Consider the following 124,922-nt stretch of genomic DNA (forward strand, 5'->3'; position numbering starts at 1 on the left):
CTTTTATTAGCCACTTAGAATTTTTAACGAAGCTAAATAAAGCTTAATAAACAACTATCAGACTTTTAGAAGACATCAGAGGCAGCCCTGTTTAGGGAAGCTTTTAATATTTGATGAATCATTGCATTTTAATATTCTGCTGGAAGCCGCCCAGAGTGGCTGGGGACCCCCATCCAGATGGGCGGGGAATAACTAATTTTATTATTATTATTATTATTATTATTATTATTATTATTATTATTAAAAGTGCTGCTTTCAGGTGAAGCAACATCTTCTCACCTGTCAGTGACAAAGCTGGGTGCTCCCTGGAGCTCAAATGTGCAACTAGGTAAAGGTAAAGGGACCCCTGACCATTAGGTCCAGTCGTGACAGACTCTGGGGTTGCAGTGCTCATCTTGCTTTATTGGCCGAGGGAGCCGGTGTACAGCTTCCGGGTCATGTGGCCAGCATGACTAAGCCGCTTCTGGAGAACCAGAGCAGCACACGGAAACGCCATTTACCTTCCCACTGGAGCGGTACCTATTTATCTACTTGCACTTTGAGGTGCTTTCGAACTGCTAGGTTGGCAGGAGCAGAGACCGAGCAACGGGAGCTCACTCCGTCACAGGGATTTGAACTGCTGACTTTCTGATCGGCAAGCCCTAGGCTCTGTGGTTTAACCCACAGCACCACCCGCGTCCCCTCCAAATGTGCAACTAGTTGAGCTCAAATGCTCAACTCCGACACAAGCAATCCATGCCAGAGTACTGGAGAAAAATCAACCGCAGCAGAAGCAACCCACCTTTGGGTAGCAGTTGATAGTGTTTGCCACCACAGCAATGGCATCAGGCCTGAGCGACAGCAGGTATGGCAAACCCAAGGGACACAACACAGCCAGGAGAAAGAGGAAAAAGCAGGTGTGTGGCATGCCATTTGTACCAGGGCCAGACCTCAAAACTTGTCAATCCTGTTGCTGGTATCTGGCTGTGCTCCCTTCACCATGATCAAATGCCATAATTGAAGAACCTGTTCTATTCACCCTTGCAAGCTGTCAACGTCTGTGCCTCCCCCCAACCTTGAAGACTGGTTGACGGTACTTTGTAAAACAACTTAATCCTAAAATCTCCTGCATCAACAGATTTTTTAAAAAGTGAAAAAAGATGTGGCGTCATTATTGTAACAATCACCCCACTTGACATATACCCAAAGGCAAGGAGGAACCATAGCTCATTGGTGAAAGCTTCACGTTGCCTCAGGTTAGGTGGCAGGACGAAATGCAGATGGGACACCAGGATTTATAAATATATACCTTTATTTTTATTTTGCATATTAAATAAGGTTCTTTAAATTACAAGCAGTCTTGAATCACACTATGCATGATCAATGTACAGTAGAAATATTACAGTTTTAAAATTTACACAATTTAAAGACAAATTCGACCTGAAATTTCATTGACTAGAATATTGCCATAAACCTCATACCTGTATTAAATTTCCAATAGGAAAACCTCTCCCCTATGATTTTGTAACATAAATTTCCTCATTTACAAATAGAGTAAAACATTGTATATACACACAGATACCATTTACCATTAGGTGACAGCTACCACTGTGCAAGATCAGACGATTTATTAAATGGAACCAAACATCTTAAACTCATTCAAGTTTCATTTGAAAATAAAAACAAAAACCGGGCTGGTGGTACTGAATGCTTTCTCCTCTTCTGTACTCTCATCTCAACAATTTGCCCTTAAAGACTTGATTATTATTTTTAAAGAAAGGTTATTTTATACAACTTAAAGCTGAATTTGTTTATTTTTATTTTTTACACTCCATTCTTATTTTTAAGGCTATTTCTTATAAGGCTAATAAGTTTCCAATTCCACCTTCCAATCTAAATAGCCATTTTACCCGCAATGCAATTTTAAACTGAGTGCATAATTGTGTCTATCCCCTTCCTAACTAAGCTGTCTCCCCCTCAAAAAAGACAAAAGAATCAGAACTGCATATAAATCAATCTAAAATACTGATTTTTAAAAAGTAGGCATGAATGGCTCTCGTTAGTGCTTCATTAAGTGTTTTTTTAAAAAAGAATCCATTCATTTCCAATAAAAGCGGTGGCTTTCCCCTTCTCACTTGTGCACAGAACTTTATTTATCAATTAAAACTCTCTTCATTTTGAACTGCTGCATTGCAAATGTTACTTTACAGGGGTGGGATGTAGGTGAGGGAAGGTATGACCTACTGAGTTGTATCCAAAGATAACCCAACTCAAGAGTATACATCCATTGGAATGAATGAATTTGACTGACTTTCAGTGGGTCTACTCTGAGTACAAGTGGCTTTGGATACCACCCTCCATCTTTCAGCCTGAGCCTCTTTGAACTGCTACACTACCTTGGCCATTATGAGAAGTCCAGCTCCAATTTACAAAACACATGCACGCCCCACAGCGGAAGAGCAACAGCACAGCTGCACCGGTGCAATTGTGGCGCTGCTGCTCCTGGTTCCAGGGCTTCTTAACAACCCCGCAAAATTTAGTGTTAAATAAGCTATTGTTAACGCCTTGCTCTGTTCCCCAAGTGTCTCTTCCTTCTCACAGCAAAGACAAGAGACCCCTTCAACAGCCAAAACTTTCTGGCTGAGCTCTGGTGCCTTCAGAAGAAACACAGGAGAACTTTACAACATAAAACTTCTTCCTAGCAATTCATCCTTAAAACTGGGGGGGGGGGGATTGGGGTGGAATTGCTTGCTAAAAGTTTTAACATGCAGCTGTTTAAAATTTACAGGTGATCTACTGGGGGGCAGAGGGGAAGGGGTGAGAAGCAGGAACCCTAAACACATGCAGCAGCAGCAGCGGCAGCAGCAGCAGCAGCAAAAGTCGGGATAAGATTCCCTCGTGTTAATTCTTGGATTTGCACGTCTGGTCCTAAAGTCACTATCCTCCTTTAAAAACACAGGCTTTTAAGTCTGAAGGAAACCTACAACTCCCCCACCCCACCCCTTGAAGAGAACTGTTACTCGCAACCATCACAACGAATGCTAACCTGCTCAAATCTTGCAAGACGCAGAACTGTCTGGGTAACTAAGGTGCAAAAAAGGACACAGAAGTCAGCTTGTGAACCATGCAGTAAAGGAACCCCTACATGGTTTAAAAGGTATAAATTTGGTCTTCAAGTGAGGTGTTAGGGCTACTAGCCTGGATTTGTGTGCATGTGTGTGTGAGCTTTAAAATACACTCATTTTAAGAGCTTTTGGTTAGTTACAGGTGCCTCACAATATCGTTTTGCCCACTATGAGAGAGTTTTGTGTTCATGGGATGTAGTCTGAAATTCTGTCTTGCTAATGACACAAATGCACTCTGGGTTCTCACCAGAGTGGAAGAGCAAGCGTCAGAGATAGCGAGTTTGCATTTCATATGGCCAAAGCAACAAGTGTGTGTTAGGTTCCATCACAGTCTGTGGAGATTTTTTTTTTAAGCCTCCCTCATGATTAGTGCCAGCCGTATGAATCTATTCCAGGAAGTGTTTTCTCATGCCCATCCCACTCCACCCCCGACAGCCCTGAAGCCACTCAATGCACTAGATGTTAGGCTTGTGGTTGGCTGCATCTCCAAACTGTGTGAATTCCCAGGGTGAATTCCCATCTGGGACTAAGCAAGCCAATTTCTATCTGCAGCATGAGACTCTGGAGTGCCGATTTTTGGCAAAAGGGGGCAGGAAGATGGTTCAGGCACCCAGAGAAGATGCAGTCATGAGGAATGCACGCAAGTGAGATTAGGGTATTCTTAATTTTCACAGTTAAAAAAATATTATTGGTTAAAAGCAAATAATACTACCAATGCACCCCTTTATTCCATAAACCAGCGGGTGGCAAAGCTGTTCCTCTCCTGAGGCTGTAGGGCTACAACTCCCATCATCCCTAACCATTGGCTATGCTGGCTGGGGCTGATGGGAGTTGGAGTCCAACAGCAGCTAGAGAGCCACAGCTTATCTCCTTGCCATAAACTAAGTCTGAAGTCATAAACTACAAAGTTAGGGGGCTTATATTTTCTGCTGCACAATTCCATATATTGTTGAAAACTCAGTAGGGCAGGTTCACTTTTGTGTCTCCTTGCTTTTAATTTTATTACATTAAGAAAAAGCAGAAAGAGGGGGGGGGGGGGAACAACCTAATCCGACTTTAAAAATCTCCCTACTTGACTCAGGCCTGTCCAAGAGAGGAACAACCATTCCAAATAGACCCAAGGTTGTAATGTGTATTTTGAAAATTAATTCAGTGCACATTAAAATTTGTTCTTCCAAGAACAAACATTGCGGGATACTCCAAACAGACAGTACAGCTTTGGAGAAAAGTTGGCACATGAGATCATGTTGCGGGCAAATGCTTGAAGCAATACATGTCTCAAGCTGTTCTATTAATTTTTCTTTAGACAAACGAGTTCCTTGTGTAATGGGGGAGTCCATAACTCACAATTTTAATGCACTTCAATTTCTGCCCTCCACAGGGCTCATGAGAACCAGCCTGGCTGAAGGAGAACGGCAAAGGAAAACCCTCCATACTTTCATACATTCTTTGATGAGAAGGTTTAAAAGCTACCAATTTTCATGCCATTTACAGATGTCCTCAGACCTGAAGCAGAAAGAAACCTGTGCAGGTCAGCTGGATAGCTTAATTTAAAAAACAACAACAAAAGAAAACATTTTTTTACACATGTCTTCCACTGCCAAAGCTGAGGCTGCAAAACATATTTTACAGCTCAAGTGCTCATTTTAAGAGTGAGACGGGGGGACGGGGGACGGGACCCTGCAGCTTATATTCTGAGTTCACCACACTTAGGAGAGCTATACACTAAACCCCTTCCTATTTTATGAATGCCAGAGTAGCTTTCCATTAGCAGAACAGGGCTCCGGCAAGGGTTTTAAAAGCTCTGGAAGATCTGGGTCTAACAACACACTGCCAATTAGCCCTTAAGTTTCTATTAGCCACCCTCAAGGTATTAGAACTACCAGTTTTGCATGGAAACCTGTAGTATGTGCCAACGACAGCTGGCACAGAAGACCCAAATCCCTCTTGGAGATTGGTTCTCAAATATCCACAGGTGACGCCTGCTCTGCTAAAGCTGCTTCTTTAGAGAATCCCAACTTCAAACACAAAGAGAAAGAGCAACTGCATGAGTCAACACATCCCCTTTTGCATTGCATCTGCAGAAATGTTGACACTTCCCTGAAGATGAGATGAGCGATTCAAGAAGTTACCCAGTAACCAAGACCATCATTTAAGGGGACACACACACACGGATATTGAGTCTTCCAGACATCTTGGGTGCAGAGGGAAGCAAACAGAAGAATGTTACACCACCACAATTTTTCTTTAAGCCAACTATAACTAAAAAGTCAATTCGCCGACCGCTGTACTGCAGATGGGAATATAAGAAAGTGAATTGCCCCTTTAGAAAAGTGGATAGCATACAAAGCTCCAGAAATTATAAAAAACAGGAAGACTCAAGCTCTGTACACCCCAACAAGTACGCTGTGCAAAAAAGGAGCACGGGAGCACAAAGCAAACCAGTTAGGCAGGTAAAGGACCCCAACAACTTCCATCAATCAAGAAGCAAGGAAGAATGGCTTTGTACAATGCAGAGGGACCTGGGAAGGGCAGTTACTAGTGCATCTGCAGCTAAGCAAGGTGTGAAGTCTTTGAAATATGGCTTTCTACACAACAGCTCTCAGGCCAGGCAGCTTCAAGTGACATAGCCACCTTCTGCTCAGCTATGTACAATTTTACATGTTCATACAGATAATACATTGAGAATACAAAAGGGTATGGTACAATCCTATATATAAACCAGAGCATAACTTGTACATATTTGTTACAAATTGTCTGCAGGATACTTCAAGTACTTTGGGGGTAGGAGAGGGGGGAGAAGGGGAAAGCTAGCACATGATATATATTTTTAAAGGAAATGCAAAATGCACCATTTAAAAAAAACAAACAGTACACTACAAAAAGTAACATCCACCTTCAAGTTCAGGTCTTGATCTAACATTGCCTTCAGGGTGTGCAAACATCTTGATTATTGGATTTCAGCAGGTCTGCTTTGTTTTCAGATGCAAGAGGGTAGTCGTTGTTGTTTTTGAAAATGAAAATATTGGCTGTTAGGCAAAAAGCAGAAGTGACCCCCCACACACAATGACCCCCCCCCCCACGATGACCGTTCACCGAGGGAAGAAGCTTCAGTCTTTTTCTCCATCTTCACTGCTCCCTGTTAAGAGACACAAGGCTATTATTAGAGGGTGAGGCTTTGGATATTCTGCCTCCAGAATGAGTTCCTTAAGACTGTGGATTCCTCTCAAGGCCTGTTTCCCAGGGACCTTTTCCTGGACAAGCTCTGCTGAAATTGCAGCAGGCGGGTGTGAAAGTATTTAAAAGAACACGGGTGCATTTTTGTGCAAATCAAATACAGACTGTACCGTAATAGCTCCCCAGCAGTTTGGGCCATTTCCCCCGCCTCCAAAAGTGAGATTCTGATGTTTAAAAAGCACCCGAATTATCCATCTCCTGTTATGAAATCAACCCCAGGGACACAGCTGGAAGTCTGTCAGGCACAACTGTCTAAATCGCACAGTTCAATGTCAGGACATAATAGAGCTAACTGCACTATTTAAACACTGGCCTTAATGATAAACAAGCAAATACTCCTATCTAATCAGTACTCTGCTGAACCTAATATAAGCTCATATACCAAACACCAAGGACCCACAAGCACCAGGGGCATTTAGGTGCTCAAAAATATCCTAGTTTTATGATTAAAAATAATAATAATCTAGCCAGTGGTGAACTTGCTTATTTGGTGTGCTTTATATTCCAAAGGACTTGGGAATTCTTTTGGGCAAAACAGAGTCCGTTCAGGGCTTGCACCACTCCTATTTGTTTCCAGTGAAGACTGGGCAAAAGAACTACCAGGCTGGGCTACATAGGCCAGACATATCTACCTGAGATTTTACACTCTGTTCTGCCACCTAAAATCCACCCACCTTGCCACACAGTGAAGCCACTTCTACAGGCAAGCTACAATATGAAGCCAAAGAAAAGGAAGTAGTAGCTATAAATCAGGAAAGTCAAATACACAGGGATTGCAAAGGAGAGCCATGAACAACAACAACAATAACAACAGGCAGCAGCTATTTAGGAAAAGGGTGGGCAGAAGGTAGAACAGGATCTACTTTCCTTACTCAAGATTTTATCATCTTTTAATAATCGCTTGAGCAAGCATTGCTCGAAAACCATACTGATGTAACAAACTAGTGCTTGAAGAAAAATACTTGCCTCCCTGTTCAATATCAGAATCCGTAAGGTGAGTGAGCGAGAAGCTTGCAATGTTTGCTGGAGAGATAGAGAACCTGGAGTAAGGTAAAGGATTCGACCAGTTTTGTTCAGAGCTTCGAGGCAGTGGTGGTGGGGAGAAGTACTTTGAGGTCTGAAGAGAAGGCTTGGAACTAATGAGGCTGTTTGCTGCCTTTGCTATGAAAGAGGGCTCTGGAGAAGAGAAGTCGTCATCCCATTCAAAACCTCCACCTGGAACAAATCACACACACATTAAAATAAAATAAAAATTTGGAGAAAATGCCGAAATCTCCAGGGAATGGAACTTGCAGTTAGCTCAGAGAATATTCTCTTCTCTCTGTGGATTAGGCTTATAGCCAGTACCAGAAATCTTTAAATGCATCAACTGAAGCAGATGAACTGTATGCAAAATTGGACATATGATAATGAAGCACACACATGCTATATTTTCCTACTTCTAAGAGCACAAAACCAGATTTTTGAATCCTTAGGTAGACACATGGGCAAAATAGGGAACTATAAAAAAATAAGGTGATGCATTACACTGATTTTTGCAAAGTGAAGCACAGAGTATGTCATCAGATTCCCTTATATATTATCTTTGTTAGGGATAGATGGTATACAAGGAACAAACTCTTCTGATTGGTTTTCTCCTTGCAGACCACCACACTTCCTTAAATTTTAACTTAAAACTGAATATTTACACTGAAAAGTGGAATTTCTGTTCAGCATGTGATCAACATTTAAAAGTTATTTCGGAGCTTTGTCTTTTATTTTCAGATAGTCAATAAAGTGGATGACCAAGCAAATTCTAAAGGCATCAACAGAAGCTTCACAAGTGAAAGGAAACCACAGTTAAAACAAAGTAAGTGCGGTTATCCTATCTATACAGAGGAAGCTGCCTCATAAGGAGACACCCCATTGGCATATCTGGCACAGAACTGTCTGGCATCAACTCTCTAGGCTTCCAGACAAGATTACTATCAAGATTAGGGGGAGGATTTGCTGAAACAAATTTGGGAATTGGAATGCAGAAAGGGGAGGTATGGGGAAGTCGGCGAAATAAGTTTTAAGAAAAAAGGATATGATATTATACATGTTTGTTTTTGTGTTTGTATGTTCGTATTGTGTATTGTTTGTGTTTATATAAATTGTGAAAAACCAATAAAAATTTTATATATAAAAAAAGATTACTATCCCTATCCAATCTAGAGATGTCGTTAGTTGAACCAGAAACCTTTTGCATGCAAAGCTCTGCTACTAAGCCATGGTCCTCCTTTTAAGATCACTGTTAACACCAACATCTTTATGAGGAAACTGCAATTGGATTAAACTGAAGCAAGCTTGGTTTTAGATTAATCATTGGTCGTAATACAAAATTCAAAGTTATCTACATCACCAATTAACACGGTCAGTTAGAACAAGCATTCAAGCAAAGAAATGAGTGGAAGAAAACGTACTTGTTTTGCCTGGGAACTCTGCATCTTAATTTTATAAAGGAATACACTTAAACTTGCAAGCCAAATATTAAGTACCTTCTTCATCTGTAGAACTTTCTGAATTTGTAAATTTATTCAAGTAACCAGGGCCTGAAGCAGGAACAGGAGTGTTATCAGAATCCGAGTGGTTTGATTCTGTAGCACGATTTCCGAGCTCTTTGGTTGGTGTTTCCTAAAAAATAATCCAAAGAAATACTATTACTTCCATTATCGTATGCATGTGATGCTTCACCAGTTGAAACCATATTGAAGATCTACAGTGTGGTATTTCAAAGCAGCCCAGATTTTCTTGGTTTGGGGGGATAGGGGTGGGGATGTTGATGTACTACCCACCAATTTCACAGAATCATAAGGGACCCTAAGGATCATCTAGTCCAACCTCCTGAAATGCAGGAATAGGCAGCTGTCTCATATGAGGATCGAACCTGCAACCTTGGCATTATCAGCACCACACTCTAACCAACTGAGCTATCTATGCTAGCAACTGCATCATCATGCATTTCATTTTACAATTGTTTACCGTTGTTACTGCATGGCATTTACCGTACTCTTCTTTCCAGGGGCTGCAAGCCTGACGTGGGCAGGGCTAACGCAAAAACAGGTGCAACCAGAGCTGAAAGTCTGTAGGGGGATCCCATACACTCACCTTCACCTCAAAATAAAGGCATCTTCAAACCTAATTGCCTGATGGGGAAACTTTTGGTATGGGGAGTCACCATACACGAGGAGGGTTACCAACAGCCAGTAACATCTTCTGTGACCAGACTTCCAGAAAGAACCACAGCTCCCACAATACAGCACCCCCAAGTACCAAAAAGATTCCTACCGTATAAAACCTTTTGTGTGGCTCAACAGACCAAAAGATCTTGGTAAAACATAACTCAATTATTTTGGACAACACTCAAAAGTTAAGAAACTCTGCACCATTCCGCAAACCTAATCATCGTTCATTTCTAGAGGTTTGGGGGGTTTTTTTGTTTTGTTGCTTTTTTATATAATTAAAGGCCTCAATTTGCTGTGCTAGTTTGCTTTCCCACAAGGTATAAAAGGCACCTTGTGGCCTATCTTATTACAGAAGTAGGAACTAGATACACAACCTTGGACTTCTGTAAAGTAGGTCAACTATTTTCAGAGAGAGGGAGAGGGATTGTACACACACAACTGTTCTAACTCAAAGAACTACAGGCAACCCCAGTGTTCTTCACAATCACAACTGTAGGTTACAGTGACCACCAATTGTTTCAAGCCCCGTGTGCTTCTTTGCTTAAATCATTGCCATTTAGTGCAATCAGGAGGAGAGTTTCATACAGTTAATGCAGCATGGCTCAGGATGCTATATTTCTTTAGAGAAGGCCACATCTTAGTGGGACACTGACTAGGAAAATTACAGGTAATCTGAATATTTTAGTTATATTTAATTGTATTCACCTACCTCTGTCACAAACGTGGCATGGACTAATCAGGATAGATCGAGGAGCTAATAAACTTGTTCTATGATGCTCTTATTTTAGAATGAACGATCCACTCCACTCGTCCATCTTAGTTCAAACCCTTAAAAATCATGTGGGACAACAGGAATCCAGGCTTTTCACTTTCTTTTATGATTTAACACAGCTTATGTGTTGTGACAATGATTTATTGTGAAAGCACCAAACTGTATGAAGAGGAAACAAATCACGATCTCTGGCCTTAGCATTACACCCAAACTAAGGTTTGTTTCACTCCAAAAGGAACCGTGGTTCATCAGAGCAGAACTGCAATCTGTAGTTTGGACATCGTGCTAAACCAGAGACAGCAGAGTGGGCACGATCAAATTGAGCACATCTTTTTATGGCTTACTGTGATCAGTGTGCATATCCATTACTTGCACAGCTTTTGAAAACACAAGAAGAGTCTGCAGGATCAGGCCAGGGGCCCATTTAGCCCTGCATCCTGTTCTCACAGTGGCCTACCAAAAGTCCATGGGAAACACACAAGTAGAGCCTGAGCTTAACAGCACTCTTCCCCAACCTGAGATTCTCTGATCTCTATCATGAACTCCCGCAAACACACAATATTTAGATTCTATGTTTTTTTTTCTGCAACAAAATATTTGCATAAGATTATGAAAACTCTGGCCTCCGAGATTATGTGGCTATTCTGTCTTCTCCTTCCCTACATCCTTGCACAAACTTCCATTTGCCACAGTGAGCCCAAGGTTTCCAAATTGATTGTGACCTTTTCACAACCAGCAGGCACTTACATTTTAGAGAACAAATAATGAGAAAAGCATCAGATACCTGATCGAAAAGATAGACTGTGACATCATCAAAGAACGTTACGGCTTTCCTCTCATTCTTCATAAAGTTTTCAGAAGGGTTGTTCTGCCCTGGTGGCTTCGGATGTTTTAACAAGCTCCTTAGATGTTTGCCATCATCCCTATCAGTAAGGATCACCGGTACTTGATGGACAATTTCCTCATCGCTGTCAGAGCTAAGTCCATGCAAGTGGAAAGTTCTCATATCATCCTCAGAATCATCACTGTTCTCATCTTCTTCATCAGCATCATCCCCATCCACTGACAGATCAAGCATCCCAGAAACATCAAGTTTACCAAGGTATTTTCCTTCGATGTCTGGCTCTTTCAGCTTATTATGACCTTCAAAGTGGCACACTAAGGATTTTTCCAACACTTCAGCAGGGCCATACAAGTTAGGGGTGAGCTCTAGATCTCTCTCAGGAAGGAAGTCTGCTGTGTTAGTGCCTGTGCAAGAGACACTTCTGGGGGAATCCTCATATATGATCTCAATGTCATCTTCATCAGTAGGCTCTAGTTCTATCACAGGTAGCAATGAAGATGTATTGTCACCTTTATGAAGATACTCTTGCTTTGTTTCAGTGGTCTCCAGCTTCTCCTCCAACTCTAGCTGCAAGCGTGAGTTCTTTGTGAACTGGTCGCTGGCTACTTGATCATCACTCGACCGATTTTCTGCATTTTTATGCTCTTCTATTTCAAAGTAGTCACTGCACATACCACCCTCTGTTCGTACTTGAGTGTCTGCCAATGTATTTGTAACCTCAGATTTCTTATCTAGTTCAGAATCGTTATCAGAAAAATAGGCGGAATCTCTGTACGAATTCTGGATGCCACCAAAAGAAGTCTTAGAGATGCCTTCAAATGTATCCATGGTATTTGCTGTGTCTAAGTCTGTATTGACATCTGACGACAGAATGATCATAGGCTTATCACGCAAAAGACCATCACCAGCAGCACTGGACAAAGCCATGTCTTCATTGGAGTCGCTGCCAACAAGGTGTGAAGTCCATTCAGGAGACTCCAGGTTTTCAGTTTCATAGCCACTGTCAGCAGGTTTATCAGGTGGCAAAGGTTTCTGTGGGCTCTGACCCACTAAAGACTCTAAGACCTCAATAACATCTAATGAATCCAATGAGTCCGGTGTATCAACAGACTGCCCCATACTCTGTGTGGGAGCTGATAAACTGTCCTCCAGTAGGCTGTCGTGACTTGTACGGTCTGAAGGAAGGACAGATGAAAGCGCAATGTCTTTGATCGGGGTCTCCTTGTTACATTTCTGAACCTTGGTTAAAGCTTCGTCAGTTGGCTCCAGAATATACTCATCGCCTTGCTCTAATCCAGATGGCTTATTCTTCAGATCCTCAATCAGCTCCCCCCAAGAACTACTATTGCATTTAGGTTCCTGCTTATTCTGCTGTCTTTCTTCCTCTTGAGCATGGAGTGCAATGCTATGACAGGGGCTACTCCCATTAGTTTGGTTTTTGGCATTCATGGATAACGTTTCATTAAAGCCAGCTTCAGAGACTTGATCCATGTCAAGGTAAGAGTAATCAATACTGCAGGCACAGTTATCATTAACTTCTATGTTAGGAGAGGGTTTTTCAGTTCCTGATAAGGGGGATACCTGCTCCTTATCCATCGCAGGTGACCTAGGAGACATTTGACCTTGCATAAGGGGCTGGGGAGGAATACTTTTGTTTTTATTTGTGCTCATTTGCACAAAATGTTCGTCTTCATGGACTGGAGAATTCCCATCCATTTTAAGTTCAACCCCCAGAGAGTTTGTATTTGGTGGATCTAGCATTTTTGTGTTGTCAGATGCTCTTTTTAAGTCACCACCACCAGTTCTGTTACTCAGTGCCCCCTTTAGTAAATTATTCTCTTGAAGGAAAAGAAAGTTATCCGACAGCTCTTCTGAAGTCAGTAAGCTAGGATCGGACTGCATTATGATATCCTCCTGCAAGCAAACAGCTTCACTTTCAGAAGCATGTCTGGGACTTCTCTTCTGGAGCTGATCAACTACAGACTCCTCAAGACCTGAATATGAAACTGCTTCAAGCTCGACATGAATATCATTTAGATCAGCCAACTCAAACCTATTTCTCATATCTGTAAATTTTTCCATTCTGTCGATATCACTAAATATATCTTGGAAAGGACTTTCAGGACAATGAACATGGAAATCCTGTTCCTTGGGATATGTATTGTAATGGAGAGAGTCCCTATCTGTAGTGGATTCAGCAGCAAAGTCCCCAAGGACTATGAAGTGAGAGTTTTTGTCCTTTACAACTGCATGACTGTCCATGTCAGTCATCAATATAGAATCCTGGTTATCAAAGTTTACACTATTGTCTCTGCTCTTCTCTTCTAACTGGATGTAATAATCATTTCCAACAGAAGGGTTTTGGGCATTAAACACGGGAAGTTCGCCAGGGACACGAAGCACATCCTGCCCACTTTCAACTTGATCCCCAGGTCCTTGCTCCGTAAGTGTGTTCTCAAAAACCTCCACTGGGAAGAAGATATTGGTGTAAGTCATTCCCTCATCAGGATTTGCCTGGCTGCATTCAAAGTGGTCTTGTTTGGTTGCTTCCCAGATGCATTCAAAGTTGAGCCCTCGACTTGTTTCAGTTACCGTGAGAACTTCTTCCATCTCACGGCCAAACCTGTTGCCTGTGAAATGATCCAGGATTGGAAAGGCAGAGTTACCAGAGGACTCTCTGTTTGAAGTATCAGGCTTGAGATCATTCCACTGTTCAGGATCAATCACCGAGTCCCTTTGACTTTGCATACGGAGATACGTTAGAAGCTTATGCACTTCGTCTGCTGTTGCTCTCTTGTCTGGCGACAGCCAACAGAACTGTAAAACTTCATACCTATGAAAAGAACGACATATTCCATTTTCAATAATGTAGGTAATAATGGCCATTAAGAAAAGTCAGTGCTGTATCAGGACAACAATTCCTTTCAATAGGCATTAAGTCTTCTTAAGTTTGAGAAACGTGCCAATTGTTTTACTTCTACTTATTAAGTGCTTGCAAACTTTTTACTACTGAGACTTATTTTTGGCAGTACAAAACAGACCTCCCAATATTCAATATCTGCTCATTCACAATACCACTAGATGGACACAGGGAGCCACAACATGCCCACCTCTGCCCTTTCCTATTAGTCTTAAATGGCTATTTTAAAGACTGATGAAATTAATGGAATATAACTGGATATAGACTTCAGATACTCAAGTTTTACCATCTATCAGAATATGGCTGCTCAAGACGAGGTTCTGAAAGCTTCGTCTGCTTCTCTTTTATGACCTGCACCAGGACTTCATCATCAGATAAATGTGAGTAAGGCTTCACAGCACCGCTGAAAAGCTCCCATAGCGTTACACCTAGTGACCTGCAAAGATAAAAGTCTTCAATAACAAGATGCCAGAACACAACACAATTATCCCATCATGGTACTCAGTCCATAAGCTATGTCGCAAGGGATACCAAACACTCTAGGTGTGAAACTCATTCACTCGCAAGGTCTAGATCCCTAACCCCAAAAGCTCAAATCACCCAGCTGTGGAATGATGTGCAAAAACCTATTTCAGTTCTACTACTCAATAGTAAATCCCAACCCTGTTACATTTTCAGTAAAATTAAAATGGGGCCTTTGGAGATATATATTATATATGCATGCTAGCAATCCACTCTGCAGATTTGTTTTCAAAGGAACTGCCGGACAGTTCTAACACACACGTGTCAGTCAGAGGAATGGCTGAAACAATCTCAACAATCTCTGCCTTGCCAATTTTCTCTCTACCTCCTCTGTGTGCAAGGACAGAAAACTTCCATTTTCCCTTTAGAAAGAGGCAGCAGTTTGCCATTACGTATGAATTCATAGGATTGTGGTTTGTTCTGGATACAATCAGTTACAAGAAACCAGAGTTTCAAACCATGGTTTGAAACTCTGGTTTATTTTTAACGTATGGTATTTTAAACAAACCAGAGTTCTTTGAGTTTGTATAAAGCAGCAAACTGCAGTTTGCTTTAAGTGAAAGCAGAAGCTCTCTTCCCTTTCCCCTCTCACACAGAGGAAAGGTAGTGCCAAAGCTGGACTCCAGCTCCTATCAGCCCCAACCAGCACAGCCAAAGAATGACAGGAGCTGTAGTCCAACATCTAGAGAGCCACAAATGTCCCAACCCTGGCCAAGATCTCCCTCTGAACCAGGCCAAACATTTTCAATTAAGCAAAGCCTTAGACTATTGTTTTCATACCAGATGTTACTGTTCTTTGTTTGCTCAGCTGTTAACAGTCTGTCCTGAAAGCTAGTCACCAGCTCTGGTGCAGTCCATCGAAGAGGCACAAGCTTCTTTTCATCTGTTTCAATATAATCTTCCTATTATATCAAGGAAAGAGACAAAAAAATCAAAGGGCAAACAAAAACCACACATTGTTAAATGCTGTTTGTTCTCTCATGCCTCAGATTCCTTGGAATTAGAGAACCCTTGAATTGCCTTTGCAAAAAAGAAGGGTCAGCACGAAGGAACAAAAGCCAAAAAAAAAAAACCGCAAAGAAGGTTCGAAATGAAGCTAAAGTTGGAGGAAATATTGGGGATTGCAATGTGCCCAACGTGTTTTGGAGTAGAATCTTTCAGAAGCAAATGTCATAAATAAATCACTACCAAAAAATGATCAGAAATCTCTTGGCCAAGAAGGTGGAAATACTTTGAAATGCATTGGGCAAAATCCAATATTTAATTCTATGGCTGAATTTCCTATTGATTTAGTTCAACTGAAAAATCAATAAGTAATGATTAACTTAGTCTGTATAACTGAGGCTTTGCTTCCTCTTTTTGGCTTCTGTAGCTTTTGGCCAGCCTTTCTGCATTGGAAACCTGCAATTCAGTGCTCACCTAGACATCTCTGGCAAGTAATAATTGCCTCTATACTTCAGCACTGCTGCCGTAGGTACTGAGCTAGTTGCACAGCCTCCCTACTACTGTCTCTTAGCAGAGAAGCACTGTGGAAACTATATGGTGGAAGGGGGAAAGTGAAAGCTACATGTTCAGCATGTACAACATTATCCTATAGCAACAGAGCAGTGCTATGGTGGTTGGGTGCATGGACCATCTTCAGCGCCATTTGTGGCCAGAGACATAACTTGGTGACAGCAGAATCAGTAGCATGGAGACAGGAAGAATAAGATTGGGGCAATCATTCAGAATGTCCAGGCAAGTGTCTCCTATGGGTTTATGCAGGTCCACATTAAAGTAGACTGCTCAAGAAACAGACTGGTAGCTGGACCACTAAATTAAAGCATTTAGGTGGAACCTAGTATTTTATTTTATTGATCCATGGCACTCAGGTTTTATAATGCAAAAACAAATTTAAATTGTTTACCAAAAATGAGAAATTTAGCTGTGTGACATGCAGAGATAATATTTATTCACTCTAATGCCAAATATTTCATCCAAACAAGTCTAAATAATCAGTGTCAACTATCATCGTATAAATATAAATTTAGGTACATTTGATGCTCATTAAATGCACTACATGGTGCAAGCAAAGGTGAAATGAAGCTCCAACAAGTTTTCTGTTTAAATGAGAAGCAGCCAATAGTGGTTTGCCATTTTTACTGGAGGAATGACAGGAGGGAGGATGCAGAAAAAAGATCCAGGGGAAAGATTAAGCATGCCCTCTCTATGCCTCAGAACAACACCAGAGGCTGCTTTTAACTTTTAAAAGAGTGTTCCTAATCCTACTGGATTCAGTTACCAGCACAAGATTGCACAGGCCTCAATATCAGCAGTATATAGTACCTCCTAAATGGCACAATCCCACTGACATATGCAAATTACTGCACTAGAACAAAGAGTAGATGGAGAAGATCAGCAAGTCCAACATGCACAGATGCATCAAAGAGCAGTATAAAAATAGAGATTACAATGTGCACCATTATCGAGCTACAGAACTGCTCACAGTTCAGCAAGCCCACATAAAACAGTAATTTGTAACTTTAGCCAGTGCCATTCTGTAAATGTGTCAACTTACCTTATACCTACTGAATCCTATTCCATAATCTCCCACTTTTACGTTTAGATCGGATGTAAGGAAGCAGTTGCGTAAGGCTAGGTCACTGGGAAAAAAATATCAAAAATACTGCAATGAGAACAAAAGTTCACAATAGCTCCTATGATTTAAAAAAAATCAATAATGTAGCCAAGCTCATCTGACACAGCACAATATTAGATTACAGCTTTAAATATAGCACCAGCCATTCAAAAATCATCATGGAACAGACACATGTGCTTATCTGAGCCCCGGAGAACCAGAATGGTGAAATGGATCAAATATTGGACTTTGGCTAGAAAGCATGAGTGAAGCTGCAACATTCACTTGGTGATCTTAGGCCAGTCTGCTGCAAATGACATCTTTGTGAACAAACAGCAGCTGGAGAGTGGGGGGGGGGAGAGGGATATATTTGGCAAGAAACAGGGGAAGGGGTCTAGATCAGGGTCCTGCAGCTGTTTTTTCTTCAAAATAGAAAATAGAAGTGGCCAGCTAAACACACTTCTTAACAAACAAAAATAATGTAGTATGTACTTTTGCTTTTCGAATACTGTTGTGCAAGTCATCCAGTGCAACCTCAGACAACCACTGCATAGACAGACTACAAGCAATTTCATTAGGGTTGAGTTTCAGTGGATAAATGGCAGTTCAGTTACCAGCCCTTCATGTCAACGTTTTAGTCATACATAAACTGTAAAATAAAAAGGGGTTGCGATTCAGTTGAAGAAATGTGTGCATTTATAAGACTATGCTGCAGCCACAACCTCCACTTTGTGATCTTCCAACTCATGGATGGAGGCAAAACAAAAAACAGAACCGCAAACGTCTTTATATTCTCTGGCGAGGGGTAGTGGGAAATGCAAATAAGAAGGAAGCTGTTATATTCAGCATGCCTTAGAACCTACTAAATCTAGTATTTCAGAACTAAGGGATTTGTCTTTGTCTTTTCTGTAATGTACATGCAAAAGCATTATTCATTTGGAAGCCATACCCGTGGACAAAATTATGTTTATGCATTATGCAGAGTCCAGCTGCAATCTCACACGCCATCCTCTGTAGCAGCATTATTTGGGAATCTCCTTTAATGTTCTCCTGTTCATTGCAAAGGTACGTTTTTAGGTCACCCTGTAAAACAAGAACAGTCATCAATGCCTTCTCAAGCTGGTTGCACTTAACAGTTATTTAATGAAGCAGCAGCTAAGCGCAGTTTAGGTCTTGCCAGTCAACAAGGTTATAAATATTAGTTATAAATAAGCTTGCACTCAGAGAGCACTGTCATCAAATTTCAAGTCTCTATAACGTTTCTTTAAAAAGGCAGCCGAGGTACACACCGTGACTGTTTTAAAGCTATTCAGGACTTATTTATGCACTTAATATAATAACTGGTCTGGAACAAAGTTATGGGAAAATGAAAAATGGAAGCTATACCCACAGGTCTTCTTTGGGACAGGAAAAGGAAGGGGCTAAGAGGATAAGAGGCAAGAATGACAATGCATGGAAAGATGGATAGCAGCACTGATCTCTGTGCAAAGTGACTGTGCTTCTGAACCTGTCTCTCTCATATACATTAGCCACTACACTGCACCAGCCCTGCACATAAGGGCTGGTTTAAAGCAGACTCACACCACACTCAAGTATTCTGAAAAACACATCTACTATACTAGGATCACACGAATTGATCTGAGAGAATGATACTACAGTACTACAAATCTTGAGTTTCAACCTTTATTCATTGCAGCAAGAGGGCATGACACTTATCAGTAGACTGTATAAGAAAACTGCAGACAGGTGAAGGGAACACAAGTTCCACGGTAAATTTCAAAGTGTACATCTCTCATTCATAAATGGATGCCCACCACTCAACTATTCTATGTTTGTTATGCCTGGGCGCAGCTGAAAAGCATTGGGTTGGAGGCAGCATCTCAATTCTATCTGGCTTCTAACCCGCAATGCCTCAGCCCATGAACACATTACAGAAGCATGTGCACAAAGCGGAGGCAAAACTGCTTCACCAACCCTAGATGGCAGCAAACTATTAGGCAAAGTCACAGCAGTGTAAGAGAAGTTTGTTTTACAGCAAGACACCATTTGCTGAATTACCTCCTACAATTTGCAAGTAAAAATGATTAATAATAATAATAATAATAATAATAAATTTTATTTATATCCCGCCCTCCCCAGCCAAAGCCGGGCTCAGGGCGGCTAACAACAATAAAATAATCAATCAAATAATCACACAATCTAAAAATATTTCATTATAAAAATTAATTAAATCAAATTGATGGCAACCAATTAAGCAGAATTATGTGCAGGTTGCCAGAGGAGGGAGTCAGGCTGCGCCCTGACCAAAGGCCTGGCGGAACAACTCTGTCTTGCAGGCCCTGCGGAAAGATGTCAGGTCCCGCAGGGCCCTAGTCTCTTTTGACAGAGCATTCCACCAGTTTGGAGCTGCAGCCGAGAAGGCCCTGGCTCTAGTTGAGGCCAGCCTAACCTCTCTGAGGCCTGGGACCTTGAGGATGTTATTATTTGCAGACCGTAGGTTTCTCTGTGGGGCATACCAGGAGAGGCGGTCCCGTAGGTACGAGGGTCCTAGGCCGTATAGGGCTTTAAAGGTTAAAACCAGCACCTTAAACCTGATCCTGTACTCCACCGGGAGCCAGTGCAGCTGGTATAATACCGGATGAATGTGCTCTCGCAGCGAAGACCCCATAAGGAGTCTCGCCGCGGCATTCTGCACCCGCTGGAGTTTCTGGGTCAGTCTCAAGGGCAGCCCCACGTAGAGCGAGTTACAATAATCCAGTCTGGAGGTGACCGTCGCATGGATCACAGTGGCTAGGTCAGGACGAGAGAGATAAGGGGCCAACTGCTTAGCTTGGCGGAGATGAAAAAATGCCGCCTTTGTTATAGCTGTAATCTGCGACTCCATAGAGAGGGAGGTATCGAAGATTACACCCAAACTCTTAACGGACGGTGCTGGCACTAATTGCACCCCCGCAAGAGATGGGAGTTGCCCCCTCGATCCCATATCGTCCCGCCCCAGCCAGAGGACCTCTGTCTTCGAAGGATTTAACTTCAACCGGCTCCCACGTAACCATCCAGCCACAGCTTCCAGACATCTGGTCAGTGTGTCTGGGGCCGAGTCAGGATGGCCATCCATCAACAGATAGAGTTGGGTGTCATCAGCATACTGATGGCAACCCAGCCCAAAACTCCGGACAAGCTGGGCGAGGGGGCGCATAAAGATGTTAAAAAGCATCGGGGAGAGAATTGCACCCTGAGGCACTCCACACACCAAGGAGTGGCGTGATGACAATTCCCCCCCAAGCGCCACCCTCTGTCCCCGACCAGAGAGAAACGAGCGCAGCCATTGAAGGACTGTGCCCTGGATCCCCACGTCGGCAAGGCGGTGGTCCAGGAGTTCGTGATCGACCATGTCAAAGGCTGCTGACAGATCTAGAAGAATCAGCAGCCCCGACCCGCCTCGATCCAGCTGTCTGCGGAGATCATCTGTTAGGGCGACCAGAGCCGTCTCGGTCCCATGACCAGCGCGGAAGCCGGACTGGAATGGGTCCAGAGCAGATGTTTCATCCAGAAACCTACCAAGCTGTTCAGCAACCGCTCTCTCAATCACCTTACCCAGGAATGGAAGATTCGAGACCGGGCGGTAATTGGATAGATCTGAGGGATCTAATGATGTTTTCTTTAAGAGCGGACGCACCACCGCCTCCTTCAGTTCCCCTGGGAATATCCCGGTGCCAAGGGACAAATTGATGATATCCCCCAGGGGGCCCCGCACCTCGTCTGGACACGCTCTAATCAGCCATGACGGGCACGGGTCCAGAGGACAGGTGGTGGGCTTTCCAGCTTGGAGGAATCTGTCCACATCGGCTGGAGATATCCGGTCAAAGTGGTCCAATACTGGGCCCGAGGACAGTCGAGGGGCCTCCAGTTCCTTTATTGTATCCAAATTGGCAGGGAGGTCATGGCGGAGCAACAGGACCTTCTCCGCAAAAAAGCTCGCAAATGCCTCACAGCTGTGTGTCAGATTGTTATTTAAATTTGGCTGTCCTTCAAGGGACGTTAAAGACCGAATTATACTAAATAATTGCGCCGGGCGAGAGCTAGCGGATGCAATGGAGGCCGAGAAGTAAGACTTCTTAGCAGCCTTCACTGCCATCTCATAGGTTTTCATAAAAACCCTATAAGATGTTCTTGAGGCTCCGTCACGGGCACCCCGCCATACTCGCTCTAGCCGTCTGAGGTCCCGCTTCATTTTCCGAAGCTCCTCGGTAAACCAGGGAGCCCGGTTTCTGCGGGGTCGCAGAGGGCGCTTAGGTGCGATCTCATCGATGGCTGCCAGGAGCTGGGTATTCCAGCCCTCAACAAGCTCAGTCAATGAGTCGCCAGGGGGAGCATGGTCCCGCAAGGCTTGACGGAATCTATCCGGGTCCATCAGCCTCCGCGGGCGAGCCCAAATCGGCTCGCCACCTAAGCAGGGTGGGGGTGGAAAGTCAATCCTGGCTTTCAGAGCGTAGTGATCAGACCATGGCACCTTCATCGAAGGAGACATGATCACATCTATACCGGCGCCAAAGATCAAATCCAGCGTGTGGCCTGCTTGATGTGTGGGGCCCGAAACAAACTGGGAGAGCCCTAGTGTCGCCATGGAAGACACCAGGTCCAGAGCCTGTGAGGAGGGAGTGGCATCAGCGTGGAAGTTGAAGTCTCCCAATACCAATAGGTTAGGGAACTCCAAGGCCCAGCCGGCCACCGCCTCCAGCAGGCCTGACAGGGTGGCTGCTGGTGCGCTAGGTGGCCGGTACACCAGCCAGACAGCCAAGCTCTCCTCGGAGCCCCACACTAGGCCAACACATTCAATGCCGGGGATCGATGGCGATGGTAGAGCCCTGAAAGAACAATCATCCCGGATTAATACTGCCACCCCTCCCCCCCGGCCCACAGTCCGTGACTGGTGGAGGACGGAGAAACCCGGGGGCGCCATCTCTCGTAAGGTAACAGTTACCCCTTCGCGCACCCAGGTCTCCGTCACACAAGCCAGGTCAACTCCCTGCGAGATAAAGAAATCTCGCAGGGTAGCAGTTTTGTTGTCTATAGACCTGGCATTGCACAACACCAGTGAAGGAGGTGAGTAATCCTTGCTCACCCTACCCTCGTCTCTCGGGATGGGGCGCAGATTGGAAGGGGTACGAGCATATCCATATCTCGATCCCCTTTGCCTATAACATCTGCCCCCACCGCCATACCTCCCTCGCCCCTCCACGGTCGCAATCCCAAGCCTCATACTAACCTCCATTTACAAATAGAAAACAAAACAACCAAAACAATTATACCCAAACAAAACCAATCCCCGCCCCTCTCAGTGTCCAACCCACCCAAAAAAAACAACAAAATGGAACAAACAAAAATACATAAATAAAAACCACCATTCACGGTGGTACAACAAAGTAAACAATAAAAGCACCTTTAAAACATCTTAAAATATATAAAAACATCTTTAACATTTGCAGCAGATAATGAAATAATATAATATTATAAAAAACAACAACCCCCATTTAAGGTGCTGCAAATTAAAAGCAATTAAAACATTTAAAACTATTTTGTCCATTGCTGCCGGTAGCTGCTCTGTCCTCTAAACCGTGATGGTAGTGCAGGCCCTGCCCCCTAGGCCGGATGGAGTTGGCAGGAGAGGGAGCGGTCTTCCCAGCACTCACAGAGCAGCAACAGCAGTCGTGTCCCGGAGGCCTCTCTCAGGCCTCTTATGCTGTGGCGATGAATGCAGGCCCCGCCCCTTAGGCCAGATGGAGTTGGCAGAAAGGGAGCGGTCCTCCCAACACTCACGCGAGCAGCAGCACCAGCAGTCTTGTCCCAGAGGCCTCTCCCAGGCCTCTTATGCTGTGGCGATGAGTGCAGGCCCCGCCCCCTAGGCCAGATGGAGTTGGCAGAAAGGGAGCGGTCCTCCCAACACTCACGCAAGCAGCAGCACCAGCAGTCTTGTCCCGGAGGCCTCTCCCAGGCCTCTTATGCTGTGGCGATGAGTGCAGGCCCCGCCCCCTAGGCCAGATGGAGTTGGCAGAAAGGGAGCGGTCCTCCCAACACTCACGCGAGCAGCAGCACCAGCAGTCTTGTCCCGGAGGCCTCTCCCAGGCCTCTTATGCTGTGGCGATGAGTGCAGGCCCCGCCCCCTAGGCCAGATGGAGTTGGCAGAAAGGGAGCGGTCCTCCCAACACTCACGCGAGCAGCAGCACCAGCAGTCTTGTCCCGGAGGCCTCTCCCAGGCCTCTTATGCTGTGGCGATGAGTGCAGGCCCCGCCCCCTAGGCCAGATGGAGTTGGCAGAAAGGGAGCGGTCCTCCCAACACTCACGCAAGCAGCAGCACCAGCAGTCTTGTCCCGGAGGCCTCTCCCAGGCCTCTTATGCTGTGGCGATGAGTGCAGGCCCCGCCCCCTAGGCCAGATGGAGTTGGCAGAAAGGGAGCGGTCCTCCCAACACTCACGCAAGCAGCAGCACCAGCAGTCTTGTCCCGGAGGCCTCTCCCAGGCCTCTTATGCTGTGGCGATGAGTGCAGGCCCCGCCCCCTAGGCCAGATGGAGTTGGCAGAAAGGGAGCGGTCCTCCCAACACTCACGCAAGCAGCAGCACCAGCAGTTGTTAAATGAGTCTACTGCCCTATGTTTTGCGGGGCGGGGGGGAAGTTATTTTGTTTTTTAAGGAAGCCATTTCTCCTGGACGGGCTTCTACTCAAAATTCATTTGCACTAAAATAGCTCACACAGAAATGTACTTTAACCCACACCTTCCAGAACGCAAGTGTAAAAAGCAGAGATGAAGAAGGGCATGAACAAAGCTTGACTGGGAAACTGCTTAAACACTTCCTCTGCACAACAGCAGGCTGCCAAGTGGCCAAAATAGTTCTGAGCATAATGGGTTAGCACAGTCTGGAGATGCATCTGTTAATTTGCAACGCACAACATATTTAGTGTGCAACATACATTTGCAACTCTTTTGTTTTAAGAACCTGCACTTGAATAACACAGTGTAAGTTTCCTTTTATAGCTTCTGAAGACTTACGGCTAACAAGATTAGTAATCAACTATGGGCTGTCATGTTCAAAGCAAAATCCCAAACCCAGGCTTGCCTCTGAAAGTACAACAAGAAACTATGGCCAACCACAACTCCCTGACAAGCATATGGTTGCAAATGTGAATTATGTTGCATTCATACTTTTAAAATATAAGCTAACTTCTTTATATCCTGATCTTAACTCGGGGCTCCCAGCATTCTCTCATCTAGCTGACTCATTAGGCCTCCACCAGTTAACTTCAAGTGCTCCCAAACCATTCAATCAGCCCTCCATTCACCTTTACACACATTTTTTACATTTACAGTTAAGACTATATTATGCGTGAAGTGGTCCTAATCCCTTTTGAACTCCAGAAAGAAAATGTTAAAGATGTAACAGGAATTAGTATACAGTACTTTAAGCTTCTTTACGCAATAATTTAGTACAGGCATGTCCAAAGTCCGGCCCGGGGGCCTAATCCGGCCCTCTGGTTGTTTTAATCCGGCCCCTGTGGCAGTTTATATACTGGGCAAAAAAACTCAACAACTTCAACTTCAATCCTAAAAAAAAGCCCAACAGAATTGGGGGAAAATCCTAAAAAAGCTCAACAACTTTGGTCGTCCCTCACACATGTTCACTTCATCAAATCAGGCCCTCTTTGAAAAAAGTTTGGACACCCCTGATTTAGTAGAAATTCATGGGCTTCTGCATACAATTCCAAATTGCTACTGTGTGTCTCTTCAGCGGAAGAGGAGAGAGGAAGGCAGAGGAAGGAAAGGATATACAGTTTCTACCACTGGCATCCCAGAAAATTTAAGGCTTCCTTCAGGAATGGTGCCAAGTTAGAACTATTCATTGCTCATATTCATTACACAGTAATGACATTTTTCAAATGTGCTACAGTATTTTTTCTGGAATTAATACATTAGGTTTCTCCAATACCTGGTTTGGAAACTGAATCTGAAAAAGGCACTAGTGTAGCACAACTGACTTGCTCTTACCTTGGTTCCTGTCGTATGAACTGTTAAAAGCCAACTCCCTCTAATGATCCATAGTTTACTGTTCTAGTTTAACTATTTAATCAAACTGTTTGACTGAAATACACGTTGACAAGCAAGACACTCCCAATTAAATTTTAGCAGATTAGGCTTTGGAAAATATATTTAATACTAGTAAGTTATGCAAACTGCAGTTGGAAAGAGCTATTTCAGAAGAGTCATTCTTCCTGAATTCAAGGGAAGAGGAAATGTCTTTTCCAAGAGGATACTTCCTATAACACATGCATCATCTTAACACACAGTGATTCTTAAGAACTATTTTTCCACATGCAAATGTTATGCAGGAGCAAAAGGACGAAATTTGAAAACAATGGAGACTTACCCCCCCCCCCGCTTCATCAAGCAACTGAATTTTAAAACCAAATTGGAAAACCAGAGCAAAAAAGAGCTGCTATCTGGAAACCATTTAAATCCTCCTTTGTGGCTGCCTTCTCTGCATACACAGTTGTTTGCATGTAATGGCTTGCCACAAGCAACCTTCACCACATCATCGCAAACTTCCGGAGGGTTTACCTGCCCATATGGACCACTACCTGCCAGTAACTTGCAACAAAGAGAAAACCACTAGAGGGAGATATTTAAAGCACCTGCTCAAGCTATAGCAATGCCTATGCTTTGGAACTCCCTGCCTATTGATGTTAAGCAGCAAGCATAACTGTAATCTTAGTACACCATCATTGTATGCTTTTGCTTTGTACTGTACTCTATTAGATGCCTGCTGAAAATGTTTCTGTTTCAGAGGATCTATTCAGACACATGCTTTGTTTATCTGTTTGTAAATTTGCTTCACATGTTTTGTTCAGATTTTTAAAAAGTTTTAAAATGTTTGTTAAATCATTTATTTTGAAGGTAGCATGCTCCTTGTTCCAACTCCAGCAGTTTTTTTTAATTTCCTCTTATGGTTCTCCATTTCTCTCACAACTCTAAGGTAGCTGGGATCACTGGTGATGGTTTTTCTGGAACATTTTCCTTTGCACATTAGGGTTAATTTGCATTAGAAAATGTTCTGATGCCTTGAGAGTGATCTAATGTAGTATGCTTATTTTACTTGTATTTAGCAAACAAATCTTTAAAACAGCCAAGCTGTGCTAATATTGTATGTGGAATTGGTATCTATTCACCGCTGCTCATGAACTTAGGAAAGAAAAAAATTCCATGGAAAAATAAAGTAGTGGAACATTTTCGGTTTTGGAATTACTGGCTGGAATTAAGCTACTACTGATGGGCATGATGAGAGTGATGCCTTGAGCATCAGCAGCTAATTTATCTATTTGGGGGTAATTTTTTTGAGGGTGGGGAGCAGAATAGGTGTCTTATTCTTTCAAAGCTTTGCAGAGTTTATCTGTAAACTTCCTTGGGCAGTCCTTAAAGGAGATATGAGTGACTTAGTGACAGAGGGAGTCAACTGGAAAACTAAGCTGTATGAAAGGTTCCAAGATTAGCAGCTTCTTTAAGCATCAGTTTTCACAGCTGTAAGGAAAATCCTGAGAACACACCAAATCCCCATGTATAGCAACAGAGAATAACAGCCAGGAAGTATATCCCTGTTCTAAGGCTACATTTGGAAAGTGTGAGGAGGGGAAGCAGGGTGTTTGGGGGGAGTAGAGAACGTGTATGACTATGGCATGGGAAGTGCCAACATCAAGCAACTTTAAGGAAAGGAGCAAATGTTGTTGTTGTTTAGTCGTTTAGTCGTGTCTGACTCTTTGTGACCCCATGGACCAGAGCACACCAGGCACTCCTGTCTTCTACTGCCTCCTGCAGCTTGGTCAAACTCATGTTAGTAGCTTCGAGAACACTGTCCAACCACCCCATCCTCTGTCATCCCCTTTTCTTTGTGTCCTCCATCTTTCCCAACATCAGGGTCTTTTCCAGGGAGTTTTCTCTTCTTATGAGGTGGCCAAGGTATTGGAGCCTCAGCTTCAGGATCTGTCCTTCCAGTGAGCACTCAGGGCTGATTTCCTTCAGAATGGATAGGTTTGATCTTCTTGCAGTCCATGGGACTCTCAAGAGTCTCCTCCAGCACTATAATTCAAAAGCATCAATTCTTCGGCGATCAGCCTTCTTTATGGTCCAGCTCTCACTTCCATACATCACTACTGGGAAAACCATAGCTTTAACTATACAGACCTTTGTCGGTAAGGTGATGTCTCTGCTTTTAAAGATGTTGTCTAGGTTTGTCAAAATTGGGAATGGAGTACGACAAGGCTGTATATTGTCTCCCTGCTTATTCAACTTATATGCAGAATTCATCATGTGAAAAGCTGGGATGGATGAATCCCAAGCCAGAATTAAGATTGCTGGAAGAAATATCAACAACCTCAGATATGCTGTCTAGGTTTGTCATTGCTTTTCTCCCAAAAAGCAGGCGTCTTTTAATTTCGTGACTGCTGTCACCATCTGCAGTGATCATGGAAACCCAAGAAAGTAAAATCTCTCACTGCCTCCATTTCTTCCCCTTCTATTTGCCAGGAGGTGATGGGACCAGTGGCCACGATCTTAGTTTTTTTGATGCTGAGCTTCATACTATATTTTGCGCTCTCCTCTTTCACCCTCATTAAAAGGTTCTTTAATTCTTCCTCATTTCTGCCATCAAGGTTGTGTATATCGCATATATTGCAAAGGAGCAAATGAATGGGGACTAATCCAGAAAAGGAGAGCAGAAGGAAGAGCTCATAAGGGACAGAATCTAGAAACCAGCAAAATACCAGAGGTTGAAGGAGTGGCTGAGGGGCACTTGCATATGGAAAGTTGGGTAGATAAATAATCTAGGAGTAGTACACTGTATGGAGGGGGAGGACTACAATTCCCATCATTCCTGACCATTGGTCATGCTTCCTGGGGCTGAAGCCAAACAACATCAGGAAAGCACCATGTTGGCTACCCCTAGAATAGACCTCTAGGGTCTTTCTTTTAGCTTTGGAGAAAATAATCTAGGTTAAAAACAGTAATTGATGTGAGCCAGCATGACTGTCAGTTTTTAAGGCCCCCCCATCACTTTTGTTTTTTTAACACAAGACAAGCTTTCCCATCTATGTACTTCTCTTTTCTAGAAATTTAGAATCAAGCAGCCACAGTTCTAGGAAGGATTAAAAGTAAACTGTATGCTCCGAAGAGTGAGTGCACACTTGCTGCCCGGAACTGCCAACTACTTCTTCTCATTCTGCAGCAAAAAGCTCCTGGCGAGCTACTTTCTATGGAATCATACCCAGGTAACAGGCCGGCTGGCCTTGCCATAATGATGTTACATCCACTTCATAATACGATTCATTGCTCCTCATTCGTCATGCTATCAACAAATAATTCTGTGCGCTGACGGAAGATTGGCCACATACAGCTGGGTAATATATTACAGTTAATAAGATGGTTACTACCCTATTTTTAACCTGGTACAACCTCAGGACGATCGGAAATGATACACCATTAGTTAATTATAGATTAAGAGGACTGCCACAAACATGCCATCTAGTTCCTACACAATCATTTGAGACAAGAGGAAACTAAGGAGCCATTGCTTGTTTTAAGAAAACAGCGGCAGCTAGACCTTATGAAGGGCTAGGAGAGATCATGAGCATTTCACACAGTATTCTGTCAGATGTCATCACAGTTCTACTTAGGCACAGTGGATTAATTCTATTTTGTTTTATATTTCAGGCAATAATGGTGGGCAATATGCTTTAGTTGAGATTCCTGCATTGCAGGGCTTGGACTAGATGAGCACTTCCAACTCTACAATCTTATGGTTCTAAGACAATCAGGTTTTTAGGTATAGACCTGCATCTTCCCAATGCAATTGTCCTTGTTTGGATTCAAGCATGTAGGTAATAGTGAAGGTACAGAGAATTACGATGAAAGCAAGTGAAAATCAGTCTCAATGAAGAACTTATATGCATTGGTTGTCAAGGTAGATTATTTTTTACCACTGAGGAAAAAGCCACCACCATGCTGCAGAGGTTTATAACCACCACCAGACACAATTTTCACTGCCTGTTAAGAGCCAACTGTGCAGCAAAACACACACACACACACACACACACACACACACACACAAAAAGTGTTGTGGAAAACATCCATCTATGTTGGTCAGAGAAAGCACTTACTGTCTGATACTTATTAAAGTTGCACAAAGTAAGTGCGGCTATAACTGCCTATGTTAACAGGGCTATGTAGCACAGCATGCAATTAACACCAGCTTCACATCCCACTCTCCTCACTTACAAAAGTTACGCACATCTCACATACTTGCAAGTAGCAATGTGTTTTTGCAGCCGCTAAGCCGTACATTATTCCACTTCTAAGACAAGGTTTGGTTTAATCGAAGCAGGCTGTAGCAACAGGATTTTAATTTGTATGCCCATCATTTAGCAGTGAAGTTTATGAAGGCCAGTTCCTTCCCCGAAAAGCTTACTGCACAGCTACAACAGAAATGTATTCTATGCTGGCAAGCGAAATCCTCGCCTGGATTATACATGCCACAGAATCACGACAATTTCTGACATGATGTGCTAAGCCTTCAAGCAACTGGAGTATTAACAAGTTATATTCTATAAACTATGACAACTTGAATATGCAGGAGCTTCCTGGAGACCGATTAAATACATCAGAAGAAGAGAAGAAGCATGACACAATGTAGGTACAAGTAAGTTATTGAATAGCTGCCAAGTAATTTAAGATTTTCACAGTAAAAAGGTCATGTCCTACACCCACCCCACCTCCAAAGAACAAGAAATGAAATGAAAAACTAATTAGCACCGAACACCTCTAGGGACACAAGAAACTTATTGCAAAAAAAAATTTAACTAGGCCAGACCCACGATCCACCTAATTCTTTAAGATTCTGAAAGGTCACTTGTTCCAGGAGCATTAGACAACCACAGACACTTAAACTTAGAGTAAACTCATGTGAAATAAACACACCTGTCTGTGAAGCCTGCATTTTAAACGAAATTAAAACCAACCTAGAATACAAGAAATGGCCATGCCAGGAAATGCAAACAGCTGTTTACTGCCAAATGCTGATTGTAAAAGCTGTTGTGTGTAAATGTGTAAAAACAACACAGTGAATTACGAAATCTGTGTTAGAATGATTTCTTCCTTCCTCCTCCCCCTCCCCCTGAACAGTGCCTGATTTAGTGTGAGCTAGGATGGTTGGTCAGATATCAGATTTTTTTTCTACAGGGCCTATTTTTACAAATTCCAAGAAGACTGCGCTGGTTCAAATTAACCCCCTGACAAGTCTCCAGGTCAGCCTTCCCCAACCTGGTTCCCCCACCCTCCTCTTCCCCAATCCCTTTCCCTTTTGCATAGTCTTAGCATGCAAGCCTGAGGGCAAGAACTTATTACTGAGATTTGTAAATCATTCTGGGAGCCTTTTTTTTGCCCAGCGGGGGGATAAAAATGCTTTAGATAAATGCAGATGAAAAGGTATGAAAGTTGGAAGTAAAGTATCTTTTAAAAATATAGCTACAAGGAAAAGCTTTCTGAAGCTCTAGAGCAGGTATGAGTAACCTTTGCCCCTCCAGATGTCACTAAACTACAACTCCTATCATCCATGTCAGGCATAGGCAAACTCGGCACTACAGATGTTTTGGGACTACAACTCCCACGATCAAGTAATCAAATAATCAAGTAAACATCAAGCTCTGTGCTATTACAATGAAATGGCATTTACTCACCAAGTCACAAAACTCAAATACCAAAAGATAGGGAATGGCTTCCACACACTGCCCTGTACACTGGAGGACGTTTGGATGCTGAAGAATTCTGCAGGGAAAGAGAAACAAAGAGAGGCTCTTCAGGTCAGGCATACTCCATTTCTTTCCAGCTTTATGAGTCAAGGGGATCTCGGAAATGCCCACCCCAGCAGCATACTTCATCTTCAGTGAGCAGATGATTTCTGAAAGTGACACCCCCGCTCCCTGCTATTGGTAAATGAAAGGGACAGAACCACAAGCCTTCCATGCAGCAGCTAGGCATACATGAAGGAGGTAAGAGGCAGAGTGACAGTATTCAGAATGCTGCACCTGGACTGAAAAGATCAGAGTTCAGACTTTTGCTTCAGCTATAAAAGCTCACTGGGTAGCCTAACTTTATTCCTTCAAAATAAAAAAATTCCTTCCAGTAGCACCTTAAAGACCAACTAAGTTAGTTCTTGGTATGAGCTTTCGTGTGCATGCACACTTCTGAAGAAGTGTATCTGAAGAAGTGTGCATGCACACGAAAGCTCATACCAAGAACTAACTTAGTTGGTCTTTAAGGTGCTACTGGAAGGAATTTTTTTATTTTGACTATGGCAGACCAACACGGCTACCTATCTACCACTTTATTCCTTCAAGCTCACTTTTTCATGTGCTCCACAATGAGCACATTATGTGCACCACAGAGGACAAGGCTATCGGTGGCCATAGTGAGAAATATGTAACGATGCATTTTCACGAAAAGCTAAGCATGCCCTCCTACTTTGCACTTCTATTGAGATGCTACTTACAAGTACGGCTCTCCATGCCTCAAAAATCGTTCTTGCTCCTTGGAACTGGCACTTGCTTTCAGCTCCTTCACAACAACTCTGGCCACACTGGAGCCTGTGTAAACCTCCCCAAGCAAAACCTGAAAAACAAGCAGCAGGTATTTGAAAACACGGAGGAAGCCATTGTGTGCACAAGTAAAATAAAAGTCACTACAAGGCATGTGAAGAAGACGGAGGAGGCCAGGAACTTGCTTATACCATTGTTGTTGTTATTATTTTCCCACCCTTCACTGTAAGGTCTCAAGTCAAACCACTGCCTCCATCAAGCCTGGGGTGACCTACTCTGACTTGCAGCAGCTCTCTCCAGGGTCTCTAAGGCCTCGACTCTTTTCTCAATAGCTCCTTTAACAGGAGACCACAAGAGCTGAACCTGGGGTTTCATGCATGCAGAGCATGGTCACCAGAGTGGACACTTATGGAAAGATTTCCTTAGATGTCCCAGATCACTATCATTTCACTGACTAAGCAGAGTGGAGACAGCTGCACACAGACTTCCAGTTCTCTGTACCCGTCTGGTACATGGGTTGCTCATACACAACACTGGGGCAGGGGGAGAAGAAAAGGGGTTCTTATGCCTCATAAGGGTCCCACCATGAATGGGTGTTGTGCACCTTTAATTGTTCTCCAACAACTTTAATTTGTTATCTAATCTGTCCTGCTACAGAAGTTGGCAAACTTTACACTCTTTGAGCTGGCAGCAAAATGTCAAGTTTCCAGAATGAAACACTGGACTTTGAGAAAAGAGAAGTCAGATTCAGGATAGTAGTGTATCTCAGGGCTACCCCATGAACTCTCCCAAAACCAGAAAAGGGGTGGGAAAAGGTAATCTCTCTCCCACTTCTTGTAAACTGTATTGCCTTTTGGTGGGATGCTTTCTCAGTATACAAGGACTGTAGACATCCTATAGTTCGAACTGTAAGTTTCTGCAGTTTAAGCACTCAAAACATTGTGAAGAGCTGAAGGGAAGCAGTAATAATATGCTAATTGCTGCTGCAAACACATTCTTTCGTGTTAAGAGTTTTGAGAAATAATGTTGCACCAGGTTCCATCAAAACCTGAATTTTGAAATTCAAATATCAACAGTGAAAGTTCTCCCCTAAAGCTGCTTACCGACACATTGGCAAGCTTGCACTCCACAATTTATTCAAGAGCTGTTCATCATAGAATCAGAAAATTAACTAGAGAAATACAACAATCAATACAGACTTCTTACCTTTCCAAACCAGCCATTTCCAATTTCTTGGATATAGTTGAGATTTTGACGGACGACTTGGGATTTCAACCCTTCTGTTACACAAAATAAGACAATACATCAACAAGTGGCCACAATCCTGTTTTTGATTGACTACTTTTGTGCTCCCCCCACCCAAAAAATAATGCATAATACAGTAGTTTGCTACAGTAATATGAAAACGTATTTAAAACCCCAGGTGTTTTCAAACTTCCTCTTTGCACTTTGCACGTGAAGAGAGCATACACTCGTTGTGGCCAAAGTTCTTGCAGCTCGCCTCCCTGCTCCCCATTCCCTTTCTATGGTTAGGGCCACATAGTGTAGATTTACAAAGACTACTTATGTTGATAGCTATGTACATGTACATATATTTGACACACCCCCCCCCCCGTGTATTACAGGATGTCCCACTCAAAAGGAGATGGAGAACCAAATTCCCAATGTAGGAGAAACCAATCTCAGGCCATGCCCACACTTTCTCAAAAAAAAAGCTGGTTTCACCTTAATTCAACACCATGGGGATTACAGTCCAGCTCCACGCCTGTTTACCTATTAAAAAATCTGATGGTGTTCAATAAGTTATTCTCAAATGTGCACAAGACCATAGCACAAGGTCCGAGGCAGTTTAAAAAAATTCCCCATAGCTCTGTCAAGTCATACATTTACATTAATGCTAATAATTGAGAACAGGGTGGCATGGCCTAAAAAGATTAAACCCTGGCCTGCGGTCCATCAACTGATGTCACCAGTGATGTCAGCTGATGGGCAGGTGGGCATGGTTTGCGGAGGCCAAATTAGATCCCCTGGAAAGCTGAGAGTGGTAAGCAGGCCAGAGGTTCCTCATTCCTGCTTTAAGCCAAGAAAAATAAAAATAAACTGCATACAAATACTACCCAAAGCCTCTGCAAAAAATCTTATTGCTTGTTTCTTACTCCCAGTGTTGAGTGAAAGTCACTCACATCACCATCCAAGTAAAATACACGTTTAGAAAGTTTAGATTTTTTATGTTCAGATTTCCCAAATGGTAGCAAAATGAAAGCTATTTTTATCAAGTCTTCACTGTTCCCATTTAATATATTTTTAGAAGTAAGATTACGAAAGATCATCCTACCAGAATAGCATTCTGTGGGTGACTGATAAAAGGGGAAAAGGCAGAGGGGAGGGGCATCTAAAGAAGGCATGGAAAACAGGAAAATACATAATAGGCAATACCATGCTATTAAAAAAAACCCCAGTTATGTCAGGAGAAACAGAATCCTTACACTCTATCATGTATAGAGCATTATAGTTAAGAGACTGAACTGTGAGCTGTGGAAGTCTTTCCATAGCCAGCAAGTCACACTCTCAGCCTCATGTGGCTAGCTCACAAGCTGTCAGAGGATAGAAGCACACACACACCCCCTTTGAAATATGTACATTTGCTTTGGCTCTGCTATCAATACTACAACAAAGCTTCAGTCACAAGACAGAGAATCAATACTGGCCATTGACCAAGGGTCAGAAACTAGTCCTGGGGTGGAAGGGATGGCATAGGGAAATGCCTTACCTGTAGGAAGCTGGAACTGTGATGGAGCTGGTAAAGAAACAGTGGGAACTGTAAGTGTGAACACTTCGGCTGGGGACTGGACAGATGGGGTGTCTTCCGCAGGTGGTGTAAAGTCTATTTCATCATCAAAATTATCTTCAAATTCCTACAGAAGTAATGAGGTCAGAAGAACAAGGAGAAATTGCCTGATTCAGAAACTTAAACCAGCACAGTATTTCTTCCATGTGCCTGATGTGACCCATAATATTGGTTGAAACAATACTTGAGTTATCACACTTAAGTTACCTGCCCCAACATTTTCAGCAGCAAAGTGACAGCCCTCATTGCTGTGAAAAGGATCATTAACACTAGGCTTGCCATACGTCGGGAAAATTCCTGACATGTCCTGGGTTTTGGGTGTATTGGCGTCGGGGTTTTTTTTGCCAAATTGTCAGGGAATACCCGGATGCATGGCAAAATGATGGGAAAAGCAGTGGAAACAGCTCCAAAAGCTTATAATCACATTTTAGGGGGAGGGTTCCCCCCCAAAACTCAACAATTTTGGGGTCTTCCTAAAAAAAAGCTCAACAAATTTACTTTTTGAAATATGGCAACCCCAATTAACACCCATGGATGTTTCACAGGTCATGGCTTTTACATATTTTAATTAAAAAGGTGAAGAAGCTGAGAAACATTAAAGCAGTTTTGGGGAAAAGAAATCAAGTTGTAATCAGGTCACAAAGATGTAAAGTACAGCTCAGCATAGCATAAAAATATATTTATACTGAAGTTTATCAAAACGGAGGGCATGTTTACACATTAAGCTGTACATGGGATAACAGCCAAAAATTCTTTGAATCATAAGTTAAGATCTGTTAGTTGCATGGACGTAACACTATAACTGCAGAAGAAGCTCACACAACCTATGACCTTGCTGTGAAATTGTAAGGGCAAAGCAAGAAATAACTAGAGCAACATTGTTTTCCTAATACTTTGCAATTGGTCTTGGTCTAGAAAGAGAAACTGCTGGTCTATACTCCAAGGAACCTATTTTTGACCATCTTTCAGCCATGTAAAGCAGCCCATGAGTGAATTATGAGATCTTGTTTTATTGAATTGCTGTTTATTGCTGCATTTTGTGCCAATATAATGCACACTATTTAAATAAATAAATAAATAAATAAATAAATAAATAAAAATTGTTAGCTGAAAAAGTAATACAACTTGGAAAATATACTTTAAAAGCTTTGGTGAACACTTTGAGCTGAGCCATAAGCAAGCTTCATTCCTCCATGGAAGCAGACACATGGAAAACTGGGAACAAATGACAAATCCATGTGCATTTATAAAACTAAGATCTGAAAACGGAACCAGGATCCAAAGATATACTTTTAAGCAGTATTCTTAACAGAAGCAACTCTGCTATTGTTTCTCAATCGCTCAATATCTTTTTGACATTCTTGCTTTTGACTTTCAGGTGTCTCTTGAAGGTCTTTTTATGCTGACAAGCATACACAGCTCTTTAAACTTCCGATCAGCCAGGCATTTTAACGATTTTGCACTGTTTTCTGTTTGTGTGTACATATACTGCTGTGTATTTTATAAGACGGCTATATACTGTAGGTAGACAGATAACAAAAACAGAAGTCCAGAATGAGTCACACTGGGATGTGTGTTTTTTACGTTTTGGATCCTGCTCAGGTCTTTCCTAGAAAATCCATGTGAATTTTCTGCTAAGCTTCCCACCTGTATCCCTCCTAAGAGAAAAAACTTACAGATCAGAGTACTGTATTTCTTTTGCATTTCTGTGAGTCTATTACAGATTCTCTAGTATAGATTTCCTCCTACACAGGAAGTGTCAGCTTTCACAGCGGTTTAGCTACTTTAGTGTAGCTAGAAGCGAAGGAGAATACCACAGGGATAGTTTAACATCCAAGGTAAAAAAAACCCAACCCACTAATAAAGAGATTCTTTCAAGCTCAGCATCCAAGCTCTGTTTAGCTAGGTAGCTCTGTAGAACAATATCCTGTTTGTCTCATTCTTTACATTCCAAAACCCCAAAACAATTCATACCTTCAAGTTCCCATCCTCCAGCTATGACTCTAACCTCACTAAATACTTATCTGAAATAGCCATTGCATGAAGATGTCACAAATAGTCTCACAGATATTATAGAGACTATTTTCTTAATTGAATCCCCATGACTCTTGCGCGTTGTTGCTTATTTAAAAAAAAAACACAATAACATAACTTCCTCGAAGAGGGGTATTTTTCATCTATTTCAAGGCCAAATTTCCCAGCTTATAAAGAAAGAACAAGTTACAGTAGTACCTCAAGTTACAAACGCCTCAGGTCACAAATTCCTCTAACCTGGAAGTTACCTGGAGTTGAGAACTTTGCCCCAGGATGAGAATGGAAATTGTGTGCCGGCGGCGCAGTGGCAGCAAGAGGCCCCATTAGCGAAGGAACGCCTCTAGCTAAGAACAGTTTCAGGTTAAGAACGGACCTCCGGAACGAATTAAGTTCATAACTAGAGGTCCCACTGTACTTAGACATTTGGAGAACTACACATTTATGTGTGGCTTCTGTGGCCGTTTGTTACTGTCAGTTTGGCTCAGCACGGGCTGGCAAGACCCTTGCCTTAAAAAAGTTTCCCCATTTACTTGATTGCTCCAAAGCAGGCAGAAAAGCCCATCCCCTGCATGTTCATACTTAAGTGCTCTGAAAATATGTTAAGTGCAAGAAGGCAAGTCATCAAACAGAATAAGTTACTCAGGACTGCACAGCAACAGTAGGTCATTAAGCAGACTTGAGAGCTACTTGTGACACCTCAAACTCCACTGATTTTGACTGACCACAGTAATGTTTGGCATTACACAGTACAATTATATATGTCTGTGTTATCAGATTCCAGTACTAAAGGGATACAAATAATTATCTCCTGTACTCACCTTGAAGTTTATCTCTTGATCTTTACAACAGGATACACAGTTCACAAGCAGAAGTACCAAGCCTAAAAGGCTGCAGGCAGAAATAATCACCAAGGAGAAGGGAACTTCAGTCACTGCTGCTTCCCCTAGAAAACCAAGGGTTGAAATAAGCATGGTGTCATATATTGGAACACAAACATGTTAACTATAGAAGAGAGAAATTTCAGAACAGTTATATACTTCTGCAGTAAGGCCGATAACATTTGTGATGCACGAGTTATATTTTTCTGGTTTTATGGATATTGATTTTATGGATATTTCTAGACTTAGGGGCTCCAAAAATAGGTATTCTCTCTCTCTTTGCCTTTAGCTTTTCGCAAAACTATCATGCATTCTCAGGATTTTAAACACTGTTGAAACATCTATCATTTAGAAAGCTTGAACTTAAAAAATAAAATAAAAGCCAAATACTTCCCCATGGCACTTTGATAGTCTCAAGTAAACTATGCTGATTTCATTGGAATGTGCTGGTTCTGCAATACTGGCAGTGTATTTTAACACGTTTCACCTTCAGCTATCATATAGGGTGTCAGGGAACTGCCATCAGAGCATCAGGTGGTGGAGGGACTCAGGCAGGATGAAAGAGACTCAACTGCTGAAGCAGGGACCAGCAGGGGGAGGAGTGGGTCTCTGAGGGAATGCGAGCAGGAGGGAGGGCTCAGGGAGGCTTCCAGCGAAAACAGTGGGGAGGTATCGGAGTCTCCCATAGGGAGACCCATACCTCGCAGGAAACTGTCACGCCGTGAGTCCAGGAGACGCGTTTCCGTTAAGGAACTTCTTTGTTGGAAACGCTTCCGCAGACAGCCACTGTCGGACTCTACTAGTGACTAGAGCAGACATGTCTGAGGAGCTCCGTCACACACGGAGGTTTGTGGGGGCGCACAAACTCTGAGGGAGCACGTTTTCACGCACAAGCAGCTAATCAAACCCTCACAGCAGTCCGACAGTCTTTGTACGCTGCCTGTGCAAGAGAAGGCATCATGAGCGAACCAACCGGAACCGGAGGAGCAGGGGCTGGAGCTGGTCCAAGCTTGGAAGATAGATACCGAGCGTTGGAGGTTCAACTGGCCCTGCAGACGGCGAGGCTGGAGGAGAGAAGGGCTCAGGATGCAGACAAGAAGGGGAGAGCCACTCAATTCCCCAGAAAGGTACCAGGATTGGTGCAGAAATTTGGGGGGGACCCCAAGGACTACCATGCTTTTAGGACAGAGATGCAATATGCCCTTAATGTGCAGTTCGATGAGTTCCCTGATGAGGAATCGCGAGTTGCTTTTGTAATTGGGCATCTTGAGAAAGGGGCTAGAGACTGGGTGCGACCCCTAATGGCAACGCACAATGACATACTAAAGGACACAATGAAGTTCTTTCGTGCAATGGATATCATGTTTTCCAGCGATATTGAGGAAGGGGTGGTGCGCAGACAGCTAATGGCTTGTAAGCAGGGGAGTCGATCTGTCCGTGAATATTGGACTGAGTTTACCATGCTGATTCACAGACTGAGTTGGGATTTATCGGCGGCACCCGTTCAAATGCTATTTGAAGAAGGTCTTTCTTCGGGGGTGAAAGACGAGCTGGCACGGAGCCCCAGGGCGGAGTCTATGGATCAGCTGACCAAATCTGCGCTGACCATAGGAGCGCGGCAGGAGGCAAGAGCCTTGGAGAGGCGGGAAGGGAGAGGGGAACGTTGGAAGGAGTTCCGCATTCCAGACATTCCTGAGCCAGCTTTCCCGCCGGCAGAGCCGATGGAAATCGGAACAGCGCGCGCGCGCGCATTTTCAAAAACCAGCGAGGGAGCTAAGAAGGAGGGAAAGGGCCCCCGGAAATGCTATCTCTGCCAACAGCCAGGCCACTTTGCCAGAGTCTGCCCCCAGAGGAAGGAATGGCAAGGGATGGTGGGAGCTGTTGAGGGGGGAGAAGAAGGGGGAGCGGAGCAGGTAAAAGCCAACGCCTGGTTGCCACAATTGGGGCACTGCAGCCAGGCCAAAGAGCAGTGAAAGTGCCCGTGCCAGAAGCTCCTCGACCTGCTCTAGTGATTGAAGTGTCGCTAGAGCTGCAGAATGGGCACCCCCTAAAAATAAAGGCGCTATTGGACTCAGGCAGCTCCTGCAATTTTATGAGCAAGGAGTTTGTTGCTGAACACCAGATACAGACCATCCCTTTAAGCAACCCCCTGCAGGTGACCACGATTGATGGCAGGGAGTTGTTGGGAGGAGGAGTCCGCTTGCAGACTGTCCCAATGATAATGAGGGTGGCAAGGCACACAGAACTGATAGCGTTTAATGTGGCCACCCTGGGAGGCGCTCCCATTATTTTGGGAATGAGCTGGCTAGCTCTACATGATCCGCTGGTTGGCTGGCATCAAAGAGTGGTGTCCTTTGGTTCAGCACATTGCCTAGAACACTGCAAAGGGGAGAAGGGTTCAGTAGGGGCCCAAGCCACCCTAGCAGGGACTGAAGTAATGGGAAAGGTGAAGGTACCACCACAGTATGCAGATCTCAGCGACGTGTTCAGCGAGAAGGAAGCTGACCAACTACCACCTCATAGACCCTTTGATTGTCAGATCAATTTACTCCCTGGAGCACAGCTTCCCGTGGGCAAGTTGTATGCCATGTCAGACAGGGAAATGCAGGAGTTGCGAGGGTTCATTGACAAGAACCTGAAGAGAGGCTTCATCAGAGAGTCCAAAGCAGCAGGGGGGAGCCCAGTGTTCTTTGTGGACAAAAAAAATGCGGACAAGCCGAGACTTGTATGTGATTTTAGGCGGCTGAATGCAGTGACTGAACCGGTGGCGTTCCCTATGCCCAGAATTGATGATATTTTGACCATGGTGAGGAAGGGAAAGATTTTCACAAAGCTGGATCTAAGGGGGGCGTACAACCTGATACGCATAAGGAAAGGGGATGAATGGAAAACCACCATGTTTACCCCTTTGGGGGCGTTTGAATACCTCGTTATGCCATTTGGATTACAAGCAGGCTCCGCGTGTTTTCAATCTTTTATGAACCACGTGCTGGGCCCTTTGCTCTACAAGAATTGCGTTGCCTTTCTAGATGATGTGTTGGTGTATTCTGAGAGTGAGGAGCAACATGTGAGAGACGTCAGAGAAGTGTTGAGCAGACTGCAAGCCAACAGGCTGTGGGTCAAACTGGAGAAGTGTCGGTTCCATACCAAGGAGGTGGAATTCCTGGGGTACCGCCTGTCAGACAAGGGATTGGCCATGGATCCCGGCAAGGTACAGGCAGTGCTGGAATGGAAAACACCCAAAACCAAGAAGGATGTGCAGAGGTTCCTAGGGTTTGGAAACTTTTATCGTAAGTTCATCCGCAACTTCGCCCATCTGACGGCGCCCATCACTGACTGTCTCAGCAGTAAGAAGAAGTTTGTATGGACGGCGGAGGCGGGGCGAGCGTTTGAGGAACTGAAAAGGGCCTTCGCCTCTGAAGAACAACTTCTGCATGTGGATTTACGAAAGAAGCTAAGGGTTGAAACAGACGCATCTGACAGAGCCATAGGGGCGGTGCTTCTTCTGCAGCCGGGGAAGGAGGAGTCGGAGTGGCGTCCGTGTGCCTTCTTCTCGCGGAAGCTGAACAAATCCGAGAGGAACTACACGGTGTACGACCGAGAACTGCTTGCTATTCATGAGGCGTTCCGGAGATGGAGGCATCTGCTAGTTGGTGCACAACATAAAGTGCAAGTGTGCACGGACCATAAAAATCTAGAGTACTGGAGAACGGTGCGAGTGCTCAACCAAAGGCAGTTGAGATGGGCCCAAGAGTTCTCCAAATTTAACTTTGAGATTTGTTATGTGCCAGGCCCAGAGAATGTTAGGGCGGACGCTCTCTCACGCAAGCCTGAATATTTGGAGGGGGAGGGAGCACCCGAAGAAACCCATATCATTCCAGAGGACCGCTGGGTGTGTGGGGCGACTTTGGTGGGGCAAAGGGAATTGGTAGAGGGTACGGTGCAGGATGCATACGCCCAGGGGAAACTCAGGGATCTCAGAGGGGAGGAAGACAAACCCGGTGGTTTTGAGGAGAGAAATGGGGCATTGTATTATAAGGGAGCGTTATATATACCTGAAGGGGAATTGAGGGAGAAAGTACTCAAGCAGCTGCACGATAGCCCCACAGCAGGGCACTTTGGGCAACACAAAACCATGTGGCTGGTTACCAGGGAATTTTGGTGGCCCAAGGTCAGGGAAGATGTGCGGGAGTATGTGAGAGGGTGTGAACAATGCCAAAGAGCCAAGGGGGAGAGGCAGGCGCCGGCTGGTTTATTAGAACCACTGCCCACACCTGAGAGACCGTGGGAAGCAGTGGCAATAGATTTCATGACTGATCTGCCAAGGTCTAGAGGGAAAACAGCCATCATGGTTGTAGTAGACCTGTTAACTAAAATGGCCCACTTCATAGCCTGCTCACATGCGGTTACAGCAGAAGAAACCGCCAAATTGTTTGTAGAGAATGTGTTTAGGTTGCATGGCGCCCCCTTGAGGGTGGTTTCAGACCGAGGGAAACAATTTACTTCCAGGTTCTGGAGGAAGCTCATGAGCTTACTGCATGTAGAGGTTAATTTCTCGACGGCCCGTCATCCTGAAACCAACGGGCAGGCGGAAAGAGCAAATGGGGTTCTCCAACAATATTTGAGGTGTTATGTTAATGACAGAGAGAATGATTGGGTGGAGAAGCTGGCGTTGGCAGAATTTGCCTACAACAATGCAGAGAACGTGTCCACGGGGATGAGCCCCTTTTTGGCTAATCACGGGTGCCATCCCAGAGCCTTCCCAGGGGGGGAGGGGGAGAACTGGAGCGTTCCAGCTGCAGAACAGTTCGTGGAAGAAATGGAAGCGATCCATCGCCAGCTCCAACTCAACTTAAACAGGGCTAAGGAGGAATATAAGAGGCAAGCAGACAAAAACAGAAGGGAAGGTGAAAGCATCAGGGTGGGGGACCAGGTGTGGCTGTCAACCCAAGGGTTGCCATTCAAAGGAGGTTGTAAGAAATTAAGACCCAAAAGGCTGGGTCCGTTTGAAGTCATACAGCAGGTCAATCCAGTGGCTTTCAGGCTCCGGTTACCGAACCACATGAAGCTGCACCCAGTTTTTCACAGGTCGTTGCTGTCACCGTATAGAGGAGACAGTGAGGGGAGGGTCACTAGGGGACCAGCAATGGAGGAGAAGGAACACAGCTACCATGTAGCGGAGATCCTCGATTCCAGGTGGAAGGGAGATCAAGTAGAGTATTTGGTAATGTGGGAAGGGGAACCGGAGTCGGAAAACACCTGGGTTAGGGCAGAGGATGTCAATGACGAGGTTTTAATAGAGACTTTTCATCAGAGGTTCCCACGTAAACCTCAGCCTGTAGCGAGGTTCCGAAGGGAATACTTTGCCACCACCGACGAGGAAGAGGAGTTGGAGGGGTTCCCAGATTCTGAAGAGGAGGAGGATTCAGCTGGCCAGGACGACGATCGATGGAGAGAATTGTTCGAGACGTCAGAAGATGAGGAAGATTCGTTTCGGGGTTTTAGCCCTTCACCTCCCAGGGGGGAGGAATTGGGAGGGGTGAGGGGGGCCCTGGAGGGGAGGTGGATGTCAGGGAACTGCCATCAGAGCATCAGGTGGTGGAGGGACTCAGGCAGGATGAAAGAGACTCAACTGCTGAAGCAGGGACCAGCAGGGGGAGGAGTGGGTCTCTGAGGGAATGCGAGCAGGAGGGAGGGCTCAGGGAGGCTTCCAGCGAAAACAGTGGGGAGGTATCGGAGTCTCCCATAGGGAGACCCATACCTCGCAGGAAACTGTCACGCCGTGAGTCCAGGAGACGCGTTTCCGTTAAGGAACTTCTTTGTTGGAAACGCTTCCGCAGACAGCCACTGTCGGACTCTACTAGTGACTAGAGCAGACATGTCTGAGGAGCTCCGTCACACACGGAGGTTTGTGGGGGCGCACAAACTCTGAGGGAGCACGTTTTCACGCACAAGCAGCTAATCAAACCCTCACATAGGGTTACCCAGTTGTCAACAAGTCAAAATTAAATAGAAAAGCATACAAGGCCCTGTATTGGCAAAACAAGTCTGCCATGCATTAAGATAGCATTACATAAGAGATAACATGCACATACAATCCCCAGCCATATGAGTTGTCATTGAATATAGACATCAAATATGCTGAATTCCTTATTTGCTGGGTATAAATACACGTTAAACACAATCACTCACATCTTTTCCTCTCGTGGAGGAAGCTAACCTGCTATTAAAGCTCTTATTGATTAATTGATGAAGGTAGTGCAATTAAAGCTTGAAGACCTCCTGTATCAAATAAAGTTCAGAATGTACATACGAAGGTAAAAGATTATCATTGCTCTTCAGCCAAGAAAGGGTCCCACAGTGGGTGACAAATCTCAGTAACAAGACGGTCCCTGCTCTCAGTTTCACAATCTAAAAGCCAAGGCACTAACACTTAATTAACCAATACTTAGTTAAGATACTTCAACCACCAAGGCAACCACCAAGTCTTCATTTCAAATTATAAAATGAGTCTGAACTTGTTTTATCACATTTGACATGGGAACCAATAGCAAGTATTGGTTCCCATGTAGGAATAACTTTCTTCATGGAATGGTATACATATATCAGAAATATTTTTTGATGAAAGACACTCTGGAATAAAGTATTTCTGCCTTTACTTGCATTTCTCCTAACACTTCAACCTATTCTTAGAAAGATCCCGCAACTCCTCTAAATTTCAAGTTGCAGCAAAGTCTGAGCAACTAGTTTTTTGAGGAAGTTGGCACATATTTCTGCAGCTTTTAGTGGAAGGGGGAGAGACAACTAGAACAGAACATTGTTTTAACACAAGATCAGTTCAGCTATGAGAAGAGTCACATTAACTTACAATCAGCATTTTTCAAAGACAAAGCCCCCGAGATTTTGTAAAATATGGGAAGTGAGATGACAGGGTTGCCATTCTAAAGCAACCAGCCAACCCTAAAAGATCAAAGAGTACATCTATCTTTAAACCTCATTTCACTTGAAGGCATCCTTGCCTGCAGAAACTACATGGAAACATGCTTACACAAGTATGTATCATATTTTACTAGAAAGCCACCCTGAAGAACAGACAGGCATTAAAGCAACATGTGCATGAACATGTCTAAACCTGCATATGTAAGATGCTAACAGAGAAGGTACTAAGAAAACAGAGGCAGGTGTCCACAAAGGCCAAGACAATTTTGACACCACACAGAAAAATGCCAATATTTATAGATGACTCTTAAAGAGATGTGCATAAAAAACCAAGCTCCTGAAAGTATTGTTGAAGAACTTGTGATACATTCCACAATGCAGGGATAAGGAACTTGTGAACCCCTAGAAGTTGTTAGACCCCAAATACCATCAGCTGTAGGCAGTGTGGTGAATAGCCAGGGATGATGGGAGTCCTTCATTCCTGTCTTAGTGTATTCAGCAACAGGATCTCATATTTTCAAATATTTCAAAGCACTCTTTCAACACACTTTGGTACCTCCTATAGCAAAAGTTGTTCAACTGTCATCTAGTGGACCCTGGAGTACCATTACTTTCAGGTAATGTACCATATTATTCGCTCTATAACACGCACCTGACCATAACACGCGCATAGTTTTTAGAGGAGGAAAATCCGTAGGCATGCGACCCGTAGGCATTCCCTCCATAACACGCACAGACATTTCCCCTTACTTTCTAGGAGGAAAAAAGTGAGTGTTATGGTGCAAAAAATACGGTAACTTTCGGGTTGCAAATGTGGCAAACCCGGAAGAGTATAGTTCCGGGTTTCGCAGCACATACATGTGCAGAAGCGCTCTGCGCACCACGCGCGTGCACAGAAATGGCGCCTCATGTTGTGGACTTTTCGGGGTACGTAAGGACCCCCGGAACGAATTAAGTTCATATCCAGAGGGTCCACTGTGTATTAAGCAATAAAACAAATCTACTCAGGACAAAAAGTAGAGGAGTTACCAAAATATTTGCATGCACACACAAACCCCCAGAGACTCTGAAGATGCACGCTATCTTTCCATACAGGAAAGGCTATTCAGTGCTGGAAGATGTGGAAGGATGTGGAAAGCTCTCGTGGAGTAAGAAAGATAACTGCAGGGATGAACAGACTAGATTCTCTCACCAGTCCATGAACAAAGTTGCAACCCTAGCAAGTATGTCCCAGTATCTTAAAAAATAACATCATCTACTGCAAATAGAGCTGAGTACATGCTAATTTGTTTTTACAGTCTGAATTCCAACTGCTTGATTCACCTAAAACACACAAGAAGTAGGTTTAACCTAACAAACAGGCTTGTCAACAAAGTCAGGTGGCTCAGCAGTATCAGTTACCTCTTTGACCATGGTCAAATATTCTCTCAAATATCGTTGCACATTACATCAGGGTTGCTCTGATGAGAAGCTAAACTGCAACACCTATCAGCTAAAAGGCACAACTTCTATAAGCAATACAGCTCTATAACTCAATTAGTAAAGTAATATCAAAATTACTTAATGAGTTTCACAGTTGACTAGTTTTGAGCTTCACAGTCCCAAGATGTCTGGGAACAGGATATTTCAAGAACTGTCAACTCTTGTGTAAACCTGCCCAGTTACTAAGATCAAAGGTCCCACTGAGTTACTGCCCCTTTTGAGAGGTGATGGGTGGCTACCTGGGATAGGACCTTCTCAGTGGTGGTCCCTCAGCTATTCACTACCAGTTCCCCTGATATTATTTAGGACAAAAGAACGTCTTGTTTTCCTGGGCTTTGAAGGGTTTTTAGAATGACTTTTTGTTGCTTTCAGTAAGGCTACTATACTAATGAACCAACACAGCTTCCTACAACTCTTGGGTGGCATCAGCCTCATGTGAATAAGCATCCACTTGCATGAGTCTTCCTCATTCTCTTCACATCCCTTCTCCAATCCCCCACAAAAGATTTTGGGTGTGCAAAGCAGGGCAGACACCACTGGATCTCTCCCTTTGATGTTTAATATCTAACTGCTCAAATGCCAATAAATATTTCTGGAAAACATGAGGCACCTAGGTAACACAGAGTACCATGGGCATCCCACCATTACCCCCTGGTCTCAGCGTCTTCTTCACTAGACATTAAATTTAGGTCTACGTATTTCTATTGAAAATCTGTGATGTATTTCTTCCCCATCATTGGCAATGATTGGAACACATTCAATAGTTATAATTAAAAATAGAAAAAGGGAAGATAATTAAAGGCAACAGTTCCAAAATAAGCAAGGCATTATAATTTTCTTAAGTCAGTAAGACAGACTTCAGGATAATTTTGAGTTAATGAGGGCAGACATGAATATGAAGTTTTAATTTAAGTTGTACCTGTATCCAGCTAACATTTACTCTCAGTAGAACCACTGAAATTACTACATCCAAATTAGTAATAATGCGCATTTATTTCAATTAGTGCCACTTAGAGTAGATGTTGGATAGAACCCAGGATCTGTATTTTAACACAAGAGGCTTGTCAACAGGCACTTGTCAACAGAAAAGGAAGTGAAGAGGCACCAGGATCTTTGCTAAACTGTGCATGTTTTCTCTCACACGCCATCATCATGTCACAGTAGTCAAATATTTCTATACATAGGCAAGCAGGAATAAAAACTGAATGTGGGCTACTGACATTTCTGGATTTACTTGCAAGTGTAGATTACAACCAAATCTACTAATTTGCTTACTAATATAAATTCATTAGAAAATGGTTCTATAATGAGGAGTTACATGCACTAATAGAGTATTATACCAGACAACATAGAAGAGTGTAGCACAGTCCAGGTACACAGAGGTTGCCAGCTCAATGTGACAGAGCAATCCTATGAATGTTTAGTCGGAAGTAAGCCACATGCTCACTGAGGTTTACGCCATCATAAATGCATTTATGATTGCAGCCTGAGTCAACCATTTTACTGGATTTAGTAAACCAATTACATCACACAGCTGGGTCTAAAGCAACCTTGTCAGAAACCTGCTGTGAAGCTAATGCAAAGCACAGACTAATTCAATATACTTTGGCAATTAGGCCAACTCTCTGGCTAAATGTAGCTATTGCACCAGGCCACTGCTTCTCTGTTACACATACTTTAGAACCCCAACCATGGGTTGAGTGTTCAAACACACAACAAGAAAATTATGGTTCCAATCTGTCATGTCCACTTTATCCTCCATCATCTGAGCAGGACTCAGGTTTCTAAATTCATTCCCACCTGAACGGTGCTGCAGCCTCCAAAAGCAGGCAGTAATTCTTATTTTGTCACATCAAGCAATGATTAACATACAACAGTGTAGTATCTGAACTTGAGCTCAAGAGCTTCTGCATCGGCACTAACTTCAGCTTCCAAATGACTATCCAGCTGGCAATGTCTATAAAGAAGCAAATTCAAAACTGCACATGCAGGAACTTTCACTTGAAATAGCGCCGTGCTTTGGAGACAACCAAGTCACTTCATTATTATATACACAGCTAATATAAACACTGTAATATCTTCAGGGGTAGTTAAGAATTTAGATAACAAAAGTACCATAATTTTCTGTCTATAGGACGCCCCCCCCCCCCGTGTATTAGACACTCCTTATTTGGGGGGACTCAAATTTAAGAAAATGGGGAGAAATGGCCTAGAGTATAAGATGCCCCCCAATTTTTGACATTATTTTTTAGGGGAAAACCCTAGTCTTATACACAAAAAAAGGTATTTTAAAATCTTTAACCACATCAGCCACAACAGCAGCTATGAAAGCCACAGAGAGTTGAAGCTCATTTTCACTTCTGTTTTCCCAGTTCCTGTGAAAAGAACATGAGGATCAGAAGAAGCAGGTCAATCCCACCCCCACTGAACCTTTAAAAATATTTCAGCAACAGAACAATCAAGGACAGAATGGGGCAGGGAGCAATACAGGTAAGAAGCAGAAATCTGACCTGCGACATAGCTAGAAAAATGCAGAGCTATAAAGCTAGAGAAATGCAGAGCTGTAACATAGCAGGCAAGCCTTCACTACTGTAACTTGCAAAAATGTAAGTTACCAGGCAAAAGGAATGGCCTGCACCTCCCACAGGTCCTACAAAACAACCCATATATCCCTCTCTCATCTTGACTTTCCCCCTTTAAATTCTATACAAATCCAGATACTAACTCATGCAACTTAAAAGATTTATGCAAAATGGTATATAACTTGCTCCTAGTTTTGTGGCACAGAGTATACCCAGCCTTGACTACAATGAACACTAGACCAACTTAAAAGCCCTTGAAAATGGTCACAAGGATTTGGGGAGCTGCTAGCCTCTGCCAGAACTGCTTGCCTTGCTGAACAGACCGCTTGGCAGAGAATAGAAAAGCAATTTGCCAAGCCAGACACCCCCATTAAGGTGTTAATTTGATTTGTAACATGCCCTATCACCCAGGCTTGCAGTTAATTTCTTTTTTAAGCATCCACAAAACTACATTTATTGAAACATGACTCTCATGCTACCCTATTCCCAATTTATAGAACATGCTCAGAGTTTGGTTTCCCTGCGTTATCAGGTTGATGCAGAGCTGGTAAACCAAAGAAGCATTCTGCATTAACAGCAAGGTAACAACGCACCTCTTACACCTACAGATAAAAATACCTTCACACTGTTCAGAAAGAACAAAATGAACTCTTTAAATACAGAAGTGGGAATATTACTGCCTAGAAAATTAAAGGTAACTTCAATTTCCACAATACGTTTTCAGCATGGCTGTTTGGTAAAGCAGAACATCTGGAGAGATGTGTACACGGAAACATACTGGGAAATTATAGCCAACCATGACTCCCTAGCACATTGCCACCCTTGTTTATAAATGCATATGGTTCTCTTAACATTGCAATAATCACCAAGCAATGCACAGCAGTTCTTGACAGAAGCAGAAATAAAGCATCTCCACTGCAGCAGTACATTTTACACACTTGACTTTGTGCAACGGAAAATAAATTTAATGTTGGTTTGGAGGCAGAAGAAGGGGCTTCAAATCCGTTTTCACCTATGCTGCTGAGCGAAATGTCAATCCTTTGTAAACTAAAAAGACCTGCATAGATGACAGAATGTGGGGAATTTTCAAAATTATACTTTGTATGTGAACATTTTCAGCAAAAGGAAAATTAGGTGATTATGTTAGTGCCAAAACCCACAGATTAGGGTTGGGAACCTTAAATGCTCACTGGCCTAACTGTTTGTAACTGATCTTATACGAACCTGTGAGAAAAGTTGGGGGGCACTTTCATACAAGTTCTTATAAGGAGAGAGGGGGAGTCAGACTGGAGCGTGACCAAAGGCCTGGAAGAACAGCTCCGTCTTGCAGATCCTGCAGAAAGATGTCAGATCCTGCAGGGGCCCTGGTCTCTTTTGGCATAGCATTCCACCAGGTCAGGGCCACGGCTGAAAAGGCCTTGGCTCTGATTGAGGCCAGTCTAATCTCCTTGAGGCTCGGGACCTCCAAGATGTTATTATTTGCAGGCCGTAAGGTCCTCTGTGGGGCATACCAGGAGAGGCGGTCCCTTAGGTATAATAAAATATTTTGGTTGTTTACTGAGTGGGGAGCAATTAATGCCCAAACCACAAGATAGCTCTAATAGTTACCCCAGCAGCTATATAGACTCAGTTCAGAAGCAGCAGAAACATGTCTTCTGCTCACATGCTCCCCCTTCCCTTATTTCATGTACTATGGAAGGAGACTCAAATCTCCTGCCTTTGAATTTACCACAATTCCCCAGGATGTCCAAATGCAGGAAACGGTAGATTGTGTACACTGTAAACTTTTCACCACAGTGTGAGACCAAGCCAGGATCTGAAACTAAGGATTGATTCTGACTTGTTTCACTAAGCATAGTTTAAGTCACTGTTACCCAGGGTTTTGACATCTCAGAAAATTGTGATTAGTTCAGAAGCAGCACACAAAAGACAAGGAGGTGCAAGTGTGTGGGTCCAAGGCTCACATAGGCTTGCCTAAGTTGAAGGAAATTGTGGTTTCTTAGAACTGGGATGCAATGTTACAAATATTACTTGCTCAATGACAGTCACAGAAAAACTTGAGCTGTGGATACACCTAATTTTAAAGCTGTACATGAACTATAGACAGACACCACTACCTTTAAGATGAACTAAGGGTGCTCTCCTAATTAATCAACACCTGTATGTCATGACTGAACATGTGGGACCCTCAGTAGCTATGTAACAAATGTGGATGTTCCTTTCTAATTCAAGTGTGAATATTTTCCAGCAACACTGCAAGACAGGGTTAGGGAATCCAGCAGCCCTCCAGATGCTGGGACCACAACTCCTAGCAGCACCATCCAGCATGGTCATTGGTTAGGTTTGATGACAGGTGTTGTCCAGCAGAACGTAAGAGGGCCAGAGGCTCCCGACCCCTGATATAAGACTTACCCTGCTTGGCCTGGCTTTTAACAGCCACAACCAAGTCATTTTAACGAGGTTTTAATATTTCATATTGTAAATAGAATACTTTAATGTCTTCATGCGTTTGGTTTTAAAGCTTATTGTTGGAATGGGGAAATATAATTCAAATTGGCAGAAGTCTTCAAAAAGAAAACATGAGAGACAATTCTGAGCCATTAAGTCTATGTTGTAGCATGAGGTACACAGGAGAAAAATACTACGCTTAAAGGATGCAGTCCAATAGAAGTGGCAGAGAAGATATGCAAAAGAACTGCAGCAGCAGAGGAACAAAAGATTATACTAACAGTAAGCAGGAAAGGACTCTGCAACGTACAATGTGTGCCAGGCCCAAAATTAAAGTCACAGTATGGAAAGAACACTGCATGCCTCTCAAACTCAGCAGGTTACAGCAGTTATGTATGACTAAAATCTGGGAAGAAGCCATCCAAATCATCAAGGCCTGTAACACAGAGATTAGGGATAACTTTTATTTTAGCATGACATAAATGTGATGTTTGAGAGACCATGAACACATGATCAGCACACATGATGCTGTTCCTTAGACAACAGTGCAACTCTGAGTGCATAAGTGAGTTCAGCTGAGAAAGAAATGATTATGATTACTGCTTCTGGACATATATTCCCTTTCTTACAAAACACAGCATCCTACCAGCTGAAGTTTACATTACTTTGTGTCCAGCCACACCACATTCCCATTTTGTAAGGCAGTATCTGTTTCCGTGTGCTGTGCTGGTGCTGGCTTGCCAGAGCAGCTTCGTCACGCTGGCCACATGACCCAGCAGTGTCTCTGGACAGCGCTGGCCTCCGGCCTCTTAAGTGAGATGGGCGCACAACCCTAGAGGCAGACACGACTGGCCCGTACGGGCAGGGGTACCTTTACCTTTATCTGCCACAGTAGTGTTCTCCAGGTATTGCTGACCATTCTGACCCTAGCATTTGGAATTGAGAATGTAGTTCACTTCAGTGACTGCAGGCACTATTTCTAGCGGACCAGATAAAAAGGAGAACAAGGCTTCTCTGCCTGTAATAGTGGCATACCAGAGGGAAGTTCAAGAGGTACAACTTCACATACAACAAGCTAAACCAGCTGAGGAAACTGCCAAACAGAAGTAAGAGAAACTATACCTGCTGAAAATCCCTCAATTAAATATCTATCAAAGGGTCTGGGGCATTGTTCTCCCTCGCATCTGATCACCATAGCACCGAACCAGGAGAGAGGCAATTCTTACAGCTTAAATTACTCAAGTGTGACAGTTAGCATTTGTAAACCAGCAGCTCAGTTCAATGCATGTATACTTGGAAGCAAGGCCCACTGTGTTAAATAAGGCTTACTCCCACTTCCCAATTATGTCTGCATAGAATTGTAGCTTTATTGTAGGCAGTGGTGGTTGGTGTCATTGGGGCCAGTAGGAGTGAAGGCAGGGAGCCTGAATAGTAGGTGGGACTAAAACCCGTGACAGGCAAAGCCAACTAATGCTACTTTTGTCCCCCACCTCTTTTCTGAGTTCTACAAGGGAACACTGAAACTAAGGAGGATGACGTTTTCAGTAAAGGCCCCTCTGTGTAAGTAAGAAGGCAGGCAGGTAGGGGCTGGCTGACAGTAAACTGGGGTTGGTTTGGCAGTGCCCAATTTCCCCTAAAAGACTAGTCTCCACAGAGTTAAGGGGAAATTTGTTAGAAGGAAATTATACTTTAAAACTGAAATACATTTCTCAGGCAACAAACAAGTAGCAGCTCAGCTTTGTCAGTTTCAAGGTAACTGCACTTCCTGTTTCCTTGTGGACACAAGAGGCTCCAAGTGAAAGCTACCGACCTGCCACCGTGCTTCATGCTTCCCTTCTCTCTTGCCTATACACAAACCCCTGAAACACATCTGGGTGCTGCTAATCTCAAACTGATAGATACCCCTCCTGTCTAGCAGAGTGAATAGCTGCTGTTGACCTGTGGTCACATTTTTTACACCAATAAAATGTTTCATGCCTGTGTTGCATTCTTTCTCCATAAACTTCATTCCAATAACCTCGATGTAAGCATGGAATGACTTTTGCTGGAAGCAACAACAAAAAAAATCCAATAGCTTGGGGAAAACTGTAGGGGAAATGCCATACATACTTGCAGAAATGTATATTTAATTTCAACTGTGTTTCAGACCAAGTATAATGTCCAAGATATACAGCTATAGACATGACAGAAGATTACTCTGTCAAAAGGGCAAAACAGATCCAACTGCCTTACTTATCTGTAAAGCAGTTCTTCCCCTTGGAGAGACTGACATTTGAAACACCTCTGGAAATTATTCCTTTACAATGTGTAATTTCACTGAAGAAGATATATCCATGAGATGTGGCAATGGCCAGTGGCTGCTCCGGAGGATAGTTTTAAAATGGCTTTTGAAAGATTAGATAAATCCATGAAGGATAGGTCTATCAGCAGGTTCAGAGGTAATATGGCACTAAATGACGGTTGCAGGGAACAAACAGTGAGGGAGGGATTGTGTCTTTATGCCCACCTTGTGGGCTTTATTTGAAGGATTAAAAGGACCCTTGGTCTGAGTCATTATAGCTCATCTTCAGCTACGCTAATAGACACATTATGTATACAGTCAGAACGAGCACAGGGAAATTTTGCCCAACAAAAGAGAAATCTTTATGTATATGAAAAAGGAATGATCCTGGTCATCTATGAATACTGACAGTCACATATATGGGAATTTCTTACATACATGATGGGCAAAAAGCCTTATTGCACCTGTAAAAGATTTATTGCAGCAGTTTTCATGAACTTTCACTCCAGAGGGATGGTTGTCTGTTATTTATATACCAAACACAAGGGTACAAGAGAAAATGTAAATGAGGCCATACAACCATTAAATGCAAGAGGCATATTAGGTCTGTGAAACTTCTACACAAGATCTAAGTTTGCATATGAAATAAGAACTGTGGTCATTCTTAACAGTAACAGCTGACAACATAGCCTTCCTTTTACCTCATTTTTTCTTTATGTCTGTGTGCAATTGCAATTGTGAGAGATACGGAAGTGTGTACAGAGACAGAGACATAGCATTTCCAACATTCTTCTCTCCCCCCGTTTCCCTATTGCGAAGCAGGGACTGCACATCATCTATGTACAAACAATGATACTGAGGTATAATAATAATGTTATACGGTACAATATCATGAGGTATAAACATTAATAAATAATGACATACACAGTGCCATTATAAGTGTTAGACTAGGCCTGAGAAGACACAAGTTTCCATTCAGTCACAACAGTCACTGCCAGTGCTACCAAGGCAAGATTGGGGGCAGAAGTGAGCAGGGCCCCCCCAACGCGAGAGGGGTAGGCTACCTTATCCTGAAATGACTGAAGTAATGCAATACCATCTAAAGAGGGACACCCCCCCTTCCCAATAGGGCCATCAGCTCCAGAGTTTAAAACTGCCTAACTGTGTCAGGTAACCTTGGACCAGCCTAGCCTATCTCAAAAGGTTCTTGTTAAGATAAAATTGAAGAGGAAAGAGAAGACCACCATGTCGGCTGCCCTGAGCTCCTTAATGGCAGGAGAAAGAGGATAAATATATAAAACACACACACAGCTACAAGGCCTCCAGGACACCAAAAAGGAAAGAAAAATCTGCTACTAACAATTAGCATTTAAAGTGCCACCAGGCACCCCACCCCCATCACATCCACAATCACCTGGGTTTCATCTTATGATGTATCAGTTTTAACACAGAGAGAACTGGAGCCAGATTCAGTTGGACTTAAAGGCTGGCTTAGCCCCATTGTTTTCAGTGGGGCAGCAGCCCTGTCTCCCCACCCCCTTACCTTTCCTATGTTCCTTCTTGCCTTTAGCAGCTCAAGCCCCACGGACAGCAATTGGCCTACTTTAAATATTGGGGGCGTCTGGGCCCAACCGTAAAGGTTGCCCCCGCTGAACTGAAGGCTTTAAGTAACGTCAGTTGGTCTTCCCCAAACATGGGCCCAACCCAGAGGGGTCGCCTGTCTCCCTTCCTCTGCTTCTCTCCTGGCCTGCCACTGAGTTCCATAGGTCTGCACCTTGAACAGGATCCGACCCCCTCGCCCGCTTCCCGGGTCTCTCTCTCACCTGCTTGCGGAAGAGGAGCCGCCTCGCCGCCTCCCAGCAACGCCGACAGGAAGCAGCAGAAGAAGAGGCCGAGCCAGGGGGGCAGAGGCCGGCCCAGCCGCCCGCTGGCCCCCCGGAACCGCCGCCGGCGCCTGCCCCGCATCGCGCCCTCAGCGCCGCCCGCCGCCAGGCCTGCCGGCGCCCTCCGCGTCTCCCCTCAGCCCGCGCGGCAAGGCCGGCCCCGGCATCGGTTCCCGCCGAAACAGCGATAAAGAAGCGGAAGCAGCAGCAGGAGGGGGGGGGGAATGTTCCCTCTCGCCTCACGCAGCCCAGCGGTCCGCACCGGCGACAGCAGCAGCGACAGCGCCTCTCGCCGCCGCCATCTTCCGGGCTACCTGAGAGGGCGGGGCGGGGCGCCGGAGGAGATTGGCACGCCTCTGCGCCAACCGCCGCCAGGTCCGCTCCAGAGGAGGAGGTGGCGATGACGGGGTCGACTCGAGCCGGCTCGATGGGCTCGGCCAATCGGATTCGCAGTAGTCAAAGGGCGGGCTTGTTCCGGAATTGGCAGGCGGAGCGACCAATGAAGCCTCTCCTTTACATTTATCTAAAAAAAAAAATATCGGCGAAGGTGTGCTGCACCGTGTGTTATATACCGAGGGCGTTAGTTCCGTGATTGGCAGCCAGTTCCGCCAATCGTGGCGACTGCAGGGACGGGGTGGGTCTTGAGAGAGGAGATGGAGCTGCCACAGCGGTGCGTGATTTGCTAAAAATAAATAAATAAAAGGGTGCTGCAGTTCGGGCGCCTTTAAGAAGCCGCATTCTTTGACCGGCAATATTTTTCTTTATTTTTAAAATATTTACACCCCCCCCCTTTCGACGCCTCACTGATGAGACCCACACCTGCTTATATTTGTGAGGGAGTCAGATTGCTCTTCCCAAATAAAGGGTTCAAATTTGGAGATAGTCTTGGCCCCAAGACTGTGTTCTCCCTTCAGAAATCTGCAGCCCTATAAGCTCATAGTAAAACCATCATTGTTAAATATCATCTGGATGGTCTGCGCTTCTTAGATCTCTTCCACCAAAGGCTTTCTGAATATTGAATTTACCGAAGGTGTGATTGATAATGACATAGTAAATCCTCTAACTCGTTCCACCCAATTCTGCACCTCAGTCTGGTGACAATAACAACATGCTGGTACAAGCAGAGCAGGTTACTCAACATGACCTCCTCGTTAGGAATGGCCACTGCTGAGTATCTTTGTGGTTAATATTACCTTGACATAGCAAGTGGTTTGTGGTGTACAACAGACTCGACTTTACAGGTGATGTCATGCAATAGTTCAGAGTGTGAGCTGTGAGTCAGCGAGTCCCTAGTTCAAACCACACCTGACACAGGTGGAATTGTTTTGTACAGTACTTCCTTATGGCTTATAAAGTTATCTGTGGCTGCTAGCCATGATGGTGATGTTCTGCCTCTATGGCTGGAGGCAGTAGTGCATTTGAATACCAGTTGCTGGAAACCACAGGAGTGGAGAGGGCTTGGGTCGTGCCTGAGCGTTTCCCGCAGGCATGTGGTTGGGCACTTTGAGAACAGGATGCTGGACTAGATGAGCCAATGGCCTGATCCAGCAGGCTCTTCTAATGTGCACTTACCTCAGGTCCTGCCATTACCAACAGGCCCAGTTCCCTCCTCTTCCAGATTTTCCGTGGTTCTTCCTCTTCGTGCTCACAACCTGTTCTCTCATTAGTTAGGTGGGAAACCCCACTACATCAGCTTCCCCCAACATTAGAACTAGATCAGTGATGGCCCAACTTGGCCCTCCAGCTGTTTTGGGAGTACAACTCCCATCATCCCTAGCTAACAGTGGTCAGGGATGATGGGAATGGTAGTCCCAAAACAGCTGGAAGGCCATGTCTGGCCATCACTGGACTAGATGCTTTGGATCACGACTCCCATCAACTCTAGCAAATTGACCAATGGCTAGGGATGATGGGAATCACAGTCCAACAATGTCTGGAGGCCACTAGGTCAGGAAAGGATGCATTACCTACACCTTTAACCCATATAAAACATCGCACTACCAAAGTACAAATTGAAAATGGCTAATCACTAGGATCTTATTTGACAGTTTCTATACTGTTTCATTAGCATTGTCTCCAAGCGGCGTACAAGTAACTCAAGACAACAAACCCCCATCCTGAGAAAACAGTTTAAACTATAAAAATCAGCATTCTGTTGATGCCTACGGAAGATGTGGGGAGGAGAAACCTTTTAGGCTGCTGCCAAAATCTCAAGGGAGAAATCACCCTGGGTTAGTTCCCGAGTCAGATAAATATTCTAAGTAAGCATAACTGCATATAACTCAATTTGCTCTAGACCGACCTTCCTCAACTTGGTTTTGGACTGCAACTCTCATTGGCCTCCGTTGGATCAGCCCAAAAGCCTACCTGCTCCAGCTTCCTGTTTTCCACAGCGGCCAATCAGATGCCTACGAGAAGCCCACAAGCAGGGTATTAAAGGACGAGAGCACTCTCCTGCTGTTGTTTCCCAGCAACTTGTATATGGAGCCAATCTTTGAGGAAGCATAGCCTCCCAGTAGCCACTGATGAACTTACGCGCCATGAATTTGTAGTAAATGTTATAGTGATTTGGAGAGCTGGTGTGGTGTAGTGGTTAGAGTGTTGGACTAGGACCTGGGATACCAGGGTTCAAATCCCTGCTCATCCATGAAATGTGTTGGGTGACCTTGGGCCAGTCACAGTCTCTCTCATGATCAGTGGCGTAGCGTGGGTTGTCAGCACCCGGGGCAAGGCAAGTAATTTGCGCCCCCTAACCCGTGGGTTTGCGCCCCCTAACCCGTGGATTTGCGCCCCCTAACCCTAACCCCCAGATGTTGCGCCTGGTGCGGCCGGCCCCCCTGCACCCCCCACGCTACGCCACTGTTCATGATATATTGTAGGCTTGCCGTGAGGATGAAATGAGGAGGAAGAGAACCATGTATGCCACCTTAAGCTCCTTGGAGAATCATAGAATCATAGAGTTGGAAGAGACCACAAGGGCCATCGAGTCCAACCCCCTGCCAAGCAGGAAACACCATCAGAGCACTCCTGACATATGGTTGTCAAGCCTCTGCTTAAAAACCTCCAAAGAAGGAGACTCCACCACACTCCTTGGCAGCAAATTTCACTATAAGTGGAATATAAGTGCAATGCATGAATAAAAATGCATGAATAAAATAAATAAACAAATAATGCTAAAGTAGGACCATTTTAGTGGTTCAGGAACTGCACAGATTAGGCCTCGTATGAATAAACCGTTACACAGAGCCATTGCTAGTTTTAATGTCTATTTTCCAGGGAACGAATTCTGCATCCCATAACCCACACCCACACCTATTTTTAGTGCAATAACCCCAGTAGGAAATGGTGTGGGGGCTGATGATGCGTAACCTGCAGATTACGCAAGAGTGCAGGTGATTCAGAATTCTTTTGAAACCAATATGCTACAATAAGTGGATTCGCTGCCTTTAAAAAGTCAAAATTTGTTTGGCCTTTAAAGCAACATCCTCCTTATAAAAAAGGGCACTGTTAAGAAGCACAATATGGCTAACAGAATTAGATGCTTAATTTCAGTGTAATCATGTAACAAAAATAGCTAATTACATCAACGTTAGATAACAACCTGGCAAACATAGGTTTTCCAGAGACCCTCAGAGCTGGCAGCATTGCATTGTAGGAACTTTTCATCCAAGAAAATGTATGCATTGTTATGTGAAAAGGAGAGCCCTTTAGTCAAATCCTGCAGCAGAAAAGGCATTATAGAATCCGTGAGATTTATTAAGTTTGACACTGTTGGCATGCTGATTTAAACTTTTGAAGCAATCATTCCCTAATATATGCCCTGTATAGCAGTTACCTACTCACCATCTGTGCTTCCAGCTTCACTGCTTGAGATGTAATTGCAGTATAAAATGGGAGGATAGTAACGCTGACAACAGTATTTAGAAACATGTCAGCTATCTTTGTATTGAAAGCATGTTTATCAGGCTCCAAATGTGTTAGCTTGGATATGTGATCGAGACAGAGGCCTCTGATTGTTGTTGTTTAGTCGTTTAGTCGTGTCTGACTCTTCGTGACCCCATGGACCAGAGCACGCCAGGCACTCCTGTCTTCCACTGCCTCCCGCAGCTTGGTCAAAATACCTCTGATATGGTGCTGTATGTAGCCAATTGAGAATGGAAGCATCTTCTAAAGGTTAACTAACCTGTAAATAAGGGCATCTTCAAAGCATCTGGGGATCTCAGGGATCAAGAGAACTGATAGGCTGCACTGGATAGAAGTTTGGATAGGAACTGGGGAGATGAGATTGCCGGTTATGCATTGCCAGAAAGGAAGTAATGCATCACCAAAAGAAAGATGACAAAAGAAGACATCAGTATGCATAAAATGTACATTTGGTAAGATCAGTGCTTACTGTGCTTACTGTAACAACTTTGTGGTGAGTATCGGCACCTATTTTTCTAGAAAAAAAGCACTGGCCAAGATAGATAGATGCACATTAAGAAATTGTGGGTTGTATTCAACTAAGTTATACGCCGGGCATAGGCAAACTCGGCCCTCCAGATGTTTTGGGAATACAATTCTCTTTTTTTATATATTAATATTTATTCATTTTGAACAAACAATTTTATACAGCCAATCACATTTTTTCACACATTCATCATTTTTTGACTTCCCTCAGTTTCTCTGCCAATCTTCCGTTTACATTTATGTTATTGACGCATTTCTAAACTTAATATTGCCTTTAAATATCACCTCTCCATCTTACTCTCTTTTTTACAACATTCCTTATTTTTTCACAGAGTCTCTTGAAAACCAACAAGTGTTATCTGTTCGTCACTTATACTTTTTGGGACTACAATTCCCATCATCCCTGACCACTGGTCCCGTTAGCTAGGGATCATGGGAGTTGTAGTCCCAAAAACATCTGGAGGGCCAAGTTTGCCTATGCCTGTTAGAGTAGACCCCACTGGAATTATATTATGTCTATTATTTTCAATGAGAGTACAGTGGAACCTCGGTTCCCGAGCGCCTCGGTTGTCGTACGTGTCAGTTCTCAAACACTGAAAATCCGGAATGCTTCCATTTTCAAACCTTTTTTCGGAACCCAAATGTGCGATGCGACTTCCGCTGAGTGCAAGAAGCTCTTGTAACCAATGGGAAGCCGCGCCTTGGTTTCCAAACATTTCGGAAGCTGAACGGGCTTCCGGAATGGATTTTGTTCGAAAACCGAGGTGCCACTGTACACAGAATGCAACCCAATTACTAGAATAGAAATATAATGCATCTCACCATTGTGGGGAAGGCTGTGGCCAGGTGATTGGTGAGCAAAATCAAGGCCCTTGGTTCTCCCTTCTTACTGTTCTTTTAACTTTAAACCACACTTGCGTTAGACGGCCCTTCAAATACAGGCTTGTCTTCTGTAAAGAAGAAGAAGAAGAGTTTGGATTTGATATCCCGCCTTTCACTCCCCTTCAGGAGTCTCAAAGCGGCTCACATTCTCCTTTCCCTTCCTCCCCCACAACAAACACTCTGTGAGGTGAGTGGGGCTGAGAGACTTCACAGAAGTGTGACTGGCCCAAGGTCACCCAGCAGCTGCATGTGGAGGAGCGGAGACGCGAACCTGGTTCCCCAGATTACGAGACTACAGCTCTTAACCACTACACCACACTACACCACACTGAGTAGGATACATGGCCTACTCTTCTACTCATGGAAGATCTGGTTTCAGATTCAAACTCACAACAGGTTAGCCTTTAATTCATTTTTAATTTTTGTCTCCATCCGATTAAATAGGAATGATGGGCTCCTCAGAGTAAGTCCACTAAAATTGATAGGCAGAGCTAACTTAGACACATTCATTTCAGCAGGTCTACGCTGAGTAGAAATGAGTTGGTGACAACCCTTTGTTTGGGTACTTTGCAAGGTGTATGAGGAACATCAGGGATTGCAACTGACAGGAGCTGAACCCAAGAAAAGGTTATAAACCCTTTCGTAGCAGAATGCATGGTAACTACTGTGACTGTTAGTAACCACTGCAGTTGTTTGGGTTTTTTGAGTACAGCTCTAGTGCAAACTGACATATCTGTTACATTTTATAAATGTTGTTAGCTGCTTTGAGGACTCTAGTTGAAAAACAATATATACGTAAACCATATATACAAATACATCACTGAACAATCTTTGAACACCAGGTAGCCTTGAGGTGCAAGAACAGTAGGCTAACAGGCCAGGATGCAAAAAATGAAAAATTAATAAAGCTTTAAGCCACCCTCCTATACACACCCACAAACTTACTAGGGAACAAATCTCATTGAACAGGATTGCACTGTTAATGTAAACTGAAACTTTTCAAGCAGGTATATTTACAGAAATGCAAGAAGAGCTGATTTTTTTGGTGCGTGTGTACAAGAAAAATGGGTTATCTTACTGAACAGCTGCATGTTTCTTAATTATGCACCGCTATCACAACCACGTTGCTTCTGCTGCTTTTGTGGGTGGGAGGTGTTTTAAGAGCCTTTTTATAGACAAGGTTAATTGGATCAGAGAAACAGCATGCTTTTACTTTTTCTTCAATAGTTTTTAACAATACCCTTTTGCAGAATTATGATCCAGGATGCGAAACACGAATATAGGTTCTTTGAAGTGTGCTACTATTATCCCTGTTCACCATTAATAGCTTTTCCAAGGGACAGTGTAGTGTAGTGGTTAGAGTGCTGGTCTAGGACCTGGAAGACCAGGGTTCAAATCCCCACTTGGCTATGAAGCTCACTATTGCATGCCATCAACCAAAAAGTCATTCTTTCCATTTTTGGGCGAGTAATATTCTTGCTGCTGTAGTAACATACATGAATAAGTTTCTATACAGTTTAGGTAGTTCTGTCCCTATAATTCCCAAAAGAAAAGCTTCCAGTTGTTTTTTTAACAAACATTATTTTAAACATCCTTTTCAGTTCATTATATATCATTTCCCAGTAAGCTTTAACCTTACTACAAGACTACCACATATGCTAAAAATAACTTTCTCTTTACATTTCCAACAGTTATTTGATTTAGATTTATACATTTTTGCCAATTTACTCAGTGTTAGATACCATCGATATATCATTTTCATATATTTTTCTCTTAAACCGTAACATGCTGTAAATTTCATATCCAAGTTCTTCCATATCTGGATGCTATATTTCTGTTGATGCAGCCTGGGACAGCATTAGCTCTTTTTTTTTGCTGCTGCATCACACTGTTGACTCATATCTGGCTCCACATAATTGTCTAGCCTTGATGAGCAACTACCTGTTGAACTGGGTAATACCAGGAAGGAGCAGGGAACCTCACACAGGGCTGCTGTTTCCAGCAGCACACCCTTCTTCCCTGTGGCTGGACGGTGACTGGCCTTTGGAGCCAAATTGGGGAGCTGTCCAGCAGCAGCTGCAGCCATCAACAGGCCTCACACTGAGCAGAAAAGGAGCTGTCCAGAAGACCGGCAGTCTTTGAGCATCAGAAACCAAGCAGCAGTTGAGGGTTCAACTCCTCAGCTTGTCTGCTCCACCAACCCTTCTAGAATGCTAATGGGGCCTTGATTCTAACAACACATAGTCTCACGATTCCTTCTCCTGGGTAGGGCTCTGACTTGGGATGCCTTATGCACTCAAGTGAGTTCTGCGCCAACAGAAGTGAGCTTCAGTTAGTGTCCAGTGGGACTTCTTTTCTTGAAGATCTGGCTGGTTGGGTTGGAGAACGGTTCTGGGGCTGCTTGCAATGTGTGTTTCTTTTTCTTTTCTTCTTTTCTTTTTTGAATTTGCATTTTATTTATTTGTTAACATTCTTATATTACATTGGTAAATGTTGTCATATTACATTACAGGACTTACTATAATATAATTTCCAACTTGTATACAAAAATTATGTACAAATTTTATATACCTAGAAAGAAATGAAACAGGAAAAGAGAAAAAACAAAAACAATTCCCCCCCAAAAAAAATCATATACATACCAACACACTAGACTTCCTGTCTATCCTGTTGTATATTCCATTTTTACAAATGAATGTACAGTGGTACCTCGGGTTACATACACTTCAGGTTACATACGCTTCAGGTTACAGACTCTGCTAACCCAGAAATAGTGCTTTAGGTTAAGAACTTTGCTTCAGGATGAGAACAGAAATCGTGCTCCGGCGGCGCGGCAGCAGCAGGAGGCCCCATTAGCTAAAGTGGTGCTTCAGGTTAAGAACAGTTTCAGGTTAAGTACGGACCTCCAGAAAGAATTAACCTGAGGTACCACTGTACTCTTATTATTGTATATTTCTTTACATTTTATCTAATGCATTCCTATATCAATATGTGCTCTTAGTCTTATTTCTCAACTCATTCTCACTCCAACGTCAATCAAATGCTAGCATAGATAGCGAACCTTTACTGTATTTTTGAACATATGTTTTATATCTATCCCTACAATGTTTGTTTCAAGTCTCTTTCTCCCCTGACACGACTTGTCATGCGAAAGGTGAACACGATTGCGCCCCCCTCATTTGCTCTGGTGGGGGCTGAACAAGGTATTGTTGTCAGTGTTCGCTTATGGCTCCTCTCGGTGTGTTTCCTAGCACTTCCGTTGGGTTGCTTGGCAAAAGAATCTCTCTCTCCTAGCTGCTGCCCCACGGTGGGTTTTGAACCCTGGTCCTAAAGACAAGTGTGACTTCTGTGCAGGTCTCTTACCAAGTGAGCCACTCTGGCGCTCTGTAGGGCGACTCCTCCATCCTTCCCATTATGTCTTGTAGAATCACAGAGTTGTAAAGTCAGAAGGGACTCCAAGTGTCATCTATGCAATGCAGGAATCTCAACTAGAACATCCAAGACAGACAGCACTCCAAAGTAGTCCTTATGAGCAGTGTGTGGCAGAAGACAGTGAGCCTGGAGGCAGGGCCCATGTGGTGAAGTGGTGACCTCTGACAGCAGATCTGGCCTCCCATGAGTGCTACAGCACCTAGCCCTGCACCCACCACTGCTTGCCTCTCTCTGGCCTTATTTTGCTCCCCTACCACTTACTTTCTTTTTTAAAAAATATATCTTTATTAATTTAAAATAAATACATTCATGGGAAAACAGACATACATACAAGTAAACAAACATACAATCAAACAAACAAACAGATAACAGAAAAATCAAACAAACCACCACACTATAAGATACAAGAAGATTAATATAATTATCATCATATATACTCCTGATACTGAACACAATTATAAAACCTATAGAGAAGAAATTTAAAACTGACTTCCAATTAATCTCACTGTACTTTCTCTATCCATTACTTTACACCACACAGTTACATATTTCTTGTATAATTTCTTCTTACCTCCCTACAAACTTATACAGTGGTACCTCGGGTTACATACGCTTCAGGTTACAGACTCTGCAAACCCAGAAATAGTGCTTCAGGTTAAGAATTTTGCTTCAGGATGAGAACAGAAATCGTGCTCTGGCGGCACGGCAGCAGCAGGAGGCCCCATTAGCTAAAGTGGTGCTTCAGGTTAAGAAAGGACCTCCGGAATGAATTAAGTACTTAACCCGAGGTACCACTGTACAGGGATCAGTCTAATTCTGCCAAGATGTTTCCTTTTATTCCATAGTTTTCTAAATATTCTTTAAAGATTCTCCAATCCTTATAGACTTTTTGTTTTGGTTGGCCTCTTCCTCTTCCTTCCCCTACCACTTTCAGCATGGAGGTGGGGAGCTGAAGAAGAGGAGCAGCAGGGGGTGGCATTCTCTGTTTTGCCTCAGGCGGCAAAATGTCCTGGGCTGGTCCTGCCTGGAGGGATGCTTGGGGACTCACAGCACTGGGGTCACTGCTGCCTGTGGGATGGAAGAGTTTTGGCATGGCTTGTGTTGGCTGTGGGACAGGAAGGTGTGTTCCTATGACTGCGAGTTCATTGGCTCCCTCCATGTGTTTGGTTGGGATGAGAACATCATCCCTGATTGGTGGGCGTGGCACTTCCATATACGGTGTGCGTGCACTTGGAGCCAGATCTTTGGCTGCAATCCTATACCCACTTACCTGGGAGCGTGCACCACTAATCTCAATGGACTTTGGACATGTATAGGACTGTGCTGTTCAATTCAGGGCTCTTTGTTGGCCGCCATTCTCTAGATTCTTTCCGTGTCAGCACAGAATGTGGCCATATATCTCTTAATCGCCCTCCATTCTAAACAGCACCTGGAAACAAGAATGGAAAACATTGTGGCTTTAAAAAAAAAAAATCTTGTCGTGTTAAAAACCTTTTGTCAGGCTAGGGCAGGAAAGTGAAAGCCAAGGAGCAAAGCCTAACACTCAGAAGAAAGAATTAACTCTCTGGAGGCAAATAGCTGACATGCAAAGCAGAAGCTTGATCCTGATAAGAGGGGAATCACTTTTGTTTGTTCATTTGAATTGGTTGCTTTCAACAACAAAAATGACCTTGACAGAAAGAAGAGAGGTCCTCTTCATTCTTTCTGCCTAGGTGGCTTCCAGTTTGGGGACTGGGGACGTTTTAGTTCCATTTTTTATATTATATATATTTTATTTTTATTTGTTTTATAAATATTTATTAAAGTTTTCACAATTTTACATGATGAAAAAGAAAAAAGAAAGAATACAAAATAAAAAACAGTTAAAAACAATTCCATCTTTTTGTCACTTATCTTTCATTTGCTTGTTTCCCGGACCTCCTCATACCTCCCTTTTTTGTATTCCAGTTCAATTTATTAGTTCAGCAATTCCTTTCCCTCCTTATTTTATCCTGATCTTTAATCTTAATATATTATAGCATTAAATTTTTACCTGTTAAAAATCCATTTTTTCATATTCTTTTATACTATTACAGCTAGAAACCACTTAACTTCAATCCAACATCATTCTAACATTCATTAATTTTGCAATATTTCTGTAAATAGTCTTTAAATTTCTTCCAATCTTCTTCCACCGACTATATTATATATATTTTATTAATTTTTAACATATCATTTTCAACAATCATTTAACATAATTTAATATCTTACACAATTGTTTTGACCTCCATCAATCACATATGAAAATTTTCCAATCTTTCTCACTTAATTTACATTTCTTAATTTCACTGTTACTTTTAATTATCTTAACTAGTAACTCTCTTCATAACCTTCCTTGAAATATTTCGTATGTTCCCCCTTACAAAACTTCTTGTAATCCTACTAGCGTAATCTGTTGATTACAATTGCCTTTCAAGTAGTTCACATATTTATTCCAGTCCTCTGAGACTCTCTGGTCCTGCAGGTTTCAAATCCTTCCTGTCATCTTATCTAATTCTGCATAGTCGATTAATTTCGTCTGCCATACAGACTCCACTAACGCAGAAATAGTACCTCGGGTTAAGAACTTTGCTTCAGGATGAGAACAGAAATCGTGAGGCAGTGGCATGACGGCGGCGGCGGGAGGCCCCATTAGCTAATGTGGTACCTCAGGTTAAGAACAGGTTAAGAATGGACCTCCAGAACGAATTAAGTTCTTAACCCGAGGTATCACTGTAGCACTGAGTGTACTACTTAATTGCAAGTAGAAACACATCCTCTATATTCAAGCTGCACATAGCATCTGTGTTACAACATCAAAGGGATGTGATGTTTGAAACTGTGTATGGCAAATTGATAATCATTCTAAACTGACAGCCATTTATCCTACCAGGAATGAATATGGTGACAGCAGCTTTGCTGAAATATTCATTTCCTGCCTGGCATGCCTCAGCAGAACCGAGTGATTCTGTGCATTGAAAAAGCCACAGTTTTGAGCATTTGACACTATCCTGTAAATGATGGTAGAAAGGGTTATGAGACAAGCAGCAGCAGCATTGCCTCTGTTTCCAAAATTCAGGCTGTGAAGCAGGCAAAGGGTTCCCATGAGTGGTGGCCATGCCCAGTGGGCACAAAATGCTGCCTAACTGTTGGTGGCAGTGTTAGAAACTCAGATATATAAGCTAGGCACCAAATGGCTCCTTAAATCAAGGTGCCAAAATGGGAATAAACAACTATCTGAAGGCAGCCCTCTATAGGGAAGTTATTAATGATTGGTGTTTTAATTTGCTGGAAGCCACCTGGGGGCAAACCACTCAGATGTGTGGCATAGAAACAAACAAAAATTTGTAGTAATAGTATAGTAGTAGTATTAATGTGTGGGCTTGGGGGAGCAGGAGTAGACCTTCTGTGCTTGCTTGGTGAATCCCAAAGGTATCAAGAAACAAATCTGACTCAGATTTTGAGGGATTTTGAGGGAGGGGGCAGTCCTACAAAGCAAGATTGGGTATTTCCCTAGGTATTCTCTGACTAGGTTGGAGAACTGAGAAATTAGCCCAGGGCAGAGGGGAGAAACAGTCCTCTCTTTGTTAAAGGCAAGCGGAAGTCCTTATACAGAGAAAACTATCTTTCCACTCCTCTTGCACAGGGACTCACTGAGCTCTCTGCTACAAAGCAACTGCTTCCAAATTTTCATGCTTTGAGGAAACAGTCATTCTGCGTCATGAACAAATATATTTCAGCTTCAGACCCTCTTTAGCATTCTGTCCACGTGAGCTTCCTCACACAACGTGCTTCTGAAAACACCAGGTCATCACACAAATGTATCAGCAGGAGGTTATTTGTGCTGAGGAAATTCACACTGGGGAGCATGTGCCACAACACCACCCTGCTTCATTCACACACCCCGTCTTGACCCATATTGTTAATTTCTCCCCCATTAACCGTGAGTGAGGTCCCTCTTCATGGTCTCGGACCATGTTCCTGCCTTGTACAGTGGTGCCTCGGGTTACATACGCTTCAGGTTACATACGCTTCAGGTTACAGACTCCGCTAACCCAGAAATAGTACCTCGGGTTAAGAACTTTACCTCAGGATGAGAACAGAAATCACATGGCAGCTGCAGGCCCCATTAGTTAAAGTGGTACCTCAGGTTAAGAACAGTTTCAGGTTAAGAACGGACCTCTGGAACAAATTAAGTTCTTAACCCGAGGTACCACTCTACAACCTTCATCAAGGGTGCATTCAAACGATACACCTGTGGGCTCCTTCCTCATCTCCATTCATAAGAGCCAACTCCTAGGGGTCAAGATCCCTTCTCTCCCCCTGCCCCATAAAATATTTGAGAGGGACGGGCTCCCCAAAGTTGATGGACACTGCTATTCAAATGGTACCGCATTTTGTGATCAATTATGCTGGGGTTACCTGCCCCCTCCCCAATATTTTATTCAAGTTGGCCCCTTCTGCCTCCTTTCTGCAGTCTTAGCCAATTTTCAGGTCCGAAATGCATGCTAAGAACATGCTCTTCCCCAAAGCAGGATGAGACCCTCCCTGTCTCGCCAGAGTGGTGCATACTCTGGTTATCTCCCGCTTGGACTACTGCAATGCGCTCTACGTGGGGCTACCTTTGAAGGTGACCCAGAAACAACAACTAATCCAGAATGCGGCAGCTGGAGCAGCCGCCAAGACCATTTAACACCAGTCCTGAAAGACCTACATTGGCTCCTGTAGAAATAACGGAGACGACACAGGAGTTGGGATACAAGTGAGCTGTGCAGGAACAAGCTAGCTTTGAGCTACGCAGAGCCTCTTTTTATTAGCAAGATATACAAAACCAGCAAGATACATTCAGGGCATTACCGTTTACACTTATCCAATCCCAAGCCCCCTGGGTGTTGCCTAGTTATCTACGCAACTTGCTCCACCACGTCATGTTTTCATTGCAGGGGGAAATACCTTTGCAAAGGAGGTAAAGGGCACAGAACGCTGCTGAGGAGACAAAAGGTCAAAGAGAGGGCATGGCAGCTAGACAAGCTGTGGCTTGTCTTATGCTGCGGGGAAGGGTGTGCCCTCACCCTGCAACGCCATCCCTACAGGCTCCCAGTACATTTCCGAGCACAATTCAAAGTGTTGGTGTTGACCTTTAAAGCCCTAAATGGCCTCAGGCCAGTATACCTGAAGGAGCGTCTCCACCACCATCATTCAGCCCGGACACTGAGATTCAGCTCCAAGAGTCTTCTGGTGGTTCCCTCACTTTGAAAAGAAAAGCTACAGGGAACCAGGCAGAGGGCCTTCTCGGTAGTGGCACCCGCCTTGTAGAATGCCCTCCCATCAGATGTCAAGGAAGGAAACAACTATCTGACTTTTAGAAGACATCTGAAGGGAGCCCTGTTTAGGGAAGCTTTTAATGTTTCATGTTTCATTGTGTTCTTAATATTCTGTTGGGAGTCGCCCAGAGTGGCTGGGGAATCCCCAGCCAGATGGGTGGGGTATAAATAATAAATATTATTATTATTATACAGTGGTACCTCGGGTTAAGTACTTAATTCGTTCCGGAGGTCTGTTCTTAACCTGAAACTGTTCTTAACCTGAAGCACGACTTTAGCTAATTGGGCCTCCTGCTGCCGCCGTGTTGCCAGAGCACGATTTCTGTTCTCATCCTGAAGCAAAGTTCTTAACCTGAAGCGCTATTTCTGGGTTAGCGGAGTCTTTAACCTGAAGTGTATGTAACCTGAAGCGTATGTAACCCGAGGTACCACTGTAACCATTTTTTATTTTGAAGGTTGCCATACACACAGTCTCTTTAACTCTTCATGTGTATCATGTGGTAAAACCACACTGGTCAAGAAGTGCCAGGCATTTCTTTTGTTAGGCAAATGTAATTACAGGTAAATAGCTAGAAAGAATCATTAACATGAGAGAGCTAGCAAGAGAGCTAGGGAATACAATTCTATACATTCTCAGCTGTGCTCAATGGGGCTTGCTCCCTAGTAAGTGCGCTCAGGATTCCAACTTTACAGTGCAATCCTAGGTGTGCCTCCTCAGAAGTAAGTCACACTGAGTTCAAGGAGACCTACCCCTGGGTAAGTGTGCTTAGGACTGCAACTGAAGCATTTTGTTTCAGCTGTTATTGCCCCAGCAATATTCTCTATCCTTTTTCACAGCTCTTGCTAGCTGTGCATCACACCCAATTTTCTCCGAGATGTTAACATAATGCAAGACAGGAGGAGAAAGCAAGGAGGATGTGTGGCGCTCAAAGCAATAATTTTCCACCTGAGTCATATTCAGACCCATCCCCTTAGTTCAGAAATAGCTTGAAGTCTCTTTTAAAGCAACTGTTTTTGCATTTGGGGTTTGGTTTTGGTGTTTGGTGGGGTTTTTTTTGCAATTTCACATGATGTTACATCTTTAGAAGCTCAGAGTCTCCTCCTCCTCCCCTCACTGGCTTTAGAGTTCGAATTTTGCTGCAAGCCCATCACAGTGCCCACCTGCAGGCCCACGGCCCACCCTGAGAGACTCCTTTAGAGACAGTCCTGTTGGTGCAGCAGGACAGCCCCATAGTGAGAATGGCATAGTCAGTAGAGCCCCACATGGGGCAAAAAAATTCCTGCATCGTAGGGGGTTGGACTAGATGACTCTCATGGTACCTGAGGTCCAGCACCGAGGGCCTTCTGGCGGTTCCCTCCCTGCGAGAAGCCAAGTTACAGGGAACCAGGCAGAGGGCCTTCTCGGTGGAGGCACCCGCCCTGTGGAACGCCCTCCCACCAGATGTCAAAGAGAAGAACAACTACCAGACTTTTAGAAGACATTTGAAGGCAGCCCTGTTTAGGGAAGCTTTTAACGGACCACTGTATTTTAATACTTTGTTGGAAGCCGCCCAGAGTGGCGGGGGAAACCCAGCTAGATGGGCGGGGTATAAATAATAAATTATTATTATTATTACCTTCAAACTCTATGATTCTATAGATTTTGACCTGCAGTGTAAAATCTGGTATGGTCCACATTTCTGCTTGTCCCATGCATAAAAATGCACAGATCCAAGCGGTTTTGCCTTTGCCCTTCCACTTTCCCCTGGAAAACCTACTCCTTAGCACTCAATCGGAACAAATGGCAATCCGTGAAAAAGCTGATTGCTGTTTGTTCCGACTCAGCACTAGATATTGGGTTTTCCCAGGGTGGGGGGAAATGGCAGGGCAAACAGAGGAGTAGATAAGCCCTCTGTTAGAATATGCAGACCCTGACAATTTTCTCTTGAGCCACATCCTCTGCTTATGTGGATTAAAAATAATTATTGCCAATGTTTTTCTACACTAGCTGGAGGCAGTATATCAGCTGATCTCTCAATTTCTTCATTATTGATTTTGCTGCTCTAGGCTAGGCCACAAGGAACTGACACAGAAATCTCCCCCAGGGCTCAGGCTGCTCACTGCTACACGCAGGAGGCAGGAGAACCCTGAACAATGGTGTGCAAGCCCTTATATAGACTTGAATGAAGTTCCCCACCAGAGACCACCCATGTACATCACAGAATGAGACAGTCTCCAACAAAACTCCTGTTTGTCAGGATACATCATAATGGTCACCGATTGCATTACCTGGGCAGCCTGGCCATTCTTTTGGGATGGCTAATACTTTAGTTCCTGAATCCAGGTCACAGGCTCACCCTATTCATACACAAATACACCCTTAAGACAGGATTTGAGCAAAGAGACAATGGGGAGGCTTTCCCATTTCCTTCCTAATTGCAGAGAAATATTTGAGGTCAATTTGGGAGAGTCAAAATGGCTTCAGGATTGCTCTCCTGTACTATTTCAGACACGTGGTTTATATACTTATGTACAATGGTGCCTCACAAGACGAAAAGAATTCATTCCGCGAATCTTTTCGTCTTGCGAAGCACGGTCCGTCGCAACTGCGCCTCTTCAAGCGGCTTTAAAAAAAAAGTGCAAGACGTTTTCGACTTGCGAAGCAAGCCCATAGGGAAATTCGTCTAGCGAAGCAACACAAAACCGAAAAACCCTTTTGTCTAGCGAGTTTTTCGTCTTGCGAGGCATTCGTCTTGCGGGGCACCACTGTATATGTTTGCCTTGTAGATTTATGAACATATATGAGGCCTTAGAGTTGCTATAACACCTAGTATTTACCTAGGAGCAAACCCTACTGAGTTCAGTGGGCCTTCTGAATAGTAATTTATTCAGGACTAATTTAGCCAGCTAGTGATCATCTAATGTTTACTGGATGGATTTTCCCCTAAATTGATTTTAGAACTTTGAATTTATTGTTATTCATGCTTTTATACTGTATTTGATGCTGTTTTTTGTTGTATCACATATAAATGTTTTAAATTTGTTGTTAGTTGCCCTGATCCTGGTTTTCTGAACCGGGAAGGGTGGGGTATAAATTATTATTATTGTTGTTGTTGTTGTTGTTGTTGTTGTTGTTGTTGTTGTTATTATTATTATTATTATTATTATTATTATTTGCTTACAATGATATTTTGCCTTTGTTCCACATGGAACAAAAAACCCCAGCAACCCTCAACTTGCTGCATGCAATGTACCAGCAATGTCCCAGATAAACTTTTAACGTACGGCAAACCAGGAGTATTCAAAAAACATGACTCTCCCGCAGTGTGTAAGCCAAAGTGAGCCGGTCCCAAATTCTACCACCTCATTCTAGGTAATGCAGAACGGCTCTTGTATCTCTCAGCACTTTCCACGGTGACAATTTAAGCCTTTCCTACAACATTATTACATGACAGCGGCGTCCCCAGGAAAGGGGCCTGCAGGCAAGTGTGTCTGCTAGATAGCCCTTATTAGGCTGCTTCTATAGCTTATATATAGGAACTGATTTCACACAAGATCGTTCCCCTCTTGGGCTGCTGACTCAGAAGGAAGCCCATTACCCCCAAGCAGCAGCAAAAGGTAGCCACTAGATGGTGGTGCACAGTTGCAGGCAGCCTCTGAGGATTCGCTGGAGGCAGCCGGGCGCTGCAGGAATGCCCAGGAGAACTTTTTGCTGAGTGATGTCGAAAGGAAGCGAGGAGGCTGGAATTGGAAGCTTTCGTCCAACCTACATTTCAACCCTCTGGATTTTGTGACTCTTCAGTGTCTACTCAAGGTTGCCCCAAGCTGGCACTATTTTGCACAGGGGATTCAAGCCATTTAGAAATTGAGATTTGTGCAGTTGAAGTGGATTAAAGGCCTCAGTTGCCCTAGCGCAAGAAACCACTTTTAGAAAAATTTGAAATTAAAAAAACACCAATGGATTCTTTTTTTGCAGTTACAAGAGTGATGGGGAAATGCGTTGAATGAATGACTATCAGGAAGACACTCCCACAGCAGATCAGAATGACTGTTCAGTAAAGACTATTATTATTATTAATTGAATTTATATACCGCCCTATGCCCGGAGGTCTCAGGGTGGTTCACATAAAAATATCACAGTATATAAAATAAAAATAAAAGCAACAACCCAATAATACCCACCAAAAAAGAGTCACATCTTAAAAGGGTATGGGATGTTGATCAGGTCAACCAATTGTTGTTGTTGTTTAGTCGTTTAGTCGTGTCCTCCCCATGGACCAGAGCACGCCAGGCACTCCTGTCTTCCACTGCCTCCCGCAGTTTGGTCAAACTCATGCTGGTAGCTTGTCCTCTGTCGTCCCCTTCTCCTTGTGCCCTCCATCTTTCCCAACATCAGGGTCTTTTCCAGGGAGTCTTCTCTTCTCATGAGGTGGCCAAAGTATTGGAGCCTTAGCTTCAGGATCTGTCCTTCCAGTGAGCACTCAGGGCTGATTTCCTTCAGAATGGAGAGGTTTGATCTTCTTGCAGTCCATGGAACTCTCAAGAGTCTCCTCCAGCACCATAATTCAAAAGCATCAATTCTTCGGCGATCAGCCTTCTTTATGGTCCAGCTCTCACTTCCATACATCACTACTGGGAAAACCTTAGCTTTTAATATACGGACCTTTGTTGGCAAGGTGATGTCTCTACTTTTTAAGATGCTGTCTAGGTTTGTCATTGCTTTCCCAGGCAAGGTAGGTTGATGAATAATTTGATGGTTTGGTGCTCTTTTGTGATTTTCCTCCCAAACTCTGTCACTTGAAGTAGCCTGCTTCATCTGATTAACAGAGGTCTCTTGATTTTAGAATCCTCAAGTTCTAGAAAGAACTCCTGGGCTGGTGGCCCTGGGAAAGGGCCCTCTGATGGACTCCATCCCCTACCCTATTATGGGGTGGTGAGACATAGTGAAGAGCAGAAGCAGCAGTGGTATGCGATGGGTGCATCTATGACACCCGCCATTTTGAATTTCTCACAATGCCCTGATTTAACTTCATTCCAGGGTGTGGTGGCAATGTCAACATGGCTCTTGAGTCTCCTCCAGCACCATAATCCCCTTCATGGATCCCCTTCATGGATCACTGCCTTGCCGTGGCGAAGGGGCTTGAATAACTCAGAGAAACTATTAACTATGCTGAGCAGGTCAACCAAAGGCCTGGTTAAATAGGAACGTTTCTGTCTGGCGCCTAAAGGTGTATAATGAGGGCGCCTGGGGACTAGGCTTAAACTGCACACACACATCATACATTTAAGGCATATTTAAAACACATTCCCACCCCTAAAGAATCCTGGGAACTGTAGTTTGTTAAGCATGGTGGGAATTGTAGCTCTAATTCCCAGAATTGGAAGTGTGCTTTAAATATTCTTAGCAGTATAGTGTATACACAGCCATAATCTAACCTCCACGTAAGCTCTGCACAAGCAAAGCAGGATGACTGCTCAATAAACAAACCATCTATTTTTGAAATACTAAATACCCTCTATCTACTAATTTACCTACGTGCTTACTCTGCTGACTATCACCTGTCTACTTATTTGCACAGCTTGATCAAGGGCTGAAGGACAGACATAAGACAAGCATTTTTTAAAAAAATATTTATGCTTTCCAGTTTTATACGTTTCACTAATTTTACAATCATTTTAACATTTCACAACTCGACTTCCTTCCCTCCCTTTCTGCGCTTCCTTAAATTTATTTTTAATATATTCTGCATATCCAAATTTACTTAATTTGCTCATTTATTCATCTACTTTAAATACATACTCTTATAAAACTACAGGTTATTACAATAATCCTGCCAATGTTTTTATCTGTGTTAGATACCACTGATATATCATTTTCATATAATTTTCTCTTAGACCCTAACACGCTGTAAATTTTATATACATGTTCCACAATGGTTCCCATGCTTCCATGTCTATAGACACAAGACAAGCATTGTGAAAGAGGTTAGTGGATTTGGGGCTGAGGACCAAGGAGCCAAATTTGCTGTTATAGTGTACCAAATTTGGTACAGTTGCTGTTATACAGTACCAAAAAAACCCCCCACCTTATGAAAACTTTAATGAACTACTTATCAAAAAATGAGATCAGCCAGATGAATGTATTTATGCCACTCACATCTTAATCCTGAGCAGGTCTGTAGCCTCACAGGGAACATTGTGTGGGGGATTGGCTCCTTCATGAATATGCAAAGCCCCTTCTCCGAATTTTCCAAGTCTATCAAAAAATGCTCAAGCCTGTTTAATTGTGCAGACATCTGGGGAAACATGCAGACTGTATTCTAACCAGTCACTCCATTGAATAGCAAGCTCATGGAGTGAGTGCCAAGAGAAAGCAGAACAAAAGCAGGGTCACTGAGAAATAGAGATGTTCTGAATCAGTGCCTGGCATTGCTAATGGACTGTGTGGGATGTGATACATAAGTAGCAGTCAAGTACAACATTCCTTGTTTTCCTAGAGTGGACATGCGGGGGAATGTTTGGTCCAGCTAATCGAAAACTTCCTGTTTCCTCCTGGCTGAGAAATACTTCCTTTGCATGTGACTAGAGGTGGGCATGACCTTATCTGTCCAGGTAAGAAAAGGGACAAGTCTCTTTTTGACTTCCTCCGTCATTGGAGCAGCTTTTAGCTAGATACACTCTGTTGGCTTCCAGCCAACAGAGGACACTGAGTTTATCCCCATATGGAATAGCTTCACATGTATATACCATATTTTTCCATGTATAAGACTAGGTTTCCCCCCTAAAAAATAATGTCCAAAGTTTGGGGGCATCTTATACACGGGGCCATTTTCCCCCCATTTCCTTAAATCGGAGTCCCACAAAATAGGGGGTGTCTTATATATGGGAGCATCTTATACACGGGAAAATACGGTACTTTGTAACTAAGTCTGCCTTCAGGGAACCATCTGTGAACTGATGTGAGTAAACTACTTTTATATACTTTACACAAGATTGTGGCGTGGTTATTCTTTTAAGAGGAATATAAGAGAACTGGGCTTAGAGAACTGAGCTTAGAGAACTGGGCCAAAACAAACAAGATGAACTTTAACAGGGAGAAATGTAAATTATTGCACTTGGGCAAAAAAAATGAGAGGCACAAATACAAGACGGGTGACACCTGGCTTGAGAGCAGTACATGTGAAAAGGATCTAGGAGTCTTGGTTGACCACAAACTTGACATGAGCCAACAGTGTGACGCTGCAGCTAAAAAAGCCAATGCAATTCTGGGCTGCATTAATAGGAGTATAGCATCTAGATCAAGGGAAGTAATAGTGCCACTGTATTCTGCTCTGGTCAGACCTCACCTGGAGTACTGTGTCCAGTTCTGGGCACCACAGTTCAAGAAGGACACTGACAAACTGGAACGTGTCCAAAGGAGGGCAACCAAAATGGTCAAAGGCCTGGAAACGATGCCTTATGAGGAACGGCTAAGGGAGCTGGGCATGTTTAGCCTGGAGAAGAGGAGGTTAAGGGGTGATATGATAGCCATGTTCAAATATATAAAAGGATGTCACATAGAGGAGGGAGAAAGGTTGTTTTCTGCTGCTCCAGAGAAGCGGACACGGAGCAATGGATCCAAACTACAAGAAAGAAGATTCCACCGAAACATTAGAAAGAACTTCCTGACAGTAAGAGCTGTTCGACAGTGGAATTTGCTGCCAAGGAGTGTGGTGGAGTCTCCTACTTTGGAGGTCTTTAAGCAGAGGCTTGACAACCATATGTCAGGAGTGCTCTGATGGTGTTTCCTGCTTGGCAGGGGGTTGGACTCGATGGCCCTTGTGGTCTATTCCAACTCTAGGATTCTATGATTCTATGATAAGGGAACTTACCAGGAACTTAATAGTGAGAGGCTTACACAAGCCTGTATCCAGCTACCCACTGTGTGGTTAAAAAGGGGAATATGAAACTCTGCTAAGTGAAGGAACTTGCTAGCACATGGACTAGATGGGAGCAAACAGACTGACGATGCAAACCAAAGAGAGCTGCTCCTCGTCAGTAGAAAGGCAGTTCGGGGAATTGTGGTTCAATCTGTTTTGGATGGAGTCTCACTCCCCTTGACAAATCAGCTTTGTAGGTCTGGGGTAGTCTTGGATCATATCCTAGATACTCAAATGTCAGGGGTGGCCAAGTGTGCTTTTTTTGCTCAGCTGGGGAGTTCATCTGCCCATTCTTAAATATGTCAGATCTGGTCATGATAACACATGAAATGGCACGAGATGCCTTTGTTGCATCTTGTTTGGGATTACTGCAATGCACTTTATGCAGGGCTCCCTGCGAAAACTTTTTGGAAACTTTGCTGGTCCAGAATCCTGCAGCCAGGCTGGTGCTTGGGGCCACTTATGATGAACATATGACACAATAGTTGCAGCAGCAGCTATGGCAGCTGCCGGTCCAATTCTAGGCACCTTTCAAAGTGCTAGTTGCCCAGGTGCCATCAGCTTCGGCTGGTGGTCCAGCTATGCTCCTATCTGGACAGGGATAGCCTAACTAATGTTGTCTATGCTCTGGTAACCTCAAGGTTAGATTACTGCAATGTGTTATATGTAAGGCTGCCTCTGAAGATGGTTCGGAAACTTCAGCTAGTTCAGAATTCAGTGGCCAGGTTGCTCACCAGAGCAAGACGGTTTGAGCATATTACACCGATCCTGGTCTGACTTCACTGGCTACCAATTAGTTTCCGGGTCCAATTCAAAGTGCTGGTTTTGATCTATAAAGCCTTAAACGGCTCAGGACCGCAGTACCTCAAGGACTGCCTCCTTCCATATGAACCTCCCTGGATCCTCAGATCATCTTCTGAGGCCCTCCTTCATGTGCCCCCTTTTTGAGAGGGTGGCAACACGAGAACGGGCCTTCTCTGCAGGGGCTCCCTGTCTGTGAAATGCTCTCTCCAGGGAAGTTCACCTGGTACCTTCATAACACACCTTTAGGCACCAGGCAAAAACGTTCCTTTTTAACCAGGCCTTTGGTTGATCGGATTTACATCCTATGCCCTTTTTTAAAAAAATTGGGGGAGGCTACAGGGTTGTTGTTTTTATTTTTATTATGTACTTTGTGTGGTGTAGTGGTTAAGAGCGATAGACTCGTAATCTGGGGAACCGGGTTCGCGTCTCCGCTCCTCCACATGCAGCTGCTGGGTGACCTTGGGCCAGTCACACTTCTTTGAAGTCTCTCAGCCCCACTCACCTCACAGAGTGTTGTGGGGGAGGAAGGGAAAGGAGAATGTTAGCCGCTTTGAGACTCCTTCGGGTAGTGATAAAGCGGGATATCAAATCCAAACTCTTCTTCTCTTCTTCTTCTTCTTCTTTTATATCTTGATTTTATTTTGTGAACTGCCCTAAGACCCCCGGGTATAGGGCGGTATTAATAATAATAATAATAATAATAATAATAATAAGCCCCAAATGACTTTGGGGCATGCCACCTAGATGGTTGTCTTCTCTCTTTTGATCCCACTCACTGCATACTGAAACAAACCTGCTTTTACCTCATGGTATTCTTGCCAATCAGTGCTTGCTGAAGCACACACGACTGACTCTTGAGGGAGACAGTATAGTAGGCTTAATGGACCACCTGGTCCAACCTCTGATGGATATGCTCATGAGATTGTTTTCACTCTCGATCCCTACAAATGCCATGGGCAGCTGCTGTCACTCAGCAAAGGCCCCTGAATCTTCAGATGCCACTGATATATCCTGCAGATCCGTTCCTGAATGCCAGTCACATGAGGAATTGCCAGTTAGCTTTGTCCATTCCCCATCTGCAAATTGAGATAATCCAAGCAATCAATCTTTGTGTGTTATGGGATGTTGCCACCCACTGCAGGTTAACAAACACTGGCATTCTGGCATACCACCGTAGCCCCTTATTTCAAATAACTTGCACCTCAGCCACTGCAAACTATGTGTTTCAGTGCCCTTTTCCCACTACGCAGCACAGCGAACCCGTTATATAGTTTTACAGGCACAGGCAGACTGAGATGAGGAATTTTTAAAAGGCGTTAGTGGAAGTGTGATGATTTAAAGTGACGTCGGCTTAAAATAAGACATGTGTTGTTTCCAGATTTGCTCGTTCAGTTGATGAGCTGCAAACTAGCCTAGAAATGACCGTGTTATATTCCCCCCCCCCATCAGTTCAGACATTGTCCCATTACTGCAACATTCGTCAGTCAGAAAGTTTTGGGTAGAACAGGACTCAAGACCTCCAGAAACCCATTCTGTAAGATTTAAAAGGCGAAGTGTTGGATGACTGGTATGTGAGAATCTGGAGGTTAGCTTGAGTGGAAAACTTCACATCAAAATTGAAAGTAATTAGGGGATAAGCAAAGAACGATTCCTTTGCAGGAGCATGGAATGATTTCATTGCCTTTGTTAATAATAAAATGAATGATTTATCTCCTGCTCCACATTATATAAGAGTTAGTACACCATAAAGTTGATTGATCTTTTGATAGAATTACATAACACATTTTGATATGTATGATGATTTCCATGTAAACTGTTATCTCTTTGCTACACTTACCTGCTTAGGAGAAATGGGACGTTCTTATTCTCATACAAAACTTGGAACCAAATGGTTTGGGAGGGGGAATACAGTTTCAGTTTGTATGTTTATTTATTACAGTTGTTCTGTGTATGTTCGTTTGCTGAGTGAAGATCTACATCAGGAAGAAGGGGAAAAACTGTTATGTACTGAGTTGAATAGGATCCAAAATGCAGAAGTCTGATTGGTCTGCAGGAGCCACCCAATCTAACTCCAGGTGGAAGTGAATCCGCAACCTGATTGGCCTACAGGAGAATCCCAGAATTAGCCAATCACATGGGGCCCATTGTGTAAATAATGTATATAAAGCAGACATTTCGGGGGAACTTCCATTCCTCACTACTCTGAGCTGAATAAAGAGCATGAAATCCACTCTCGACTCCGAGTATATTTCAGAAACAAAGATCGCAAGCAAGGCAGGAATAAAGATTTCCATTGGGAACTAGGGTGGGGGGAGCTCACCAGCAGCTCCTATTCACCAAGAGGCCAATGAAGAGTTGGCATTGCGGAGGATGCATTTCATGGGGGCTGGATCTGTTGTCCTTGTAGATCCTGCCTCCTGAGCCGGTTGCTTCACCTTGCCTCATGGGTGAGCTGGGCCTGCTTCACAAAGCTGCCATTGCCCCAAGGTCTCTGGCAGCTGCCTCTTTTGTGTGGGTGGTGCCATTTGGCGGCATAAGCAACAGCGCTCATAGTCTGAGCATCAGAAATAGAAGGCATTATATCGCCACATGTGTACTCTTTGCTGCACAAACTAGGACTATGTACACATTGAGAAGCGAAGTTACAGGGAACCAGGCAGAGGGCCTTCTTGATAGTGGCGCCCGCCCAGTAGAACTCCCTCCCATCAGATGTCAAAGAAATAAACAACTATCTGACATTTAGAAGACATCTGAAGGCAGTCCTGTTTAGGGAAGTTTTTAGTGACTGATGTTTTAATGTATTTTTAATGTTTTGTTGGAAGCTGCCCAGAGTGGCTGGGGAAACCCAGCCAGATGGGTGGGGTAGTAATAAATTATTATTATTATTATTATTATTATTATTATTATTATTATTATTATTTATTACGGTGATGGTGACTATAAAGCATATTCACAGCGCATTCTCTTTCCCTCAAAGAATTCTGAGCACGGTAGTTTCCCCCTCACAGAGTTACCACTCCCAGCAGTCCTTACCAAACTACAGTACCCAGAATTCTTTGAGGGGGGAAACATGCTTCGAGTGTGCTTGAAAGATGTAAGTGTTTATGCACAGTCACTGTGATGGAAGGATTGTGTTTCTTTCGTCCACCCAATGCTGGGAGGTTCTAGGATACATTTTCAAGACACAAATTAAAATGAAGCCCATCCGTCAACAGCTTGCACGTTCCAGGCGGAAATGTCCCATTAGAACAGGTCTTGGGACTGCTTCCCTGCTCCCAAGCTGGTGCCACGACAGACTCCTGAGGGCACAACTCAGAAATGGCTGCACAGCCTTGGAGCTTCCCCACACCAGCCAAGCCCCATCTAATGCCAATCATAGCTACAAAAATGCTTTGCAACAACTGCCAGAGTGGCTCCCAGTCCAGGGAACAAGGAATCACAGATGTTGGCGGTCCTGTTGTCTCTGCTCCTATCAGTCAGCAGCTGATGCTCAGTTCATTTATTTCAAGATTTATACGCTGGTGAGCTGAGAACAATCTCCCAGCTTAGGAAGCAGAGCTCTCTGCTCTCTGACCCGTGGCAAGTTCTGTTCCGAAATGCTGGGGACACATACCTCACAGAGGATGATATTGTTTCACGACAAGTTAATTTGTTCATGTGAATTAGCCAAAGGATCAAGCCAGCAGCGTTCTGAGTGAAATTGTTTTAAGAGTTTGCATGTGAAATAATATATTATCATCCAGCAAAGTTGTCCTACCGGCGCAGGGAGACAGGAGAGAGTTCCACAAGTATAGGGCCAGCCATATCACCAAGCTATGAAATTTCCCAACCCCAGGCATGCTTTGGGTTCATCAATAGAGGGTGTCAATATGGGGGGGGGGGTGACACCATAAGCAAAGCACCCAGTAATAGTCCACTGTCTGCACGGTGCAGCCGAGTGTTGAATGATTGGGTCCCTAGATGGCAACCTTGGGCCAGTTGCCTTGGATAGAAGAGAGTGAAGGAAATGAGTTAAAAGACTTTAAATTACACAAAAAATAATTATTATTGGGATGCAGGGGCTAAAATGGCAGTGATGTATTGTAGACGATATACCAGGACTCTGCTAATGATGGGGCATGGGCTCTGAATTGTTTTTTTCTAAATTCCCCAAGTGTTTCTAGATGGCTAATGAATTCAGGAGCAACTGAATTGGGGAATTGTTTGTTTGTTTCATAAATTTTATACACTTCTTGATTGTGGGTTTTTTTTGTTTTTTGAAGTTTCAAAGTGGTTTAGAAATGATGATCTGGGTTACTGGGTAGGACATTCATTTGAGACAACACACACACACACACACACACACACACACACACACACACACTACCTCCAATACAATTGCATATTTGACACCCCCCCCCGCCCTTCGTGGTTGCTTTTCTAATTTAAATTTTATAACACTACATTTTTTACTTTAATCCATTTTTTTTGCTATTCTTCCATTTATCTTAGTACAATTTTAACTGCTAGATTTAAATCAATCCTACTAATGAACTTACTTGTATGCAAGATGTGAGGGTTTGATTAGCTGCTTGTGCGTGAAAACGTGCTCCCTCAGAGTTTGTGCGCCCCCACAAACCTCCGTGTGTGACGGAGCTCCTCAGACATGTCTGCTCTAGTCACTAGTAGAGTCCGACAGTGGCTGTCTGCGGAAGCGTTTCCAGCAAAGAAGTTCCTTAACGGAAACGCGTCTCCTGGACTCACGGCGTGACAGTTTCCTGCGAGGTATGGGTCTCCCTATGGGAGACTCCGATACCTCCCCACTGTTCTCGCTGGAAGCCTCCCTGAGCCCTCCCTCCTGCTCGCATTCCCTCAGAGACCCACTCCTCCCCCTGCTGGTCCCTGCTTCAGCAGTTGAGTCTCTTTCATCCTGCCTGAGTCCCTCCACCACCTGATGCTCTGATGGCAGTTCCCTGACATCCACCTCCCCTCCAGGGCCCCCCTCACCCCCTCCCAATTCCTCCCCCCTGGGAGGTGAAGGGCTAAAACCCCGAAACGAATCTTCCTCATCTTCTGACGTCTCGAACAATTCTCTCCATCGATCGTCGTCCTGGCCAGCTGAATCCTCCTCCTCTTCAGAATCTGGGAACCCCTCCAACTCCTCTTCCTCGTCGGTGGTGGCAAAGTATTCCCTTCGGAACCTCGCTACAGGCTGAGGTTTACGTGGGAACCTCTGATGAAAAGTCTCTATTAAAACCTCGTCATTGACATCCTCTGCCCTAACCCAGGTGTTTTCCGACTCCGGTTCCCCTTCCCACATTACCAAATACTCTACTTGATCTCCCTTCCACCTGGAATCGAGGATCTCCGCTACATGGTAGCTGTGTTCCTTCTCCTCCATTGCTGGTCCCCTAGTGACCCTCCCCTCACTGTCTCCTCTATACGGTGACAGCAACGACCTGTGAAAAACTGGGTGCAGCTTCATGTGGTTCTGTAACCGGAGCCTGAAAGCCACTGGATTGACCTGCTGTATGACTTCAAACGGACCCAGCCTTTTGGGTCTTAATTTCTTACAACCTCCTTTGAATGGCAACCCTTGGGTTGACAGCCACACCTGGTCCCCCACCCTGATGCTTTCACCTTCCCTTCTGTTTTTGTCTGCTTGCCTCTTATATTCCTCCTTAGCCCTGTTTAAGTTGAGTTGGAGCTGGCGATGGATCGCTTCCATTTCTTCCACGAACTGTTCTGCAGCTGGAACGCTCCAGTTCTCCCCCTCCCCCCCTGGGAAGGCTCTGGGATGGCACCCGTGATTAGCCAAAAAGGGGCTCATCCCCGTGGACACGTTTTCTGCATTGTTGTAGGCAAATTCTGCCAACGCCAGCTTCTCCACCCAATCATTCTCTCTGTCATTAACATAACACCTCAAATATTGTTGGAGAACCCCATTTGCTCTTTCCGCCTGCCCGTTGGTTTCAGGATGACGGGCCGTCGAGAAATTAACCTCTACATGCAGTAAGCTCATGAGCTTCCTCCAGAACCTGGAAGTAAATTGTTTCCCTCGGTCTGAAACCACCCTCAAGGGGGCGCCATGCAACCTAAACACATTCTCTACAAACAATTTGGCGGTTTCTTCTGCTGTAACCGCATGTGAGCAGGCTATGAAGTGGGCCATTTTAGTTAACAGGTCTACTACAACCATGATGGCTGTTTTCCCTCTAGACCTTGGCAGATCAGTCATGAAATCTATTGCCACTGCTTCCCACGGTCTCTCAGGTGTGGGCAGTGGTTCTAATAAACCAGCCGGCGCCTGCCTCTCCCCCTTGGCTCTTTGGCATTGTTCACACCCTCTCACATACTCCCGCACATCTTCCCTGACCTTGGGCCACCAAAATTCCCTGGTAACCAGCCACATGGTTTTGTGTTGCCCAAAGTGCCCTGCTGTGGGGTTATCGTGCAGCTGCTTGAGTACTTTCTCCCTCAATTCCCCTTCAGGTATATATAACGCTCCCTTATAATACAATGCCCCATTTCTCTCCTCAAAACCACCGGGTTTGTCTTCCTCCCCTCTGAGATCCCTGAGTTTCCCCTGGGCGTATGCATCCTGCACCGTACCCTCTACCAATTCCCTTTGCCCCACCAAAGTCGCCCCACACACCCAGCGGTCCTCTGGAATGATATGGGTTTCTTCGGGTGCTCCCTCCCCCTCCAAATATTCAGGCTTGCGTGAGAGAGCGTCCGCCCTAACATTCTCTGGGCCTGGCACATAACAAATCTCAAAGTTAAATTTGGAGAACTCTTGGGCCCATCTCAACTGCCTTTGGTTGAGCACTCGCGCCGTTCTCCAGTACTCTAGATTTTTATGGTCCGTGCACACTTGCACTTTATGTTGTGCACCAACTAGCAGATACCTCCATCTCCGGAACGCCTCATGAATAGCAAGCAGTTCTCGGTCGTACACCGTGTAGTTCCTCTCGGATTTGTTCAGCTTCCGCGAGAAGAAGGCACACGGACGCCACTCCGACTCCTCCTTCCCCGGCTGCAGAAGAAGCACCGCCCCTATGGCTCTGTCAGATGCGTCTGTTTCAACCCTTAGCTTCTTTCGTAAATCCACATGCAGAAGTTGTTCTTCAGAGGCGAAGGCCCTTTTCAGTTCCTCAAACGCTCGCCCCGCCTCCGCCGTCCATACAAACTTCTTCTTACTGCTGAGACAGTCAGTGATGGGCGCCGTCAGATGGGCGAAGTTGCGGATGAACTTACGATAAAAGTTTCCAAACCCTAGGAACCTCTGCACATCCTTCTTGGTTTTGGGTGTTTTCCATTCCAGCACTGCCTGTACCTTGCCGGGATCCATGGCCAATCCCTTGTCTGACAGGCGGTACCCCAGGAATTCCACCTCCTTGGTATGGAACCGACACTTCTCCAGTTTGACCCACAGCCTGTTGGCTTGCAGTCTGCTCAACACTTCTCTGACGTCTCTCACATGTTGCTCCTCATTCTCAGAATACACCAACACATCATCTAGAAAGGCGACGCAATTCTTGTAGAGCAAAGGGCCCAGCACGTGGTTCATAAAAGATTGAAAACACGCGGAGCCTGCTTGTAATCCAAATGGCATAACGAGGTATTCAAACGCCCCCAAAGGGGTAAACATGGTGGTTTTCCATTCATCCCCTTTCCTTATGCGTATCAGGTTGTACGCCCCCCTTAGATCCAGCTTTGTGAAAATCTTTCCCTTCCTCACCATGGTCAAAATATCATCAATTCTGGGCATAGGGAACGCCACCGGTTCAGTCACTGCATTCAGCCGCCTAAAATCACATACAAGTCTCGGCTTGTCTGCATTTTTTTTGTCCACAAAGAACACTGGGCTCCCCCCTGCTGCTTTGGACTCTCTGATGAAGCCTCTCTTCAGGTTCTTGTCAATGAACCCTCGCAACTCCTGCATTTCCCTGTCTGACATGGCATACAACTTGCCCACGGGAAGCTGTGCTCCAGGGAGTAAATTGATCTGACAATCAAAGGGTCTATGAGGTGGTAGTTGGTCAGCTTCCTTCTCGCTGAACACGTCGCTGAGATCTGCATACTGTGGTGGTACCTTCACCTTCCCCATTACTTCAGTCCCTGCTAGGGTGGCTTGGGCCCCTACGGAACCCTTCTCCCCTTTGCAGTGTTCTAGGCAATGTGCTGAACCAAAGGACACCACTCTTTGATGCCAGCCAACCAGCGGATCATGTAGAGCTAGCCAGCTCATTCCCAAAATAATGGGAGCGCCTCCCAGGGTGGCCACATTAAACGCTATCAGTTCTGTGTGCCTTGCCACCCTCATTATCATTGGGACAGTCTGCAAGCGGACTCCTCCTCCCAACAACTCCCTGCCATCAATCGTGGTCACCTGCAGGGGGTTGCTTAAAGGGATGGTCTGTATCTGGTGTTCAGCAGCAAACTCCTTGCTCATAAAATTGCAGGAGCTGCCTGAGTCCAATAGCGCCTTTATTTTTAGGGGGTGCCCATTCTGCAGCTCTAGCGACACTTCAATCACTAGAGCAGGTCGAGGAGCTTCTGGCACGGGCACTTTCACTGCTCTTTGGCCTGGCTGCAGTGCCCCAATTGTGGCAACCAGGCGTTGGCTTTTACCTGCTCCGCTCCCCCTTCTTCTCCCCCCTCAACAGCTCCCACCATCCCTTGCCATTCCTTCCTCTGGGGGCAGACTCTGGCAAAGTGGCCTGGCTGTTGGCAGAGATAGCATTTCCGGGGGCCCTTTCCCTCCTTCTTAGCTCCCTCGCTGGTTTTTGAAAATGCGCGCGCGCGCGCTGTTCCGATTTCCATCGGCTCTGCCGGCGGGAAAGCTGGCTCAGGAATGTCTGGAATGCGGAACTCCTTCCAACGTTCCCCTCTCCCTTCCCGCCTCTCCAAGGCTCTTGCCTCCTGCCGCGCTCCTATGGTCAGCGCAGATTTGGTCAGCTGATCCATAGACTCCGCCCTGGGGCTCCGTGCCAGCTCGTCTTTCACCCCCGAAGAAAGACCTTCTTCAAATAGCATTTGAACGGGTGCCGCCGATAAATCCCAACTCAGTCTGTGAATCAGCATGGTAAACTCAGTCCAATATTCACGGACAGATCGACTCCCCTGCTTACAAGCCATTAGCTGTCTGCGCACCACCCCTTCCTCAATATCGCTGGAAAACATGATATCCATTGCACGAAAGAACTTCATTGTGTCCTTTAGTATGTCATTGTGCGTTGCCATTAGGGGTCGCACCCAGTCTCTAGCCCCTTTCTCAAGATGCCCAATTACAAAAGCAACTCGCGATTCCTCATCAGGGAACTCATCGAACTGCACATTAAGGGCATATTGCATCTCTGTCCTAAAAGCATGGTAGTCCTTGGGGTCCCCCCCAAATTTCTGCACCAATCCTGGTACCTTTCTGGGGAATTGAGTGGCTCTCCCCTTCTTGTCTGCATCCTGAGCCCTTCTCTCCTCCAGCCTCGCCGTCTGCAGGGCCAGTTGAACCTCCAACGCTCGGTATCTATCTTCCAAGCTTGGACCAGCTCCAGCCCCTGCTCCTCCGGTTCCGGTTGGTTCGCTCATGATGCCTTCTCTTGCACAGGCAGCGTACAAAGACTGTCGGACTGCTGTGAGGGTTTGATTAGCTGCTTGTGCGTGAAAACGTGCTCCCTCAGAGTTTGTGCGCCCCCACAAACCTCCGTGTGTGACGGAGCTCCTCAGACATGTCTGCTCTAGTCACTAGTAGAGTCCGACAGTGGCTGTCTGCGGAAGCGTTTCCAGCAAAGAAGTTCCTTAACGGAAACGCGTCTCCTGGACTCACGGCGTGACAGTTTCCTGCGAGGTATGGGTCTCCCTATGGGAGACTCCGATACCTCCCCACTGTTCTCGCTGGAAGCCTCCCTGAGCCCTCCCTCCTGCTCGCATTCCCTCAGAGACCCACTCCTCCCCCTGCTGGTCCCTGCTTCAGCAGTTGAGTCTCTTTCATCCTGCCTGAGTCCCTCCACCACCTGATGCTCTGATGGCAGTTCCCTGACACAAGACAACAGATTAATTTAATATGTCTTTAAGTAGAGATGATTTGAGGTTAATGAAGGAGGTAAGCAAAGGCGAGTGAAACTGATTTGGGGCAGGATCCATTGATAAATTATTTGGGGTGATCAGGGGTGTGGTGCCAATTAAAGACTGGACTTTCTGCAGCAAGGAAAATGATGGGGAAAGGTACTGCAAAGTACAGTATAACACTAAAGTTCACATGAAAATTCACCTGCATTTTAGTGCGACTTTTCCCCAATATGAACATTTTTTGCAAAGCCAGTTCCCCCAAAGAAATGCATTTTTTGATTTTATTTTTACTACTGTATTCGTTTTTTTGGCACACTTTGCCACAGTCTATGCATTTTTGCACACGCTAAATGGAGAAATTGCAAAATTCGCAAAAGTGCAAATTCCGAAGGAAAGCTGTGTTTCAGTTCATGCATTGTTTCGGAAAGAGGGACTCATGGAGGTTCACCTTTAAATGTGTACTGCAGGGGTCAGCAAGCTTTTTCAGCAGGGGGCTGGTCCACTGTCCCTCAGACCTTGTGGGGAGCCAGACTATATTTTTTGGGGAGTGGGGAATGAACGAATTCCTATGCCCCACAAATAACCCAGAGATGCATTTTAAATAAAAGGACACATTCTACTCATGTAAGAACACGCTGATTCCCGTACCGTCCGCAGGCTGGATTTAGAAGGCGATTGGGCCGGATCCAGCCCCCGGGCCTTAGTTTGCCTACCCATGGTGTACTGAATCAAATTTCTCATCTGTCCATAGGCACAACATCAACTAACCTCCCTGCAAACAAATCAGAATGAATTCCCATTAAATAGCCAATTTTGCCTAATCACCCCGTGAAGCTTCCTCTTTCTGTAACTATGATACTTGCTTCTTGGAGTAATGTGCTATATGCTTGCAGCCTCAGTGACCATTCGGTCACAATAGAGACGGAGACCATATAAGCACAGAATTCAAAGTCGTTGCAGATCCTGCTTTAAACCAGACCGATGTTTGCATGTGTCTAGCTTCTGTAAGCTGGAGATCCTATGTCTGCCTTAAAGAATGACTCATTTCAGAAGAATGTGGGTATCAAAATGCACAGATCTCTCCAGTTCCTCACCAGTAGTTGCTAGAATATCTGTTTCTTGCTGATACAAATTCACACCCGCTGGGGGGTGGCGAGAAGCGCCGGTTTCATGCCTCACTTTGCACTGGATCAGGTCCAGTTACTCCGCTTACCATTATGCAACTTAAACCGAAGGCAACCCAATACCACAGGACAGATTTAGAATTGCCCAAACGCATTTGCACAGTTTGTTACCTGTCCAGGATATTTATTTATTTTTCACTGCACAAGCCAGGATAGGCATGTTAAGATGCTGCTGATATACAACACTTTCCCAAAGTGTCCTTAAAAGGCCTTCAAATCCATTCAAGAAGCTCAAAATGTGCCTTGGCCTTTAGAGGAATCCATTGACTTGCCTCCTTTATGCTTTGTTTTCCCTGACAGTAAAGATCGTAAGAAGAGCCTGTTGGATCAGGACAGGGGTCCAGCATCCTGAGATTAAGGATCACAGTTCAGATTCTAGAATGTTTATTCACAGAATCGTGGAATTCTAGAGTTGGAAGGGACCTTGTGGAATCTCGTCCAACTCCCTGCGATGCAGGAATATGCAGCTGTTCCATACAGGGATCAAACCTGCAACCTTGGCATCACCACCACACTCAATAACCAACTGAGCTCTCCTACTTTCCTTCAAGGAGTCCAAAATGGGGGCACAGGTTTCTTCCTCTCTCTGCAGTATGCTCACAACAGTCCTTCGCACTGAGGACAAGTAAGTTCTGAGCTGTACACTGGGAGTACAACTGTCGAACGCATCAACTCCAACCATCATGGCCAGTGATCATTCATTCCTCTGTATACCAGTCGCTGTGAATCATAGGTGGGCTGTTGCGCCCTTGGCCTGCTTGTGGGCTCTCCACAGGCATGTGGCTGTGGCCATTGTGAAAACAGGATGCCCTGTTATGTTCTTCTCCAGCAGGGTTCTTCGTATGTTCCTAATGTTCAAGTAAAGATGGGAGCTGTAGTTCAATAACTTATGGAGGACTACAGGTTGACCATCTCTGGCTTAGGCAGAAGGAATGGCCGTTAAACCCAGTATGTCTGCCATGTAAGGATATGCTCTGAGGAAAATCCATAAGAAAAAAAGAAAAAAAAAAGAAAATTGAGGCAACAGGGAAGTATTAGTATTAGTAATAGTATTTGTATTTGTACCCTGCCCATCTGTCTGGGTTGCCCCAGCCATTCTGGGCAGCTTCCAACAAAATATAAAAGAACATTTAAAAAAAGAACTAAAAGATACTGGAACGTGTCCAGAGGAGGGCAACCAAAATGGTCAAAGGCCTGGAAACGATGCCTTATGAGGAACGGCTAAGGGAGCTGGGCATGTTTAGCCTGGAGAAGAGGAGGTTAAGGGGTGATATGATAGCCATGTTCAAATATATAAAAGGATGTCACATAGAGGAGGGAGAAAGGTTGTTTTCTGCTGCTCCAGAGAAGCGGACACGGAGCAATGGAGCCAAACTACAAGAAAGAAGATTCCACCTAAACATTAGGAAGAACTTCCTGACAGTAAGAGCTGTTCGACAGTGGAATTTGCTGCCAAGGAGTGTGGTGGAGTCTCCTACTTTGGAGGTCTTTAAGCAGAGGCTTGACAACCATATGTCAGGAGTGCTCTGATGGTGTTTCCTGCTTGGCAGGGGGTTGGACTCGATGGCCCTTGTGGTCTCTTCCAACTCTATGATTCTATGATTCTATGATTCTATGATTCTATGATTCTATGATTCTATGTGTACCATGTTGTAGTTTGGGCTAATGTCACTTGTGCCAGAAACTTGGTTGAAGGTTTAGCATTCATAATACTGTATTAAGCCATGTTCATTCATTGTTACCGTATTTTTCCGTGTATAACATGCCCTCGTGTATAAGACCCCTATTTTGGGGGACTCCAAATTAAGAAAATGGGGGGGGGATCGTCCCAGAGATTTTTTTTGGGGGGGTTGCCGAAAATCACTCACTCGCTGCCACTCACACACGTCGCAAAAGCCATCTTTTGTCTGTCCCCTTGCCAGCAGAAGCTGCCAATCGCCTGCACAATTGCCTCAGCAACAGCCAATCAACACCAGCCCTTGCCACAGCCACCAATAGCACGCACAATACCAATCCCACGTCCCCACAATGCACTATCCATGTATAAGATGACCCACAATTTTTCAAATTATTTTTAATAATAAAAAACCCTCGTCTTATACACGGAAAAGTCTGGTATTTTCTAGGCAATGACCAATAGCTGAGTTTAATGATTTCAGAGTGTGCATCTAGTAGTTGAATTTTGTTTTCTATTAGCTTACACAGTCATAAGGGTTAGCATCTGTCTGTTTCAGGATACGATGGAAGAGTGTGCCTTCAAGGGTGAACCATTGGAGAGTTACAGTGCCTGTGGTGGCTGTAGAGACCAAAACATGAGAGATATGTTTTGTTGCAGCTGGGGCAGATGAAGGAGTCCGGTTGTGCTGTTGCAGATGCACCATGGTGTTTCTTCTTTCTGCACCCCTACCAGCGATCATTCCTCCTCTGGTCACTGCTAGCCTGTCTCCAGGTGTTGTGGTCATCTGCAAGGGGTTTCCAGACGGCAAGGGGAATGGACCACATGGCAAATTGAGGCTGATCAGGTCTGAAACTTGTTTGTTTGTTTGTCCTTAATTTAATTTTTTTTAAAAAAACATACTGCTTTTCAGGGGGGAAAGGGGTACATTAAAAATTACACACACACACACACACACACACACACACACACACACACACAATCAATACTACCAAGAAATAAAGATAGAATTCACAAAAATGAAAACAAACTCAGCACTCCAATATAATAATTTAAAATTCCAACCTCCATCAAGTGAATGGGACACAAAATTACTCGAGGAAGGCCTATTGGTACAAATGAGTATTTAAGTCCTTCTGAAAAGGTTGAAGGATAGCTACGTGCTGCTGTTCTACTGAGAGGGAGTTCCAAATATATTCCCCTGCCATGGACCACTTGAAAACTTCAGAGCCTCCTGATGGATCACTTAATGATTATTCTTTTGAATTATTCTTTTGCATGTGCCTTAAAGATATAGTTGTGCATATAGCCTAATTTGCCCAATGCTATCACAAGTTCTCTGGGCATATTGCGCTGCTGTTCATTTGATCCTTAACCAGAGGAATTCATTTCAAAAACAGCAGTCTACAGTCTTGCCAGAATCAATGTGAGCGAGCGTCATCTTGCCTTTGATTTTAGTCAGCAAACGTCATCTATCTGTGCCTATAATTTATAAAGGTTTGCCTGCCCTCCCAGTAAACCCTGATGCTCTCACTACAACAGCCAGTATCTCCTGCAAGAAGTGATGGAATTTCCCTGGCTCAGGGCTGGGAACACTGCGAAGACTCTGTACCGTATTTGTCCCTAAGGGAAACCTCATCTCACGCTGCAGTCTCATGTGTGGGCTTGGGCCGAAGTGACATAGCAAGTGCTTCTGAGCAGAGTTGCCAGTCTCACGTCTATTTTGGGAACATCTCAGATGAAGGGAACTTACCTTGCCTTGGAACCTCAAAGCTCCATGAAACGTAAGGGGCTTCCACATAGAGAGCCGAAAATATTTCCTTGCCAGAGACAGAAAATCCAAAAAAGTCTTAGTTTTTTTGGAGCTCCTAGGCTCCCAGGCAAGGTGTTGTTGTTGTTTAGTCGTTTAGTCGTGTCCAACTCTTCGTGACCCCATGGACCAGAGCACGCCAGGCACTTCTGTCTTCCACTGCCTCCCCCAGTTTGGTCAAACTCATGCTGGTAGCTTCGAGAACACTATCCAACCATCTCGTCCTCTGTCGTCCCCCTTCTCTCTTTCCCAACATCAGGGTCTTTTCCAGGGAGTCTTCTCTTCTCATGAGGTGGCCAAAGTATTGGAGCCTCAGCTTCATGATCTGTCCTTCCAGTGAGCACTCAGGGCTGATTTCCTTCAGAATGGAGAGGTTTGATCTTCTTGCAGTCCATGGAACTCTCAAGAGTCTCCTCCAGCACCATAATTCAAAAGCATCAATTCTTCGGCGATCAGCCTTCTTTATGGTCCAGCTCTCACTTCCATACATCACTACTGGGAAAACCTTAGCTTTTAATATACGGACCTTTGTTGGCAAGGTGATGTCTCTACTTTTTAAGATGCTGTCTAGGTTTGTCATTGCTTTCCCAGGCAAGGTAGGTTGATGAATAATTTGATGGTTTGGTGCTCTTTTGTGATTTTCCTCCCAAACTCTGTCACTTGAAGTAGCCTGCTTCATCTGATTAACAGAGGTCTCTTGATTTTAGAATCCTCAAGTTCTAGAAAGAACTCCTGGGCTGGTGGCCCTGGGAAAGGGCCCTCTGATGGACTCCATCCCCTACCCTATTATGGGGTGGTGAGACATAGTGAAGAGCAGAAGCAGCAGTGGTATGCGATGGGTGCATCTATGACACCCGCCATTTTGAATTTCTCACAATGCCCTGATTTAACTTCATTCCAGGGTGTGGTGGCAATGTCAACATGGCTGCTTCCCAACAACCACCCATTGCTTCCGCTTTGTAAATCCAAGTTGAGGTAAAAGAGCTGGGCTAAATCCAGGGCATCATCGTTAGTGGGTCCTCCTGACAGCTGACAGAGGATACCAGGTGTAGCCACTGGTCCTGAAGGAACTTTATGTTTGGCATCCGAATATCTCATACAACAATTAACTTTGGGCCCTCCAGATGTTGCTGAACCACACTTTTCATCATTCTAAACTATTGTCCACGCTGGCTGGGCCTGATGGGAATTGGAGTCCAACAGCATTTACATTTTGGCTGAGTTTTTTAAAGAGCGAACTGAGGCTCCCATCTCTCTCTCACACAAACACATATTTGGGTGCAGACACCATGCCTAGAACTCCATGTTTTTGCTAAATATAGCACTAATCTTTCACTATGTGTGAAGGTATATCTCAGCTTGAACCGTATTGACAAGCATGTAACACTATGCTGCTTCTCCATCAGCAGTCTACAAGTTGCTGTCAGGTTTTTTAGACTGGGCTGAATTTTTGGCAAAATGAATAGCCATTGGTAGGGTTTTTTCTTTACTGTGTAATATAACTGCTGCAATTCAAACAGGTTTAATTCAAGGCTTTAGCTAATTTTAAACTGGGCAAATTGTTCCACCCCATTTCTAGTACAGCCCAGAGATACAGCCATTGAATTCCTGCTATAATCGTGAAAAAGAAGGATCATTTAGCCCAGAAAGGAGTCCTCCCTTATCAGCATTTTGAAGACACATTGCTTAAGCCACTGTTGGTACCCAAAAGCTGACGTTTGTCCTATTGCTGAAGAAGATCATAGTCATTGGGAAGAATTACTATCAACAACTCCAGAGATTATGCAAGGAAAATTCAAGAGGCCTAATCAATCTACTGCGGTTCCAGATAAAAATTTCCCTGCAGATTCAGCAGACTGGACAGTCCCAGAAGAAGAGGATTTGCAGAGTAATTTTATTAACCTACCAGATAAAGAGCAAAGTGACATTCTCACCAAGCTAGCTAAGTTACAATCCAAGTTGACTCAATCCAAGGTGCCACAGGGTTCTGTCTTGGGCCCGGTCTTATTCAACATCTTTATCAACGACTTGGATGATGGACTCAAGGGCATCCTGATCAAATTTGCAGATGACACCAAACTGGGAGGGGTGGCTAACACCCCAGAGGACAGGCTCACACTTCAAAACGACCTTGACAGATTAGAGAACTGGGCCAAAACAAACAAGATGAATTTTAACAGGGAGAAATGTAAAGTATTATACTTGGGCAAAAAAAATGAGAGGCACAAATACAAGATGGGTGACACCTGGCTTGAGAGCAGTACATGTGAAAAGGATCTAGGAGTCTTGGTTGACCACAAACTTGACATGAGCCAACAGTGTGACGCGGCAGCTAAAAAAGCCAATGCAATTCTGGGCTGCATCAATAGGAGTATAGCATCTAGATCAAGGGAAGTAATAGTGCCACTGTATTCTGCTCTGGTCAGACCACACCTGGAGTACTGTGTCCAGTTCTGGGCACCACAATTCAAGAACGACACTGACAAACTGGAACGTGTCCAGAGGAGGGCAACCAAAATGGTCAAAGGCCTGGAAACGATGCCTTATGAGGAACGGCTAAGGGAGCTGGGCATGTTTAGCCTGGAGAAGAGGAGGTTAAGGGGTGATATGATAACCATGTTCAAATATATAAAAGGATGTCACATAGAGGAGGGAGAAAGGTTGTTTTCTGCTGCTCCAGAGAAGCGGACACGGAGCAATGGATGCAAACTACAAGAAAGAAGATTCCACCTAAACATTAGGAAGAACTTCCTGACAGTAAGAGCTGTTCGACAGTGGAATTTGCTGCCAAGGAGTGTGGTGGAGTCTCCTACTTTGGAGGTCTTTAAGCAGAGGCTTGACAACCATATGTCAGGAGTGCTCTGATGGTGTTTCCTGCTTGGCAGGGGGTTGGACTCGATGGCCCTTGTGGTCTCTTCCAACTCTATGATTCTATGATTCTATGATTCTATGAAATACAACAGCATGGACAACGAAACATTGGTGAAACGATTGACAATCAAGCCTTTCACCCACAAGCTGTTTCTCCAAAACGTATAGTTAAAAGAGGGCTACCGGAGGAACTTTTGTGTGTATAGATGCAGAGCTGCAAACTCAACGCCCCTTGGAATATGAGATGGGGAGGGGCAAACCTGATGGTGTGGCTACAAATTCCTGGCTGAGCTATCAGAAGTTAGTTCCAAATGAAATGGGTAGTTAACAGTTAATTTTAAGGGTATTTAGGGACCAACTGAATACGTGTTCACTCTGAAGTAGGGATTGGTGGATCTATTATGTTTCAGTTCTCTCAGTTTCTTTTTCCAGCCTTAAATTCAGTTCACTGCATTTCTGCTGCCATTTGTGAAAATTTGTCAGCATTTTTAGTGCAGATTTCCCCTAAGAAATTTTGTATGCAGTTTTCTCTAAAATACCCATTTTTTATTTTTTATTTTTGCAAAGCAGTTTCCCATAATATAATATAAGTCTCTTAATACCATACACAATATAATCAAGGGGCTGGTGCAACTCCTCTACGATAGAAGGTTACAACTAGGTATGACCAAATTTGTCCATTTTGGTTTCAATCGCCATTTCTCATTTTTTCCACATTTCGGCATCAGTTTGATTTTTTTAATCATTATTAAAAAGTCCCCATAGATTCATAGAAGCATGGAATCATAGAACTGCATAGTTGGAAGGGCCAAAGGGTCAGTTGTCCAAAGTGTTGGGGCAACACCTTAGCCTCAGGGCTTTTTCCCCAGGGGTACTCAAGGGTACCCATTACCGTCACCTCTTTTTTGTTGTTGCTAAAAAGTGCAGCACTTACTGTAACAACTTCATGGTGAGTACCAGCACCTATTTTTCTAGGGGTGGGGGGTGGGAAGCACTGTCTAGCCATGTATCTTAGAGCTCTACTTATAGTGAGAGGGACGCGGGTAGCGATGTGGTCTAAACCACTGAGCCTCTTGGGCTTGCTGATCGGAAGGTCGGCAGTTCAAATTCCCACGACAGAGTGAGCTCCCATTGCTCTGTCCCAGTTCTGGCCAACCTAGCAGTTCGAAAGCACGCCAGTGCAAGCAGATAAATAGGTACCACTGCAGAGGGAAGGTAAACAGTGTTTTTGTGCGCTCTGGCTTCTGTCACGGTGTCCCGTTGCACCAGAAATCATGCTGGCCACATGACCCGGAAAGCTGTCTGTGGACAAACACTGGCTCCCTCAGGATGAAAGCGAGATTATTATTATTATTATTATTATTATTATTATTATTTATTTATTTATTTATTTAATTTCTATACCACACTATACTCAAAGTTCTCAGGGCGGTTCACCTAAAATATCAAATACATAAAATCAAAACAAAACCAAGAATCCAATAAAAAACTCCAAAATAGCCAGCATTTTTAAAAAGGGTATAGGATGTAGATCATGTCAGCCAAATGAGATGAGTGCTGCAACCCCATAGTCAACTTTGACTGGACTTAACCATCCAGAGGTCGTTTACCTTTACCTCAGACTTTTGACTTGTGTGTTATGCACTCTGAACTGATGCTGAGCCTGTGTGCTGATTTAGTGAATAAAGCTTTTGGGTTTCCTCAAAACGAGAGTCTTGAGTACTGTCTCAAAGGGTGGAAGCCAGGACAGTACATTTGGGAGTAGGTAGTGCAGAGTCAAACCCTGGCGCATTGTTGCCAATTGATATAGATTTCCTTGCAACATCATGATGGAATTGATGGTGAACATTTTTAGATGTCCAAACTGCTTGGGGCAGAGATGGGGGAAACCTGCGGCCCTCCAGATTATTACAGGACTATCATTTGATTTGCCCCAAGCTGGATGGACTTCAGCACCCCACAAGAACTCAAGGGCCACAGGTTCTCCATCTCTGCCTTGGAGGGAGAAGGGTCTCACATGCAAACTGCTTAATCCTTGCCCTGTGAAGCAGGAAAACAAGTCTATAAGGATCCAGGCCTGAGAAGTTCCTGAAGAATGGTGCTAAAGCAGGCGTGGGTGATTTGGGTCAGCTGAGATACAGGATATCTGATCTGTCGGATCTTGGATGGAATTGCCTTACTGGCTGAAACAGTAGAGCTCTGGCTAAATTCTAGATTCATCAGACAGCTTGAAATGGTCTTAAATTAAGAAGCAGGGTGAAACATAGTGAATTGGGGAGGGGGGAAGGGAGGGGGAGATCACACCAGTTAGGTCAAATCTGTTTCATTCCAGTCAGCAGTTCTTACATAAACAGAGGTCCTCCCCAAAATAGCCTCTGTACAAGATTGAGATGCATTAGTGCAAATCCTTTTGGTCACTTTAACAGTGAACATCTACAACAATTCCCCACCCCACCCCACACTCAGCTCAACAGGGATGTACACATATCTGCCCTTAAAAAACCCAGCGTTCAGGGAATTAGGGCCTTCTTTGTCTTTGGACAAAGAGAAAACGATATATAAATATACTGATGTTTTTAAAATGATCCAATATACTGGATTTGGGAAATATGAAACTATGGCCCAGGGTGTGATCAGGGAAGCTTGCCAGTGCCAAAATACTCTTGTGTTGAGTCAGTGTCCAGATGCAGGGCCACCAAAGGATCCTCATTTTCTCTCCTTTCTACCCTCTGGCAAAGGATTCCTAAAAAGAGCAACCTCTCCCCAGGGTCGGCCCATTCATGAGGCAGACGGAGGCAGCCACCTCAGTCAGCAGAAACCTAGGGGCAGAGACCATTGCCAGAGAAGTGGGTGTGGCAGCTTCCGGTGAAATCCCACAAGAGCCCTGTGAGATCACGTCGAGCCTCGTGCAACCTTCCTGAGAGCCTGGCAAGGGAGGCAGAATGCTTCCCTTACCAGGGCCTCTGGAAGGTCATGTGAGGCCCTGATCTTGCAGGGCTCTTGCAAGAGCTCACCAGAACCCAGAAGCCACAGCCGCACGACCCCAGTAAGCGAGGTTTCAGTTGGGGCAGTAAGGGGTGGCAGGTGGTTCATGGGGTGGGCTGCCCCTGCCTCCTTCCATTTCTTTACTTCCCCAAATTTGATGCCTTCCTGCTTCAATCCTGTACAGTGGTGCCTTGGTTCTCACACAACTTGGAATCCAATCACTGCAAACCCGGAAGTAAGTGTTCCGGTATGTGAACTTTTTTCGGAATTCGAATGTGCTCCATTTTGAGAGTTACGCTTCTGATTTCGACAGTGGAATTTGTTCGACAGTGGAATTTGCTGCCAAGGAGTGTGGTGGAGTCTCCTTCTTTGGAGGTCTTTAAGCAGAGGCTTGACAACCATATGTCAGGAGTGCTCTGATGGTGTTTCCTGCTTGGCAGGGGGTTGGACTCGATGGCCCTTGTGGTCTCTTCCAACTCTATGATTCTATGATTCTATGATTCTATGATTTGCGTGTCACACTTACGTTTTGAGTGTTACGCGGAGGCCTGTTTGTTTTTGCTTTTTATTTTGCGTTTTCGCGGCTCTTCTGTTTTTGTGACTGTGTGGAACCCCGTCCAGCTACTGATTGATTGATTCTGTGACTGCAGGACATTGTTTATTGCTTTCATTTTATGGATCAATGGTCTTGTTAGATAGTAAAATTCATGTGAAACTGCTGCTTTAGGGGTTGTTTTTAAAAGTCTGGAATGGGTTAATCCATTTTGCATTACTTTCTATGGGAAAGCACGCCTTGGTTTTGGAACGGTTTGGTTTTGGAACAGACATCTGGAACAGATTAACTTTGAGAACCAAGGTACCACTGTACAGGTTAAGGACTTAATTCGTTCCGGAGGTCCATACTTAACCTGAAACTGTTCTTAACCTGAAGCACCACTTGAGCTATTGGGGCCTCCTGCTACTGCTGCACCGGCGGAGCATGATTTCTGTTCTCATCCAGAAGCAAAGTTCTTAACCTGAAGCACTATTTCTGGGTTAGCGGAAGGGTATGTAACCTGAAGCGTATGTAACCCGAGGTATCACTGTATTGCACTTGAAGTACAGAACTTGCACGAGCTTCATTCAGGTGCTCCACAGCATGTCTGTGGATATGTGGTTGACGGCGAGAGATGGCCCTTTCATCTCTTTATCTATTCACATTGGATTTAAATTATAATTTTATCGCTTCTTTTTATTACTTATGCTGTTTTACTATTGGAATCCTATGGCATTCTTATTGGGAATACAATAAAACACAGTGTATAAGAAATTTTTAAAATGCAATGCAAATACAATTAAAAATCATACATCATCAAGCACCAAGCTTCTCAACTGCGACAACAGGCAGTGGGGGGGGGGAATCATTAGGGGGCATTCTGCAATTTTCAAGTGTTCGAAAAAGAGACGTTTGGGGTGGGGCAAGAGAGCCAAGTAGAGTGAATGAGACAATAAGTAGCATAGCTTGGGAGTGGGAGAAAAACAAGGGCCCTATCTGTATTATACATTTAAAGGAGTATCATACAGCTTTAAACAGTCATAAAAGGTAAAGGGACCCCTGACCATTAGGTCCAGTCGTGGCCGACTCTGGGGTTGCGGCGCCCATCTCGCTTTACTGGCCGAGGGAGCCGGCGTACAGCTTCCAGGTCATGTGGCCAGCATGACTAAGCTGCTTCTGGAGAACCAGAGCAGCGCACGGAAACGCCGTTTACCTTCCTGCCAGATACCTATTTATCTACTTGCACTTGACGTGCTTTCGAACTGCTAGGTTGGCAGGAGCAGGGACCGAGCAACGGGAGCTCACCCTGTCACGGGGATTCGAACCGCCGACCTTCTGATCGGCAAGCCCTAGGCTCTGTGTTTAACCCACAGCGCCACCCGCGTCCCTTAAACAGTCATAGCTTCCCCCAAAGAATCCTGGGAACTGCAGTATGTCAAGGGTTCTGAAAGCCCCCATTTGAGTGACAATTTCCAGAGCGGTTTTAACGATAAATTCCTCTTTCCAGGAAACTCTGGGAATTGTCATTCTGGGAGGGGAATACGAGTCTCCTAACAGTTCTCGGCAACCTTACAAATTCTAGTTCCTAGGACTCTTTGGAGGAGCCGTGACTGTTTCAAGGTTAAGCCATGGGGGGGGGGGAGCCTCTGGGTTGTCTTGCTCCCTATGAGGCTGCAGAAATGCTGCTGGGGATTACTTAAAAGCCCTGGGTCATACTACCCCAAGAAACACTATTGCATAGTACAAGCCCCTGATAGATACAAACCACTTCATCTAACTTCAGGTCCCCTCTTCACATTAGTGCAGCCAGTGCTTTCCCCCCTAAAATAATAATAATTATTATTATTCATAATAGTAATAATAATAATGTTTAGGGGTTCTCTCATTTTGACTCAAGAAAAACACCATTTTATAGTTCAAATCGTGGAAAATAAATACAGTAAATGGACAAAAGTACAAAGATTCACAAAATGTTTAGGGGTATGCGTACCCCCAGGAAAAAAAAACACCACTGAGTGCAGCCCATATAGTATTCTTGACAATTGCCATGAAAAACAAACATAGCCGTGTGTCGGATGGGCATTTCCTGCTGCTGCTTTTTCATCCCCCCCCCAACTCTTGATCTTTTAAGTATTTAAACAATGGGATCATTGTGGATGCTTTAAGCCAGGCTTAGCATTAAAATACGAGATGAATTCTCATTTCTAAAAGGGCTTAAAGCTCCCATATCCACTGTCATTACAATTGCTTTGTTGACTTCTTTTTCGTTTGGTGTGGTGGCTGGTGACAATTTCTCTCTCTCCTTCCACCTGTGGCCTTGGTGCATTTGTCACTTCGGCTCCATCAGAAGTACATCCGAAAAGTTCGGTCCTTTGGTAAGGCCTGGCTTCACTTGAGTGTGGCGTACTGCTGACATCCTGCCTGGGACCTTGTCATCGTCATCCCCCAAGCAAAGGCAATCCACCGCCAAGGACCCTAGTGATGCAGGCTCTGGCAGCAACACAACCCCCAGTTCCTCCTTCTCCCTTGGATCAGCTTACCTGGTTTACAGTAACACAGTCTTGGGTCCCAAGCCGAGCCACTATGTGGTTTTGATTGACGCTGGGCAGTTGCCATGCTTGATCTTCAACAATGCAATGGCCAGTGCCAGGTACTGAACTACAGGAGATAAAACATGGCAGGTGCCTGGCTACTTAGGCCACATTAGTGCCATACATTTAAAGTACTATTGTGTCACTTTAAATAATCCTGGCTTTCCCCAAGAGAGTTCTGGGAGCTGTAGTTTGTTAAGGATGCTGAGAGTTGTCAGGAGGCCCCTCTTTGCCTCACAGAGCTACAATTCCCAGCTAACTTTTTTAATTGTTTTCCATTTGTTTACATATATTCAATGAATTTTTCCCATTCTGTTAAAAAAAAGTATTCTATCCTGATCTCTTATTCCTCCAGTAAGTTTTGCCATCTCTGCATATTCCATCAGTTTTAGTTTTGCCAATCTTCCTCCAGTGGGACTGTTTCTTTTTTGCATCTTCTTATTCATTAAGTCTTTGGCACAATATCTTAGTCTTCCTGAAGGGATGGGGAATCTTTTCAACTTGGAGCGCTGCATTCTCTCAATGCTAACTTCTAAAGGGCCAAATGCCAGCAGTGGGTGGGGCCATATCGTCTCATATACAGTGGTACCTCTGGATGCGAACAGGATCTGTTCTGGAGCCCCATTATCATCCTGAAGAGAACGCAACCCACAACTGTGAATCTGCACGACCAAAAAGGAGCATCACTCCTTAGGAAATAATACTGCATGACAATGAAACAAAAGTGAAGGTGTTATCGAGAGAATAGAATATGACAGAATTATCTCCGTGGTAAAGAAAATGCCGTGGGACGCGGGTTAAACCACAGCGTCTAGGACTTGCCGATCAGAATATTGGCGGTTCAAATCCCCACAACGGGGTGAGCTCCTGTTGCTCAGTCCCTGCCAACCTAGCAGTTCCAAAGCACATGACGTGCAAGTAGATAAATACTTGCACGTGACGTGCAAGTTACCTTCCCAGCGGGAAGGTAAACGGCGTTTCCGTGCACTGCTCTAGTTCGCCAGAAGTAGCCTTGTCATGCTGGCCACGTGACCCGGAAGCTGCACGCCGGTTCCCTCGGCCAATAAAGTGAGATGAGCGCCGCAACCCCAGAGTCTGTCATGACTAATGGTCAAGGGTCCCTTTACCTTACTAAAGAAAATGCCATGTACTCTAGTCTTCACCAATTTGACTGTAATTGATGGGAGCTGTTGGGCAAAACATGTTGGGAAAAGCTGTAGCTCAATGGTAGAGAGCATCTGCTTTGTATACAGAAGGTCCCAGGTTCAATCCCCAGCAGCTCCCAGTAGGACTGGGAGAGTCCCCAGTCTGGAATTCCAGAAAGCCGATTCCAGTCAGTACAGGCAGTTCTGAGGCACATGAACCAATGGTCTGACTCAGTACAATGCAGCTTCTTGTGTTCCTGTCTTGAGAGCACTACGTTGGCAAAAGCTGATATATACGAACAGCAGACTCATTCTCCAAGAGAGGATTCTTCTGTGGTTTCTAAAAACTAATATTCAGAAGCATGGCTTCCTCCAGCTGTGGAGGCAGAGCAGAGTCATCATGGCTAGTAGCCATGGATAGCCTTCTCCTCCAGGAATTTGTCTAATCCTCTTTTAAAGCCATCCAAGTTGGTGGCCCTCACTCCCTGCTGTGGAAGAGAGTTCCATAGTTTAACTATGCACTGTGTGAAGAACTACCGTATTTTTCGCACCATAGGACGCAGTTTTTCCGTCTTAAAAACTAAGGGGAAAAGTCTGTGCGTCCTATGGAGCGAATGCAGGGGGGGAGGCAAGCAGGAAAAGCCCCCAAGAGCCACACACAAGCTTTGCGCGGCTCTTGCGGGCTTTTCCCCAGGAGGGAGAAGGGACTGACGCGGCCAGTCAGTCCCTTCTCCCGCCTCTAGAAAAGCCTTGCACAATCTCTCCAGTCGTGGGAGGTTGTGCAAGGCTAAAGAGGAAGCCCAGGCAGCATGTGTGATCCATTCCGCTCGCTGCCCGGGCTTCCTCTTTTGCCTAGCACACCTCTCCAGCTGCGGGAGGCTGCACAAGGCTAAAGAAGCCAACTTTTTAAAAATCTCTCTATCTCTACCTCTTTTTCTTTTTTCGTCCTTTCTCCACCCCCTTATTTTCCTCTGGATTAGTGTTTTTATCTAGATTAACGTTTTAGTTTGGGGGGGGAATATTATAAAAAAGGAAACTTTGCAGCTTTTATTTTAGTATACAATAAAAACAGATTAAACAAAACACAAGAGAAGGAACTAGCATAGAAGAAGAAGAGAAAAGGGAAAGAGGGGGATACAAAGCCATTTACCAGAGGTAGATCTTAACCCTTGCCTCACCTGGGAGCTTCTCTGGGCAGGAATTCCCTCGGCTTAAGTGGGGTGAGGGAAGAGTGGCAGGTAGGGGGGTACCTACCTAGACAGTGAAGCCACATGTCTCTCCAATGAAAATTGGGAGTGGACATTGTGTGAAGTGGCTGTGGATCTCCTGCCGCAGAAGTGTAGGACTGTATAGAGTTGGGAGGGCCACCCGAGGGTCATCTAGCCCAGCCCCCTCACAATGTAGGAATCGCAGCTAAAGAACGCCAGGCAGATGGTCACCCAACCGCTGCTTAAAAGCCTCCAGTGGTGGAGACCCCCAACACCTTCCAAGGTCATAGAATTGCAGGGTTGGAAGGGAACCCCAGGAGTCATCTAGTCCAGCCCTGGTGGACAGCGGGCACGATCCATCCCGTTGTGCAAGGCTAAAGATGCTGCTCAAGGCTAAAGAGGAAGCGTGCAGCCTGTCCATTGCTCTTTGGGGCTGGGGGGGGGAATAACATTTTCCCCCTTGATTTCCCCCTCTAAAAACTAGGTGCGTCCTGTGGTCCGGTGCGTCCAATAGAGAGAAAAATACGGTACTTTCCTTTATCTGTCCTGAAACTGCCAACGTCCAGCATTATGAACAGATCAGGACCATTTGTAGGAAAAGCCATCTTTTAGTGTGGCAGCACCTACACTTTGAGACTCCCTGCCTGTTGATATCAGACAGGTACCTTCACTGCATTCGTTTAAGTGAAGGCTAAAAACTTTTCTGTTTAGATAACTGAAAGATACGCAGAGTCGGGTGTGAATTTCAAGCTCTTTATTCAGCTCATAGTAGCAATGATGAAACATTTCCCAAAACGTCTAGCTATAGAGTGGTACCTCGGGTTACATACGCTTCAAGTTACATACGCTTCAGGTTAGACACTCCACTAAGCCAGAAATAGTGGTTCAGGTTAAGAACAGAAATCGGGCACTGGGGGTGTGGCAGCAGCAGGAGGCCCCATTAGCTAAAGTGGTGCTTCAGGTTAAGAACAGTTTCAGGTTAAGAACGGACCTCCGGAACGAATTAAGTACTTAACCGAAGGTACCACTGTATATACATTATTTACACAATGGGCCCCACGTGATTGGCTAATTCTGGGCTGCTCCTGTAGGCCAATCAGGTTGCAGATTCACTTCCTCCAGAAGTCTGATTGGCTGCTCCTGCAGGCCAATCAAGTCGCTGATTCACTTCCATCTAGAGCTGGATTGGGTGGCTCCTGTGGACCAATCAGACTGCTGCATTCTGGATCCTATTGTTCTGGGATTCAGCTCAGTACATAACGATAACCCTACCCAGATACCTAGAATGCTGGTGCCCTTTTTTTAGTTCGTTGCTAATTTTATTTTCTATGTTTTAAATAGTTGTTTTAATTGTTTTTAACCAGTAATTTGATTGTTTTCACCAGTAATTTAATTGTTTCATGAATTGTTTTGTAGACTGCTTTGATGTTTATTTTTACAACCAGGCAGCATATAAATTTTATGAAATAAATAAATAATTCTTAATTAAATGGGGAGAGAGTGGGGGATGCCACTTGGATGATGACATCATTGTGTAGATGGTGCAAAAACAAAACAACACACCTTGCACACATGAGATGCACTGAATTCACTTTAAACTGCTGTGTGCATTGCACACTGTGTCATTTTTTTTCCTAATCCCCCCCCCCCCCCGGGCAGTCTTTTCAGGGAATATAGCAAGTAATTTCACAACAAAACCTACATTCATCCATCCTGGAAGCCTTGCAGATTTTATTGTTTGTTGCTAAGGCCGCAAGGGGAAGTCAACCGTTTCTGCTTAAATCTGAAGAAACTGAATACATCCAACCCTTTTCACTTATCCAGCCACTCATCTTGTTTCATTTGCAAATATCATATGCATTCTCTTGAGTTAAAAATAGAGCAAGTTGACTAGTTGGCCAGGTTCATCCGACACCATCCCCTTTGCAATGCTGAAATCTACAATCTTTACATGGTATACAGCTTTAAAAATATACATAGATATATCAGCTAGCTCCAAGCCAAAGGAGAGACTAGATCCCCTCTTTTCCCAGCCAAGAGGATCACAAAGGCAGGGTAATAAATCCTTCAGACTTCTAAGAAGAAATAAATTTTAGAAACAGGGACAGAATTCTGCCTCAAGCCAGGGGCGTTGTTAGGTATGTAAAAGGTTTGAAGCACCAGCCACTAAACACACAGTTCCATATGCTAACTTATATGTCTAGGTATACATTTAGATGTCACAGAAGACAAGCTAACCAAATCTCCCCCCAAATCTCCCCAGATAAATTGTTCAGTTCCTTTGCACATTATCCAAATCATTCCAGATGAGTTTCTCTTCCATTCATTTATCCCCAGTTTATTTCTCGACAGATTCTACTGCAAGGTTGCACACAAGTACATGACTTCTCCCACAGAATCCTGGGAACTATAGCTTGCTAAGGGTGCTGGGAACCATAGTACTGTGAGAGGTAAACCACTGTCCCCAAGGTTCTTGGGAGTGGGGGAAGCCATGTGTTTTAAATGTGTGATGTGCATGCAACCCAGGTCAATTCAACTCCCTGCTCATCTCACAGGGTAGCAACAAAACTTATGGTGGCAAAGAGTCACCATAACTAAACAAAACAAGGTTTCCTTCAGATATCCTGTATATTGAACATTCATCCTATTTCCTTGCACGAAGCTTACACAGAGGTTAGGCTATGACCTGTCTAGTGTTTATTGAGCATTCATTCTGCGTTTTTTGTTGGGAGGTTATCCAAGGATTATTCGTCCTGATTTGCTTGTGTGGAAGTGAGACACCTTCCCATTAATCATTTGTTCATTCCACACTTTTCAGTGCATATATCCATCACTTTCCTACCTGCAAATTGTCCAGAGTTTGTTTGTTTGTTTGTTTGTTTGTTTGTTTGTTTGTTTTTAAAGATGAAGAAGAAAATGGTGATTTGTTGCACCAGGGCAACGTAGCGCTTCAATCTATTTTAATTGTGCACACCTACATTTTTGCTAGAGGGACGCGGGTGGCGCTGTGGGTAAAAGCCTCAGCGCCTAGGGCTTGCCGATCGAAAGGTCGGCGGTTCGAATCCCCGTGGCGGGGTGCGCTCCCGCTGCTCGGTCCCAGCGCCTGCCAACCTAGCAGTTCGAAAGCACCCCCGGGTGCAAGTAGATAAATAGGGACCGCTTACCAGCGGGAAGGTAAACGGCGTTCCGTGTGCTGCGCTGGCTCGCCAGATGCAGCTTTGTCACGCTGGCCACGTGACCCGGAAGTGTCTCCGGACAGCGCTGGCCCATGGCCTATAGAGTGAGATGGGCGCACAAACCCCAGAGTCTGTCAAGACTGGCCCGTTCGGGCAGGGGTACCTTTACCTTTACCTTTACATTTTTGCTATGTGCTTCAATCTCTCCTGCAAACTATGGGCAATCTGGAGGTGACCCAAATTCTCCTGCAGTTAGGCTGCCAAATAAACTAGGCATGAGTAGAAGGCACGTGCTTAAGTGGTTTGTTGATAACCATTCTTAAGCAAATTTCTCCGTGCTCTGCCTGTGGGGGAGCCACATTTGCCTGAGCCTAGATTTTGGAATACAGTACTTTGCCAAATGAAATTCATCTGGCACCCTCCCTCGATGCTTCCTGTCGGCTCCAGCAAGCTTTAGTCATGCTGAACTTTCAGGTGTTAAAGCCTGCATAGATCCTGTTTTTATATCTACTTAATCTGTTTCTCTTTGTTTGGTTTTTATATTGTTTCATTATGGATGGTCTTGATCATTGCAAGCCACTGTGAATAATGGAAACAAACCGGGAGGTCGGGATCATGTATCTTCAAATAAATAAAAATTTAAAAATTTAAAAATTTAAAAAAATTTAAAAGCAACATGTGAGAAGAACACAAGGGGCTAGTCTTAAGATCCCGCTGTGTGTATATGAAATATACCCAGGGTACAAATACTGCGTATCTTTCAGGTATGAAAATACCATGTATCTGCTATTTTTTTACATGAGTTGAAAAGTCCCAAATTTTGAATTTACAAGTTTCTAAGCCCACTGTCATGGACTGGCTGAACGCAGAAGAATGGTGGGAGACACTAGCTGGGCAACCCACAAGGGGGAAAGACTCAGAGCCCAGGTGGTGGGATGAGTGGTCAGAGAGAGAAGAGGGAGCAGACTGAGAGATGTTGGTAGCTGAAGCGCTAACAGGGCTTAGTGAGGGAGACAGTCTGTGGCAGAAAGAAGTCCAGAAGCAGAAACATAATCAGGAGAGAAGGGAGGCCAGAGATGAGTCAGGCTGGTGAAGAAGCCAGGGTGTCTCCCCCTCCTGCTGCAGCAAGCTTCCCTCCTCCTTGATCTCCCAGAACCAGAAGAGGGATGAAGAGGGAGGAACAGAGACAGACGTGCTGGCGGAGTCTCAGATTGCTTGGGAAGGACCTGGAAGAGGAGGGGGCTTAGGCAGCTGTGGGAAGGCAAGGACCTTTAGTCCCCACAACTGCCTCATAGGGGCAAGATCTACCAGGCAGAGTTGCTGCGATCATTAGGCCTGGCACTACTGAGCTGCCCTTGTTTCTTCTAACAAAGAGTTAACTTCACTTACTGTGATTTATTGCTGACCCACCTCTGACACCCACTTCTGAAACCAATGGTGTGAAGCCTGTGGCCTTTCAGATGCTGTTGGGACCACATCTCCCATCAACCTGAGCCAACATGACCAATAGTCAGGGATGGTGGAAGATGCAACAACTTCTATAGCAGCACAAGTTGTCCCTTTCCTGTTCTGCACCACAATCATCCAGAGAGACATTCTAGCTTTCTAGATCCCTCTACATTTTACTTTGGCTTCAATCCTAAACATACTTTCCGGGGAATAAACTTCATTCAGCTCAAGAGGACTCACTTTCGTGTACAGGATTGTTCTGCCAGTTTGTAAATTTACTTGAGTGATAATTGTAAGTAACTACAGAAATCATTGCCTAAAGGACAGCTTTTGCGGTGCGCCATACATGCCTCTCCTGCACCCAACGCACTACTCAGACATAATAATCATGTCGCCCTGTGGGCTGCACGTGTTCCTTTGTGGAATTCCCCACTCAGTCCCCATCTTCAAGTGGAGCCACCTGCTAAAGACATCTGTTCCCTTGTGCTCCATTTACAATTAGGCGAATAAGGGATCCCATATCAGAAATTGTCACGGCAACAACCTCAAACAGAGCCTTACCCCGGAGAGAGACAGTGAAGTTATTTTAATGACTAAATAGCTCTCTCGCTAATTTATATTTTGCATCTCAGCAATGGCACGACACAGACATTGTTTCTGGGAAAGATTTTGGAGCTGCTCTGTCTCCAGCTGCCAGGGTTAAGAGGCAACGCTAATACAAATCAGCTTTTTTTATTTAGCCACGGTTGACATGCTGAGCCTTGTTCCATTGCAATTCGGAAATACTGCTCTGGGCAGGAGGGAGAAGGTTACATTGGTTTCCACAGCTCCATGGGGAGCAAAATATTTTATTTTTTTTCAGTCGATATTCCCCAGTGTCTCCTGCAGGAAAAGAATAGCTTGTGCTAAATTATGTGTTCTTTCACCGGAAATGATTGCATCATCTTTTGAATATTTTGTGCTTCTCCAAACTATGATGCACTGACTCTTTGACATGGTGAGAGCTGATGCAGCCTTGTGGCTAAGCAATTGGGTTACAAATCAGGGAATTTCTAGTTCAAATCTCCCCTTTTGCCATGAATAATAACAACTACTTCTTCTTCTTCTTCTTCTTCTTCTTCTTCTTCTTCTTCTTCTTCTTCTTCTTCTTCTTCTTCTTCCCTAGCCACTCTGGAAGGCTTCAAGCATTTATAAAAACATAATAAAACATTAAACCTTCAGATGTCTTCAGAAAGTTGTGTAACTGTTTATCTCTTTGACATCTGATGGGAGGGCGTTCCACAGGGTGGGCGCCACTACTGAGAAGGTCCTCTGCCTGGTTCCCTGTAGCCTCACTTCTCAAAGGCCCTTGAAGCTAGATTTCAGTGTCCAGGCTGAACGACTGGGATGAAGACACTCCTTGAGCACCAACAAACGGCCTAAGGAAAGTCACTCTCTCTGCCTCAGCTGCCCGTCTGCAACTTGAGAGTAATAATATTGACCAACTTTACAGGTGAAATGTGAGCAGGAACTCAAGTCATATAGAAATGGTTGTATGGGAGGAATCAGTTCTGGGTGACACCAGCGGAGAAAGGGAGTTATGAAGACCTGGTTAGCTACAATTTTGTACAGTGGTACCTCAGGTTAAGTACTTAATTCGTTCCGGAGGTCCGTACTTAACCTGAAACTGTTCTTAACCTGAAGCACCACTTAATTAATAGGGCCTCCTGCTGCCGCTGCGCCGCCGGAGCACAATTTCTGTTCTCATCCTGAAGCAAAGTTCTTAACCTGAAGCACTATTTCCGGGTTAGCGGAGTCTATAACCTGAAGCGTATGTAACCTGAAGCATATGTAACCCAAGGTACCACTGTATTTAGTTTGGTTTGCGGCACACTGCTAAAGCTATTTCCCATTCCTGGGGAGATGTCATTGCGGGCTGGGAGCAAGCTCTCCCCATGCGCACGTCATCAGTGCCTAAGCCAATACCACTCAAATTCTGTAACCAATAAAGTTGAGGCCTTTTTCACCCATTAACCTAAAATACTGTTTCATGTTTCTTTATTCCACTTCCCAGGTGGGTACGGGAACTTGCCACGCAAGTAAAGTTTGTTCCTTCCAATCCAGTTTCTCTGCATCATTTGTAACCTTGCAAATACTAAAACAGAGTTGTGGCAGGGTTTTCACAAGATAAGCTATGTGAAGACTTTGAACGTTTGAAAATGCAATTTCCAGAAACCCTTAACAAACTACAATGCACAGAATTCCTTGAGGGAAAGAAATGTTATTTGAATGTGCTTTAAAATTATAGTGTGTGTACGCAGCCTGAGTCAATGTTAGGTTCTGAAAAGACAAAGGATGAGCAGTAATTTTAAAATATTTATGTTCAGGGTGTGGGACTTAGGACTTAGTAAGTCGGATGACTGAACCAGCATGTAGCAGACATGAGGGAAAGATGACCTGCCCTAACTTCCCACCACATCAGTCTGTGTCAAACTAGTTGTGATGCCATCATTTCATGCTGAATATGTTCAGATACGATATGATACGATACGATAATCTTTATTGTCATTGTCCCATACAGAACAACGAAATTGAAAAATCTACACAAGACATTAAAAAACCAACAAGCCTGCTATCACAGCTATCCCAACCTGGTTAGCCCCCTAAAAACTCTGATACCCCATTTTTAAATACAATATACTTCCATAGAGACACTGCGTTTAAAACCAAAATCACATTTGGATAGAAACCGTTTCTCAGGCGGCTAGTCCTAGTCTTTATAACCCTGTACCTTCTTCCAGAAGGCAGAAGCTGAAAGAGATCATTTCCGGGGTGCGCACTATCCTGCGCTATCTCTGCAGCTTTCTTACTTCACCTGGAAACATAGATTTGATCCAAGGTGGGAAGAGTGCACCCAATTATTCTCTCCGCAGTCTTTACAACCCTGGACAGCATTGTTTTTCCCCTGACCATGCAGCTCCCAAACCACAGACACGGACCATAAGTTAATACACTCTCCACAGTATAGATCAAATGTTGGCAGTAAGACAATGAGAAGAGTCTGCTGAATCAGATCAAAGGCCCATCTAGTCCAGCATTCTGTTCTCACAGTGGCCACCCAGATGCCGGCGAGAAGCCTGAAAGCCAGACTTGGGTGCAACAGCACTGTCCACTTGTGATTCCCAGCAAATAGTATTCAACGGCATACAGTGGAGGCATTCCATGATCTTAGAAGGGGTGGGGGTGGGGATAGAGGCCTTTTAGTTATACTGTAGCACCCTGCTTGTGGTTAACGCTTAGCTGGAATGAAATATTCAACGCAGCAATAGAGAAATTAAAATAATTATTTATTTGTCAGACAAATAAATGAGAGGCACAGTGGTATATGGTTACCAAGCTCTGGCCTGGCCTCCTGCCATTATGGCCAGCACTTATATTCCCTCAGCCCAGTCCCCTTGCTCCTCCTTTGGCTGCCTCTGTCCAATCAGCCTGGTTGAAATTTCTATTGGCTGTTTGCTAGAACCAATCATAAAATATACACCCATTTCCTATTACCTTTTATGGGAGACAGAGAGCTATATTTTCTTCTATTTATAAATGGCAAACAAGTAGCCATTAACCTCGACAAGGCACCTTAATTACCAGATAACCTTTGGCCCCTCTTTCCCTATTCCCTGCAAACCAGATGGTTTTTAATTTCATTTTCAAACAGAGGCCCGACAACCATATGTCAGGAGTGCTCCGATAGTGTCTCCTGCCCGGCAGGGGTCTGGATTCAATGGCCCTTGTGGTCTCTTCCAACTCTATGATTCTATGATTCTATGAAATAAGAATCTAACATGAATCTAACATTTCTAATTTCTAAATCATTTGCATAATTACATTTAAGCCAATATATTTATACATTAATATATATAGATTTTTAGAAGGAAAGGGCCTTTTCAAAGAGAAGGAATTTAATAAAAACAGTAGTTTCCAGAATCAACTTCAGAGAGAAGCCTCTTAGTTTACAGCCCCCCTTTTCCTGCTGAAACAGCTGCTGTTCTAAAAGCAACTTCTTCAATTCACCCTTTGGCTTAAGTCTCCAATGTGAGGCATAATAATTGTGTTTTTATAGCTTAATTGTATTCTGTAATTTTGTATGGTCAGTGTGACCTTTTGCTCCTAGCCTGTAATTTCTTTTTGCAACCCTGAGGCTCTGTCAGAGGGGCCCTGTTTAAGATGAGCACATCTGCCGATGCACTCACTGCCTGGCATGAGAGATGCTGCCTGGCATTTAAAAATATATTTTAAGAATACAGGTATCTGATCAAAATATAAGCCTTGATTAAAATGCAGACTATGAACAGATGCCTCAATACAGTGGTACCTCGGGTTAAGAACTTAATTCGTTCTGGAGGTCCGTCAGGGACGCGGACTTATAAAAAATATTGGGGGGGGGCGGGAAAGCTCATGAATAATAAATAAGCTCATGAATATGCAAATAAAGTGGCGCCGCCTCCTCGTGAGCGAATAGGGGAGAGCGTGCTGCGCCTATTAATCAGCTCCGGAGCGGAAATTGGGTGGAGCTTTTGCTCGGGAGGGAGGGCAGGAGGCATGCAGCCCGATCCTGTGCATTTTGGGCTGGGGGAGGGGCGGCGATGGCGCTCTGCTGGAGGGGCGCCGGAGATTATGGGGGGGGCGGAGCCCCCCCAAACGAATTTTTGAGGGGGCTCGGGCCCCCTCAAGCCCCATGGAGTCGGCGCCTATGAGGTCCGTTCTTAACCTGAAACTGTTCTTAACCCGAGGTACCACTTTAGCTAATGGGGCCTTCCGCTGCCACGGCACTGCTGCGGCGTGATTTCTGTTCTCATCCTGAAGTAAAGTTCTTAACCCGAGGTACTATTTCTGGGTTAGGGGAGTCTGTAACCTGAAGCGTCTGTAACCTGAAGAGTCTGTAACCCTAGGTAACACTGTAGTAGAGTGGTAGCAACCTAATGCCACCCAAATTTTGTTAATCCAGTCAGCATGGCCAATGGTTAGGGAGTTGTAGTCCAGTAACATCTGGAAGGCAAATTTTTGTAAATCCCCAGAATTATGGAATTCCATCCCCAGAGAAGTTTGAAGGGTGCTGTGATGGGATGATGAGCTGCTTGTGCGTAAAATCGTAGTCCCTCAGAGTTTGTTCAAGTCCACAAACCTCTGTCTGTGACGGAGCCCCTCAGACATGGCTCCTCTAGTCACTCGCAGATTCCGACAGTGGCTGCTTTCGGAATCGCTTCCAACATAAAAGCTCCTTAACGGAAACACGTCTTCTGGACTCACGGCGTGACAGTTTCCGGCGAGGAGTGGGTCTCCCTATGGGAGGTCCAGAACCCTCCCCACTGTTCTCGCTGGAAGTATCCCTGAGCCCTCCCTCTTGCTCGCTTTCCCTCAGAGACCCACCTCTCCCCCTGCTGGTTCCTGCTTCAGCTGCTGGGTCTCTCCCAACCTCCGTGAGCCCTTCCACCACCTGTCCCTCCGATGGCAGTTCCCTGACAGGTGCCTATGCTGTCGTCTTTTTAGGTATCAGATGAGAACATTTTTTTATTCCCCAGGGGATTTTAAACAAAACCAGCTTTTCATTTCAATTGTTTTGTGATGGGGAAGAAAACATTCCATTCTGCTGTCTGAACTGGTTTTGAATTTGGAAAGAAGAAGAAGAAGAGTTTGGATTTGATATCCCGCCTTTCACTCCCCTTCAGGAGTCTCAAAGCGGCTAACATTCTCCTTTCCCTTCCTCCCCCACAACAAACACTCTGTGAGGTGAGTGGGGCTGAGAGACTTCAGAGACTCGCCCAAGGTCACCCAGCAGCTGCATGTGGAGGAGCGGAGACGCGAACCCGGTTCCCCAGATTACGAGACTACCGCTCTTAACCACTACACCACACTGGCTCTTTGTTTAGTGGGGAACGTAGAGTCCAACAGCCACATCTGGTGGGCCACGTCTCCCATCAACCACAGGCAGCATGGACAGTGGTCAGGGATGATGGGAATGGGAATTCAACAACATCTGGAGGGTCTCAGGTTTCCCATCCTTAGTATAATGGACATCAATGGACCCCTATAGTCATACGAACTTATAAATCTGCTTTATACCGAGGAAAGTCATTATTCCATCTAGGCCAGGACATTTTGCTCTCCCTAATATGTCCGATGATTCAACTGGAGATGCCAGGGATTGAACCTGCAACTTTCTGCATCACTTTCTGTGCTCTAACAGAGAGCCAGTGGTGGCTGATGATCATTGGAACAGTGGGCAGAAGGCAGGGAGGCCAACAGTAGGTCAAGACAGAGCCAGCGATAAACTAAACCAGAGCCAATGACAGGCAGAACAACAGATTCTCAATTTTATCCCTATTTCCTTCCCTGCTGAACTCAACAAGGGCAGTGCTGAGACCAAGAAATAGGAAGCTAGCAGTCACTTCCTGTTCAAGGTGGGGTCGTCTCACTAAGGACAGACATTGACTGAGCCAGCTTTCACTGCACTGAGCTATGCCCACTCCTTTTATTGCATCATCTTTGATGCTAGGGTGCACTTTCTGGATCACTGAAGTTGTTTGGGGGTGACAGCATTTCCTCAGCTGTTCCTGTTTAATCTCCAACAGCAGGAACACAAATGGGGGAGAGATAGGAGCTTCTTGCCTTTTGGTGGGCTTCACGAGTTGCACCTAAGGTTTCTGTTTTCCTTTTGTTTTCAATCCAGGGGTCTGAGTGTTAGGTTAAGTGTGCGGTATGCAGCTTCACCTTTGGTGTTTTAAGATTTAGTAGGAGGTGGGGAAGGGCAATTTTCCATCAGGGCTACAGCATGCAGAGAGTGGGAAGTGTTTAACCCTTCCCTACCCAGCTGCAACCCCAATGAGGATAAGTTCCTCTGCAACAATTGGTGAAAAGCTCCAATAATAATAATAATTTATTATTTATACCCCACCCATCTGGCTGGGTTTCCCCAGCCACTCTGGGTGGCTCCCAACAAAATATTAAAATACAATAATATATTAAACATTAAAAGCTTCCCTAAGCAGGGCTGCCTTCAGATGTCCTGCTGCCAAGCAAGTGAATTGCTTTGCAAGGGCAATTTTTGCTGGTGGAGATGGAAAGCTAAAACCTTCCCACATACCATCAGTCCAGTGAACATTGAGTAGCCTTGTGGTTATTACTATTATAATAATAAGAATTATTAAATTAATTTATGAATCGTTTCCCAAGAGGCGGTTTACAATATTAAAACAGTTACATATATAAAAACAGTTAAAAGCAATTGCATATAAAACCAATCAAAATGCAACTCTAAATATATATATAAAAAGGTGAAGACTACAGCACATGCATCAGTTCAGATCCAGGACAGATGCCAACTGGGATAAAGATTTTAGTAGGGTGGTTGAAAAGAGAGAAGGCGCCTGTCTGATATGTAATGCGAGGGAGTTGGGTGCTTCCACACTAAAGGCTTGATTCTCACATCGTGCAGAGCAGACCTTGTATCTGCAGGATTACATTTTCCAAAAAAGAAGAAGAAGCACAGATTACTTTGTGCCATGTGTTTGGTGTAATGTGCATTTAAACTCCAGGCGACCGGTTGGGCGCTAGCTCTTTGCAGCTTCCAGGGTAAGAAGAAAATAGGGCATCCTGTCCCATGTACTGTGGGCGATGTCGCTAAACACTGGGCTGTCTCGGCCGAAGCTGAACAGGTGGCATCCCTCATTGGCGCACATGCTAATCTTAGCCAGAGCTTGGGAGAGGAGGGAGACACAGCTGCAGGAATGTGCTTCAGCAGCAGCTCTTGCGGCTTCTCCTCCGAAGACCCAAATAGGGCATCATGTTAGACACTTCCCTGTCTGATTCTCTTACCGTACGCTTCCTCACAGAGCTCTCGTAAAGGCACCTCGTTGAAGCTGAGGTTGGGGAGGAGGAGGAGAACTTCAACAAGAAGCTGAAGCCTTGCCTCTAAACATGTCGGCGGGAGGAGAAAAAGCATCTCCCTGCACAGTTTGGCTCAAAGCTTCTGCAGCCCCTCAGACAACAAGGCCCCTAGAACTGTCAGGCTGAGGAGACAAGAAAAAACATGGCTGGTGAAGGGTGGAAGGCTGCCTGGTGGAAGGACCTGAAAGTACCTCAGAGTTCTGGCTGAGGGAGGCACGGCACTGCTTCTGGCTATTTTTATTTATTTATTCACCCTACAGTCCCAGGGTGGGTTACAACATGAAAACACAATATCAAAAACAATTTTAAAACAGTTCAGAAGAAGACCAGGCAGGTGCCTTTCTCAAAATGGCAGCACATCTCTCACAGGTACCAGGTGGCAGTTAGCATAACAGGATCAAGAGTGGACCCTAAACCAGGTCTGGGTTAACTGGGCAGCCTTACCAACTACCACTGCCGGTCACATCGCCTTGCCATTCTGCTGCCTGAGGTAAAGGACAAGATGGCGTCCTCCCTCCGCTCTAGGTAGAGATATCTGAGAGAGCCCAGCACAAGTCATACGACATATACACAATCCTGCCCTCCAAAAGAGAGCAATCCTTGGGGAATTCAGAAGGAACGGCCTGGGGGTTGCTGCCTCTGTCCCGCAACATAGGTCCCCTCACTCTGCCTAATGAGAGAACTGGTCCTGACTTGGTTGAATGTAATTTCTTTTCTCCTTAACTGATGGACAGTGATAAAGATGGAATAAATGTTTGGCACAGCACTATGTTTAACCTCCCTATTGGCCGTGGCGGGGAATAAATTTTGATGAAACTGTGCAAAACAAAGCCATCCTTTGAAACTTGAACATCTTTGCAATGCAGCTCCCCAGCCAAAATAAATAAACTGTGCACAATACAGTGGTACCTCTGGTTACAAACTTAATTCGTTCCAGAGGTCTGTCCTTAACCTGAAACCGTTCTTAACCTGAGGTACCACTTTAGCTAATGGGGCCTCCCGCTGCTGCCGTGCCACCGGCGTGCGATTTCTGTTCCCATCCTGAGGTAAAGTTCTTAACCTGAGGTACTACTTCCGGGTTAGCGGAGTCTGTAACCCGAAATGTTTGTAACCTGAGGTGTTAGGAACCCAAGGTACCACTGTAACACATATATTATTGAAAACGCAATTGTCGGAAACCTGTTGGAAACCTGTAAGCTGGACATGAACACAACAGCAGTCTGCATATCCCAGCGACTGGCATCGAGTGGCATAATGCAGGGTATGGCCAATATGGCTACTAGTCATGAATAGTCTTGTCCTCCATGTATTTGTCTGACCGTTTTAAAGCTACCCAAGTTGGTGATCATCCCTGCCTCCTGTGGTTCCATATAACTACATGCTGCCTGAAGTTCTTTCTTCTGTCTGTCCTGAGTCTTCCAACATTCATCTTCGTTGCTGCACACGAGTTGTGGAAGAGCACGGCAAGTGCATTTGGGACAACTGGGAAAGGAAAGAAGAGCAAAACAGCACTGTGCTTTTCCCAAGGCTAATGACTGAGGCCAGGAGGCTTCCACCTTCGAACCAAGCCCTATATGGGCCTGCACTACCAATGCCTAATGGGTGTCAGGGAGCCAGCCAGCAATAATACTCACACAGAGTAGAATCATAGAATCATAGACTCATAGAGTTGGAAGAGACCACAAGGGCCATCGAGTCCAACCCAGTATGTGAAGTTAAATCTTTATTAGAAGAAACAAAGGCTGCGCAGGGGTGCCAGACCTAGTGAGCACAGCAACTCTTCCTGGCAAGACTTGCCCCTATGAGGTAGTTGCAGAGGCTGAAGGTCCTCTCCTTCCCACAGATGCCTAAATCTCCTCACCCCAGGTCTTTCCCAAACAATCTGAGACTCCGCCAGTGCGTCTACCTCTGCTCATCCCTCTTCATCCCTCTTCTGGTCCTGGGAGACTGGGCCGGGAAGGGGAGCTTGTCACAGCAGGAGTGGGAGACACCATGGCTTCTTCGCCAGTCTGACTCATCTCTGCCTCTTGGCTCCCTTCCTTTCTTGTTTCCGCCTCTAATTCTGATTCAGGACTTCTCTCTGACACAGACTCCCTGCTGACCAAGCCCTGTTTCCGACACTGGCTTCTCCCTGCTGACCAAGCCTCCAGTTTCCGACACTGGCTTCTCCCAGGCTTCTCCCTCTGACCACTCCTCATCATTCCACCTTTGTCCCTTGTGGGTTCTCCAGCTGCTGCCTCCAACCATTCCTCCGCATCCAGCCAGTCCAACAATGGGATTCTGCAAACGAGCTCCCTAGGGTTAACAGTACTACTAGTAGAAAGCAATATCATCTGCAATATGGAGACTTTGGCTGGGGAAAGGAAAAGGGAGACCATAAATAGACTTCTGAGGGTGGGTGGGGGCCCTTGCTCTTTACAAGTTTCTCTCCTTCTCCCTCTCCTCTTTTGTGCCAAAGACACATTTCCATGGCCTTGACACCTCGTGTATTTATTGTCTCATTTTTCTGGAGTTTAATTCTTGTGATCTTTAAGGAAAAGAGCTGCTAACAAGAGGGCTAAAAATAAAACAAGTTCAGTCCCAGCTTGGGAGAGAAATTCAAGTGGAACTGAAAGAGAGCTCATTGCAAGGAATAAACTCTTGGTTCCTTTCTAAATTTTTAATCCAGTGGAAGATTAAAATAAGTATGAATGGTATTATATTTTTAATGACAATGATTTTATTTTTGAAAGTGCACAACACAATGGAGAAAAACGGCTATAAAAATTGAAATATTGTTACACTTTACCAATTATTCTTTGTTTTAACAGATTAACTCAGGCACAATGTCTTTGGCCATTTGCAGCCTTTGTCGCTGTTGGCAAAGCAGAGTTGTGTTTGGTAGCAATTCCCCCCCCCCCGTCTGTTAGTGTGACAGTCCTAACAAAGATGTCATGGTGTGGCATAAAGGCAATGCCGAACTACATGTGATGTTAGATGCAATGGGGAGGGCTAAATGCAAATTGCATTAGCTGATAATGAGCAGGATCAGAACTGGCATGGGGAGAATCTAACCTTTTCCTCCCCTACTGTGGCCCTGAGAAAAATCCCTCCTCTGAAGATAAGTATTTGCATGAGGAGGAAATCTCTCATTGGCACCAAGGGCCCTGTTTCCCAAGAGTCCTTAACAGTAGGGTGAGATTCCCACTCAATCCCCAGCTGTTTCTAGGGTTGCATTCTCTTCTTTTGCCCCTGTATCATGCAAATTAATAGAGATAGCTATATCTTCCTCCCATGCAAGTTAATGGAGGACGGAGGAAGAGGCTCTGTCTGGCCAGCTAAACCAGGTGAGGGTAGCCAATGGGTCTCAAACCCTTGAGTTAGGGACTTCCCCTGCATGCAAAGACAGGCTCTGGTTGTTTGGTTGATTGGTTGATTGAGTGGATGAGACCAATTGTGGGTCCAATGGTTAAGAAGGAGGTTTCTGCATGCACTGTAGAGGTGCAGATGGGGCTTGTCAACCTGGGAAGGTAGCTCATCTAGGAGAAGGGAATCTCTGATCCTAAACCTCAACTGCCTTGCAGCTATACACATTTGTGAGAAAGGGTTTGGGAGTAAACCTGATGGAAAATCTGTACCCTCTGCCTTGTGGGACACCTTTGGGAGAAGAAAAGGCAAAGAGTAAACCCTACACAAATCTGGAGTGACTCCCTAAGGCGGTTGGATGGTGTCTTGTGCATATCCTTTTAGCAACTCCTGCAGCCAAGAGAGTACCAGATGTATTGCTCTGCTTTCCTTTGGACCACATCAGTGAGGTCAAGCGGGGGTCATTTGGGCAACCCCACTGCCCAGCCTTGCTCCCCAGAGAAGTCACGTCAGTGTTACTAATGCAGCAGAAGAAGTGTGCATGAAGAAGTGTGCATGCACACGAAAGCTCATACCAAGAACTAACTTAGTTGGTCTTTAAGGTGCTACTGGAAGGAATTTTTTTATTTTAATGCAGCAAAGACAGTGCGGGAGGCAGCAGTTATGAGTTGCAAACCTCTCTAGCCACAGCAGACGCTGTGATTCTCCAGCAGTTCGGCTTCACCCCTGGAGGTACACTCCATTGTCTCTTGAGACAGACGGATGCAACAACTTGGCTGGAGAACTGTGTTGCAAAATTCAGAGAAGTGCAAATGTCAGAGGATGATTCTGTACTGTTTTTGGAAAGTGCAAATAAGGAATGTTCACCTTTACGTGCAAACTGAATTGAATCCCCCCACCATCTCTTACCCCGAGGCACAACTAGATACATCTCCTATGCCATCCCCATTTCAATGAATAACAGCATAGATCAGTGGCTTTCAACCAGTGTGCCCTGGCACCCTGGAGTGCCTTGAATGATAGTCAGGGTACTGTGAGCAACTTTGAGGCCTCTGTTGCTCTTTCCTTCCCTTCTCTGATGCCCTGTTGTGTCTCTGCCTCCAAAAGGCTTGCACAGCCGTTTGCTGCAGCAGCCCTGACTACAAGCTCCACAGACTAATGGTGCCTCTGGGGCTGGTCAGGGGGTGCTGATTGCCAGGAGCTGAGGCGGCCTCAAAGTCAGCAAGCACGTGGGCGAGGGAGCCCAGCTAGCCAGTCCACCAGACCTTGCTGTTGGGGATGGATGGACAAGTGGAAAGCCAGGCAGGCAGGCACTGTGCTGGCCTTTCTTGTGCTGACTGTGTGCAGTGCTGAAGGGGAACCTTTCCACCACGCAGGCCCAGCAGCAACTGCTGCTGTCACTGCTGCCTCCCAAGCAGTGGCGTAGCGTGGGGGGTGCAGGGGGGGCGGGCTGCACCGGGCGCAACATCTGGGGGTTAGGGTTAGGGGGCGCAAATCCACAGGTTAGGGGGCGCAAATCCACGGGTTAGGGGGCGCAAATCCATGGGTTAGGGGGCGCAAATTACTTGCCTTTCCCCGGGTGCTGACAACCCACGCTATGCCACTGCTCCCAAGGTAAGGTGCTGGCTTTATGTTCACCTTGACCAGTCTCTCTTGGGCTGGGGACATCCTCTGCCCAGGCCCCTGTGAGAGGGGGCACCTCTCTTTGGGCGAGAGGGGGGCAGTCCAGAGACCAGGCTGCCCGGAGGACTCCCCAGGAGAGGGGAGAGGAGAGGAGGCTGAGGGAAAACTTCACAAGGGAGGGTGTTCGAAAAGGGGTGAGGGGCTGCCGGCTCTGCAGGTAAGGGGTGACGTAACTGGGCCCCTGAGCCCCACAGGGGTGCCGCAGAAAGAATGTAGTTGGTCAAGGGAGCCGTGGACTCAAAAAGGTTGAAAACCTCTGGCATAGATGCTCTTTAGAAGGCAATTGTAATGGAATACCCCATCACACATTTTCAAGGGTTGCACTGTGGCTGTTTCAGCATAAGCCTTGATATCTCCTCCTATTTTGTTCCACTTTGCTCCTCCCAGATACTCATATGCAAGCCGCCAGTTTGGCATCTTCTGCACAGTTGGCACTCGGGACAAATGTTCACCCTATCTGATGGATGGGATAGCCCTGCAGATACTTCATCATAGCTGTTTAGGAGTGCCAAGTTGTCCAAGAAGAGTAGCTGTGTTATATTTCTATGCGAAGGAGATGCAACGTACCCTTGCAAGATTCAATTGATTAACTGTCTTCCTGTTTAGTCTGATTTGGTTCCAAGTCATATGTTTGGCGTAATTTTTATAATCTCTTTTGGAATTGAGTGAGGAATGTAGCCTAGGGGCAACAAGCAGTTGTTGGGCTCTGCTTCTCTGCTTCTCTGCCCCCACCACCCCACCCCACACTCCAGAACTGCAGAAACAAAGCACGCTGGAACATTTATATAACTTTCGTTTACTGACATAGCCACAAATTGCAAGCCGATCACGTAATGCCTGGGGCAGTTCAATTACAGCCAAGTATGAAGCTTGAGTTGTTTGGCAGATGTAAGACTATGAACTCAGACAAGGAATCCTAGCAGTGCACATCCCCTGATGCCTTGGCAGTCAAGCATAATGCAGAATTATCATGACTATAAATCCTAAGACTCTCCTCAAAGTCTTTGATGTTAATTCTTGGCTGAAACGAGAGCTGGTGCCAAATGCCGGACTGCAATTTGCAAATGGTGAACCAATTAGATTGCTTTCTTTCTGCTTATTCCCTTGACTATGGCCGGGGGGGGGGTGTTAGTGGGGGTGGCTAGGGAGCATGCCCCAGATCTTGAGTAAGATTATTGGCAACTATTCTTTGCACAATGGATTTGATTACATTTTTAATGGGGCCCATGCCTGGTGCAGTAATAATGTGCAAGTTTAATCATGCACATGCATGAAATCACAAGGTGATTTCACCCTGCTTTGGTTATTAGCGTGTCTGAGCCTCTTTTAACAAGCTAGTGCTTGGTGTCCTTCTGGAGAGTATTTGGCTTAGGAATAAGGAGGACCGTCACTCATCCCTGAGGCTGTTAGGCACGGGGCATCAAGTCCTGATCAGGGTACTATGGCCACTTGCCCCAGCCAAGTTCTGTTACTCCTTTTTATAGGGACAGACGCAGTGGTCATATCCCTTGATGGTGTTTGTCCAGTGATGTCATTTGGGAACTCCTCAGGGTGTTCTCACAGATAAGACATAAATCACTTTGCATTTAAGCTTCTAATGCAAATCTCACGTCGACTGCGACATCCATTCAGTTTCTCTTCCACATTCTATGCTGTGTTAATATTCACGTGTGAAGCAACAAGCAGCGCACAAGAGCTCATTCTTTAATTGCCATGTGTGTACACAATCAAAGGAAATTGATCTTTGGGAACTGCGATACAGACCAATGTTCAGATTGGAATGTCATCAATCCTTTGGATTCCACACTTCTCGGAATTTTGTAATGCAGTTCTCAGCTTTTTTTTTTTTTAAGCATTAAATGTATTTTTTTTAAGTGTGTTTTGAGATAAAATAAATTTAGAAATGTGCATTTTGGGAGAGAAATGATTTTAAAACAAGTATTTAAATGCAATATTTCACGTGGATTTATTGTTTTAAATAGAAAATGAAGGTTACTGCGTGAATGAACACTTGCAAAAGTGGCACAGACTGGGAATCGGCTGATCTTTTCATACCTACATATTTGAAACCAATCTCAATTGTACTTGTTCCTGAATGCTGCCTATCTTTCTTTCTTTTTTTTATACTGCTGCTTCGCTAAAGAGCTGAGGACAGCATGCATGGCTTCCCATTCCTTTATCAGTAGCGTAGTGGTAAACTTCTGTTATGCAAGAGCTCATTGTGACAACCCCACAGCCCCCAGAAAGATCCAAAATCCTATTTCATGCACCCCAAAATGCAAGCAGCTTTGATGTGTATATATGCATGCACAAACCCACACACTAAAGAGCAGCAGCACATAGCACGGTACTCCAGTTTATTAGGGTTCTCGTTATTGCAATCCTACGCATAATTTATTGGGCAAGGCTCAACTTCTGAAACAAACTGAGCTTTAACAAAATATATTCAGCCAGCTGAAATGCATCCTTAAGCTTCTAAAGAGAAATGTAAACCACCTTGCAAAGAGGTGTTACCATTTATACTCCTAGCATGAAGTAGGAACCCAACCCAAGAAAAGGAAAGACGGAGCCAGCCTCTGAGAGCCAGAGCGGTGTACTGGCTTGCATGTCAGATTACAACAACTAAGAAATATCAATGGGCAAGTAAGTCACTCTCTGCCTAACCTACCTCACAGGGCTGTTGGGAGGTTAAAATGAGAGGGGGATAATCTTGCACGCCATCCAGAGCAACTTTGAGAAAAGAGAGGATGGGATGTCATTTACGGCCAATGCATTGTAGCCAGAGCCATGGTGTCAGTGAAGGCTTAGATCCACATATATTTAAAGCAAGGAGCAAAGCTACCTTCCCCAATACACACCTGCACACATCATGCTGCCTATGGTGAAAGATAAAGGACAGCAGAAGATACTATGCTGCCTGAGACAAAGGGTAAGATAGTGTCTTCCTTGATAAACAAAGGACTGGCAGCTTTATCTGTCAGCACTGGCAAACGGGTCTTGTAGTTTAGCACACATGAGGGCTATAGCTGCAGGGCACACACAGTCTTCTGTCCTCCAGCACTTCATGGCTGCTCACCTGCTGCCTGAGGTGGCTGCTGCTGCTGCCTCACTCTGCCTAATGGTAGGGCCGGCCCTGTGGAAGATGTGTGTGCAGCTTGGGCTGAGAGAATCTGTAGGAGAAGCGAAAAGCAGACCAAATGGTTCCACTGAGGAGGAGGAGAGCAGAGAAAGGGAAAGAGGATAGGGAAGCAGTCATCCCACACTCA

General features: G+C 44.6%; 1 protein-coding gene and 1 long non-coding RNA gene across 3 annotated transcripts; one reads left to right on the forward strand and one right to left on the reverse strand.

The window, feature by feature from the left end:
- Positions 1 to 1,273: 1,273 nt before the first annotated feature.
- Positions 1,274 to 55,559, reverse strand: LMTK2 (lemur tyrosine kinase 2). Of its 2 annotated transcripts, none has more exons than XM_081169377.1 (14): positions 55,166 to 55,559; positions 37,551 to 37,675; positions 34,621 to 34,765; positions 33,057 to 33,130; positions 31,805 to 31,923; positions 30,993 to 31,080; positions 18,172 to 18,305; positions 17,163 to 17,247; positions 15,386 to 15,507; positions 14,370 to 14,519; positions 11,104 to 13,996; positions 8,861 to 8,996; positions 7,308 to 7,556; positions 1,274 to 6,243 (listed from the first exon to the last, which is right to left on the reverse strand). In XM_081169377.1, the coding sequence occupies exons 1-14, from the start codon at positions 55,305 to 55,307 to the stop codon at positions 6,215 to 6,217; spliced, it is 4,491 nt and encodes a 1,496-aa protein (XP_081025503.1). In that variant the 5' UTR covers positions 55,308 to 55,559; the 3' UTR covers positions 1,274 to 6,214. The 2 variants fall into 2 exon arrangements, with proteins under 2 accessions (XP_081025503.1, XP_081025504.1); XM_081169378.1 differs by having other exon boundaries at positions 1,274 to 6,239; positions 7,304 to 7,556.
- Positions 55,560 to 55,857: 298 nt separating this feature from the next.
- LOC308573155 lies at positions 55,858 to 61,839 on the forward strand. The gene is made up of 3 exons (XR_014001972.1): positions 55,858 to 55,895; positions 56,803 to 56,891; positions 61,784 to 61,839. It is a non-coding gene; the product is annotated as an uncharacterized lncRNA (long non-coding RNA).
- Positions 61,840 to 124,922: the final 63,083 nt, after the last annotated feature.

This window comes from Podarcis bocagei (genome assembly GCF_964188305.1).
Source record: "Podarcis bocagei genome assembly, chromosome: 14".
Lineage (NCBI taxonomy): Eukaryota > Metazoa > Chordata > Lepidosauria > Squamata > Lacertidae > Podarcis > Podarcis bocagei.

Excerpts from the sequence above, each read along its gene's own strand:
- LMTK2 (XM_081169377.1), bottom strand. The coding sequence starts at position 55,307 with ATGCGGGGCAGGCGCCGGCGGCGGTTCCGGGGGGCCAGCGGGCGGCTG. Across the intron at positions 37,676-55,165 it reads GGCTCCTCTTCCGCAAGCAG|GGGAAGCAGCAGTGACTGAA; the intron begins GTGAGAGAGAGA and ends TTGGTTTTCTAG. Across the intron at positions 18,306-30,992 it reads TATTTGAGTTTTGTGACTTG|GGTGACCTAAAAACGTACCT; the intron begins GTGAGTAAATGC and ends CTTGTTTTACAG.